Source organism: Panthera pardus, unplaced genomic scaffold (assembly GCF_024362965.1).
Source record: "Panthera pardus isolate Hobbes unplaced genomic scaffold, ASM2436296v1 HiC_scaffold_20, whole genome shotgun sequence".
In the NCBI taxonomy this organism is placed as follows: Eukaryota; Metazoa; Chordata; class Mammalia; order Carnivora; family Felidae; genus Panthera; species Panthera pardus.
The window spans coordinates 79,835,295-79,979,116 of record NW_026526766.1 but is presented as its reverse complement, the minus strand read 5'-3'; the positions used below and the strand labels follow the sequence as shown (position 1 = coordinate 79,979,116).

The window sequence follows — 143,822 nt, the reverse complement described above, 5'->3', positions numbered from 1 at the left end:
TTGAGAGAGAGATAGAGAGAAAGCAGGGGAAGGGCAGAGACAGAAGGAGACAGACTCCCAAGCAGGTTCCAAGCTGTCAGGGAAGAGAGTGATGTGGGGTTTGAACCCATGAACCGTGAGATCATGACCTGAGCCGAAAGCAAGAGTCAGATGCTTAACCGACTGAGCCACCTAGGTACCCCTAGATTGTCTTTTATTAAAAACTTAGCTCTACCTCTAACAGATCCATGGTCATTGAGCTGAGATGCAAGGCACTGGGATCCTGACCATATTCCCATATGGGAACTAGGAGTAGCTCATGGAACAGTGATCACCAAAATAATCTCTTTTGGTCTCTTGGGACTTTTTTTTTTTTTTTTTTTTTTTTTTTACCGTGTGAGTTCACTTCTATAAAATATCCAGATTTGTTTTTTTCTCTTGGGACTTTTTACAAAGCTGAAGTCAAATTCTCAGCAACCCAAAAGGGAGAGGAAAGATAATACAACCAGTAAGGTGACTGCTTCTGAGGGCATTAGGTATCTTCGACTGAGACAATGGGAGGCTCAAGTCTTGAGATGCATGCTACGGGGCACAGACTGAAATTTCAGGGCTTTTCTGTGGCCGAGTGAAGAATCTTTCACTGAAGCCATGGGCTTGAGATGGCTGGACGCCAAATTCTGATTCGAGAAGTTGTTGGATTCGAGAAGTTGTTCAGTGTTGGCTGACCACATGACTTTGCCAGGTTTCTTTTATGAAAAGATGCAGGTGTCTGGAGGTCTCAGAAGACCCGGACAATCTGAACCCGCTAACAGTCTTCTGTCTGCAGTGTTTCCTATGCACCTCCCTCTCCCAAAGAAGGAAGCTAACACTTTCCCTCGTATGTCTGCCCGTTGCTCTGCCGGTAACTAACTCCATCTGGAGCAAGTAAATTGTCCTCACAGAAATACTTTACGTTTATTTTTTATTTGGACTTTCTTTTCCTGTGGTTTTTTTTTTTTTTTTTTTTTTTTTTGCCTCTGCCAGCACCACAGCCCATGGGCTTACAGAAAGCTTTTCACTCTGTCATGGTATGACACACAGCATAGCCTCTTGCTAAGGAATTCACTTCACAGCAAAAGTGGCAATGGCCTAATGCCCGCAGGATTCACTGTGTGCCTAATGTGCTCTGCCCATGATCCAGGAACAGCTGGCCTTATACAGCACTAGGATGGCTCCCAGGATCCACTGGGAGATAACTGCTTGCTGTCCTGTGGAAGTGATCCATGCTTTGAGCCAGTATCCCACATGTGAGACTATTTCCCTGTGTCTCTCTCTTTTCAGGACACAGAGGTGGGCAGGTACTGTTCATAGTCTCCCAGTAGCCTTTCCTATCTAATGTAGTAGAATTGATATCTGGGTACATGGCCACCCAGAGTGATGACATCGGCCAGCCTTTTTGATCTGTTTGCCTCCCCACTTTCTAGCTCTCAATTGAATTGGCCAGAAGTCTGACACTCACTGAAGTTACTGGGTTTGGATTTTAGGGTTGTTTCTCCTCATCCTCATCCTCATCCTCTTTCTTCTTCAAAACGGTGTCCTAAATAACGACATAAAAAGCTTGTGCACAGTGAAGGAAACAATCAACAAAACTAAAAGACAACCTACTGAATGGGAGAAGATATTTACAAGTGACATATCCAAGGGGTGCCTGGGTGGTTCAGTCAGTTAAGCATCCGACTCTTGGTTTTGGCTCAGATCATGATCTTGCAATTTGTTAGTTAGAGCCTTGCACAGGGCTCTGCACTGGCAGCTCGGAGCCTGCTTGGGATTCTCTCTCCCTCCCTCGCTCTCTGTCCCTCCCCTGCTTGCATTCTTTCTCTGCCTCCAAATAAGTGAATGCACTTTTAAAAAAATGGCATATCCAATAAAGGATTAGTATCCAAAATATATAAAGAACTTATATAACTCAACACAAAAAACCAAATACAGTAAAACCTTGGATTGCAAGTAACTTGTTCTGTGAGTGTTCTGCAAGACAAGCAAACATTTCTAATAAATTTTAACTTGATATGAGCAATGTCATTCAATACAAGTAGTATGTGATGTCAAAGGTCACATGATCACAGCTAAGCCAATATTTTTTCTTCTATCTATCTACCTACCTACCTATATCTTTTTTTTAATTTTTTTTTTAATGTTTATTTATTTTTGAGACAGAGAGAGACAGAGCATGAATGGGGGAGGGTCACAGAGAGAGGGAGACACAGAATCTGAAACAGGCTCCAGGCTCTGAGCTGTCAGCACAGAGCCCGACGCGGGGCTCGAACCCACGGACCGTGAGATCATGACCTGGGCCGAAGTCAGATGCTTAACCGACCAAGCCACCCAGGCGCCCCCCCCCCTTTTTTTTTTTCTAATTTTTTTTTTTTCTACCTACCTATATCTTGCCGCGGGATTGTGTGTGATTGTCTCCCATACTTGGATGCTCAGTCTCAGACTGTGCTGTTTGGCAGAAATCATTGATTTTTCAGAACATTGGAAAGTGCCTACAATTGGCACTAGTGTATTTTTTGCCACTTCAAAGCACCTCTGGACAGTCCTTTGCTTTTCCATAGAAGAGAAAGCTTAGGAATGCTTTACTTCATTCTAGGTCAGGCTGCCTTTAGATATAGACCCCTTTCTCTGCTGCCTTATTACCAGTTACATTAAATACAGTCTATGACAAGAGTTCATTAATACTGTACTGCAGTCAACATCCATGTGAGTGTATACAATGGCCCCCATGCAGAAAAAGGTTGAAAAGAAAGGTAGTAAGAAGACGGAGATGACTATGGTGGAAGGTAAGAAGGAAGTCATCGAGAAGTATGAACAGGTATGCAAGTGCAAGATTTTAAAAGAAGTCTATGTTGACCATTTGCATAGTATTAAAGAAGAAAGAAGAAAGAAGAAAGAAGGGGGCTAGATGCAGCAAAAGGAGTCATGAGAATATCAAAGCAATGGCCACGTGTTCTGGAAGATGTAAAAAAGTTGCCTGTGTTTTGAATAAATGAGAAGCAACTAGCAGGTAATACTGTGACCGAGAACTTTATCTGAGAGAAGGCAAAGGCCTTGTGCACTGATGTAAGTAAACTGCCAGGTACGTCAACAGAAAAAGAAGAAGACTTCAAGGCAAGCAGAGGATGGTTTGATAACTTTAAGAGAAGAGGGGGCATCCATAGGGTTTGCGGCACAGAGAGGCTGTGAGTTGGGATGCTAAGGCAGCTGAGGCGTTCACTTCTGAGTTCCAGAAGCTTATGGTTTCCGAGTGTTACCTGCCAGAGCAAGTTTTTAAACACGATGATACGGGGCTTTTTTGGAAAGAGATGCCAAAGAGGACCTACATTACAGAAGAAGAGAATGCAATGCCCGGTCACAAGCCCATGAAACACTCCCGTTTGAGCTAATGCAAGTGGGGGTTTCAAGGTCAAGCCCCTGCTCATGTATCATTCTGAGAATCCAGGAGCCTTCGGGAAATGCAAGGTGCAGAAGAGACAGTTAAATGTTCTGTGGAAGCCCCACAGCAAGGCTTGGGTCACTCGTATCTTGTTTGTTGAAAGGATCAACAAGGTTTTCGGTCCTGCAGTGAAGAAATACACTTTAGAAGAGAATCTGCCACTCAAAGCCTGGCTGGTTATGGATAATGCTCTTGTTCATCCTCCAGGCTTTGAGGGCAATTCATTAAGGTCAAGTTCCTTCCTCCAACACTGCTCCAATCCTCCAGCCCATGGATCAGCAGGTCACTTCGAATTTTAAAAAGCTTTACACAAAAGCACTATTTCAGCAATGCTTCAAGGTGACCAAAGGAACAAACCTAAACCTCTGAGAGTTTTGGAAAAATCATTTCCACATGGTGAATTGCCTCAAGATCATGGATAAAGCCTGCTATGGGGTCACCAAGAGAACCCTCAATTCTGCTTGGAGAAAGCTGTGGCCTGATTGTGTTCTTGGACATGGCTTAGAGGGCTTGCTCATGAATAGGAGCTGCTAGTTGTCAATGAAACTGTGTCCTTGGGGAAGACCATGGGACTGGAGGTGAATACGGATGATATTGAAGAGCTGGTGGAGGAACATGGCCAGGAGTTGACCACCGACATACTGATGGGTCTGCATCTCGAGCAACATCAAGAGGTTATGGAGGAGATCTCGTCTGCAGAGAAGGAGAAGAAAATGGCGGGGGAATCCCTCACTTCAAATGAGATTAGAAAGATGTGTAAAATGTGGGAAACAGTGCAAAATTTTGTAGGAAAGCACCACCCGAATAAGGCTATAGCAGTGCAAGCAATGAATCTGTTTAATGACAATGCAATGTCACCTTTCCACAAGATCCTCAAAAAGAGACAAAAGCAAGTGTCAATGGATAGGTGTCTTGTTAAAGTTGCACAAAAAGAAAAAGATTCCATTGAGCCAATAGAGAGCAGTGATTCCATTGGTGACAGTGAAAGTTGTCCTACACAATAACCCTCCTCTCTTGTCTCCCTCACACCAGCCACGAAGGTTTTCAAAGGGAAGGGCAGGTTCATTTGTTTCTTTTTCTTTATATTTTGTATTTTCTTTATTATATTACAGTATTGCGATAATTTTTGTATGAATATTTTTGGGTTGTGGAACAAATCATCAGAGTTTCCATGATTTCTTATGGGGAAATTTGCTTTGATATACAAGTGCTTTGAGTTACAACCATGCTTCTGGACCAAATTATGCTTGCAAACCAAGGTTTTATTGTAATGCAATTAAAAAACGGTCAGAAGACATGAACAGACATTTCTCCAAAGACAACATACAGATGGCCAAGAGACACATAAAAAGATGCTTAACATCACTTGCCATGAAGAAAATGCAAATCAAAAACTACAATGAGACATCACCTCACGCTTATCAAAATGGCTAACACAAAAAACACAAGAAACAGCAAGCGTTGGCAAGGATGTAAAGAAAACTAAACCCTTGTGCACTGTTGGTAGGAACGCAAACTGGTGTAACCACTCTGGAAGACAGTATGGTGGTTCCTCAAAAAATCAAAAATAGGACTACTAATGATCCAGTAATTCCACTACTGGGTATTTACCCAAAGAATACAAAAACACTAATTCAAAAGGATAAATGCACCCTTATGTTTATTGCAGCATTATTTACAATAGTCAAATTATGGAAGCAGTTCAGGTGTCCATCGAGAGATGAATGCATAAAGAAGATGTGGTATGCATATATATATATATGGAATATCACTCAGCCATAGAAAAGAATGAATCTTGCCATTTGCAACAACATGGATGGATCCAGAGGATATAATGCCAAGCGAAATGAGTCAGTCAGAGAAAGACAAATACCACGATTTCACTCATAGTGGAATTTAAGAAACAAAACAAACCAAAAAAAAAAAAAAAAAGAGGAAAAATACAAATCTAGAAACAGGCTCTTAACTGTATGGAAGAAACTGATAATTATCAGAGAGGAGGTGGGTGGAGGGATGGGTGAAACAGGCGATAGGGATTAAAGAGTACACTGAGTCATGTATGGAACTGTTGAATCCCTATATGGTACATCTGAAACTAACATAACACTGCATGTTAACTATATTGGAATTAAAATTTAAAAATTAATACAATTTTTAAAAATAATAAAAAGAAAATTTAAAAAACAAACAAAAAAGAAATGGTATCCTAGATAAACTACAGTTTCAAAGAGCTTTTCTTATCGGTGTTCTCAGTTGAGGTATTTGCTTCTGGACTGGCTTGAATCTCTGCTACCTTCAGCCAGTTATTGTTTGAAGTGTAAGGGCCCCTGGTAGATAACATCAACCTAAGACCCTCACAAATTATCTTGAAGATAGACAAGAAGAAAAAAAAATACCCGAAGTCTCCTGCTCTCCTCCCAATGATGTTTTCCATGGAAGGAATGTAATTATACTGCTGATTATACTCTATCACCTTTAGAGCGTGCTGCAGCTTTACAGAACACTGTCATATCCAGCTCTTACTTGCTCTTCTGAACACTGTGATGTAAAGGAAAGAGGGCATGTCTGAGAGAGCGAGACGGAATCCCTGCTCAGTGGCTCTGAACCTGCCAATCAATCATGTGTTAAAGGAGGGGTACAGTGATGTTTACCTTTTGCTTTTAATGTTAAGATTCTGATTATTCTGCATATAGTAAGTGCTCATGAAATCTGGTGAGTGATGCTGTGAAGTTTGCAGGGGAGGGACCATGAGCCCTGATTTACAAGTGAGGAAAATGAAATTCATTTATGAGGACAAGAGCTGTCTAAGGTCACAGGGAGGGAGTAAGATCTTCAAAATCTAAATCCAAATCCAAATCCATTGCTTTTTCTATCACCTTAACCCAGAATAACAGAATTCGGAATAACAGAATTTTCTCAGATTTTAATAATAACAGTCTTGTTGGCAAAGTAGCTTTCATTTATTGAACATTTAACATGTATCAGACACTAGACTAAGCAGTTTCTATGAATGAGCCCATTTTACAGATGGAAGAGCCTGGGATTCAACGTGGTGAAGTAACTTGCCCAAAGACAATACAAGGGCAGAACCTGCCTGGGTTTTAAAGGAAAACTTGGTTCTTTTGGAATCCAAAACCTATGCTCTTTCCCCCCAAATTATAACTTCCTCAATCAAAAAAATATCCTGGGAATCTGTTGCTAATTGTCTAAGTTCAAAGTTATAATCCAAATGTTTTCATCTTATTAGGCAAGCTCTGAGTGCAGTCAGCTAAAGATTCAGCTGGTTTGGGGGTCTACATGTCTTGATAAGGTCCCTTCTGCACTACAGGAAAGGCTGGCCTATCAGCTTAATACTTTCCTAGAAATTTGGAATTTAAAGTCCTGAGCTTGATTAGGATCTCACAAATACCGTGAGGCAGCAAGCCATTTTACTTCTCTGGGCCTCCTTTTTCTGCTATTTAGAATAAGGGTAAAAGTAAACCTAGAATATCTTGTTGTGCCAGAGAGCAAAGAAGTGCTCAAAGCTACTGGAGATGCATTAAAGCACACAAAACCTGGCTTAAAGCATCTCCTGCTGGTCAAATCTGGGACAAGTTGAACATCAAAATGAACAATGGTGATAAAGGATCGCTATACATTAAATTAAAAAATAATCCAGTGTTCACTTCAGCATCACATCTACTAAAATTGGATGATACAGGGAAGATTAGATGGCCCTTCACAAGGATAACATGCAAATTCAGAAAGCATTCCATTAAAAAAAAGGTAATCCATGAGTGCATAACTACACTCTAATCAAAAAAAAAAAAAAGAAATAAAGAAAGAAAGAAAGAAAGAAAAAAGAAGAATGGAGAGAGCGCTCTGCTACAGAGAAGATTGTCAGCTAATACGTGTAAAAGAAATTAGAAAATCATCATTTTGCAATCACCATCGTAATAATCGATTCAGGTAAGATCATTCATGGATGTGAAAAAACATTGGTGAAAAATTGTTGGGGAACAAAGTATCTCCCCAGAAATCACTTATTAATTACAAAGAGAAAATGTACCTTTACAGTGAAGACATCTGGTGGACACCACCCTAACCAAGTTGTATAAGAAAAACTCAGCTCAGTCCGGTGTGTCCCCTTTATGACTCCCACACAACACTTCACTTCTGACCCTTCAAATGTGTGGTTGAGGCAGGAGTGGGGTGGTTCACACCAGAAATTCTCTGTAACACCTGTTGGGTATCCTATGATTTAACTCAACTCTAACACTATCTATCTGGAGATAGATCAGATCCCAGATTAAGGGCCCAGTCCCACAAGACTGCTCCCACCCTACTTTGATGCCAATCATAAGCAGTAGGTCCCCAGGTTACCCACAACTTCTGTCCAACTTGGCAACAAATTAAAAGCTCCCATAACCCCACCCTCAGTTTCAATTAATTTGTTAGAGCTTCTCACAGAACTCAGGGAAACACTTGTGTTAACCAGTTTATGACAAGCTACGATGAAGGATATGGAACAGCCAAATGGACATCCATAGGGCGAGCTCTGGGAGGGGTCCTGAGCACAGGAACTCCTGTCGCCATGGAGTTGGGATATGTCATCCTCCATGTGGGGATGTGTTGGAAAACCTGGAGGCACTCTGAACCCCATACTCTGGGGACTTCTGTAGAGGCTTCATCACCTAGGCATGATTGATCATTAACTCCATTTCCGACCCTTCTCTCTTCTCAAGAGGGAGTGAGAGGCAGGGCTGAAAGCTCAAAACATCTAATCATGGCTTTGTCTTTCAGGTGACCAGCCCTCATCCAAGAGCCATCCAGGAGCCCACCATTAGAGCAAAAGACACTCCTATCACCCTAGGAAAATCACAAGAGTTTCAGGAGCTCAGTGTCAGGACCTGGGGTGAAAGAGCAAATACTAGAACAAAACATGATCCTAGTGCTCCAATAACTTAGGAAATTACAAGGGGAGGCAAACCATAACAGACTCTTAAATACAGAGAACCAATGGAGGGTTGCTGGAAAGGTGTTGGGTGGGGGGATGGGCTAAATGGGCAAGGGGCATTAACGAGGGCACTTGTTGGGATGAGCACTGGGTGTTATATGTAAGTGATGAATCACTAAATTCTACTCCCGAAACTATCACCATACTATATGTTAACTAACTTGGATTTAAATAAATTTTTTTAGAAAAAGGACATTACAAGGGGTTCAGGAGCCCTGTTCCAGGAACCAAGGGCAGACACCAATATCTATTTTCTACGATCTCACGCAAGTGATCAAGTTCAGCATCACTACCAACGGCACACATGACAACATGTGCCTTCTGATGTGATGCCCTAGGAAAACATGGCATCATCTGAATAGCATTTTTGCCCAAAGATGTATAACCTGATCAAATAATGAGGCGATACTAGACAAGCCTAAATTGCGGGACATTTTCTAAAACAACTGTCCTAGACTCTTCAGAAATGGCAAACACATGAAAGACCACCTGCCCCCCTGTCAGAAGTGGGGAGAATTGTTCCAGGTTAATGGAGACTAAAGAGACATCGCAATTAAATGCTTTCTATACTTCTAGATGAAAACTAAAAAGCTATAAAGGATGTAATCAGGCCGACTGGAGAAATTCAAACACGGACTATTTTTAGGTATTATCAATCTTGTATTTGTTGAGTGTGACAGTGACATCATAATGGTGGAGAGAAGTGTTTTTGTTCGTAGGAGACACATGCTGAAGATTTCAGGAGTGAAGAGTTTTCACATCAGTAGCTTTTAAATGGTTCAGGAGAAAAGTGAGTGTGTGTGTGTGTGTGTGTGTGTGTGTGTGTGTACATGCACACAGGGATAAAGCAGCTATGGGAAAATTGGTGAACCTACACGAAGTGGGGGTTTACTATACAGTTCTCCCAACTTCTCTGTTTATCTGAATTTCTTAAAATATAAAGCTGAGGGGAAAATGGAGACAAAATAGTGACAGTCCCTAAAAAGCTATTTGATGAGATAACATTAATAATGGGCCTGGCACCCAGTAGATGTTCAATAAAACACAGCTAGTATTGGGGGGTAATAGTTACTTAAGAACAACCAACCAAATCTTTGCAAAGCATCGCTTATTATCCATTCAACAAACATACACTCAGCAGCACCTCATATGTGCAAAGTCTGTGCTAGGAGCTGCAGACAGAGGGAGGAAAAAGACACATTCTTTTCTGATGGGGAGCTTATAAGACAATGGAGGAAGACAGAAGAGCAGGTGACTACAACATTTGTCCAGAGAGGACAAGTGAGGCTAGGTGAATGACTGATCGCTTCAGGTTAAGAGCAAGTAGTTGGCGCCAGTGGTCTGCTTCCTGGATGCAATGGTACAGTAGCCAACAGGTTGCACCTGAGTTTCTAGGGGCACCAACCATCGCCCAGATGGACCAGCTTACCTAAGTATTGAGTTCCTGGTCATAGAATGTCCAGACCAATACAGGGATGAACTTCTCTCTGGAATGTGAGAATCGAAATTCTCCAGCTGGGAATGCCCTGCCCAAGCTCCAGTCACATTGGCCTTCCTTTGGTTTCTCCAGATAACCCGGGTCCACCTTGCTCAGGGCGTTTTAGGGCTCTCCTCACTCTAACAGATGCTGCTTCCCCTGTGCCTCAGATCCCTTCCTCAGAGGCCTTTCCTCAGCGTTCTCACGGCTCCTGCTGCATTCTGGGTTTCTTTTCCTCATAGCTCTGCTTCAGTTGTAAATAACTCGTTTTTGCAAAAGTATCTGTTCTGTGTCCAACACCATTAGACTATAAACTCCAAGAGACCAAGAACTGCCTCTCTCACATTCACATTGGTCTCCCTAGCACCTGCACGGTGCCCAGCATGCGTAGTATGAAATAGACATTGTTGAATGAATGAGGAGTCTGGGAAATCCCTGTGGGTTCTCAGAGAAGAGAATCGAAAGGGAACACAGATTTTTTAACTGTCTAATAAATGCCAGGCTCTGTGCCAGGCAGTCCACATCCATCATCTTATTGATTCCTCAAAGATACTGTGAGATGTGGGTATCACCACCCCCATTTTACAAATGAGGAGATGAGGATTTGGATGCTACATATCTTGCCAAAGGACTGGCAAATGTCAGCAAAGCCAGGATTCAAACCTAGCGTGGTTATTTTCAAAGACACCACCATAGTCCCCTTCATACCTGCACCTTTGTGGAGGGAGCCAAGATGGCGGAACAGCATGGAAGTTTTCTGTGTGTCTCACGTGCATGAAATACAGCCAGACCAACACTAACCCATCCTGCACACCTAGAAAACTGATCTGAGGATTAATACAACAACCTGCACAACCTGAACCACAGAACTCAGCAGGTACATGGTGTGGAGAGGTGATCTTGGGGAGAGAGAAGCCACGGAGGGCAGGGTGGTGCTTTTGCATGTGAAGAGAGGACAGAGATGGTGGGGAGAACACGGGAAAAGCACCCTTCCCCAAAAGCAGCTGGAGAGAAAGTGGAAAATTGGAAACAGCCACAGGGACTGAACTTAAAAGGGAGAAAGGAGAAAGGAGAGGGTTTAAATTCCATTAAGACTGTAAACAGGGGGAGTGCAGAGTCTGCAACTCCACAGCTCGATACCTGGCAGTGCTCTGGTGGCAAGGGCGAATCCCCAGGAGCAGAGTGGGGTCCGGGAGGTTCTCGGGCCACACAGGGAGAAGCAGCTCCACTGCTGGAAGGACATTTGGTAGAGACTGTTGAGGCCACCTGGGCCCAGCAGACCCCAGAGAAAGGCCACATTCGCTGGTGCTGGAAAAAGGTCGTTAAGAGTGAAGCCTGGTGCCAGATGTGTGTTGTGATTTTCCATAATCCCTGAAATTCTGCTGTTACACTATCTAGCGAACTTTTTCTGGGGTGGGCTGGCACCCAGCTGCAGTCTCTGGACTTTGACAGCAGCATGGTCCCACAAATGTTCCTGGGTGCAGCCAGCACCCAGCCATTGCTCAGTGAGACCCTCCCCTAGAGGGGCGAATGGGTCAAAGCCGCAATCCCTCAGAAGTAAAGGGCCGCGGAAAACAGCTACATCTGAGACAAAACCCAGGAGAGAGGTACTACCTGGGGCTTGGTCACGGACAGTGTAAAAAGCTGGGAGTGGACGAAAACTGAAGACAAAGGACAGATGTGCAATTGCTGATCGGGGAGAACAGAGTTCCGATACTAGAGACTGGGTAGCTGGGTGATGCCATTTTCAACACTCCCGCGCACGCTCGTACGCACCTACAAGCGCCACAACAATCCACCCCAGTAGGCTAGCAGCGCCATCTAGTGGAGAATGAAGCTGTTACACTAAGCCCTGCCCAACTGGGCCAACCTTGCTGTTCAACAGAAGTCTCACCGCCTGGTTAGTTTATGGACTATAAAGCACTTCATAGTCTGACTTCTAGGGGAAAAATGAAGTAATTTCGGTCATATGTCAGTCTGTTAGGTCCATCTATTTAATTTTCTTTTTTCTTTCTTTCTCCTTTTCATTTCTTTTCTTTTTCTTGAATACAGAAAGAGAAAAAATTCATTTTTATTTTCAGTTTTTATTAAAAATATTTTTAATTTTTGTACTTTTTTTTTACTTTTGTGTAAATTTTTTCAAATTCTATTTTACTTCCATCATTTCATTTTAGTCTACTTCAGTGTATTCATTTTTTCAAAATTTCAAACGATTTCCTTTTTTTTTTCTTCTTTCCCCTTTTTTCTCTAATCTATCAAGCACTTTCAACGTCCATACCAAAACACACTTAGGATCTAGCATCATTTATTCAATTTTGTGTGTGTGTTTAATTTTTTAATTTTAATATTTTTTAACTTTAATTTTTAAAAATATTTTTCTACCTCATTAAATCCTTTTCTCCCTTCAAAATGATGAAACGAAGGAATTCACCCCAAAAGAAAGAGCAAGAAGAAACGACAGCCAGGGACTTAACCAACACAGATACAAGCAAGATGTCTGAACCAGAATTTAGAATCACAATAATAAGAATACTAGCTGGAGTTGAAAATAGATTAGAATCCCTTTCTGCAAAGATACAAGAAGTAAAAACTAGTTAGGATGAAATTAAAAATGCCATAACTGAGCTGAAATCATGAATGGATGCCACGGTGGCAAGGATGGATGAGGCAGAACAAAGAATCAGTGATATAGAGAACAAATTATGGAGAATAATGAAGCAGAAAAAAGAGGGAGATTAAGGCAAAAGAGCATGATTTAAGAATTAGAGAAGTCAGTGGCTCATTAAAAAGGAACATCAGAATCATAGGGGTCCCAGAGGAGGAAGAGAGAGAAATAGGGGTAGAAGGGTTATGTGAGCAAATCATAGTGGAAAACTTCCTAGCCTGGGGAAAGACACAGACATCAAAATCCAGGAAGCACAGAGGACTCCCATTAGATTCATACTTGTACCCCTGTCTGACGCTTTTGCACAGATTTTGGCCCCATCACTGGAAACCAGAAAGATCACGATAACAGTCCTAACAACCATGCCTACATTGGGGAAAATTGCCTTTGTGCAAAGCATGTTCACAGGCATTATCCTTTTCAGTCTTATCATTGGTCTAACAATTGGTATGTGCCTAAGTAATTTCTGATGTGTGTTTTTTGTTTTAACAAGTGGGATCTTGTGCACAGTATCCTTTTGTCTTTCAAACTCATTTGTGGAGGTTTTGCCACATGTTTTAAAGCATTTAGTAGTCAAATTTGTTAAACCTTTATGACTTGTTTTATAAATCATAGAACTGATTTACTCATATTTTTCCTAAATTCTACTTATTTATTGATTTTATCTTAAAAAAATTTTTTTTTAAACATTTAAGTGTTTGGTCCATTGGTGATAAGGTAGCAATTCAGTTTTCTCTTTTTCACATGGCCTAGCTAATTATATCACCTCCACTGATGGACTAATCCAAAGGGCTTACTTCTGATGGGTCCCCGTTACTCCCTCTGGTATTCAGACTAAAAACAACACTTGTGTCAGAGAGGCTCAAAAGAAAGGCTCTATTTATTTCTGAAAGAATTCAGAACACTCTGAGGAGAGCCCCAGTTCTGCCCCTAACTCACAGGATGGCCTTGCACAGTTCCTTTCCCCACTGGGCACCTTGCTCTGAGTTTAAATATCTGCCCTACAGGGCCAAGAGAGAGGGTACAAAGTAATCTCTGGCATTGACAATTATACATCTAAAAGAGTCCTGAAAAATTCTTGCCTTAAGAAGAAGTGTTAATTAAAATAACACCAAGAAATCTTTTTTTTTTTTTTTGTAATCTATCAGGCAAACACTGAAAAGATTGATGTACTTACTCACTGTTGGCAAAGATGTGGGAAAATAAACTCTGCTAAGCTGGCTGCTAATGGGAGTGTAAATTGATTCCGCTTTTTGGAGGAGGGCATATTGGCCACATTTATTGAGGGTAAAATGCACACATCCTTGAACCCAGCTAGTCCACTTCGAGGAATTCTGAAAAGTAGAGGATGACATAAAGATATTTTCTGAAACATTCATCATTGAAAAAAAAGAAAACTGGAAACAACCCAAATATGCATCAATCAAAAGTTGGATAAATGATGATATAATGTCATAGTTAGGGGTGTTAAAAAGAAAATCACACGTCCAAAAGAGAGTCGGTTACACTAGGCCATGTCACCAAACTGGGGCTCAGTAGCTAACCTAACTGCAGTCTCAACCTCCCCCAGAGATAGTTTTCAGAGGTCAGTTAGCAATATGCTCAGCACCAATAAGTTGATCTGTCACATGGGCCCTCTCCAGTCCCCAAAGGGAGATGAGATAATCCACCCATTAAGACCCTTTTGTCCCCCAAAGGAAGGTGACCTCACCCAAAATAATCCTTTCTCCTGTTATGATTTCCTTGCCCTGTCTTTAAAAACCTTTCCCTTTTGGGGTGCCTGGGTGGATCAGTCAGTTGAGCGTCTGACTTTGGTTCAGGTCATGATCCCACAGTTTGTGGGTTCTAGCCCCGTGTTGGGCTCTGTGCTGACACTGTGGAGCCTGCTTCAGGTTCTCTGGCTCCCTCTCTCTCTGCCCATCCCCTGTTTGTACACTCTTTCAAAAATAAACATTAAAAAATAATCATCATCAAATAAAAAGCTGTCCCTTTCTGTACCCCTTTGAGCTCCCCTCTACTTGCTAGATGGGATGCTGCCCAATTCACAAATTGATTCATAAAGCTAATTAGATCTTTAAAATTAACTTGAACTTTTGTTCTTTAACAGGGAGTTGAATTCTGGCTTCCCCACTTCCTAGCTATGTGACATCGTGCAAGTTACTTAACCTCTCTGTATCTTTCTCATTAGTAAAAATGGAGTGACGATGGAGTCTACCTCACAGTCTTCTTGTGAGGATTAAATAAGATAACACTCATATCTCTGTGCCTGGCACATAGTAAGCACCCCCAAAATATCAGCTATTATAACCATAATATACGTTTGGGTGAAAATTTGGAAGTTTACTGAGTGTCCTTTCAATGGAATATTGGATGCTATACTTGATTCTACAGGGGTCTAAGTCTTTCACTGTCTTTGACTAGGCTATTTCACAGCCCTGCAAATTTCAGAAAAGTTACGGTAATGCGAACTATTCTTGCCCACAGAAATGCAAATTGATCTTGGCCTGAAAATGTACAATTTTAAGAGATGATTTCAAACACCACTTTATTGCTCTAAAGATAATAACTGACTCTGCATCTATTGGCAAATTTATGTATAGATCTAGATCTAGATAGATCTGATTCTCCTTTGAACTAGCTTTAGTTTATTATTGGTTCTTTCATTAATTACTGTTAAATACAATCTTTGACAGGGGCACCTGGCTGGCTCAATCAGTAGAGCATGCAATGCCTGATCTCAAGGTTTTAAGTTCAAGGCCCATGTTCGATGTAGAGATTACTTAAAAATAAAATCTTTAAAAAAATTACAATCTTTGACAAGTGTTCATTTTATGTTTGTAAGTGAGTCACGATATTGACTTTTTAAAAATTGTAACAGTGTTTCTAGTATGATCCTATCTTCACTATAGAGATACATGTCTTTATATTCCTTAGAGGAAGCCAAGAAGGATGAACATAAAAATGTTTATGAAGACTATCTCAGGCGGGTGCCTGGCTGGCTGTCAGTGGAGCGTGTGACTCTTGATCTCAGGGGTTGTAAGTTCGAGCTCCCCATTGGATATAGAGATTACTTAAAAATAAAATCTTGAAAAAAAAAGAATATCTTGAGCAGGGGTAGGTAAATAATACAGTAAAACCTTGGTCCACGAGCATAAATTGTTCCGGAAATATGCTTATAAGCCAAAGCACTTGAATATCAAAACAAATTTCCCCAGAAGAAATCATGGAAACTCAGATGATTTGTTCCACAACCCAAAAATATTCATACAAAAATTATCGCAATACCGTAATATAATAAAGAAAATACAAAATATAAAGAAAAATAAATAAATTAACCTGCACTTCCCTTTGAAAACCTTCGTGGCTGGTGTGAGGGAGACAAGAGAGAGGAAGGTTATTGTGTAGGACGACTTTCACTGTCACCAATGGAATCACTGCTCTCTATTGGCTCAATGGAATCTTCTTCTTTTCGTGCAACTTTAACAAGGAACCTATCCAATGACCTAGAATGAAGCAAAGCATTCCTAAGCTTATCCTTCTATGGAAAAGCAAAGGACCATCCATAGGTGCTCTGAAGTGACAAAAAATGCACTAGTGCCAGTTGTGGGCACCCCTTCCAACGTTCTGAAAAATCACTGATTTCTGCCAAACACCATAGCCTGAGACTGAGCATCTGAGCATGGGAGACATCACCCACAATCTCGCAGCAAGAGAGAGAAGAACTATTGGCTCAGCTGTGATCATGTGACATTCAGTGCCACATACTACCTGTTTGTACTACTTGTATTGCAAGACATCGCTTGTTTATTAAGTTAAAATTTATTAGAAACGTTTGCCTGTCTTGAGGAACACTCGCAGAACAAGTTACTTGCAATCCAAGGTTTTACTCTATTTCAGTTGACTTTGACTCTCTTCTTTGTACATTTCTATACTGTCCAAAAATTTTCATGATGAACATCTGTTTTTTTTGTTTGTTTGTTTTGGTTTTTTTCAACGTTTTTTATTTATTTTTGGGACAGAGAGAGACAGAGCATGAACGGGGGAGGGGCAGAGAGAGAGGGAGACACAGAATCCGAAACAGGCTCCAGGCTCCGAGCCATCAGCCCAGAGCCTGACGCGGGGCTCGAACTCACGGACTGCGAGATCATGACCTGGCTGAAGTCGGACGCTTAACCGACTGCGCCACCCAGGCGCCCCCTGAACATCTGTTTTATGACAAGTTAAAAACAAAACAAAACAAAACCATTCTTTTTTTTAATTACATAGTTTTCATTTTTTTAAAAAATAACATAGTCTTTTTTTTTAATGTTTATTTATTTTTGAGAGAGAGAGAGAGAGACAGAGCTCAAGAGGGGAAGGGCCAGAGAGACAGGGAGACACAGAATCCGAAGCAGGCCCCAGGCTCCGAGCTGTCAGCACAGAGCCCAACATGGGGCTCTAACTCACAAATCGTGAGGTCATGACCCGAGCCGAAATCGGGTGTTTAACCGACTGAGCCACCCAGGCGCCCTAAAAACATTCTCCTTTTTAAAAGACATAACAGAAAACTCTCCTGCTGGAACCAGTCATTTGGGATGGGATGAGAGAGAGTTAAAAGAGGTCAAGTGTGAGCAGCTTCCTCATTCTCCAGGGCTCTGTGTTTGGTTATTTAGGTAAGGAAACCCCTTGGGAAGTGGGGAGCCCAGTTTAATTACCAGCAGACCTGTTTTTCCTGACATAGGGCACTCAGGCCCAGAACAATCTCAAGGGGCAAAGCCTCAAAGTCTTCTTAGTGACTGGGCTGGGGGTGGTCAAGTCTGAGGCTTGGACTTCAGTGCCGGCTCTTTCAGCCTCTTTGATCTTGAGCTGGTCAATTAATTCAGGTTCCAACCACAGAAACAGAAAGTCAGCCCTGGAGGAGACTCTGATCCCTTCCTACTACTGAAATGAAAACAAGCCTGGAGAGGGGAAGGAAACAGCAGAGGTCACAGAGCAAATTAGGAGTCACTCTAGAGAACCCCAGAATCCCAAGTTCTGGCCTAATGAGCTTCTACTCACCATAGTGGGTTGACTATGAGGGGCCTCCAATGCTAAGCCAAGAAGACTAGCCCAAGAGAAGCAGGCATGTTGAACAGAACAAGCCAGGGCCAAGGTCAGGGCTGTGCTTTAGGAAAAGTCTTCTCACAGAATGGGGCAGGGGGTGGGGGTGGGGGTGGGGAGGGAGCTGTTAGCACACCCCTCCCCCATCTGGTGGCTGAGCCAGGAAAGGGAGTCTACTCTTGTGACTGAACAGTTTACAGACCTTTAATAAATTGCCATTGCAAAGCTGCCTGCCATTTTAATTACACTGGAAGAGAAAACGGACTGCACTTTTTTTGTTTGAGGAAAAACAGTGCTGGGGACTTTTGTTACATGAAGAGAGATGGAGATCTCCCTTGAAATGAAGCCCTGTGGGACAATAAGGCGGCATAAAGGAAAGGCTGAGCTCCTAGTGGGTCTGGAATTGGCTCTTCTTGGGGCTGGAGCTCGGCTGGGTCAAGGGGCCTCTCCTTGTGGTTCCTGCCAGGAACTGGGGAGAGAGGTGCCATCCCCCTTCCCGGGGACTGAGGGGGCCAGGCCAGGCCAGGCCATGGATTCTGGCATCCGGTCTTAAGTTCCTCATTGTTATGTGCAGTGTTCCCTAGCCTTGAGGCCCCAAATTGCACAATTTTGCCATTTCAATGGACTACCTACATTACTGTTCACTTAATATTTTTCTGTAAGTCTACTCACTTTCAATAATAAAGACATTTATGAGGTTACATCAATGGGAAATCAGCATCATTTCCATAAAAATAAATACAAGGAAAACAAAACAGTGTGATTAAACTCTAGCTAGATACTGTTGCCTGCTCTCTTGTTAGAAAGGGAGACTAGCACGTGTTAGAGAACTTTTACAAGGATATTAGATACTCCAGGAGGCTTTCCCGATTTATTCAGAGGAAATGGAAGATAATGGAAAATAGAATGACTATCGCACAATGTGGTTCAGTGACTTAATGCCTTTGTGTGAAGCAGCTCCAATGAGATGTGGTTCCTCCACTATAAGCCAGACTTTGGACGGGGCCCTGCTCTCCCACCAACTAGCTGAGTGACTTTGGGAAAGTCCCTCACCCTCTCTGAACGCCTGATTCCTCACCTGTGAAAGGGAAATGCTGGCAGAAGTGAATCCAGAGGCTTCTCTGAGAGATAATAATGGTGATAATAATGAGGATGATAATGATGCTATCAGGAAGGCATTGGTAAAATTCCTTAAGCTAAACCTTGCAGTGTTAGGTATGCTTTGGGGAACTGAGTTAGTAGTCTGGGTCTTTGAGCAAAAGAAGAGCGGAGAGAACAGCTGCAGACAGGCCAGCAGATGAGCTGCCTGGTCAACAGAAATTAGCAACATACTAGGATGGATTTGTGGAAAATTAAAGCGTTCCCTGGGTTGGAAGAAATGTGAAGGAAGTAAAACTGAATAAGGATACTGGACCTCTGATGGTCATGCAGGACAGGTGTTTGGACAATACTGGCTGAGTATTAAAGTGAAGGATAACTGGTGCACCTGGATGGCTCAGTTGGTTGAGCGTCCAACCCTTGATCTTAGCTTGGGTCTTGATCTCAGGGTTGTGAGTTCAGGCCCCATGTTGGGCCCCACATTGGGCTCCACGTTGGGCGTGAAGCCTACTTAAAAAAATAAACAAATAAAAACAAAAATAAATAAGGTGAAGGATAACTACTAATAGCCAAACAACGAGGAGATGAGTATTATAGTTATTGTCCTCCACTTTACACACAAGGAAAATGAGACTATAATATTAGGTGACTGCCAGAAAATTCATAGCAAAATTACACTCCATGCTTTCATTCTTTTCAATATTTCAACAAATGCCTGAACATGCTTAAGCCCTGGGGCAGGGCAGCAATGGGATAGATACATACGAAGAAGGAGAAGGAGAAAGAGAAGGAGAAGGAGATGGAGGAGGAGGAGGAGGAGGAGGAGGAGGAGGAGGAGGAGGAGGAGGAGGAGAAGGAGAAGAAGAAAAAAAAAGAGGAGAAGGAGAAGGAGAAGGAGAAGAAGAAGGAGGAGGAGGAGGAGGAGGAAGAGAAGAAAGAGAAGGAGATTTGCAAAAACAAAATGGACAATATGATCTTGTTTACGTAAAAGAAAAAAACAGCAAAGTTATATCTTCATGTATATGCATCCATACGTACAGAGGCTTAGAAATAGATCTGATAGCAGTGTTAATGATTGGGTAGAGTCAGGTAGGGAAACAGGGGACTTTAGCTTTACCTGTATGGTTTGAGGTAGTAGTAATAATAAGTTTCTATATTATTTGGCTTATTAAAAAATTAAAAATGACGGTCATGAGCTGAATTGTGTTCCATCCCCAAATCATATGATGATAGCCCTAATGTCAGTACCTGAGAACGTGGCTGTATCTGGAGATAAGGTTTTTAAGAGGTAATGAAGCCAACACGAGGTCATCAGGATGGGCCCTAATCAAACACGACTAGCCTCCTTATAGGCAGAGGAAATTTGGGACCCAGAGACACACACAGGGAAGACCACGTGAAGACACAGGGAGAAGACGGCCATCAGCAAGCTGAGGAGTGAGGCCTCAGAAGAAATCAACCCCCAGACATCTTGGTCTTGGACTTTCAGCCTCCAGAATTGTGAGAAAATAAATTTCTGTTGTTTAAGCCACCCAATCTGTGATACTTGTTATGGCATCTGTAAATGAAAAAAAAAAAATTCAATAACACTTGTTCAGGATGGTAAGGAAGCCTTTATTCTGGACTATAGTCTTAGGTATAGGGGCTGTAATGGGATTTTACAATGGGGGAAAGAGATGGGCTCAACTCCAAGCACACCACAGGCTAGTAGGAATTTGTAGCCAGGGAGTAGCGTGGGGTCAGGGGATGGAAATTTACTAAGAGGAAACAACAAGGATTAGGGGGGCTACTGGCTATATCGACCTAACAGGATTTTAATTGAAGACAGGCCCAGTGTTGAGATATCACTCGATGGATGGTGGAGGATGAGGAACCTGATTGGACGGTGAGGGTGATCAGGTATCAAGAGTTGGGGGTTCTTGCTAAAATGACTTAGTAGGGTTCTTACTAAAACTGGATTTTATAGCAAAATGCACAGATGGGTCTAAGAGAAGGTCCAGGAGGGTGACCAAAGTTAGCTCAAGCAAAGAATTTTTGTCACAGTCCCAGCAAATTAATACAATGACCAAAGTAAGTTCCTGACTTCCAGGCGTTCTAGCCTTGTGGGAGAAGCGGCTAATGGTAGAACCTCACTATGATACTGGGAAAACTGGGGGATGTACTGCAAATGCACAAATGAGGTACTGCAAATACATGGACCTGGGGGTGGGGGGACAGAATTGAGTCTGGCAGGTTTCACAGAGGAAGTGGCTTTTGAGCTGGGCCTTGAATGATGTGTAGCAGAAGGAACTTGGGGGTATGTTGGTGGTTGGAGGGGGGATGGGAAAGACGGGGACTATTTCTGGAGGAAACACGTAAGTAAAGGTCTGGCAGTGAAGATCTGTCCTGGGTCAGGTTAAGACGGGGGAGCCACACCTGAGCACTGGCTTTATAAGAGGACTGGGGAGATGTAGCTGAAAGTGTTCTTTGGAAGGGGCCATTTGTCGGCTATTGGCCATCATGGAGGGAGTAACAGCATCATATCTGCTTTGTGGGAAGACCACCCTGACAGTCCATGAACCGGGGGTTGAAAAGTGACGGTCCGAGCACCTTTCAGATCCACAGAAATGCTTTGTTTGACACACCTCGTTTTTTTTTTTTTTAACTAATTAACTGTTCTAACAGTTCACAAATTATAACTACTCGATTTAAATAATTTAATCAATAACGTATTAGTAGAATTTGAATTTATATAATATTTATAATAAATAACATTATACAGACCAACAAAATAAAATTAATTGTAATTATGTTAACTTATACATAAATTATAAATATTATTAATAAATTGGAAGAACTCGTAAAATTTCAGAGTTTTTTGAAAATCTTTTAATGGGCAATGTGGCTTGAATTGTGTCCCACATCAGGTATGTTGAAATAGTCCTCACCCTTAATACCTGTGAATTTGACCTAATTTGGATACAGAGTCTTCGCAGATGCAATTAAGACGAGGTCATGCTGGAGCAAGAGAGGCCCTTCATCCAATACGAACTGTGTCCTTACAAGCAGAGACAAGGGACACAGAAACACCAGTGGAAAAATGCCATGTGGCTGATGACGGAAGCAGAGATCGGAACAATGTACCTTGAAGCCAAGCAAGAGCGAGGATTGACAGCCACCATCAGAAGCTAAAAGAGGCAAGGAAAGATTCAACCACTTAATCCTCCTCACAACATTATATAAAAACCTCACGCTACAGATGAGAACACTGAGGCTCAGAAAGGTTACATGGCTTAGATGATAAGAACCGACACTGCCCCATTGCCTACTAGGTGCCAGGCACTGAGCTGAGCACTTAACGTGTGAGCTCACTGAATCCTCACAATACCTTTGAGGTATTATTTCCCCAATTATTTCCCGCCTCCCCTGCTGTGATGAGGAAAGTGAGGTACCAAAGGGCAAGTAACTTGCTCAAGTTAGTCACCACTGAAGCTGGATGATGGATGTAGCACTCCACTCCATGCTTCTGTCTGGATCCACAGCCCTTGCTCTACAAAGGCGCAGACTTGTTAGTTAAGGGGTTGTTTACCTTTCATTCATTTGTTCATTGATGAATGCTCTAATGCTTGATGTGTTTTTGAAGGGGGCAGCTGGGTATAGCACGGAAAGCATAGGCTCAAGTGTTCAGAGTCTTGGGTTCTGGTCTAGCCTGGGCCTCAGTTTCCCCATATGTGAAATGTGGGGATTCTACTGGCCAATCTTGAAGGTCCCTTCTTGCACCAAAAGTCTATTTTTCTGTGATTCCCCAGCCTTGGGAAGAAGTTACCGATCACTAATACAATAGCTCAGGATGCTAACTCATTGGCCAATGTCTCCACTAATGACAGACAAAGCCAGGATTTTAATCCAAGTACACTTGACTCTCAAAGCTTCTGCACTTCCTCCTGAGTTCGGAAAAGAGAGGAACTAAAACAGAGGCCCAAGGACATACAACTGCCAAACCAGATCTGTGCAACACAACTGGGACCACTGACCGAAGACCAGGAGTTCTGACTGGGGAGCTGGCCTGGCATGGGCCTATTACACCCTCTTGTGGAGCATGTCTGAAATGCTCCGTTCTGCCAGCTTTTTCATTTCGGTACCAGAATAGATGTAGGAATCCCGGAAACAGGAAGTAGTTGTCCTAATAGATTTGAAAACCAGCAACTCCAGCTATTGTCCTAAAACAGAGACTGTTTGGAGGCGCCTGGGTGGCTCAGTGGGTTAAGCATCTGACTCTTGACTTCAGCTCAGGTCATTATCTTGCTATTCCTGGGTTCAAGCCCCACGTCCAGCTCCAGGCTGAGAATGCAGAGCCTGCTTGGGAATTCTCTCTCTCTCCCTCTCTCTGTGCCCCTCCCCTACCTCTCTCTCTCTCCCAAAACTAAATATGCTTAAAAAACAAACAAAGATTGTTTGAAGGCATCAAATAATACAATAAACTTAAAAATCCAGAGACTGTTAGAAGGCACCCTTCACTTAGGGAAGCCCAGCTGCCCTGTATTCATTTATCGATGAAACAGATCACTTGTTGTTTCTGTTTTTACATCTTGTACATACATTCTGTTTTACATCTTGTATCAGGTATAAAGCAGTAACACAAATGTACCTTTCCTCCTTAGTTCACGGTGAGGGAGGTCAGACATTAAACCTGTAAAACCCAGAATACATTCAAAGGCAAGAAAGAATTTTTCCTTCACATTCCCTTTTCCCTATTTTCTCTCCAATATCTGGAGAAGAAAAGGATCTTTAGCAAGACCAAAGAATGAGAGATGAAGACTTTTAAGCCTAACAGTTCATTAAAATTATGTCTATCTGCTCTCAAAAGTTTCATTTGTGTCACAGATGCTGTGTTTTGGGGATTCTAAAATAACTAAGTCCTCACCTATACTGAAGTGCTAGTCCCTCTTCTCCCAGGGAAATCAGCAGCAGTGCCCAGATTTAAGCTTGGAGTCTGCAGGGATCTCCTCCAGGAGGGACCTGACATCGTGGCCACCCAAGAAGGATGGGAATAAGGGGGGCAGGTTATGGTGGAGAGGGATTTTAGATATATTCCTAACCTTCACAACAATCCAAAATGGGGTACCATATACCTATTTTACAGACGAGGAAACTAAGGCCCAGAGAGATTCAAAAGCTTGCCCAAATCTAAGAGCTAATAGGCTACAGAGTTGGAATTTAAGTGTTAGAAAAGCAATAGATTAGGAATCCAAAGCCTGGTTTTTCATCATAGGTCTAAACTGGCTTGCTAAGCAACTGCTGACCAAGTCAGTTAACATCTCAGATCTCTGTTTTCCCTTCTGCATAATGGAGGCTTGGCTCAAAAGGCGTCCATGGACCCTTTCTGGTCCGCCAGCATTCGAGGCTGAGCAGAAAAACAGGATGGGGGCCCTGAGGGGCTCCAATGGACAGGAGGAGAGAGGAGCTCAAGTCCAAGTACAATCATTAGTCACTGAAGAGTGAATCACTGACGAGCGAATGCCCTGTTAACTGTGATGTGTGATCACCTGACAGCCTCTCATAGCTTGGCTCTCATAGTAGCTCTCATAGCTTTCTTGGGAAGAGAACACAGAACTTCTGAAACCTCAGATTCCCTTACCCAGCAGACTTTAAAGTTTTAAACAGAAGTACCATCCATTAAAAAAAACTTAAAACATTAACTGCTATGTGAGGGTTTGGGGGCGGGGAGGGAGTGTTTAAGGAGGGAATTGACAGGGTCAGAGACCACCTAATTAGACCTCACAGTATGCCAGGGAGGTTCAAATACGTGGGCCCTATCCCCTCTCAACCCCTTCCCAAAATGTGTGTGTTTGGGGCAGCACAGCAGGAACGGAAAAAGGAAGGCCCAACCCTTTGCCCTGGACCCTATTCCAGCCAGTCTCTCTGATCAGCTGAACCTACGGGAGTCTTGTTCTCCCATTTGTCCCGTTGTCTTTCCCTCTCCCAATTACTTTTATTATTCTGCAGAAACTCTTCTGGTCTCAGTTGAATGCTGTGACAGCAGATAAAGGTGTTTTTCTTTCCCAACAGACATGGAGAGACTGCTTCAGGAGCTACTGATGGGCCCTCAGAAATGTAATTGCAGCTACTGTTTCCCGTGGGCTTCTTCATACCAGGCACTCTGCTAAGAGCTTGGCATGCTTTACCTCATCTTCTCTTCACAACCACCGGAGGAATTAGATACTACGATTTCCTAATTTTGGAGGCAAGGAAATGAAGAATTAGAGACCTCATGGAACTTATCCAAAGGCACACAGCTCCTAAGAGGCCGGGCTGGGGCTCAAATCCAATTATGGTGTTGGGTAATTTCTGACCTGTCAGTTTGGGTCCTTCTTGTAGTTGTTGGTTCTGTTATGGTTGCTTCTTCCGCTGTTTCTAAGCCTCGCTCTTTGTTCACCAAAGACGGTAGAGGGGAACCCCTTTTCTCCAGTCTGGGTTTCAGTTGGAAGGGTTTTTTTCTAACCTCATTTCCTGCTTCCTCTCCCTGCTTTATCCATTCCTGCATAGATGAGGAATGGCTCTTTTGATAAATTTGAAAACACCCGGTCGTGCCTATTCAACATTGTCCTTCTTACGGGGAGGGAGCCGCTCCTGGGGCTCTGCCCCCCTTTAGCAGTGGGAGCTGTCCTAGTCTTTGCAGCCCAGGTCTGGGATTCATTATTAGTGGTGCCCTTCAGCTACCAGCTCTGAAAGCTTCTTTGCCAGCCTGGCTTCTTATCACTAGTAAAGGCGATCTTTTTGTTTTCTTCCCCAACCTGTTCAGAACTCAGGCAAAGTAATCGGGATGCTATTTACTCAGAGTCCCTCAGAGAGCCCACATGGGATAGCCTGAGGGAATTACACTGGTGGGAGAGTTTCATGGTCTGCTGCTAGTTCCAATCCTTACCTTGGTGGCTTCAGAGTAGAACTCCAACTTCCTCAGGCCTTCCAGCGCTATTGCCTGCCCCCTCTTAGGCAAAGGGCAGTGTGGCAGAAATGGCTAGAGGTTTCTCAGTATCTGTTCTTCTCTCCTTCTATTAATAATAGTCCTCCCCAGAATAAAGACTAGATTTCCCAATGTCCCTTGCATTTAGGTGTGGCCACGTGACTCATCAATGCCATGTGAGTAGAAGTGACGAGCACAACTTCTGTGTCATACGTGAAAGAGAAGGCACTTTCTATCCACTTCTTTCTCTCTCCTCTACTGGCTGGAATGGGACATGATGGTGGAAGCTATGTTTTGGGGGTAGCAGTGCAATAACCAAGGAAGAGCTTAAAAATTGCCACCTGAAAGCTGCTATATCACCCCTAGACTACCTATCCAAACTTTAATGTGAGAGAGGAGTAAACTTCTACCTTGTGAAAGCCTCTATCATTTTTCGGTCCCATAGTTACAGCATCTGAACCCATGTATCCTAACTAACACAGGTAGGGGCCCAAGAAGTTGCTTCCCGATTTCGAGGAGGGGTGTAAGGCTCTGGCGCCTGATTCACATGTATGAGGGAATCAGTGAATGAGGGAAAGATAGAAGGATAGAGCATCTGTTGGATGCTTGGAATATTCTAGATAACTGTGCCTGGTACTTTCAGTTACACTTTCTCAGTTGACCTAGACAACAATTCCATTGGGGTACATTTATTATTCCATTTTGTAGTTTAGGATCTGAGAAGTAATTTGACTAATGTCAGGTAATTAATAAAATGTTTGCTAGAAATAGAGCTACAGTCACCATGCTTCTTAAAACCATATTCTTTCATCCGCAGCATACTACTCACTCACCAAATATTGTACAACACAATGAAATCTTGCCCCCATTGGAAGCCGACCCTCCATGGGTCTCTTGTTTCTGCACACTTTGTGAGCACAAGGACTATCATTTGTCCCAGACTATTTTTTTCTTTTCTTTTTTTAATCTTTATTTATTTTTGAGAGAGAGAGAGAGCAGAGGAGGAACAGAGAGAAAAGGAGACACAGAATCCGAAGCAGGCTCCGGGCTCTGAGCTGTCAGCACAGAACTGGACACGGGGCCGTGAGACCATGACCCGAGCCGAAGTCGGACGCTTAACGGACTGAGTCACCCAGGTGTCCCTCCCAGACTATTTTTTCAAGGATGTTTATATACCAAAGAGCCTTCGAAAATAGAAATAGTTTCCCTTCAGAGTAAAGGACAGAAATGCTCACTCTCCACTAGGAAAGATTTGGTTTCCCTAAGCTCAGAGTTCCCTTCCTGTAACATATTGTGTGTTCAGACAGCCAAGAACTGAGGCAAAAGTGTTGATGTATGTGTTGCATGAACTGTTGTGAATAATACAGTCCTTTGTCTCTGACCCAGAGGTTTTGCGTCTTTTTGCGTCTTCTGCTTCTATCCAGGAAACTGCATTAGGCTAAATTATTAGCTTGCAACTAAGGTAAAATCTCAGTTCTTGACAGCACCTGCCATATTTGTACCATGGTGACAGTCACCATCAGTTTGATACACTTGTGTCACATCACACACGCTTTTAACCTACATTATTTCAACTAAATGTAAAAGGTCAACAGAGCAATAAAGAAAATCATACTATTCTGCATGTGATAAAAGAGCCAAATCTGCTATTTTCTTAGTAGATTTCAGTTCATCCTGTAGATCTCATGGTGTGGTCATTTGCCATAGTAAGTGTGATTCTAAAGTTGAAAGATGCACATTTTTTAGGGGCGCCTGGGTGGTTCAGCTGGTTGAGTGTCAGACTTCAGCTCAGGTCATGATCTCATGGTTCATAGGTTTCAGCCCCACATCGAGCTCTGTGCTGATAGCTCGGAGCCTGGAGCCTGCTTTGGATTCTGTGTCTCCCTCTCTCTCTGCCCCTCCCCCACTCATGTTCTGTCTCTCTGTGTCTGTCAAAAATAAAGAAACATTTTTTTAAAAAAAGAGAGATGCACATTTTTTTCACGTAACATGGCCTCTAAATCTAAACCACTCACTTCTTTTGGTGGTCAGCCAAAGAGATGGCCATCAGATCTGACACCACAGGAAAACTAAGAAACAATAAACAGTCTCTAGTGTGGAGCTTTCCTGAGGAATTTACGTATACTTTTCACCTTATGTAATTCTGCTGTGGTTGTTAGGAGAAGTCATGCCCTAATAAACTGTAATGCCAGAGGATTACAGTTTGGGGGGATTGGTATAAGATCTATGGGTACGTTGGAGGGGGGACTATTTTAATGGTCACAGCATTTCTTTTCCAATTGAGTATATCATGTACTCATCCTTACATTATGCATTATTTTCTTCTTTTGTATCATGAATTTGCATCGAATCCTTTTTCATATCCAGAGACTAAAAAGTCTCATGTGCTTGATTATGACTTCTCTGTCAATCTGCTAAATTTTTAAGTACATCAATTGCTATTTCTTTTTTGGTTGATGTAGTATTTTTTATTTGTTTGTTTTTACTTAATTGAATTATGTATCACTGGAGATTAACCAACTACACTTAAAAATGCACTTAAAAATTAGGTTCTTAAATAAAATTCAGAGTACAGATTGTTTTGGTTTTGCTATGTCTTCAATATCATCCAGGAACTAGAACACCAAAATTTTAGTATCTGGTTCTAGATTTATGGCAACTCCAAAACCACTGGACAAAACGGGGTGAGTGGAGAGAGAGAGACAGACGGACAGAGAGACAGAGAGAGAGAGAGACAGAGAGAGAGGGAAAAAATATATAACCTAAGACTAGGAACAAAAATTCTAAAATGCATGAGCAAAATTAACCAATGTAATTAAGCCTATAAAACCAATTAGGAGATGAACTAATTTGGTTTAAATACACACAATAGATAGATCTGAAAATAACTTCAAATTTTTAGGCTCTGGAGAAAGATAAAGACCAGGAAAACATCAATTTTTATTAAAAAACTATAAAAATATAAACAGGGAGAAATGAAACAAGAATGGGTAGATATGACAAAGAATCAGTACCTGGAGTGATCCCAATTCTCTCTCCCTAGGAACGGGTAGCCCCTTGGACATTTGCTGTATCTTCCAGCTGACCGCCAGCTGGTGTCATTTACACCACATGCCGATGATGAACATCTCTTGGCCGCGCTCCAATCTAGGACTGAAAAGTCAAGGTATGTATGGGTTGGTGGGGCAGTTGCAGTGCCTCCCCATCTACAGCCCTCCACCATACCATCCAAAGCCCCTTGCCATGTGGTCTCTCTCGTGTGTTTTCCTTGGCCAGAGATGCAACAGCGTAGAGCATATCAGTAAGTCTGATGCTCAAATAGCTACTGGGGAGTTGCCAGTCTCCTCTTCCTATAGGCACACCTAATCTTCACTAGTGATTCCCTTGGACCCCTGTTCCCTTGCTTCTAGGAAGGGATATAATCCCCCCATGGAGAGACAGGAAGGGATACGTCTCTTTCCAGAACACCACTCTTTCCCAAAGGCTGACTTCCCTCTCAACTCTCCATTCTTTCCACTGATTAGTGGTGACGGTTTATCTGTGAGGAGAAGGGATGGGCATGGAGAATGGGCGGGGCGTATCGGAGTGGAGATAGGGCTTGGTGGAAGGGCTGGTTTCTCCAACCAATGGCTCTTCAAATGTCCTCCTGGAAGACAGCTAGTTCCAGTAACTGGCGGTGGGTACCTTATGTACTTTTTGATTTTTAGATTTAGGCCTCAGCAGCAGTTTCAGGACAGTAGGAAAAATCCCTCTCAATGTCCATATATATATATATATATATATATATATATATATATATATATATATATATATTTCCCCCTCCCTTACAAAAAAAGGTGTCCATTCATTTATTTTGAGAGAGAGGGAGAGAGAGAGAGTGAGCAAGTGTGAGTGGGTGAGCCACACACACACACACACAGAGAGAGAGGGAGAGAGAGAGAGAGAGAGAGAGAATCCCAAGCAGGCTCTGCACTGTCAGCACGGAGCCCCATGTGGAGCTCCACCTCATGGTTCATGAGATCGCGACCTAAGCCAAAACCAAGAGCCAGAAGCTTAACTGACTCAGCCACCCAGGTGCCTCTCCCCTTTCTTTTATAGTTTAACGAATGTCGGCATACTATTTGCTTTTCTTATTTTTTTCACTTGAAGTATTCCTTAAAGATAGTTCCATATCAGGACATACTATGTGCCTCAGTCTTTTAATTGCTGCATATATTACACAATACGGATGTATTAAAATTTATTAGGGGCGCCTGGGTGGCTTAGTCGGTTGAACGTCTGACTTCAGCTCAGGTCATGATCTCACAGTCTGTGAGTTCAAGCCCTGCGTCGGGCTTTGTGCTGACAGCTCGGAGCCTGGAGCCTGCTTCGGATTCTGTGTCTCCCTCTCTCTCTGCCCCTCCCCCACTCATGCTCTGTCTCTGTCTCAAAAATAAATAAAAACATTAAAAATTTTATTATAACAGCTCTCTAGTGATAGTTTGTCTCTAGTCTTTTACAAACAGTGCTGTAACCAATATTTTGTGTATATATCTCTTTTCATATAAGCAGCCTTAAAGAAAAAAGTTAACTAGGAACCCTAACAGGCATCCAATGGACAGTTCTAATTATGCTGCAGTTGATCATACACCTCTCCTTTGAAAATTGTGATTTATTACAAGAATTGACAATATCTATAGTCTTTAATTGTATTGCTTAGCATGTAATAGACACATTATATTCACAACAATGTTTCTCTTCAATGCTGCATCCAGGGTAACCTCTTCCACACAGACTTCAGTAACAATTAGAAATCTATACTTAATGGGGCCCACTGGCTCAGGTCATGTTCTCACCTGAGTTCGAACCTGTGTCAGGCTCTGTGCTGACAATCCAGAGCCTGGAGACTGCTTTGAATTCTCTTTCTCTCTCTCTCTCTCAATCTCTCCCCCCCCCACCCCCAGCCCTCCCCCACTCATGCTCTCTCTCTCCTTCAAAATTAAATAAACATTAAAAAAATAAAAGGAATCTACACTTAAGCTGCTAACAAGTGGAAATAAGGGATGAAGTCTAGAATGGCGCTTAGGAATGGGTGCTCTGAAGTTATACGTGCCTGAGTTCAAGTCCCAGCGCTACCAATATTTATGTATTTTATAGTTTCTGACCTGTATGACACACAGTTTTATCATTCATAAGATGGGGTGAATATAGTACTGACTTCATGGGGATGTTGCAAGGATTAAATAAGAAAGTATACATGATTCCTAGGTCAGTTCCTACTTCACAGAGGGACTTCATGCAAATTCCCCCAGGGGCCAAGACGGGAAGGAGAGGCAGAGAATGGACTTGGGAGCCAGGCTGTCTGGATTCAAGTCCTGGGTCTGTCACTTCCTAGTTGTGGCTTCAGGCAAGTTACTCTACTTCTCTGGACCTCAGTTTTCTTATCTTTAAAATGGGAGACGAAAAACAAAAATAAAAAACTAAAATATAAATAAAATGGGGATGATGGTCCTCTCTACCTTATAATTTGGTTGCCAACTCAAATCATCAATACAAGGAAACTGCTTAGAACACTGCATGGCACATGGAAACCTAGGTATTATTTTTTTCAAGGTCATCTCTTTCATTCCCCTGCCTCTGAGCAATCATTTACTCCAGAAGCATTTCCTAACCATTTGCTATACATGAAGTTTTCAATTCAGGTGACAATTGGATATATAGAAACTCTCTAGCCAGACCTAAGCTCACAGTTGGACAAGTAAAGGCAATTCGTCCACAGCTTTCATATTTACTTCGCATAGGCGAATTTCTTGATTTCAGAGATGTTAAATTGTGACCGCAAACAAACTATACTTATTGGAGTTAAAGAATACAGGGGGAAAAAAGAATATAGGAATAGAAGCATAGACCTATAGGGCTAGAAGAGATTCCAATATTACCTTATCCTGGATTATCACATAATAGCCATTCCTATGTATTAAATATTTATATGTCAAGCATTTTGTACATATTACCTCACTTAATTTTCAAAAGGACCCATGTGTGATAGGTATCATTATCCTTATTTTGCAGAAAAGATTGAGGATCTGAGAAATCAAGTGACATGCCCAATGGTGGGTCATTCGTAAGATGAAAATGAGGTATTCGCACGCAGGTCTTTCTAAAAATAAGAGGTTTGTAACCTGTCATGCACTTTCCCAAACACTTGTCTGTAGCAAAGATAGCTTATGAAAGCTCTTCGGTGTCTAGACAGAGCTTGAACTTCATTTTGGGTGACTGAGACAGGGCAGTCTTATCCATTAGCTACAACAGGCACAGTGCCCACAAAAATGTTTTAAGTGCTTTTAAAAGTCAGGGAAAAAAAGATGAACTTGTAGGTCAAAGAAAATGTTTTGTTGTACAACATTGATATATTCATCTCTATACCAATTTAGTTGTAAAATGTGAGCTATATAAGAATACGCATGTTTGTACATAAATATACATATGTATATGTTATCTATCTACCTACCTATCTACCCACCTCCACAAACACAAGGCCAATGTGTCGCGGTTCCACGAAAGTCATAACGCGGCCTTGCGAAGTGCGCTAAACTTTCTGGGAAGGGGAGAAGAGCAGACCAGGTTGGAGGGTGGGAAGCGGTGGACAAATTGTGGAAAATGTGGTAACGATTTCTCTGCTCCCATCAAAGGAATCCTAAAAGAGAGGTTAAAAAAACAAAGGTGAAACAGAATAGGAAGCGCCCACGTTCTAGTCGCATGATCTTGGGACCAGTGACTTGATCAACGTGAACCTCAGTTTCGCCATCGATAAAATGGGGATAGGTACCTGGGACCTGGTTAGGGACCCAAAGTGCTCACTGCTACGTAGGAATCGTTCAATACATTCACGTTGAGTGAACGCTGTAATTGTATGGTTAGCATCGTGGCCGGCGTACCACATGCGTCCAGTAAGTAGTAGTCGGTGGCATTAAAAATTGTAAAAAGTCCAGAAAAGTGGCAAACCTAGCCCTCCAAGACCTACTGGTCTCTCCGTAGGTTCCACGCGAACCTGCGCAGTAACTTCTCTAGAAGGCGAGAGCACGCGAACGCGCTTGCGCGGAAGCGCTTTCCTCCGCCCCTTCAGGCGCCACGGTCAGTGGGGCGGGCCTCGGCGGCGGCGCGACAAGTCCAGAGGGAAGGGCTGAGGAAGGGGCGTGGCTAGGGAGCCGGGCCCCGGCCACCCTCTTCCGGGGCTCCGCCAGCTGCGCGCGCATTCTCCTCCCCCCCACCCCCTCCCCGCCTTCTTTTGTGGTCCGGCCCATTGCGAGGGTGACAGGAAACCCTGTGCAGGGAGCGCCGCCATCTTGGACCTGCCCGAGGAAGATCCTGAGGGAGCCGCAGGAGCAGTCGCCGCTGCCACCGCTACTGCTGCCAGTGCGTCTGCACCTCCTCGGCCAGCCCGCTAGCTGCCGGGGCCTCGGCCGATCGCCCCTGCCCCTCTCCAGCTGCGCCCGCACTCCTCTTCATCGTCCTGACGCCCCCCTCCCGCCCGGAAAGCTGCCCAGCCACCAGCAACCCCCCAGGTAACGCGGGGCCTTCCGCAGTGTCCGTCCGGCCGAGGCCTCCTCGCCCGGCTCGCCGGGGGCCGGGGTGCGGACGACTGCGAGCAGGGCGGCGGGCGGGTGGCGCCGCAGGGCCGGCCCTGCCAGGCCGCGGCGAGCCCGGGGTCGGCGCCGGGCACCTCGGCGCCCGGCCCGACGGGACTCCCGTGCGGGGGCGGGGGGTGTCCCCGCGCTGCGCCCGCCCGAGCCTCTGGTCCTCCCCGCCCAGCCGAGAGCTGCGGGGCGTGCGGGGAAGGGTGTGTTCGGCCGCGCCTTCCCCGCCTCCTCGACCGGACCGGGCACACACGCACCTCCCGCAGGCCCCTCTCCGCGCTGCCGCTCTGGCGGACCACCCCCGCCGCATTTATCCACGCGGGCAGCGCCGCCTCGCAGCCCACGAGCCCAGACGTGGCATTCCCCGTCCCGGAGGCCGCGTCTGCCCGGAGTACAAAAGGCAGCACCTCGCAGCCTCGCCGGCATCTTGGACTAGCTCCGGTGTCCTTGTCGATGTGGGTAGACCGTGCACTTGGGCTGGGGAAGGGGTCTTATGCTTGCGAGGTTCTGGTTGGGGTGAGGCCCTGTAAGGCCCCGGACACCCTCCGAGGCCTCGAGCTTAGGTAGCATGGGGGAGCGGTGGAGAAGACCAAAAAAGTTTTGGCATTTTGAGAACGGAAGGCAAAAAGCCGAAGCCAGCGTTTGTTTTGATGGTTGGCACCTTACTGTGTGCCGGGTGCAGCCCAGGTGTCTTCCCACAGGGTTTTCTTCGAGTAGCCCGTGGTGATAAGCAAAGTTATCTTCCTTTACAAGGGAGGAAACTGAGGCTTGAAGTTACGATGTGACTGGTTGGTTCAGGATGCTTCCTACCGACTGGCCTCTGCCTGCGCTGTGCCTGGTGTTTCTCCGCTACCCTCAAGTTAGGCTAGGGTTACAGGCATGGCCACGGAAAACGTACCCGCAGCTTAATTCCTCTTTCCCTACGTTTGCACTGGATGACAACTGACGACTTCTTTGTAACTGGAAGTCTGTAGTGTCACTCCTCCACTGCCAGTCCTCATTCTCCCAACTCCAGAGGGGAGATGGCAAGGTTTTCATTGTATATTTGAAGACGAAACTGGGGTTCCCGGAGGCCAGGTGCTTTTCTGGTGGTCCCACACAAGTGTCAGAGCTCACCTGAACTCTTGCAGAGTTTCCTGCTCATTTTGTTACTGTCACAACCGCCTTTTATTTGTATGTGGTTATTGGAGACAGACTTGACCTTGCAGTAATCCAGCTCCCACTCCTTCCCCCAACACTTGCCTGTACTTTTTTCCACAGTTCTGCTTAGACCCTTTTATTCGTGCATGCCTCGAGGCATGTGGTGGTTAAGAGTTTTGGAGGGTTTCTACACTAATAACTGCCGCTTTCTAGTTGAGTGACCTTAAGGAATTGACTTAGCCTCTCAGAGTCAGTGCCCTTATCTATACAGGGGATAGTTGTACCTACATTTTAGAGCTGTTTCGAGGATTAAATGGGATTAAAAACCCTTAGCACCTTGCTTGGCATATAGTAGGTGCTCCATTGTAACAGTGCCAGGCATGTAGTGGTTGTTTAATATTTGTTGATTCAATCAAATCAGAGAGTTGTCCAGTTAGACCTGGGCCTGAATCTTCATTTTCCCTTTGGTAGTGTGGGACTGTGGATATATCAACTCTTTGTTGGTTTCCTTACCTGTAAAAAGAATTTTTAGGATTAGAGATTGCGTATAAAGTAGCTGGCGTGTATTAGGCATTCAATAAATGGCAGTTATTGTAAAGAGGTAAGATCCCTTTAGATTCTAATAACCTAAAAAAATTCCTTGAAATTAAAGCTACCTTTTAAAAAGTTTTTGCTTTTTAAATTTCATGTTAAACTTTATTGTTGTGGCATACTTGAACTGTGCGACAGAATTTGGAGTGTTCTTAAAATTAATCTTTATCAGTATTAAATATTTTTGCATAATCTTAGTAAGATTTTGTACTATTAGGGGAAACTTTTGGTTAAGGCAAATATATTAAAACTAGGGCAACTGAGAGATTTTTTATTTTTTTTTAAAGCATGAAACATTTTTGTGTGGTTAAAAATGTCAGGCATGGTTGGAGACAGCAGTGTACAGATAGAAGTATCAGAGACTGTACTTTTAAAAAACTTTATGTTCTAGATAGCTTTAAACATGTACAAAAGAGAGTGATATACTGAGCCTTCTCCTACCCATCAGCCAGTGTTAACAGTGATCAGTCTTGTTGATCTATATACACCTATACCCTCTCCACCAAATTATTTTGAAGCAAGTTTCAGACATCCATATTTCATCAGTAATTTTTTTGCTATTACTAAACCTTTTAACTGTAGTAGTAAGTACAGGGTTTTAGTGTTTTGCCCTTTTAAGTACTTTCATTCTGTGAACAGAGGTGCAGTATTGGAGTACTTCTTATTCATAGCATACCATCATAATTAACTGGAAAATTTTCTTGACACAGAAATTTTTCTTGACACAGTAAGGGATCTAGTTCCTAATTTATATTAATTTATATACAAGTATGACATTAAATATCTTGTCCAAAGTGAGTTTTTTTAAGTGGATGTTACAAACGGGGGGTTATTTTCAGAGATTGCATTACTGTTGAGGAAAGGAAATTGACCACTCTTGCTGGTTAGGTTAGATTATTAGATTAACTGCCCAAGTTTTGGGTCCACTTGTCTGACAGATCAAGTAGCATTCCATGTTAGAGGGCTTGTAAACAAATCAGACTGCTTCTGTTCTTAAGTTTCATGAAGGCAAGGAACAATGATTTTTGTGATCATTACTATATTGTCCAAGCCTAGTCCCAAGGCTTTGTGCTTAGTAGATGATCAACAAATATTTCTGTATTGGAATCACAAAAGCAGTCTATCTTGGCTCTGGTATTTAAACAAAATGTCTTGCATGTAAAACACACACACACACACACACACACACACACACACACACACACACAAAACAAGCTTAACTAATTTTAACAATACGGATCAGAATATAAATCACCTGGAATATTTTGCGGGTTGTTTTTGGCCTGTGTTGTCTTGAATAAGTTATGTAAAAATTATACGGTAACATGTTCTAAGGAGTAGAATAAAATAGCTATATAGCAGTTGTGAAAGGATTAGTCAGACATAGTGCATAAGTTAACACGGTAAAAAAAGCCAAGCTATTTAAAAAAAAAACAACAACAAAATGGGAAAATTACTGTCGATTATTGGAGGGAGTGGTTTTTGTCTGGTTTTTGAGGGTGATCATATGATTGACTTCATATGATGTTCCCCATATTGTATATGTGGAAATAATGTTGAAAGTGTTTTGAAAGGGAAGTTTTTTGGTTCTGTTTCGTCTTTAATTTATTTTGTATTAGAATTATATATTAAAATGTCTTAAATATTTCATAGTTTTTTATTGTCTCTACTTTGAATACTTTAGAATGTTACTAGTGAATATAGTACATGCTCGTACTATTAGTGCAGGCATATATAAAGTTAATAATTTCTATCCTTTTTCTGCTCTAAATCCAAGTATTCATTTTTCACAATTTGGTGCGTATCCTTCCATATTACCTGTATACAGGATTGAGAGAGAGAGAGAGAGAGAGAGAGAGAGAGAGAGTGTGTGTGTGTGTGTATGTGTGTATGCTATTGCATAAAATTCTGCCAACTTTTTTTCACTTAAAATCATGGATATGTTTTCAGGTTAATAATATGTATATATATAAATGGTTTTTAAACTAAATGCATATTATTTCATAATATAGATGTACTCTATTTAATCATTTCCCTGTTGATAGGAGTATAGATTGTCTCCAGGTTTTGTTTTTGGGGTTTTTGGTTTTTGGTGTTGTTTTTTTTTTTTTCTGTAAAAATGCTGCATTAAATGCCCTTGGACCTATAACCTTATGGATTGAAGATTTTGTATCTGTAGGCTACTTCTTGGTCAAAGGGGGATTTGGATTATCTTTGAGATTTTAAAATATATTGATTACTTCCCCCAAAATGTGGTAATTCATACTTCCACAAGCTGAGTGTATGAAAAGTACCTAACCTTCCCATCTACCAGCATATTTCAAATCCAGTCATTTATATGTCTGTATAATCTTATTTGGAGAGATGTTTGATTAACTGTATGGAGACCATGCAGTTTTATTTTGGGGGCAACAATGATTAGTGTTTAGTGTGCACTTAGTAACCATTTAGATCTCTGTGTATTGGCCTGGAAATAGATCAATGATTTTGTTAGGTGAAAAACACTCTGCATAGTTTTATGCAGTAGCATACCCCATTTTTAAATATATTCCTTACTTTAATGGTGATATGTTTTTCTTGTTCAAGAGATGATGTTAATCTAGGGAAATCTTTTGTTAAAGCAATATTAAGCATAGTTAATATTTAAAAGGGGCCAAACAACAATCATCAGTGCTTAATGTGCACTTATTAATCCTTTCTCTTGACAGCCAGGAAGCTCAGAGCTAAATTTTACATGAGCTGATAGTAAAACTATGACCCTAAATATTTATTGTAATTATCCTCCATTTTTCTTTTGAGTTTTTGATTTTATTTTATCAGTCTACATAGCTACCTTAGAGAAAATCATGTTCTTTGGAATCAGGCCTGAATTCAGATTCCAGCTCTGCCATTTTACTAACTTTGTAGCAGTAGCCAAATCAGTGAATTTCTCCAAACCTCAATTTTTTCAGTTTTTACATAAACCTAATAATGATAATGACTCTGCAGAGTTGTGAGAATTAAGTAAGAATTATATTAAGACAAAGTAGGGAAACATAGTCCTGATCATCCCATGGTTTACTCCCAGCGAATGTTAACTTCAGAAACTTTTTTGTAAGTAGGTATAATTTGAATTAGTGTTATCATTTATCCATATCTACAAATCCTGGTTACAATGCATCCTCTGAATATAATTTTTTTAGTACTACTTAGAGTATTAAATTAGAACCAAGTGAGTGAACTGAAAAAGATATGTGTTCCTAAGTATCACAGAAGGGTTTCATGGTGCATCTCATAACTATGGAGGAGGTGGGATGGTGTAGTGGTTAGAGGGGGTTCTCTGCAGTCAAAACAGTCTCAGGTTCAGTATAGACTTGACCACTTAGCTTTGTGACCTGGGCATGTTACTTACCTATTGAGTCTTGATCTATAAAATGAGGATTATAGATGTTTTATAAGAGTGTAGTAGTAAAGATTAATTGAGATTGCATGTAAAGCGTTTAAAACATTGCCTGGCACATATTAAGTGCCTAATGAATGGTAATGTAACAGTTACATTTGTTATTAGTTTAGAAGTTATTCACTTGTATTTAATGATGCTTGTTGTCTCAGTATAGTACTTTTTTTTTTTTTTTAATGTTTATTTATTTTAGAGAGTGCAAGCAGGGAGGAGCAGAGAGAGAGGGGGACAGAGGATCCAAAGCAGGCTCTGTTCTGAAAGCAGACAGCCTGATGCTGGGCTTGAACTCACAAACCATGAGATCATGACCTGAGCTGAAGTTGGGACACCTCTAACTGACTAAACCACTCAGGTGCCCCTGAACGTAGTACTACTCTTAAGGAAATCAAAGGCATTGAACGAGAGCTTATCTTCATATGAACTTTATTCACATGCTTTTGTAACACATGGAAAGAAGTGCATTTAATCACATCAGTAGCTGTGTACAAGTTACAGAGTATTTTAAGGTTTTTTAATTAGTGGAGATTGTAGTGTTGAATGAACTCATGTTCTCAGTGTTTGAACTGGACCACCAGTTTTTGACTTTTGAGTAAAGCAAAAGCATCCTTAAGTAATAAGAAGAAGACTTGTTTCCCCTTCCAAAGCTACTTTAAAAAGTACATTCTTCACCTTAACAGTGGTATGTCTCATTCCATGTGCAAGAAATGATGTTGAAAAATACTTTTTAAAAATCATATTAAGCATGGCTAATATTTAAAAGACCACTTGAATATAATTCTATAAATACATAATTTTGAGTGAATGTTATGCATAACATTATGTTTAAACCTAGGTAGTATCTTAGCTTATAATAAGAAAGGGAGGATCTGTTATGTTAGTGACTACAGTTGTAGATATTTTCTGCCTTCATTGTCTACTGAAATTACTAAGTTTGAGTAGCTTTCCTTTCTTAACTCTGCTTTTTGGGTCATTTTTAAGAAACTCGAACCAGAAAATTGTGTGGTGGGGTAAAGACAGGGCACTGGTATTCACTGTGAAATAGTGGTCATTCTCTTTTATTTGGGAATAGTGTGTGCTAATTAATGCTTGATATTTTGTAAAAATGTTTTGAAAATTGGTCATTGTATAGATAATTAATGAATGCTTGTGTGATGACTAGCACGCACACAAATTAATACAACTAGAATTGGTTTATAATTTCCTGATTAGACTTTAGAACATTTCAAGAAGATATTAGGATTGTTAGAGGCCTTGGTTTCAACATAATATAATGAAGGCAGCAAAGTATATATAGCTACAAGTTTCAGTAAGAAGAGGGAAAGGAAATAGGAAAATCAGAAAGGTAAGAACATGAAAGACAGTAATTTCAAGGTGACTAAATGATTACTTTTCCCCAAGTTTGAATGGGAAAAGAGGAGCTTAAAAAGGAAGTTAAAAGTTAATTACAGGGTTCTGGGAAGAATACAGGTGAAGAAGTTAATAACCTTTAAATATCATTTTTATTGTGAAAGAATATTTTCTTCCTTGTGTTTGGGATCTGGTGAATAATCCACACCAATTTTAGCCTCAGGACCAACCAAGTTCATTCTTAAAAGTTTTGAGTCCCCATTGTCTGGAAAATGGGAAACAAATTATTATGTTCAGAATCAGTTAATCTAACTAGAAAAACTCCCTTCCTGTACGAACTGGTTAAAGGAGTTTTCAGTAATGTTGAAGACTGATTATAAAAATGTTACAACACGTCAAGCTGGAATGGGTAGCAGGGCATCCACTTTTGTTAAATGTAATCCTTACAGCACATTGAGAAGACTCTACTGTGTCCTGATTGTCTAATACCTTACTGTAATGAACTTTTTTCTCTTCCCTGATAGCAGTTATATACTTATTTTAAATACATATTTTTTTCTACGTGTTAAATTTTATTATATAGTAATTTTGTTAGTTTTAGTAATTGAACTTCTACAAACGTCATATGTCTGGCTTATATAATGTGACAATTGACCATGACAGTAAAATCAGATTAAAAAATACTGGAAATTAAAATTTTAGAAATGGGGTCAAATATTTATAAGTGTGTGTATGTATAATTTTTTATCTTTTCCTTAAGCTGAAAACTGGTTTGAGAATAAATGCTACAGGAAATCATTACCAGTATTAGAATTTACTTCTTGTTTCTAGCACCTAGCACAGTGTCTGACACATTCAAGGCATTCATTTGAATAAATTGGAGAGGTTTTTCTTAAAGTTATTAAAGTAGAAAGAAATTAGAATTATTTAGGTTAAGTCTATCTGAGGGTAAAGACTAGGCTGTGATTTTTAGAAATGTTTTCTAATACAGGGGCGCCTGGGTGGCTCAGTCAGTTAAGCGTCCGCCTTGTCAGGTCATGATCTCACGGTTCGTGGGTTCAAGCCCCGCATCGGGCTGTGTGCTGACAGCTCAGAGCCTGGAGCCTGCTTCAGATTCTGTGTCTCCCTCTCTCTCTGCCCCTCCCCCACTTGCATTCTGTCTCTCTTTGTCTCACAAAAATAAATGTTAAAAATATATATATATTTTCTAATACATAAACTTGCCAATTTTTATAAACGTAAGTGGTATTTTATGCCATTATTTCAGCTTCTAGAGTAGTATGTAGTAGGCATTTGATACATAATCTTCAAATTCTGTATTAGGTTGAGCCATATAAAACTGCAAAATAAATGACTTTTTAAAAAATACAAGAACAACAGTTTCATGTGGTTTTATCTAATCCTGGCAGTAATTTGGTTTGGAAATCATATGATTGGTCTTTCTTTGGAAGCTATGCTAACCATGATTTAAAGTAGAGTTTTAAAAAGGGTTATTTTATGTTTATAAGTTAGTGGTTACTTTCTATAACATTCTGTTGTGAAATCAAAGAGTCCTGAACAAGTGGACATCCGTAATTCATTTGATCAGTTGACGAGTGGGGACTTCAAAGAGGAGGGAGGACTGTTCTTAAAAAATAAGGATTTTGTAAAGTTTATTTATTTTGAGAGAGAGAGAGAGAGGAAGCATTAGCAGGGGAGGGGCAGAAAGAGAGGGAGAATCCCAAGCAGGCTTCCTGAAGCGGGGCTCTCAGGACTGTGAGATGGCGACCTGAGCCGAAATCAAGAGTTAGATGCTTAATGGACTGAGCCAACCAGGCGCCCCTACAGTGATATTTAACTTAAGTTTATAAAGATTTCCTTGTTTGACATTTTGTTATTGGATGTTTCCTACAGTGAAATACTGGAATTGTTCTGATATAATGGTTTCTTAATATTTCTATGGATAGTATGTGAGAATGTTAATATTCATCCAAGAGAATTTATGCATTTGGTCAATTTGAGAAATGTATGCATGCATACATTTTGTTTATAATCATATGCTGTATTTTATATATCTTTAAAGGCTAGCAGCGGTCAACTGGGTAACTTGTGTATACTTGCCTTCTGCAGTAACACACTTTTCTTTGTTTTTAGTGCCACCATGGCAACTGCACCATACAACTACTCTTACATCTTTAAATATATTATTATCGGTAAGTTTACTTAACTTATACTCTTGTTCTGCAAAGAAAGTCAATGTATAAAATATTTATATACTAAAACTTAAGATACCACTCCAGAAGAAGTGTATGATTTTTTTCACTGCAAAATTCAAGCTCCTTTAATAACATTTATTTTTGCAGTAATACACTTTTTGCATTGTGGCCATGGATACTTCTATAGTACAGTGGTGGGTACCTTTTGAACTGATGTTGATTGTTCTTGAGGACTGCCTGAAAGCTGTTAATCCTGGAAATGGGACAGATTTGCTAGGAGTACTGATAACATTCCAAAAATATCATGAAAGCCCTTGGAGCCCCCTGGATTCCAAAAAGTGATAGAGAACACTGATTCAGAGTAATTGTGTAATATATATAATATGATATTGGTAGTTTTTCCATTAAGTTTCAAGATATTGCTCAAATTAAAACACAATGCTATTTACCCAAGTATAGTTGTAAGAGCTCAGTTGAAAGTACATATACTTTATATATTAGACGATTGTACTGATTGTCACAGGTTGATCATATGTGATTGTATTGTAACACTTTTCTTCACCAAAGGTTAAATTGCTATAGTACAATCGGAGATGGCATCTGTTCTGTTGTGGTTTTCCTGTAGTGTACGTGCTTTTCTTTTGTGGAATTCTATAAGAAATACAAGGAATATGAGAAAATATGAGATCTAGTCCATCAGACTTCTAGAATTTTTTATTTCTGCTAGTTATATGCTGCCCTGTTTACTCCCAGAAGTCTTTTGCTTTAATGCATGGATTAAGGGAAAAAAAACAATACAAAACTTTGAAAGAGCTCAAAGTAGAAAATGCTCTTACAATAGTTTCTCTGTTAGAAAGCACTTCCTATCTGATGGTTATTAACTAACATAATTTATAACTTCAGTTCTATCATACTGAAGGTTAGGAATCGTCAGTCTGTACATCACATTGAAAAGTGACCTGTATGATCTTTCAAACTCATTATATATTAGGGAAATATAACTTCAAATGTCCCAGAAATTTGTGATGTGATATGGTAGGGGATATAACAATCATTGTATATAATTATAAGAGTATAAAACTGAGTATGTAATTGCCACTTGAAATTTTTTTTTTGAAACAGGGGACATGGGAGTAGGAAAATCTTGCTTACTTCATCAATTTACAGAAAAAAAATGTAAGTTCAATATATAAGGTAAAACATTAATACATGCTTTATTGTCACTTTCCTACTTTTCAAAAAGTGCCATTTTCACTATATGCATTTAAATACAACATTTCTTTAGAGAGTGAATTTAAATAGTTGTATATATAGTGAAATACACCTGCATGTACAGAGTGTTGATTTTTATATACCCTATATAATTTGAGTTTCTTGTTTAGTTTGTTTTGATGGTAGGAAATTTTTTAAAATGTATATTACAGTGTCAGATTTAAATAATCTTTTCTCTGACTTCACCATTTTAGAAATTATTAGAAATTTGCTGCATGTATCATTTGTCAACTAAATAATAGATTGGAGATATTTAAATAAAATTCTTTCTGTATCCAGGACTGGTTTATTAATATTTGAAGTATAATTCTGTCTTGGGTGGTAGAGGAAGAGACCATCTTATTTTATGTAACTGATAGGCTGAATGTAGTTGAAATTGTTTCCATATAGTTGAAATTATTTTTATGGCTTGTTTTGTTTTGTTTTGTTTTTGCTTAATGTAACATTTTGTGAAAGCTCCAGCAGTCTGTGTGTACTTGTACCGCAGAGTAGTGGGTTTAGGTTTTCAGTGGCCTAATTATAAGGAAAGGACTAATAAGCTTGTCCTACTGGATTAGACATATATAACCTGCCAATGTATGATTGTAAGTATATGTTAAATGTGTTTTTCTTTGAGATATTGATAGTATTTTCCAGGATGAAAATTTGACCAACAACTCCTAGAGTCTTAAAACCATTGATTGGTTTGTTATATGTAATGATTATCAGAAGTCTAAATAGCATAATGTTGATATTATGAAGAACTTATTAAAATCTTTATTTTTAATTTGCAGATTCTTTTAGTCCAGGGGTTAGCAAACAGTAGCCTGTGGGCCAAATCCAGTCACTGCCTGTTTTTGTAAATAAGGTTTTATTTCCACAACCACGCTCATCCTACTTACTGTCTCTGGCTGCTTTTTGTGCTTCCGCAGCAGAGTTGAGTAGTTGTGACAGACCTTTTGGCCTACAAAACTTAAATATTTATTATTTGGTCCTTTTTTTTTTTTTTAAGTTTACTTATTAGAAAGAGAGAGAGAGATGGTGCAAGTGGAGGAGGGGCAGAGAGAGAATCCCAAGCAGGCGCCACACTGGCAGCACAGAGCCCAATACTGGGCTCAAACCCACGAAGCCCTGAGATGATGACCTGAGCCGAAACCAGGAGTTGAACCCTTAACCGGCTCAGCCACCCAGGTCCCCCTGTTTGGTTCTTTGTAGAAGTTTGCTCACCTCTGTTTTAGTCCAGTCAGATTTCTTTGACCTCTGGGTTTTTGTTAATTTTTTTTCAGCGCTAGCTTGAGTCCATTCATAGCCTACAAGCCTTAATAAGTCATTTGATTGTCCAGTGGATTTTTTTCTGCTGGTCTTAATCTGAAGCTTTCTGGAAGTTGGAATATTATATTCTATTTCTTTTCCTCTCTGACAGTTATGGCTGATTGTCCTCACACAATTGGTGTTGAATTTGGTACAAGAATAATTGAAGTTAGTGGCCAAAAAATCAAACTGCAGATTTGGGATACAGCAGGACAGGAGAGGTTTAGGGCTGTTACGCGGAGCTACTACAGAGGAGCTGCGGGAGCGCTTATGGTGTATGATATCACTAGGTAAGAGATTCATAGTCTTTCAAACTTCGTACTTGAAAAAACACGTCTACTTGAGGCAGCGTGGTCTCCTGTTTTATCGATGCAGGCATTCCTTAGTTTGTGATTGTGTGCCTATACGTGAGCTTATTTGGGCTTTATGGTTTCTTCTCTAAATTGCCGTAGAAGACTTGACGTGTGTAACATGTTGGTTTCCTTTTCTGAAAGTGGATATGACCGAAGAAAAACTTTAGGAGATGCTGGTGGAGCTAATAGAAGAAGACTATTCTGAAAAGCAGCATCTGTTCAGTTATTTGAGGTGAAATAATATTTTATACCAAACTTTGTTCTTTTTCACTTCAGTACAAAGCAAGCGAGTCTTGAGTGACTCTGTTCAAAGACACTTTTTCAAAGTCAGGTCACGGAAGGAATTAAGTAGTTTTGCTAATCCAACATGGTAGGTTATAAAAAGTGCTTATGCTTGCATCTGAAGGTGTTTGAGGTATTTAATTGTTCATTCACTTAAATTCTTTTTTGCTCTAAAATGGATTGAAATGGTTTGCAATACCACATGCAGCAAGATTAAGTTTATTTCAGCTTGGCTTTCTGGAAACTGAAAGCACTTGATACAACATCACAAAGCTGGACCCTATTTGGGTTGAGAAAAACATGGAAAATTGGGCTACTTCATTAAACTGTGCTAAGCTGGCAAATGAACTGGATCACCTTTCATATTAACTCAGAGTGCCAGTTGATTATTATTATTATTTTTTTTTATTTATTTTTTTTTTTAATTTTTTTTTTTTCAACGTTTTTTATTTATTTTTGGGACAGAGAGAGACAGAGCATGAACGGGGGAGGGGCAGAGAGAGAGGGAGACACAGAATCGGAAACAGGCTCCAGGCTCTGAGCCATCAGCCCAGAGCCCGTCGTGGGGCTCGAACTCCCGGACCGCGAGATCGTGACCTGGCTGAAGTCGGACGCTTAACCGACTGCGCCACCCAGGCGCCCCTATTATTTTTTTTTTAAAGTTTATTTTTGTGTTTATTTAAAGAGTGTGTGAACAGGGGAGGGAGAGAGAGAATCCCAAGCAGGCTCTGCACTGTCAGCTCTGAGCCCAGTGCCGGGCTCAGTCTCATGAACCGTGAGACCCTGACCTGAGCCAAAACCAAGAGTCGGACGCTTAACCGACTGAGCCCCCCCGGGCGCCCCGCAGAGTGCCAGTTTAAAGCATTGTGACTCTTGTCTTATTTTTTTGAGAGGAGGTGTAGGGATGGGTGAGTGGGGCCAAATGATAATTAGACTTTCAAGCATATTTCCTTCTGAGAAATGCTTTACATGTTTGCTCTTGAAGAGTCACAATACAGCGCACATTAACATGTTAGCACCCTGAGAAGTTCTGCAGAAAAATTCTTTAAGTTAATTTAGTTTGGTGTTTCCTAAGCTTATTTTATTGAGGAACACACTGGGAAATGTGGACTTAGAATGAAGATAGCGGCTGATTATAATTACAGTGCTTGAAGTTCATTGAGTTCTAGAGTTGGGTGATCTCAGGGCAAAAGGAGTGAAATAGCCTTAATGCTTTTCTCTATAGCCAGGAACTGGTAACATGATAAGTAGATAGTTTTGTGGGAAGAATATTAAAGAACCTGGCCATCTCTACAAGACATCCTTATGAGGGGTGCATTCCCGAAGACTTTGCATCATTAAAAACTCTATTCATTATTAATCAATTTAAATGTCCTGATATGTGCTTAGAGTTCTCAATCTGTAATGTAGTTGGTTTTATTTTGTGTGTGCTTGTGTTTTTCCCCCTTCAGCTTTACTGATAATATAGTTGACACATAACATTGTGTAAGTTTAAGATCTACAAAGTGATGATTTGATACATGTTTGCTTTTAAGCATACCTTTTAAGCATAGCAACTACTTTTGGTAGAATATGTGTCTGTTCAAGTCATCAAAAGTACTTTGGCTGGAAACTGCCCAAACGCCCATCAAATAAGGAAGAGATACACAAATGGGTATATTCATGCAATGGAGCATAATGCAACCATTAAAAGAAAAGAAACTCCGATATATGCCATAAGGTGGATGAGTCTAGAAAACATTTTGCTAAGTGAAAGCAGTCAGACATAAAAGGCCACATGTATGATTCCATTTATATGAAAGATCCAAAATAAGCCAATTCATAGAGACAGAAAGTAGATTGCCAGGGGACAGAGTGAATGCTGATGGGTACGGAGTTTCTTTTGGGAGTGATAAAAATGTTGTAGAATTAGATACTGGTGATTGTTGCACAACTTTGGAATATATACTAAAAACTGATACATTGTATACTTTAAAAGGATGAGCTTTATGGTATGTTCATATCCCAATAAAAGTATTATTGAAAAAAAGTACTTCAGGCTTTACACCGGTGTTTTTCATATGCTACATTTCATAGTAGCATTAATCCTTGACATTTTGCAAACTTGAAAGTTCCTGCTTTAGTAATATTTTTTATTCTTGGCATTAACTATAATTGTTACATGATACTTTTCTAAATTGATAACATAGCTTATCATGGCAATTTTTTTGGCTATATCAGTTGTTTGATATGTCATTTAACATCCATGCCAAAGTTAGGGATATAGTTGCACTTTTTTTTTTTTTTTTAGCACTATTACCACTAATTAATGAATATTCTGATGCTGCTGTATTTATAGATTTGAAATTATGGTGAATTTAAGTTAATAAAATAATTACCAAAACTAAAGTTTATGTGATCTGTATTCTTAAAAAGGATGTGTAGATTTCTCTGTTTACCAAAGTAATGGCGGTTTGTAATTCACTGTTGCTGCCAGCTTTGACATTTTAAAATTTACTAAAATCAGTATAAATATTTTTGTATTTGTGCTATTTGAGTTTTTGTGCACAAAGTAGGATAAATTTATGTGTAAAAGCAAAGTATGTCAGTGCTGCAAATACTGAAGGGTAAAGTGATATGGCTTGTGCTTTTTAAAAATATTTGACCATTAGAAAATTATAAAACATCAGGAAAATGTTACTTTTGTTTATTTGATTTTTTTTTTTTTTTTTACAGTTAGGTGGTGATTTGTGTGTAACATGATTTAGCACAGTAAAAAGAGAATCTTAGGACTCCTTTTCAGTTCCCACTGGGAAGGGATTAAGTGTTTGGAATATTCCAACTTTATATAGGTACTGACAGCTGGAGATGATGGAATATATTCACAAGGCTAAATTTGAAACACTTTGAGGACAGTGTGTGTGCAAAGGGTTCAAGGCCTGGCTCTGAAATCATTTGGATCTTTGTGGGGCTTCTGTTTACTTACCTGTTAAATGAGTAGGATGGATTAAAGTTCTGTGAATGTATTTAAATCAGAAACCCCTTTTTAAAAAAATCTTTTCTAATATATATTTTTGAGAGAGAGAGACAGAGTGTGAGTGAGGGAGGGACAGAGAGAGAGGGAGACAGAATCTGAAGCAGCCTCCAGGCTCTGAGCTGTTGGCACAGAGCCTGACGCGGGGCTCGAACCCACAAACCGTGAGAACATGACCTGAGCTGAAGTTGGACACTTAGCTGACTGAGCCACCCAGGTGCCCCCAATCCGAAACATTTTTAACCTTCAAAATTTTATTTGATCCCTTTGGTAGAGTCTGAGAAATATTAATACTATCCTGTATTTAATATTGTATATTATTTAAATTTGCTTGCTCTCTTCGGGCCTGTTTGGCTAGGGCAAATGAGCCTATGAGTTTCTAAACTAATGCTTGGAGAAAGTGGAGAAATAAGGCAGTCTGGATCCCAAAATGATTTAGCTGCTGGGTAAATAAGAGTACAGAGTTAGAATAAACTTGCTCTGATATCTAGGGACTTCAATTTCCTGTCAGAGGTATTAACTATACCTCTGCCTTTTTAAGGCCACGTTTGTTTTAAAATTTTCTTAATGTTTTATTGATTTTTGAGAGAGAGAGACAGCACAAGCAGGGGAGGGGCAGAGAGAGAGGGAGACACAGAATCCGAAGCAGGCTCCAGGCTCTGAGCTGTCAGCACAGAGCCCGACGTGGGGCTTGAACTCACAAACCTCAAGATCATGACCTGAGCCAAAGTCAGATGCTTAACCGACTGAGCCACCCAGGCACCCCTAAAGCCAGTTTTTATGCTGTCGTATTCAACTTTCTCTTTAAGGAAAGGTGAATTTTGTATCTGTCTATAGTGTGACTGTCTTGGTTTCTAATTTGAAAAAGACAGATGCAAACATGTTTGCCCCTGAACATACACCATTTGTGAGACATTTTGGTGCTATGTCTCCATTTTGTGGTCGAAAATCTGGATGATTTAAAAATAATCTTAGTTTTTACTTCAGATTGTAAATTCTGGGTTCAGAATTGTTTTCATTAATTTTCTGTGTTGTTCCTTGCTTGCCTATTGGTGTGCTTTAGGAATGTACTTTTAAATGCAAGCAGTTTACTCCTGAAATGTAATTAGAAAGTTGTTGGATTATTGTTTATTTATTTAAAAATAATAGGTTTAGGCTAGATTTTTGGAAAATATGTGTTTACATTCCACAGATTTTGATAAAAGTGAATATTTTAAATATTTATTGAAGTTTGTTTTTAAAAAATTGAAATGGCAATTGTATGTGGTAGTCATACACGTAAACTTTAATTTTTGCAGAAGAAGTACATATAACCACTTAAGCAGCTGGTTGACAGATGCAAGGAATCTCACCAATCCAAATACTGTAAGTTGAATAACCTTTGTTCTACAGAAAATTTGAGAACTACACTAACCCCGAAAGGAAAGTTATTTGTTAATAGGATTTTTGTATTTGAGTACTAAGAATGAGAGAATATTTTATTTTCAAATTAATTAAAGAGAAGTTAACCTTTTTTTTCAGTAGTAATTACTCTAGGTTTTGTATTTATACTTGGTTTTTGTTCATGTTTGTGGTTAAAAAAAAAAAAATGTTATGAATGGAGTGGTGACCTCCTGTGAGGTGGAGACTATGAAATCTGAAACAATCACTTTGAAAGGGATCTGCATTTGTTTCATAAAACCTTATCATTAGAAGAAACTGGGAAAAATATAAAGGGTCTCTATTTTTTCTTTTTTTTTCCCCCAAGATTTTATTGAAATTCAAATTAGTTGACTTATAGTGTAGTATTGATTTCAGGTGTAGAATTCAATGGATCGTCACTTACATACAACACCCAGTGCTCTTAACAAGTGCCTTAGTGCCCATCACCCATCTAGCCCGTCTCCATCCACCTCCCTCCATCAACCCTCAGTTTGTTCTCTATAGTTAAGAGCCTCTTAAGTATCTGCCTCTGTCTCTGGTTTTACCTTAATTTTCTTTCCCTTCCACTATGTTCATCTGTTATATTTCATCTTCTTTGTTTCTGGATCTCTATTATTTCTTAACAACTGCTTGTGAATCTACAATTATCTCAGTAAAATTTCAATTAAAGATAAAAGAGTTCTACATGCTTTAAAAAATCAGTTTTTTAATTAAAAAAATTTTTTTACCAAAAAAATCTCAACTATACTTAAATATTAAAAGGTAAATTCAAAAAGTAAGCATTATTGTGCTATATTTTCAAACTGCAAATTAAAAAAAACTTTTTTTGAGAGAGAACATGAGCCGGGGAGGGGCCGAGGGAAAAGGAGAGAGAATCTTAACCACTGGGTGTGGAGTCTGACTCGGTCTCAATCTCGTGACCCTGGGATCATGACCTGAGCTGAAATCAAGAGTCGGATGCTTATCTGACTGAGTCACCCAGGCACTGTAAAAAAATTTTTTTCTTTTTAAAATGAAAATAAAAATTAGCTTCTTAGCCAGAGTGAGAAGATACTGAGATTTTAAAGGCCAACTACCAGGCTAGACTCTGTAGTAGCCAGAGATAAAGATGCATCTTGGCCCACGGAATGTTACGGTCTAGTAAGGAGATAGCTGTGCGTATGTGTTTCGCTGCGCTGAAAAGCAGAGTGAAATAGGAGTTGGAGCAACTGGTGTGTGTGTTCCTGAAGTGCTCCACATAAGCAGTGCTGTCTGGAGAATCCAGCTTTACAGAGAAAGTGATGTTTGAACTGGGACTGTAGAGGTGAATAAGGCTTCCAGGAACAGGTGAGGAAAGGCCGTGAGCTGTGACTGACTCTGAGCTTCTTCAGAAGAAGGCCTGTGTCTTACTTGGCTTTGTTATCAGTGATAAGATTGGCTTTTTTTTTTTTTTTTTTTTTTTTTTAAATCAAGGAACAGCAAGCAATTGGTGGAACTGAAAGTTAATGTCATTTGCCTTTTATGTCAAGGACTGTGCCTGGAATTTTCGTATCAGTTATCATTTTAAACCCACTGTAGGTATACATACAAAGCTATAGATAAATGTTCATAACAGCTTTATTTACAATAATGGGAAACAACCTAGATGGCCATCAGTAGGTGAGTGGTTAACCCATCTGGTATATTCATAGTACAGAATACTCCTCAGGGAAACAAAGGAATGAACTATTGATGCACATAGCAATTTAGATGGCTCTCAAGGACATTATGCTGAGTGAAAAAAGTCAATTTAAAAAATGACATTTTGAATGACTCCATTTATAAAACACTCTCAAAAAGACAGAATTGTTGCCAGGAGTTAACAGATGGGGGTGAAGGCTATGAGTGGTGTGGGATGACTATAAAAAGGGCAGCACAGAGAACTTCCTTCGTAGTGATGGAACAGTTCTGTATCCTGATAGTGGTGACACAGATCTGCACCTGCAATAAAATTGCATAGAACTGTGTGCACACGAGAGTGTACAGCTGGTGAAATTGAGTGCACCAGTGTCACTTCCCTGGTTTTGAAAGTCTGTAAGATGCTACTGTTGAGGAAGCTTGGTGAAGGGTCTTTAGAATCTCTACTTTTGTAAGCTTCTGTAATTCTATAGTTACTTCAAGAAAAATGTTAAAAAGAAAAAAAAACCTCATTGTAGAGGGTTCTTAGAGGAGTATAATGACAAGTTAGGCATGTCTTTCCTGTCTTATTTATGCCTCTTTAAATTTTACCACATCTTCAGAAGAAAGTGTTAATGGAGGAAAAACTTTCCTCTGCCTTTCAAGATTCTTCTGGTTGGTCTAAGAAATAAATTGACAGAGTTGTTAAAAGTTTCTGGAGGTTGAGTCGGTACCCTCTCCCTGGTACTGAGAGGGAAATACCCTTACAAATGGAGATTTTTCTTCTAAGTGTAAATATCTCTTAAGGTAAAGGGTAACTTTGGGTTTTCAGAGCTTTACCTCTGTCTGGTGTTTCTTAAAAATAAATTAGCTTAAGATAATTAATATTCCAAAGAGGCCTATCTTGAGGTGGCAAAATTTGCTCCCCTACAAAAGAAAATCTCTTAAGGTCCAGCTCAAATGTTACATTTTCTATAAAGTTGCCTTCAATTTCTATATGGGGGTTACATACCTTCCCATTTTGTCTGGTATATTTTGTATCTCTGTCTTGTTAGCATGCTACTTTCATGTCTCCTTTCAGGATGATAGGTAAAGCACGGCTTGGAACTTCTTAAGGAACTGGGAGAGGAGGCAGCGTTTCCATTCAGCTACCATTTAAAATAATTCTTTAAATTATCTTTTATTTTTAAAAACAGCTTTACTGAGATATAATTAGCATAATGTACCCATGTAAGGTGTGCAGTTCAATTTTTTTTTTTAAATATTAGAGCGCACACACACATGCATATGTAGGTGCATGAGCTGGGGAGGGGCAGAGAGAGGACCCCAAGCAGGCCCTGCACTGTTAGTACAGAGCCCGACACAGGGCTCCATCTCCCAGACTGTGAGTGAGGTCATGACCTGAGCCAAAATCGAGAGTTGGATGCTTAACTGACTGAGCCACCCAGGCACCCTGGTGTGGTTTTTCTTTTGTTTTTAAGTTTATTTATTTTGAGAGAGAAAGAGAGAGCGCGCGCGCGCGCGCGCATGTGCAGGGGAGGGGCAGAGAGAGGGGGAGAGAATCCCAAGCAGGCTCCACAGCTGTTAGTGCAGAGCCCGATGTGGGGCTTGAACTCATGAGCCATGAGATCATGGCCTGAGCTGAAATCAGGAGTCAGAGGTTTAATCGACTGAGCCACCCAGGTGCCGCACCCTGGTTTGTTTGTTGTTGTTTTTTTTAACTGAAATCTAGTTGACATACAAAACATTTCTTGTTTTGAGTACTTGTCTTATAATGGCTCTGTATTAGGCCACCATGACTTTATCAGCCTTGATTTTTTTTTTAAAGCTGATTTCCTTTTTTAAGTGTTCTTACCTTATTCTTTAAAAGACTGACTCCATGTGAAAATCTTTCCCTCTTTAGTGGGCCCTTGTCCACACTGATTGAAAAATGCTCACATTTGTTACACTGCTGAAGTGTTCTTGCTCAAGGTTTACATTCAGATCATGGTGGTTCTTCAGTTCGTTAGACATCGTGTTTTAGAAACAGGAGAGCCAGGTCTGCAGTGTCACATGAGAAAAAGTTAATGGTGGAAATCACTTTTGGTTGAAACCATCCATTCCTGTCTGTATCTGGATTACCACATCTGTTTGGAAGGGAAAGGAAGGGGGGATCACTCGTTAGTATGAAATAAGGTTATATATGGACAGAGACAGTTTATCCATAAATGCCTCCCGCCCTCCCAAAGCACCATGACAATCAAAGCTCTGTTTCCAAGGCTGCAGACTTTTTTCTTAGAACTTTTCAGAGCTGCCTTTAACTCTGGCCTAACTTCACCTGTATAAATGATTCCAAACCGAGTATAGATAAGTGTGTGTATTTTGCCTTGGATTTGAACTTGTCTGCATATGTGTCCCCCCCACTCCCTCTTCCCACCACCACTGTTCCCCACAGAACACAGACATTTGTTATCAGTTGCTACAAATGTAGTCCTGCCTAGGGCTAGCTAGTGTAAGGACAGTTTTTGAAGGTCACAGTTTGGGTTTTCTGCCTTGGTTCTAATATCTTCCTCCCCCTGACTCACCGAGTAAACGTTGACAAATTCCTTTGCCTTATTTGAGCATTGATTTCCTTACTTATAGCCTGAAGGAGTTGAACTAGTAGTTTAACTTTTTGAGGGTCCTAGAAACTTTAGAAAATCTGATGAAAACCATGAGCATTCTCTCCCAGGGAATGTACTTGTTGACAACATTCTGTGCTTAATTTCAGCGCATTCGCAGATCCCCGGGAACTTGTCCGTGACCCCTTTAGTAAGCTTACTCAGATAAGTCATAACCTTTGGCCTAGACCAGTTGTGCCTCATGGACTGTTTTGTTTTTGAATGGCTTGCACACCTGAAAAATCTACTCTTTGCCCTTTATAGACAGTTTGTCAGCCCATGGCCTAGATAATTGCTGAGATCCCTGTTAATAGTACTGACTTGGTGATTTTTCATACGTGTCTGCTAGATGAGATTGCTAGTACTTGGGTGTCCTTTTTAGGCCCCTGTGTTTTTTCTGTCAAGGTTTTTGGATTTCAGAAATTTAATGGTTGATTTAAATGGTTGCTTTTATTTTAAGATGTCTTTCTTTTGGTCACAAATTAGGTAATAATTCTCATAGGAAATAAAGCAGATTTGGAGGCCCAGAGAGATGTAACATATGAAGAAGCCAAACAGTTTGCTGAAGAAAATGGTGGGTTTCTTTTAAGATTTTTAATGGTGGTTTTGGTTCACACATAGAATTTCTAAGGAAGGGTGGGATTTTGATACTGCAGATTATGTGACTTTTTTTTTTTTTTTTTTTTTTTTTTTTTAAATGGCAACTGCTTACATTTCCAGAGTGAGGAAATAAAATGTTTCTATTTGACATTCGTGTTATTCATGTTGGGGGTAGTGCAAGTATTTAATAACAAATATAAAGATTCCCCGCCATCTCAAGCTAACATGTATTGTTGCATAAAATACTATGATAGGAGTACTGATAGCTGATGGGAAACTTTTATTCATGGGAAGGTTTTATTCAAGTGTTATTGAAGATAATGCCCTTTTGAGTTCATTTGAAATGTCTTAATCATACGTCTGAATTTTATTTTTAGGCTTATTGTTCCTTGAAGCAAGTGCAAAAACGTACGTATGGCTAAAATTAATCATTTTCAGTTATGTTTAATTACATTCAAACTTCTCAAAGTAGAACCACACATATGGAAAATGGATTCTAATATATTTGCATGTAATAACGCTTATGGTGGGAAGAATAGTAAGCACGCATCCCTTTGCTTCCTGTTTCACATTTAAAAGTAATATTTTTTGTTAACTTTGCCTAAAAGATTGTACCTTGATTATTCCCATTGGTAATCCAGGTTAATAAATGAAGTTGTGTTAGCATTTCAAAAGCGTTTGACTTTCACAACTGAGGTTGAGTTTGGCATCTTAGACTCAAGCTTGGTTAATCTGTTCATTTAATACTGCTGATTAAAAAGCATGACCTAAGGAAACAATGTCTAAGAATAATTAGAAGCATAATTAATTTTCTGATTGTTACTCCGTGTCCATTATTGAACCCCAGGCCTCCCATCTTCATTTATTAAGTCAAACATCTCTTGCTGGTGAGAAGCCAGCCCCTTTGTTCAGTGACCTCTGTATTGTTAGTATGAAGAGAACTGAAGTGTGAACTCAGCCGAGCATGAATATATCACCATCACATGATAAAAACAGTATAGTTGGTGCTTGGCTAATCAGACCATACAAATCCTGGAATCCTCTTCTGCATGTTTTGAGATGTTTGTTTGTGTTTGGAATGCCTTCTCACAGTTACCAAACTGGCTCTTCATTTTCATTATATATTAGTATATAACATTTTAATGATTGGAACGTACCCTGTTACCCAGTTGGGGCTTGTAGAAACAGCTCTTGGTACCGCGTTCACATGCTTTTCCACAGAAATTATTTCCCCATGTTGCTCTCCTTAGCTCAGTCTTTGGTAATCTCTTGTTAGATGACAGTGGCTAAGTTGAAGACATCATGGCAGTTGACTGAAGGTTAGCAAAAGTGCATCATGTCTAATCTTTCGTGGAGAGCTGTGATTCTTGAATAAAGTTGTCGATTGCCTCTTAGGGGAGAGAATGTAGAAGATGCTTTCCTTGAAGCTGCCAAGAAAATCTATCAGAACATTCAGGATGGAAGCCTGGATCTGAATGCTGCTGAGTCCGGTGTACAACACAAGCCTTCAGCCCCGCAGGGAGGCCGGCTAACCAGTGAACCCCAACCCCAGAGAGAAGGCTGCGGCTGCTAGTGACCTCTTTGCCGTAGCTCCCGTTTGACCTTTCACCTGTCTGTTGGAAGCAGTACTTTTTACTGCCTCATTGTCTTCTGTACATCTTACTGGGTTTAATTAAAAAAAAAAAAAAAGGAAAAAACAACTCTGTTGTAAAAACAGTTTAACACAATACTAAACTGCTAAACAACTAGGTGTAATCAGGTTATCAAAGGCAAGTAGAGTAATAAATCTCTCCTGCATGGTAAATCTAGACTTTTTTTTCCCCTTGATCGTCCTCGTGATAGGTATGTCACCAGTACATGATTTAAACTGAGCACTGATGCTGGACTTAAATGATTTTTATCCTTCCCTCTTTTTGGCAAGGCTTTGTCTTACTGTATGGTTTAATTTGATGATATCTTAAGCCTTTCTCCCCATCTTTAACTGTTCAAGTATGTCTGTTGTAACCAGTAAGTTTATTGCTGTGGAATGACTTCTGATGATAGAGAATGGGCTCTATAACTGCTTTTGTTTTGTTTTCGTTGGATAAATTTTCTGTCGTGTGGGTGGCATTTTTCTCGTGGAGGTTTGCTTCTGTCTTAGCCTTGCACAGGGAAATATCCACTTATCTTTTCTCGTGCTTAATTAATAGCTTTATCTTTTTTTTTTTTTACACCATTTTATCCTTTTCTCTTTAGCAGAAAGTAAATATGTATAAAATTTGAAGGAACCGAACTAACAATACATTCTGTGTATATTATTTTAATGAAGAAAATAAATTGATTACTGGCATTGGAACAGTATAAAATACCAGTTTGTACAGTATGACCTATATGTGACCATGTTACTCCCTTCCATTTCACACAAGGAAATAGACACAACTGCAGTTCACAGGTAATACTGGCGTCACCCTCTGGTGCTGGCAGTCTTTGGGGACACAATGCTGGAAGGAGCTCCTAGCACGGGAGGATTAACACTAGCAGATTCTGTTCCATCTTCGCACCGTGGCTTACCTGCTGATTTTCCTAACTGTTCTTGTGCAATCGACAATGTGCTAACCTGCTTTTCTCTTTGTAAACGTTTTGCATTACAGGCTGCATTTCTTGCCTTACTGTATAGAAAAAGAAAAAAGGCTGGGTTTATTATTGCACATTTTAAGCTTTTATACCTTTATCTTCTTGGAATGGTGAGATTGTGGACCGGACCGTCAGAACCGCAGGTCTGCTGTTAAGGGATTTTAAATTGTGCATTTTTAACACTACAGTGAGATAATTTAAGGTATCCCTTGTGTTCTTAGTATAAGGGGCTGTTTTATGTCATGGGGGCATAAATTGTTTTGTAAAAGGGAAAGTGTTTCTAACGGTGTTTCAGTGTTTGCGCCAGTGTTTGCACCGATCAGATCCGAAGTAAGTTATTACTTTGCACTGGGTGGTTTGGCCACTGAAAGGATACTGTGTTGCAAGGGAAATGATCTCTTTAGACAACAAACTTCTGTTTCACCAGGTTCTTTACTTCTTTTGATTGATTTCTGATGGAGTTTATGGTTCAGACTGAGAATTGAGGTTATTTGAAGTAGGATAGGTCAACCTTAGTGTATTACCTAAAATCACTCAGCTCACCTGCTGTGTTTAAAATACACATTTGAAATCCCTCTTTACAGACACTAAAGTAAAAATAAAAAATACGACTTTCTGGGTTGTAAACATGTGGTAGTACTGGAGTATTGTATAGTCAATGTTAAATAAAAGCCAAAACTGGAATGTGCAGAAAATAGGATTGGGTTAATTTGTGGACTCATCTTTATTTTTGTCTTCGTTGAACTTTTTTAAAAACAAGATTCCTGGAGTAGATTGGTATATTCTGTTCAAGACTTAAAAGTGACCCATTTTGCTTACCCTGTTGCTTCACAAGGGACTTGCCCAGGGACCATGACCTGCTGGTGTGTGTATATATTTACAAAAACAAAACCAACCACCCACCCATTGGGATATAAGGTAGCAATCACAAACTAAAGACTGTGGCTTGTTTAGGTGCAATACCCTGATTCCCAAAGTTAGTTACAGTGGGTCTTATTGTTTTTGTGACAGGATTTATTCAGACTGCTGTACTCTTCATTTGATGTAACAAAATGCTATTAATCTAAATATTTGTAAATAAAGTACCTGTATCTAGATTAAATTAAAATGGTTTGCATTATTTTCTGAATTACAATAGGATTTCGTATTTTCTTCAGGCAAACAGTTATCTGGCAGAAGCTGTCAGTTTTTATTGCAGAACTGTCCTTGTATAAAGAGAAGTCTATGTATATAGCGTATAAATCCACATCGCTTAGTAATTGACCTACACTTTTATTCTTGTGTTCAGATCAGACTTGCAGTGTTTAAGTTGACTTTTTTCAGCGTGAGATCGGCACCCTTGGTGCCTGATAGTGTTCTCCCTTGACTGTACTTGGGGCCAAATTCTGTTATTTGCATGTGTAACCCCCTGTAATAAACTTGGGTGCTCAAAACCAGAAGAGCAAATTGTCATATTGTAACATACGTGTGCCAGACACTGGGCAAGTAGAGAGAGTGAAGTTCTTTTAATCTTTAATCCAGGAGAGCTTACTACCTCTGTGGTCACCCGGTTCTCTGGGTTGTTAACCGTGCACCTATGAGGAGCCCCTCTTGATTAGTACTTGGTGCTCAGTACTCTTTATGGGTTAGACGTTCCAGTACAATGTTCAGGTGTTTTTCATGGATAATAAAGTGTTTGATGCAGTAACCTCGATTAAAAAAAAAAAAAAAAATTTCTGGTGGTGATGTTCATGTCCTACTAGAGGTAGTAAAGTTTCTTTGGAAAGCTGTCTTTTGGAACCAGGTGTTTGGCTTCATACATTGATTACCTCACCTAATTCCAGACTACAGTTTTGAGAACTCTTTTGCTCACGTATCCGTTGTTTCAAGTGTGATCTTTTTAGAAAGGTGTGTGGTTCAATTCCCTCCTTCTTAAACCGAAGAACATGGGAATAGAGAGGGTCCACGTGGCAGTTTAGAAAGAAGAATGGGAAAATGTGTCCCTGAAGGATTTCAATAGAACTGTGCAGAGGCCTGACTTCAAAGCATTTTGCGAAGACTTGTGAAAATGAAACAAGAGTGTAATTACAAAAGACACCACCAAATCCATTTTTATTTTGCAAGTAGATGCCTTTTAGAACTTTCTGAGTGTTAACAGATTTTATGCCGATTTTATGCCGCTTTCATTATCTTGATTGTAATTCTGTCTATCCCATCTCTTACTGGTCCAGGTCTGGCCAAACACCTTGGGCATAACGTCTGTGAGTGGTGAGGGATTACTGCACTGCGCTGTTCTGTACTGTTCTGGTTCGGAAGCTGTCTACGGGCCTAGAAAATAGTCCTTGGCAGTATTTTAAAACCTCATCTATAACCTGTAGTTTCGTACTTCACCTCACCGTGAGGGTGATTCTGTTGCCACGTGGTTTTTTGTGACAGTAGTTGCTATTCTTGTTCTGAAATGATGTATTTGTAGATCATGGAGTCGAGCCATTAATTATAGTCGTTCAAAACCTTCAAAGTCTGAACACAATTTGAATTTACCACTGGGTCAGATTCTACTAATTTTCCACCAAAGAATATTTTTGGTTGAGAAAAAGCACCCGAAGTGTAGTTTTATAATAGATTTCCATATGGTGTATGTTCATTGACAGATACAACATACTTCAGGCAAAAGATGGAAAACCATTTGGAAGATGGCCGTTTTCTTGGGAGTTAAGGTACAAATTTGATGGCTTTACTGTAGATCTACGAAATGTAAAGTCAGACGACAGACTATTTTATCTTTTATTTTCATATGAAAATAGATTTTAAGCAAAATCCAAAAATAAAATTTGACACTATAAATGAAGGGCTTGAGTACATTTTTTTTTTCTCTACGTAGCTATAATTTCACCAGTTTATAGCTTCCAATTTGCAATTACAATCAGCAGTAGTTTTATGGCAACACATTCAAAGATAAAAAAAACAAAACCCTCAGCCATCTAGGACCCTGGTTTAAGTTGTACACAACGATTCCCATATGTACATGTGATTTACAAAAACCCTGGCATTTAACGATACAGGTGGGGTAAGCTACAGTGGAGGTGCAGCATCTGAGTTCACTGGATCTTGATAAAGACCAAGCGGCACTCCAGTTACGAAGTGAGGTAGAGAAGGTATTTCCTCAGATGGGTTTCCGCATCTGGCTGAACAGTTCTCTTCCTGCAGTTAAGACAAAAGGGAGGAATTCTTGCAACAGTAACCAAAGTATTAACAGAACCAAGTGACAGCGCCATGGCTAACAGGTAAAAGACCTACTTGAGTACCTCTTTGGAAAAATGTTTTGAGATGAACCACTGTGTAAAATTACCCAAGGGTAAAGGGAAAAGCTTAAGACTGTATAAGACAGAATTGAAGGTCCTCCAACTGGAAGTGGTAGTTAAAAGAACTCTGTAATACGTACCCCCATGAGCCGGGAGCTGGGAATGGCATCAGTGTCGGTAACTGTCCAGAAATTGTGACGGACCCTGTAGAACCTGGAAGGAGCTCTGCAAAGGGAGATGAAAACACTGGGCTCAGAAGCCAGCCCCTAACTCCAACTCCGTTCAGGCTTTCATCCCACACACCTGGATTGCGACCCCAGACTCCCAAGATAATTCTGACAGTCTTCCCCCCCGCCCCCCTCCTCTAACACTTGTTACTCTCCTGAATTTGAATTCAGAGCACCTCAACCCCTGGGGCCACCACTGTGAGCTGACAATTGAACGCACCTAAACCCCGATGCACTCAACCTCTGCCGCAGGCTGTCTTCCCTCTAAAGCCACCTTCTTTCCAACACCCGGTGCCTCCGACACTCTCTTAAGGCTGCCCGAGGCCCATGATGGTTCTGGTTCTGGCCTGTACCCGACTTGGTCCCACCACGGGTGTTAAGGGAATCCCGTTCAAATCTTGCTTTGCTGCTGCAGAGCTATGTGCCTATGAAAGAGGCAACTGCTTCTGAATGTTCCTTGAGGCACAGCCATGCTATATACTGCTCTGCAGTGGTGACAGATGAGCCCTGAAGTCCTGGTTTCGTCTTTTGCCAGGACATTTTTCATTGTGCACAACTCCTTTATCTACAGATAGGAGGTATCTCCTAGGAGGCAAAGGCTACATGAGATAATATATGTAAAGTGCTTCGTACATGCACACAGTAGGTGCTCAAAAGTGGGAGCCGTTCCCTATCTCTGGGTCACTATTTACTAATTCCACGAGCGTGTTTCATGGTCCTCAACTATGAATAACCTCGTCTACGTCTCACACAGAATGCCTTCGTGAACTTCGGGGGTTCTAAAGACCCTGCGCTAAGAGGCCTGAGTTCAGACTTTTGCTGAGGAGGCGGAGTAGGAACACGCCAATCATTCTTCCCCACGAGAGAGGGAGACAGACCAGCTAAACCAGGACCCGGACTGGCCTCACAGCCCGAATGCTCTACTGACGGAGCAGAGAACAAGGGAATCCACCGGGGGAGCACAGCAAAGGATTCACTACGTCCCTGATAGTCTCGAGTTCTGGGCTGTTCCCGAAGCCATCACCTTATCCTCTTTCTATGTCTCCCACCCAACCGATTCTAGTTTTCTCAGGGACCATTTAAAACAAGCAAGTCTTCCATAAGACAAGTTTTCCAGAGACTTGAAGGTGGCATTTATGTTCTGAGTCTCCTCTGTGTAGACTGTGGCCCCCAAAGCGTTCAGAGACTTCCCATGTGTAGAACAGAGCCTCCTCTTACCTGGCTCGGTCCAGGTTGAGAGTCCTCAGCAAGGGAAGACTCTGTCTGAGACAGACTGGGTGACGCCGTGGAGTCTCCAGAGGTGCTGGTGACCAGTTCCCCCAGAGCATCGACCTGTCTCCTCAGGCTGTGTAAAGTGCCCTCTGTCTGCCGCTTCCCCTTAATTAACACTTCCGCTTGCTTGGACATACAGTGTCGAAGCTGGGCCTGAAAGTGTCACGGTGAAATTTAGGGTTTTACACAGAAGCAACGTACCTGAACGATCAGTAGTCTCCTCATCTTAACACCGATAGGCAAATCTGACGATTCTAAAGTAGGAATGGCTGCTGAAAATGCTCTTGTCCTCAAGAAAAAAAAGAAATCCAGGAGGATGCTGGTGGCTACTCTCAGCGTGCGGAAAACTTGGATCATTCCGCGTTGTCATTAACTGGGCCTTTTTTTTTTTTTTAATGTTTGTTTATTTTGAGAGAGGGGCAGGGGGGAGAGAATCTTAAGCAGGCTCTGTGCCCAGCACTCAGCCCCAAGTGGGGCTCAGTCCCACGACCCTGGGATCATGACCTGAGCCACAATTAAGAGTCAGGCGCTTCACTGAGTCACCCAGGCACCCCGACCTGGGCCTCTTGCTCGGCCTGTTCTCTCCACCGTAACAACGCTTAGGATTTCTGCACCCCTGGCCTCCCCATTAAATGACTACCTCGTCTCTCTCTTTTCCGCCCAGACTTAGCAGAAGATGGGTTTATACGTGATATCTTCAGTGTCTCTCACAGTATATTCAATCCTCAGCCCCACACTATTTGCGACTTGCCCCTGTGCTGTTTCTTCAAAATGATTCTCTCCGAGGCTATGAGGCTACGGCAGTTCTAACACAACTTTCTGTGATGACGGGAATGTTCTGTATCTGTGCTGTCCAAAAGCGTTAGCACTAGCCACAGGTGGCTATTGAGTCACTAAAAATGTGACAACTGAAGCACTCGATTTTCAACCTGATTTAATTATAATTCGTTTACATTTAAACAGCCACACGTGACTGGAGGCTATGGCACATCAAGGGCCTCCACTCCCTCAACACGGTTCACGGCTCCTCCTCAGCCATGCCATATATGTAGCCATTCTCCAAAGACACATCCTGTCCTCTCATTCTATCCCCCTCCCACTTTCCAACTCCCACCTACACCCTTCACCCCCAAATCGTTAGGTCAACACTGACCGCTAAATCCCAGACTCTGCAGCTACCCAGGGAGAGGGCGGCCCTGGTTGGCTCACAGGCCTTCAGGCTCCGCGTGTTCTGAGCCTAACAACTTCCCGTCTGACACCCAAGCCTACTTTTCCAGTAGTGCCAGTCTTTCCCCCAACCACTGGCCTGTGAGCCCGTTCTGGTTCATCACTGCATCTCTACTTTCTGTCCCAAGTACTCGGCTTCTGTCAGTTGGAGCTGAGGCAAAGCAGCACTACACAGGTTAAGAACACTGGGCCGAACACCACAGTTCATGGTTTTCAATACCGTACTGACTGTGCGATGCCAACTTCTCTGAGCCTCGACCGTGCGATCTAGAAAACTGCTGGTGCCGTAACAGAGGGAACGACAGCAGTGCATGCAGGTGAGCAATTTCCCCTACTCTCCTCAACACACCAAGGGTCTCCTACCATATTGTTTCAAAGGGGGACTTTGCAGGGCGCATGGGTGGTTCAGTCAGCGAAGCGTCTGACTCTTGATTTCAACTCAGGTCATGATTCCGGGGTCGTGGGATTGAGCCCTGCATGGGGCTCTGTGCTGAGCGTGGAGCCTGCTTAATATTCTCTCCCTTTCTCCCTCTGCCCCTCCCCCACTTGCACACATGCACGCTCTCTCTAAAATAAAAAAATAAAAGAGAAATAAAAAATAATAAAGGGCAACCTTGAGTCGATCTTCACGGTGACGCAGTTTCTCTCGGAGTGCCTCTCCACGCCAGTGTTCATCCTTTTTCAGAGACAGGGGGAAACGTCAGAGTCCCAGACACCACTAGCCTTTCTCGCCTCCCACCCTCCCCCAGCCCCATTCTGGTTTTCAGCTTATGGGGGGTTGGGGGAGGAGGTGGGAATAAAATCATCCTTCTTCAGAGTCCAGAGATCAGTGGGATAAACCCTTACCATTATGTGAATCTGGGAAAAATTCAGTTTTTCTTCAAAAGGTGATGGTCTCTCACTCACGGTGAATGGGAAGTTTTCTTTCAAGCTTTCCAACCCTCCCTCTAGGTTTTCATTCCTTTCCCAAATAGCCTCCAGATCTGCTGGTAGTTCTGGAAGAAACTGGTTGAGATTCTTCAGGCTGGTTCTGATTTCATCCTTCACCTCACATTTAAGTGATCTCATCGCCTCACTGATTTCCATTTGTCTTCTCTCCAAATCTTTTTGGTTTGTCATCTAAAGAGTGAGAGTCAAATACCATTGGGTAAGGTCTGGGACTTACACGGAACTGAACTATTTAATGCATCAAATATGTCTGGAACTTTCCATCTGCAGAATTAAGCTCTCCCACTCTCGGCGTAAACGGCTCTCAGCCTGGTTACATTACACGATGGCAGAGCTTTCTCCTGGGGTCATTCCTTCTTGCCTGGGGATCTGGGTCCCATAGACTTGTTTCTGGCAGAAAATCTAACATTTCAACACAGTTCGTTGGGACGTGATAAAATTTCATGCTGAAGAACTGCCACTTTCCTTTCAAAAACTAACAGAAGAAGCCTGCCGCACTTACGGGGATTTTAGAAGTACATTTTAAACGAATGCTTTTTTCTCGTAGAGGTGATTTCTCAATTTTAAGACTAGAAAAAAAAGATTTGATTTAAAGGACATTCTCAGAATCGGCTTTTTACAACTCGCACAAAGAAATGCTCCTATTCAGAGAGCTATTTAAGAGAAAAACCCTGAGCCCCGCGGGGAGTGGGCAAGCCCAGCGAGCGTCGTCTGCCCGGCCGGCCCGTGGGGTCCCCGGGCGCGCACCTGTTTCCTGAGATCCACGTACTCGCGCTGCATCTGACTGAGCTCCTTCATCAGGCGCCTGGCCCGCTCGTGGTTGTCCTGGGCCACCTGTTCGATTGTTGCCATTTCCTTCTGCATGCAGCTGTTCTCCTGCTTTTGCTCCTGGCACGGGAGGAGGAAAATGACCCCGGGGTCCGGCACGTGGACGCGTGCGTGCATCACGGCCTTACACGCCCACTAGTTCTGACACTTCCCATCTGGGCTCCAGCTGTCAAGTGGGGATAATGCCACCTGCCTTCTTCAGCAGCTGTGGCAGAGCTGGGAGTCCATACGCGGGCCGAGCCTGTTAGCCCACGGTCGGAATTCTGCGTCTGCAACGTTACCCGTGACAACACGTTACTTTCCGTTTCTCCCCCTCCGTTAACTGTGACGAGCACGGTACTACCTCATCACAGAGCCATCTGGAGGATGAAAATTTAGATGCCCAGATCTTTGCAATCACGTCGCCGAATCGCTAGTTGTCAGTGTATACAGCACCCTCTGGGGAGCAACACACCCGTTCACACAACAGGATGACATCGATTTCCTTCAGGCGGTGTCAGAAAAGTCCATTCCCGTGACAGTCTCTACTCCTGCCTATCTGCCTCCACCCACCGTGAGCTGTTTTGGACCTCTCCAAATTTTTATCCTAAATGTATTTTAGGGATAAAAGCCCGGGAGACTGAACTCCTTGGTTTCAGGACGATGATGAATTAAAGCGAAGGCTGACTGAAAAGGGCAGGATGAGATCCGTGAGTGCTGACTGCAGCGGGGCAAAGACGTCTCCAGAAGGCTTCCTCCCCCAGAACCCTCTCCAGCCCCTGCGGGTGGAGGCGCAGGCAGGGGCTCCCTTGCGGAGAACGCTCTCTGCTTGGTGGTGACACTGTCTGCTCACGTGACCATCTTTCCAGCCGGCCGGGCTCCTCTAGGGCTGGCGGCTCAGACTCAGGCAAAACACCATCAGCTTCAAGCTCAAATCAGGCACAGACACACCAGAAACAACAGTCGGGTTAGGGACCGGGTTGACAGGTCACTGATTTTGTCTACACCGAAGCAGTTTTTAGTCGAAGGATTTAGGGGCGCGAATTCCGCGACAGCTGCCAGGGCCGCGGGGACTCACCAGAAGGTTCTTCTCCAGCTGGCTCCGCTGGACCCGAAGTGCTTCCTTCAGGCTGGCGACCTGCTTCTCGGCTTTCTTCCTTTCTGTCAAGAACTGGTTCCGCAAGAGGCTGAAGTCTGCCCTCATAGAGTCCGCCTCTTTCTGGAGAGTCAGTAGCTCACTTGACCTTTCCGTTAGTTGCTGCTCCCGTTCCGAAAGCTGTCGTTCTGAAACGAGCATTTTGAGTAGTTTAGCCAGAGGCCCCGGGCTGGCCGTGGGCGGGTTGCGTAACGCCATGTCACCCGCTCAGGCATCACGGAGTCTTCCAGCTCCCCCCTGACCCACATCAGAGCCCAGATGAAGGTGCCTCCTGACATCACTGGGTCCTGGAGGGCCGGATCCCAAAGTGACAGACAGCTACTGTCTTCCCTTTGGGTGTCTGAGAGCAGTGAGAATACAGCAATCCTGAGGTGCAGGAGGCCTGGAACAGACGGCCGAAATGCTTCTTATAAACCTGCACGGAGGTGCACCAGTGCTTCTCCTTCACGGGAGGCAGCGCGGTGCAAAGAACATGGGATCTGGAGCAGCACGAGCCATACCCGATTCAGGAGGCGCCTACTTCCTGGCGTTTAACGGGAATTGTGTATGCGAACGCGAAGTACCTAGTGAGTACTCCATAAATAATGTTTATGAAAAACACTGACGCTCAAAATAGATTTTTCTGGGGCACCTGGGTGGTTCAACCAGTTAAGCAGCCGACTTCGGCTCAGGTCGTGATCTCACAGTCCGTGGGTTCGAGCCCCGCATCGGGCTCTGTGCTGACAAGCTCAGAGCCTGGAGCCTGCTTCAGATTCTGCGTCTCCCTCTCTCTCTCTCCCACTCTCCCTCTCTCTCAAAAATAAACATTAAAAAAAATTTTTTTAAATAAATAAAATAGGCTTTTCTAATCATACTCTTTGGAGTAACACCCTGTCCAGGTTTTACTTTTCACACGTCTGGTGTGGTCAGGTGCAGCACATCTGGGAAGTTTCGTTGTCACGATGAAATGGCTGGGTCTGCGTGTATCAAGAGTTGCTGGGGAAAAAGGACTAATGACCCTTTCACTGAGTTCACTCGGGGAGAGCAAAGTTTTCTGAACATTACTAAACCCTGAAGCCTAAGAACAGAATCATTCATTGATGTGGGAACAATGATTCACCCTGGACTTCCACCTTGACCGAGATATGGCTCAGGAGAGCGCCGACAGCCCCCAAAACGAACACCTGTATTTTGGTACCATTCACTATGTCAAACTGAGACAGAAGTGGAACTGTTAATACTGTTTTCTGATTGGTTGAGATGAAATGGAACACTGTTCCCAAAGCTCAAAACAATGTACTGCTTCACAGAAGGCCTTTAGATCAAGTGCCTTCTGGCACCTCTCTGCCTGAACGTCGCTCTTCCTGGAGGCAGCATTCTGGAAGAAGGCAACGTGGTCAAGTAGAAAGACCTGACAGCCTCAGGGTCAAATCCCGTCTCCACAGAGACAAATGCCCCGTGTCCTCTCTCACAGGGCCGGCAGGACCCAGGGGCGGGGGGTGGGGGGGGCGCGGGGGGCGGCATCTCCTTCCTGCCGTGCTCCTCCCGATGCCCTGCCGGGCCGGGGCCAGGCTCGGGTCTCCCTGACACACTTGCCAGACCGCCACGTTGGGGAATACGTACTGGTCTGGGAGAGCGCTTTCTCCAGGGTCTCACTCCACCTCTCCTCTTCCTGCAAAGCCCTGACACGCTCCTCTGCCACCAACACCTTTGTGAGCACCTGGTCCAGCTTGCTCTTCTGCTTCGTTAATTCCTTTTCCAGCTCTTGCTGCTGCTCCTTCAGAGTCGCCTTACTGGCTTCTAACTTCTTTTCTTCACATTCTGTCTCTTTCTGGAGTCTCTGAAACATCTTAACAGAGAATAACCTTAGTCATAAAATAACAAACACAGGTGTCCCAGGTGAGGGAAACTTCATGGGCGCTAGATATTTTCAAGTCCAAGAGAAAGCAGAAAACATCCCACAGTGACAGACAGCGGGGGCTGGAAAACTATTTGGCTGGCACGTGAGGCGGGGATTCACGCAGCAAATGGCATGTGGCCATCAAGATTCTTTCCGGGAGCGATGTTCTGCAGTCTTAATGGTCCACAAATATTAATGCCAAGAGAGCCAAAGTGCTGGTGTGAAACCCTCCCCGGTTACACAGGGCAGTGAAGGGAAGTTAGTCCTACGGGGGACCCCTCATAGCTTCCGCCTGGGGAGAAAACGCCCGAATGACAAAGCGTGTCCTTTTCTGTCACGCCATAGATGTGCAGTACCGTTTCTTGTTGGGCTAGCTTCGCCTTGGTTTCTTCAATCTCCGTCTGAAGCACCTGAAGCCGTTGTTGCTTTGTCTCCCCTTCTTTCTGGCAGTCTTCAAGCTTCTTCCTCCATTCCTCGACGTCCTTCTGGAGCCTGGTCTGCTCGCTGAGCAGCACGTCCTTCTGCTCGGTGATGTCAAGCAGGTCCTTCGTGTGACAGAACAAACGGAAGCTACTAACAAAGCCATCCATCCGTTCCAGGGCTGGCCAGTGCCCCTCCTGGCACCAGTCAAGTCTGACGACGTGAGAAGCATCTCAGAAGTCCCACGTCCTCTATTACCTCAACAAACTTATTTAAGGCCCCCGAAGTGCAACTTAATCATCAGGTTTCCTCTGTTTAGTGTCTCAAGAGTAGGACGACAGAAGACGCTGAAACCTAAGAGACCCAGTTCTTCTGAACTTTAGTTGCTTAGTCACTGAGGTGGGAATAAACAACACCCACCTCACAAGATTGCTAAGAAGATTAAGGAGAGCTGTGAATAAGGCTTAATTCCTATTGAAAATGAACCTAAAGTCATGGTTTTGTTACTATTTGAAATATTTATGTGGGTTGAAAAACTCAAGAAAACAGTAACTTCTTCTTTCTGCGAGGAATCCAAATTAAACATTTCTTTTAAAAATGTTTATTTGAGGGGGAAAGAGAAAGAGAAAGAAAGAGCATGAGTGCGGGAGGGGCAGAGAGAAAAGGAAGGAGAGAGAATCCCAAGCAGGCCCTGTGCTGTGAGCACAGAGCCTGACATGGGGCTCGATCTCACCAACTGTGAGAGCATGACCTGAGCCGAGATCAAGAGCTGGACGCACAACCGACGGAGCCATCCGGGCGCCCCTCAAATTGAAAAAAAGTTCCATTTCTAACAACACAGAAATACTCATTAGAGCCTGTGTAAGAATTTTTTAAAGATGGGATACTTTGATTTGAAGTTTTCTACATCTTAGAAACACAGAATCCTTAAGGTAGATGGAGGGATTTAGACGTCTAATCGAACTCCTAATCTACACAGTGAAAACCGAAGCCCAGAACTTGCCTGAGGTTCTCTGAAACTTAAATTACACACTGTTCTCACAGGACGACACTCAGTTACCTTTAAGAAGACTGTCAGAAGTAGAAGGGTCAAGAACAGCTCTCAACGAACATCTGATAAGACGGATGCCCAGATCCCCTGCAGGTGGCAGTTACCGTGCAGCTCAATGAATGACTGCATCTAAGCCCAGCCTTTGGGGGCCTTGTCTGTGCCATGGATAAGAGATGGTCCATCTGGTGCCTAAAGCCCCCCAGAGGGGCTGCTGAAGGGTGGGCTCTGCTCTAGCTTCCCACCTTACTTATGACCTTTGAGTGAAACTTAAAATAAATGAGAAAATCACTGCTCTGCACCAAAAGGTGTGTGTATGTACGTCTTTGTTATATGAAGACCCGCTGGGACCTGCTGGCGTGACAAGGAACCAACCTACTTGATTTGTTTGTTATTTGAACCAGTGGTCTGCATGCCTTCAGGACAGTACTGGAAGATCGCATTTGTTACGGAGCTTACCCGTTTCGCTAGGTTCAGATGGTCTTGGACATCAGCTAGTTCTTTCTGTAGTGAGTTTACTGCTTCTTGTTTTTCTATAGAAACAATATTTACATAAAACGAATACATTCGTATGCATTTTCCAAATCCCCATCGGCCCCCCAAAGAAAGTGGAGGTGAACATAAACTTAGCTGTTAAACGTATGGCTTATACCGTGTCATCTTACTAAAAGGTCAGAAGAAAGAGTGATGTGCGCGGCACATACACCTGGGCATGGCGCTCAGGTTTGTAAAGACTTACATGTTCGAAACCTCACAATAAAAACAGTTTCTAGACGATGCCTAGCGTTGATGACGTGCATGGCTCAGAAATGAGTACCTTCTACAATGCAGACAGAAATGTAAATTTGATATACCCTTAAAGGGAGACAATTTGGGAACAGGTTTTGTATCTATACTGGCTTTGTCACTTACTAGCTGTAAGCCACTTCTCACTTGAGTTAAGCCACAAGGAAACTAAGCTTTCCTCATCTATAAATGGGTGAAATAGTTTCTGTCTCACAAAAATGTTACCAGGATTAAATGAAAAAAATGCATATCAAATAACTGCATCACGTCTAAGACAGAGTAAGTGCTTAACAAGCATGTTGTTAGCTAGGATTACTTAGTAACTTCTCCTAATCGTGAATATTTACAAAGATTTGGTAATAAAGGCATTATCTGCATTTTTTTTTTAATCACACACCCACAGCCCAAGGAAAAAATCTGGAAAGATATTCACCAACCTGTCAACAGGAATTCCCTCTGAGGGTGTTTATTTCATTTTTTGACCTATGTTTTTAAATTGTTCTTTAAGGAACATCAACTAATTTTTTAAGCGGCTCTATTGAGACAGAATCCACACACCATGCCCTTCACCTGTTTATGCAATTCAGTGGCTTCAAGCATATTCACGGAGTCGTGCAAACACCACCACCATCTATTTTAGAACATTTCTGTCACTTCTAAAATAAACCCCATGCCCATTAGCAAGGAGTTATTTCTAGAATAAGAAAAGCAGACAATGAAAAGCAGCAGCCAGAGCAGGAAAGAGCCTCGTCTCTCCCACCATGCGGCCGCCTACCTCGGAGCTGCTGCTGCGTGGCTGCCATGTCTTTGTGCAGTGAGAGCTTCTCTCTGTGCAGTCGGTCCAGCCCCTGCTGCAGGTTTCTGACATCCGATTCCAGCTTCTCTAAGTTTGCCTGCTCCATTTTGCTATTCTCTTCTGCAGCTGCCAAAACCCTACCGTCCAAGCAGAGTAAGTCAGACTATGAAACGTAAAATAAAATGTTCAAGTACGCACAAGACACAACCGAGGAAGAGTGTTCTGCCCTCACGGGGTAGTTACGGACTACGAATGAGCATAAATCTTCACAAAACCGAAGGCTCTTCAACTCCTTTTCAAAAGACGTCTTGTTTTCCGCTTTCCAAACAGGAGATTTTTGGAAAAGGGACTCCCTAAACTGAAGCTTTATAAACACCAGGGATAAAAACATGGACAGCACTCAGAATTCCAAAAGTCTGGCGATTAAAACAGATCGCTAGCTTCTCATCAGTGAGAAAGCAGGAAACACGATTGTGCATGTAATAGGATTTGTCCAAAAGACAGACGGGCACGAGCATAACTTCTTTTACGTAAATGGAGTCCTACAGTAGGGGCTCGCTTTTGTCTTTTGTCTGGCTTCTCCCCCTGAGCGTAGTCACTTTGAGTCATTCATGTTGTTGTGTGTAAGCAACACCGCATTCCCTTTCCATTGCTACATGGTATTCCAAGGGATGGGTGTACTGGAATCGGTCTATGCATTCACCAGCTGATGGGACTTTTAGGTTGTTTCCATGTTTGGGCTGTTGCAAATAAAGCTGCCATGAACATCAATGCCTGTCATTCTTTGTATAAACGTACACTTTCACTTCTGAAGAACAATCTAGGAGTGGAATGGCTAGGTCTTCCGGTAGGTGTTAGTTTCCAAAATAACTGCCAAACCATGCTCCGAAGTGCCCTAACAACTTACATTGCCAGCAACTGTGTATGAAAATACATACGCGAACATTTGGTATGGTCAGTGTTTAATTTTAGCCCTTCTAATAGGTGTGTAATGATATCTCATTGTGGTTTTAATTTGCATTTTCTGCGGGGCCTGCGTGGTGCAGTTGGTTAAACGTCTTTTAATTTTTCTTTTTTTGTTTATGTATTTATTTTGAGACAGAGAGAGAGGGAGAGCACACTCAGGGAAGGGACAGAGAGAGAGAGAGAGAGAGAGAGAGAGAGAGAGCACAAATCCCAAGCAGGCTCTGCACTCACAGCCCAGAGCCGATGCGGGGTTCAAACTCACGAGTTTTATGAACTCATAAATTCAGGAGTTGGACGTTGCACCGACTGAATCACCCAGGCACCCCCGACTCTTGATCTCAGCTCAGGTCATGATGTCACAGTTTATGAGTTTGAGATCCACATCAGGCTCTGCACTGATGGTGCGGAGCCTGCTTGGGATTCTGTCTCTCCTTCTCTCTGCCCCTCCCCCGCTTGTGCACAAGCTTGCTCACTCTCTCTCTCAAAATAAATAAAACTTTAAGAATTTGGACTTTCCTAATGGTTAATGATGTTGAGCATCTTTTTATGTGTTTATTTGCCACCCATTCATCTTAAGTAAAATGTCTTTTCAAGTCTTTTGCCCCTTTAAAAAAACTGGGTTGTTTGTTTTCTAATTACAGCTCTTTAAGATATACGTTCTGGGTACAAGTACTTTTTTTTTTTTTTTTTTAAGAGGAAAGGGTTTTTTTTTAAGTTTTTTTTTTTTTTTTTTTGAAACAGAACAAGTGCGCGCAAGCAGGTGCGGAGAGAGAGGGAGAGAGAGAGAGAATTCTAAGCAGGCTCTGCACTGCGAGGGTGAAGTGAGATGCGGGGTTGGAACTCACAAACCCTGAGATCATGACCTGAGCTGAAATCAAGAGTCGGACGCTTACTGGCCTGAGCCCCGAAGGCGGCCCTGAGTACAACTCCTTTATCGAATACATGTTGCAAAGGTTCTTCTCCCAGGCTGGGACAGGTCTTTTCATTGTCTTAACAGTGTCTTTTGAGGAGAAGTTTCAAATTCTGATGAAGCCCAATTTTACCATTCTTTTATGGATCATGCTTTTGGTGTCACATCTAGGAAATCCTGCCTAACCCGAGGTCACCAAGGTGTTTTCCCTGTGTTCTCCTACAAGTTTTATATTTAGGTTTTCACATTGATATTTATGGTCCTTTTGGGGATAATTTCTATTTATAGCATGGGTGTGGACTGAAGTTCATTTTTGGGGTTCTGGATATACAATTGGTTCAGCAACAGTTTTTGAAAAGTCTGCCTTTTCTCTACTGAAGATGATGCCTTTGCATCTTAGTCAAAATTAGTTGTCCACACATCCGTGCGTTTACTTCTGGACTTTCTGTTCTGTTCCACGGACTGCTTTGTCTATCTTTCTACCAGTACGACAGCATTTCGGTCACCACAGCTGTATGTGGGGTCTTGAAATAGGGCAGTGTTAAGCTCTGAACATTTGTTCTTTTTCAAAGTTGTTTTGGTGTCATATCTAAAAAGTTTTAGATTCTATTCTACATCCAATCTTTGCATTTCCACACGAATTTCAGAAGCAGACTCTCAATTTCTATTTTAAAAGCATGTTGCAATTTTGATTATTTTGAATCTAAAGATCAATTTGAGGAGAATGGAATCTTAACTATACTGTCTTTCTACCCACAAACAGGTATCTCTCTCCATTTATTTATATCTTCCAGCATCCATTATTTTCCTTGAACACACACACAACAGGTTATTTAAAAAAGTGCTTTGGGGGGAAAAAAGCCTAAAAGGAAATTCCCCCAGAAATGGTATTGATGAATTGTATTGTGACACTGAGTTCGTGGGGTATTTTTTTTTCCTTTTCTCTATTTTCCACTCTTTTTAAAATAGTGTGTTTATTATGCTTCAGCCTTCAAGAACAGACCTTGCAAGCTTACTGGTTTTTGCTCTTACCGTTTGCTCTGTGCCAACTTCTTTTCCCAGCTGTCACATTTTTCTTCGAGACCTTCCTTTTCTTTGCTCAAAGACTCAACACACGACTGTAGCACTCGGGTCTCGGCAGTTATCCGCTCTATTTCCCGTCTGTCCCTCTCGAGGACCTGCTTCTGCCACTCAATTTCCCCTTTCTGTTGCAGGGCTGTCTGCTGCAGATTCTCTAACTCCAGTCTCTCCTAAGTCAGATAAAAGGGGACTCACATGTGCCCACCGAGGAAGACTGCAGTCGGCTAGGGGTAAAACGGCTTTGCTTATTACCTCCAGCACTTCGACCTGAGTCTTCTCTAACTCGGACAACTTTTGCTCATGTTGTAGCTTCAAACCTTGCAGCTCCTTGCTTTCAAGTTGCAGCATGTCCAGAATATTCTTTAGTTCTAAGAGGAACAGAACATGGCCCATGCTGTTAAATGAAGTTCACAGCACTTACAAACTGAAACAGAAAACAGTGCTATGGATACAAGAAACAATAGGTCATCAAAACATATCTGTTGTGTGAATTACTGGAGCTAACTGTATTTTAACTTAAAACAATTCTTTAAAGTCTTGTTAAACGTTAATTTGTTAAATTTTGTTTAAAAATTTTAACCCCAAAACATAACAAAGGTCTAGTTCTACGAGCAAGTGCTCCATCTAAATGAATTTAAAAAAAAAATAGGAAAAACTTCAAAATATGTAAGTTGAGATTCAGATAATAATTTTTTATATTTTAAAATATAGATTTTTAAGTATTAACTTTTTTCTGATTAAAAAAAATATTTGGTCACCATAGAAAATTTCAAGAAAAGAGTAAAAAGAAAAAAAAAAAAGAAAACCCATCATTATCCCACTATCCAAATATGATCACTACGACGACAGCATCCTGACGCATTTCCTTCCAGGAGCGTGCACACACGCACGCACACGTACCACACAGATTTTCAAAATAACTTGGGACTCCACTCTATATTCAGTTTTTATCTATTTTTTCAGTCTTCCCATCGGCATTTTTGCATGCCCTTCAATGTTTGAAACATAGCTCTTAAATTGGTCATGGTTCCAAATTTTGTCATTATAAATTTTGCTGTAAGTAGTCAACTCAGCCAGCTTAATTTGTGAAGGAAATACTTACTCGCTACATAAATAAATAAATAAATCCAATATTGCTGCAACGTGCATGAATGCTTGCCCTCTCTCAGAAACTAGAACTGAGCTAAATGGTTTAACAGGTATGAATGTTCAGTCCTGAAACACTGGGGGGTTGGTCCAATTTATTTTTCTATCAACAGCCTATAAGTGCTCTTCCTTCTCCATGCTCTGGTCAGCAATGATCAGGACTATTTAGCTTTTAAATAGACTTTATCAATTTGAATGACAAAAAATATTGTATTCCTTTTATCATACTGCTTTCCTTCATATCTTTAAAAGAAGTTTATTTCACTATTCATATTTTTCCTGTGATCTGGAAAAAACACTTTTCCAAACTCTGACTTTATATGATTGTTTCCCTTTAAACTTACCAGTTTTATGTTTAGACATCTGCCCTAAAACTACCTGAAGATTTTCTTCCTCTTTTTCAATTTCCTGCTTTATGAGTGCAAGTTGAGTTTTTTTTTCACTAATCTGGACATTGAGTTCTCCTTTCTGAAAACTCAGTTCTTCCAGAAGAGATTTTACTTCCTGTGCCAAAAAAAAAAAAAAAAAAAAAAAAAGTCAACTCCCCTCCATAAAATTATGAATGGAAATTATACTGAGAACAGTTTTGTTATTAACTATCTCATTTCACAAAAACTCCAATTTGGAAACAAGTTCAATTTTGCCTTTTATGTCAAGAACAGCACTGTATTTTATTTCCCACTAACATATTTCTGTATAACGGAAGTAAGGAAGTCACATATCGTCTTCATTTAAAATGCATAAACAGTACTTACTATGTGCAAGGCAATGTGTTATAGAAAGAAAAGGCTGACTCTGATACATCTCCTGCCCTCAAGAGGCTGAGCACCTTGGGGGAAATCAGCAAGGAGCATAAACATGGTCATGAAAGGCTCTGATGCCCTAGGAAACCTGCAGAGTGCCCCCAAACTCAGAAGAGAGAAATTCCTTCCAAGGTAAAGGAGAAGTCAGGAAAGTCAACTTAGTGGCATGAAGCTGAACCAGGAAAAATGGCTAGGATCTGGACATTCCCAAAAAGGAAATTCCTGGAGAAGAAATGGTATGAGAAAGGCACAGAGGCCGAGAACCTTGGGTATGTCCAGAAAATACTACGGGAGAGCTACCCACGCAGCCACAGCCTGGATACAGAACAGTACATCAAACTGATGTTACAGAGGGTTCACGATTCAGGAATTTAGAGCTGCATTTGGAGAGAAAACTAATTAAAATATGTTAAGATAAACCTAGAACATCACCCTTGGATTCTTAAGAAAACTAGTAAAGAACACACCCTAATATGATTGCACTTCTCAGTTACTTCGGTTTCTCCCAGTCTCAGCGCCTCCTGGAGGTCAGCTTTGGCCTGGACCATGCTTCCCTGGAGTAGACGCAGCTCTTCCTTTTTATGCCCTAACTCCCTGTCCAAGACGGCCAGTTCTTGCTGCTGATCGGATACCTGCGTTCAAGAAAAGGGAAGAATGCAAAGCTTGACAACCTTCGTGCTTGCTGTGATGGAGAATATTCAGTCCAGCTAACGGTAGTGGGGAAATCAGGGGCTAGCCTAATTGTAATTATCCCAGCTGCAAGAGTCAGGAGGGCCAGGCTGGGGGTACAGGCATCAAATGACTAATAAAGATCTTGAGTTCACATACATAAAAGCATATCCATCAAATCATAGCAAAAACAACAAGATGATAATAAGGAATATCCCTCAGGTTATGGTTTTCAAAATACTTGTGTGTCTACATACCTTATTACATTACCTTGGCAATGGAAGTCAGGCAGGGATTTTTTAAATTTATTCATTTTGTAAATTTAAAAATGTCAACTTTAAGAATAGTACACATTTTATATAAAAAACAGAAAATGCAGATGTGCAAAAGGAAGAAAATAGAAAATATTTATCTCCCCTTATCAGATGACTGCTTTTGTACTTTGATACAGACCAAAAATATAAGCACGAGTGTTCATAAACACATTTAGCATAAATGATCTTAGGGTGCATCCTGTTTGGTTTTTTTTATTAAAAAACTTTTTTTTTTTTTTTTTTTTTTTAGTGTTTATTTAGATTTATGAGAGAGATACAGAGCGTGAGCAGGGGAGGGGCAGAGAGAGAGGAAGACACAGAACCCGAAGCAGGCTCTGGGCTCCACGCTGTCAGCACAGAGCCCGACATGGGGCTGGAACTCACAAACCGCAAGATCATGACCTGAGCCAAAGTCGGACACTCAGCCAACTGAGGGGTGTATCCCATTTTTAGACCCACTTCTTTTACTCAGTAATATATTCTATTTATTCTGAGTTGCGATTCAAATTTGGGTTGGACTCTACTCTTAATCACTAGGATACAGAGCCTCATTTATGCTTTATATCTTATTTTGTATTTTCCAGTCTTTTCTACAATCAAACATGTATTACTTTTTATAATCGTAACAGAAACGCAGGTTTCAAAGCAGCATGAACTGCTTTTCCAAGGCATCGGTTGCCATACCTGGCTTTTCAGCTTTTCCAGCTCAGCTTTCTTGGCCTGCAGGAGGGTCTCTGACTCTTTCAGGACGTGCAGGTGGTGATCCTCATTGTGTTGTGCGGCCTCGATGTCCTTCTGCAATTTCTGCAGCCTGCGAACACCAGCAGCACTGGAGCAGATCTGAAGGAAGGCTGAACCCCAAGAGCGGTCTTCCAGCACAAGCCCCTTGGGCCCCCCAGAAGCTGTACTTACTCTCCCGTCAGTACTTCCTTCTTCTTGTTCAGGCACTGGAAGTCGGAGTCTTTTGCTGCAACAACTTTGTTTATTTCTTTCAAAGTTTCTTCTTGCTCCATTTTGTGCTGCTCCAAACCCTTTGTGTCAGCCTCGAGTAATCTACAACACACTGCTTTACTCTCCAAGGCCCCTTAGACTTAGCCTGCATTATTTATCTTAAGGCGATTACTACTCCCTTACCCCCGAACTTGTCATTGATCTCCCTGAATACATCAATAGCCAAGAGGGACTCCACCTACCTGAGCTGTTGGTCAGCTTTGACAAGGTTAACAGCAGTTTCCTGGGCTCTCCTTTCTAACTCCTCAGCATCTTTTTCGATTTGCAATAGATTTCTCTTGGCATCAGCGAACTTCTCAACGGCATCTTTTGTCTAAAAAAGACACTGTCATTAGAAGCGATTCAGTTACCACACTCCTTTTGCACCTCCTAGGAAAAACGACAAGGCCATACAGAAAGACTGAGAAAAATGTGCATTCACTTTGACTCTCCAACTCTCAGAAGAGAATTCAGGAGTAAAAAAATGACTACATAAAAATGCTCATTGTGTATTGAAATACAACTTGACAAGTGATAGATTAAGTGATAAAGCATCAACACAATGGAGTACTGTGTAGCCTTTAAGATGACAATATAGCAACATGGAAGAATGTTAATGGTAATATGTTGGCTGAAAAAAACAAATTTAAAATGGCACTCTATGGGCAACTATGTGCAATTAGATCTGTGTCTGCAAAGACAGAAAGGCTCTGCAAAAAGAAAAAGTCACTTGAGGGTGGTGACACTGTGAATGATCTTTTACTTAAAAATAATCTGTATACTATTTTATGCTATCTTATTCAATTAAAAATATCTCCACAATTAAGTGACAACAAGCTGATTTTACCAACAGTCCCTCCTTCACAGAGATTATTACTGTACTCTAGATCCGATCGTGTTAAATAAAACCTCCTTCATTTAAAGATGAATTAATAATGTCTGAGAAACACAAACATTAAGTACTTTTGTCGAAGTACTTAAAACTCCTCCTGTACAGGATTTGGCAAAAAGAGATTACTTTTTTTTTTTTCTTTTCGAAAACAGATTTTTTTTTTTTTTAATCAACTTGGTTTCCTTTTTCTGTCTAAAATAAGAGGTTTAAGACAATGCCACCAAAGGTCCAAAAATAGTGCTTGCTTTGCACTTCGTTGAACAGTGACTCCCCTTCGGGCCAAATACTCAAGCTGTGCAGCTGCACCAAAGTCCCAGGCTTGTTAAACTAGTCCAGTACATCTCCCGTGTGGATGCAAGAAGGCTGGCGAGCTCCCAAACAGCTAGATAGCTCACCACACTTCCTTCCATTCCAGATCCCTGGTTTCTGTCAGTTTCATCAGCAAAGCACTGGACAAAACGCACTACGTGCTTCAGAAAGTCACATTTCTAAGTAGTTTTCTATCTCTTTCTATGTTAGGTTTTAACATGTCTGGCATCTTTCTCACAAAATGCACCACCTTCTCCCTCGCTCTTCCCCCTTAGCAAGCTGCCTCCCTGAATCATTTTGGGAGGACAAAAGGGGAAGAGCTTACTAGCCTCAGTTCACTTACTATTTCTGCCTACTACTGGTATCAATATTCTTTTATATACCAGTGATAAAGTTTTCTCTAGTCCTGCTCACGCCTATGTTATCTCACAATCGTCTAACATGTGACAGAAGGAACATGATCAGTTGATCATCTGAAAAGACACCAGGATGTTTTTCCATTCTTATTAAAGCCATCACTCACAGAATATCTTTAATAAATCCTTTGTTTCAGTTCCCGGGTTACAGATTTCTATTCATTTAAATCCATCCATGTTGAAATAACATAAAAATAGTTTCTGAGATGCTCCATGTGGGTATGGGACTTTTTTACCCTGGAATTCTCCTCAAACTAAGAAAGCTCTTGGGTGGGGTGCCTGGGTGGCACAGTTGGTTAAGCGACCAACTTCAGCTCAGGTTATGATCTCATGGTTCGTGGGTTTGAGCCCTGGGTCCGGCTCTGTGCTGACAACTCAGAGCCTGGAACCTGCTTCGGATTCTGTATCTCGCTCTCTCTCTCTCTGCCCCTCCCCCTGCTCATGCTCTGTCTCTCTCTCAAAAATAAATAAAACATTAAAAAAAAAAACGCTCTCTTGGTGAGGCAGAACTTTAGCTGTGTGGCCCTGGGCCAGCTACCAGCTTCTCTGAGCTCCACCAGTGAACTGGGCTAACCACCATCTTACAGGGTTGCCAGGAAAGGTTAATGAAGCAGTATTTATAAAATAGCCAATGTGTGGTCAGAGTAGGGGCCCAATAGAGTAGGGGCTCCTTTTCCTCCTCCATTTCTTTCTGTATTGTAGTCACAAGAACACTACCTCAGACCAAAAAATGCTTGATTTTCTATCATCAACTTGGAGAACGAAGTAATACCAGGAAGAAGTCTTCTGAGATCCACTGTTGCTTTTAGATGAATCTAGCATTGACCTATTATTTAATATAGAGAGATATCAGAGCCCAAATAATTTAAAGACACACACAGGATTAGGAAGTAGGTTGTGTCAGGAACGGAATGATTTCAGCAGCTTTTAAGTCTTCCTGAACAGCCTAAGTATTCTTTGCCTGAACTGATAGGTGAGGGGAGCAAAGCTGGGGAGTCAGGTGGCTTGCCCGAATTCTCACAGCTCCTTAACTAGCAGCGTGCAGCCTGGAACCCAACTGTCCGCCTTGGGCGACCATGTTCTTATCACGATTTCTTTCTAGTCCTTCATGCTGCGGGCAGTGAGCTGCCTCACCCCAAACCACAGCAGAACATACTTTCTCCTTCATGCGTGAAAGTTCACTTTCGGCCTCCGCCAGCAGCCGGTCAGCCTCCCTGAGTTCTGCTCGACGTTTCATAAGGGTCTTCTCGATGCACTCAATTTCATCCACGATATCTTCATGGTGTTTGAGTGACTTCTCTATTTCTAGTTCGTTCCTAAGACTCTCGACATTTCCATCAAGGAAGTCTCTAAAAAAATCGTATACAAACATATTAAGAGTCTTTAAATGTAGACAATACAGACACTTGTAGTCTGATAAAAAGATGTACGATGATTTTCTACTCTCCTATGAGAAGGGCCGGAAGAGACATTTACATTTGACCATGTTCAAGGCCTAGGTTTACCCTTTTATTCAACATGGTACACTGCTGAGAGTAAGTGCACAATGCATACAAAGTACGATGCAGCTGTTTTATCTTTTTTGATTATTATTTTTTTTGTCAGCACTTGGGTCAAGACAATGTTGACATTTCTATTCTCCTATGGTATAAAAAGAAAGCCAACCACCACCATAATAATCATCCATTCCCCTAAATCTATCTTTCTAGTCGCAGCTCACCAACCATCCCAAAGACTTCCTAATTTTGTGATTTACTGTTCAATGATACAATGATAGTAACGATATTTCACAAATCAGAAAGCAAGACACAGAAGTCACTAACTCAAGGCTAACATGTCAAAATTCTTTCAAAATGAAACTATGACAGGAAAACATGAAAATAAATTCATCAACATTTAACACATTGTTTCTCTTTAAGTGAAGGCAAACATATCCTTTCTTTGGATATTTTCGTGTTATCCAAATTCCTTAAAGTAAGCATTTATTTTACTTTTATAACTAGGAAAAGAAGTGGTTACCCCACTGCCCTACCATCCTCCCTCAAAAAAATCTCACTTTAACCTCTCCCCACCATATGCCTACAAAAGTAAGAGAAGCAACCATCCTTGAAACGCTTACACATTTTTTTAAATTTCTTTTTAAGCTTTATTTATTTTTGAGAGAGAGAGACAAAGCGTGAGTGGGGGAGGAGCAGAGAGGGAGAGGGAGACATAGAATCTGAAGCTGGCTCCAGGCTCCGAGCTGTCAGCACAGAGCCCGACACGGGGCTCAAACTCACGAACTGCGAGATCATGACCTGAGCCAAGTTGGACGCCCAACCGACTGAGCCACCGAGGTGCCCCAAAACGCTCACACATTTATTCCCCATCTTCTCTCAGTGTGACCTTGGCTTTTCCCTGCCAGGTCTACCGGCCAGTCACAGGTGTGCTCCTAGAAGGCAGAGACCATAGCTCACTCACCCCTGGGATGTCCACCGATCTCCCCGCAACCCTGGTGCCTGGGCCAGTCTGGCTGACACGACAAAAGCTGGGGACCGTCATAACTCCTGAACCACTGCACAAGATGGGCTTCTACCCACCTGGCCCTCTCAGCAGATACTGCCTTCATTAACGGACCTTATGCCAGATGCTGGGGCACAAAGAGGCCCAGCCACCGCCCTCCTGGGCTCCTTACAACACGGTGTGAACAGTACTCTACCCAAGGTTGCCAACCCGAACTGTGGGAGCCAGAGATGAGGAAGGCTTTGTGTAAAAGGGGATCTCTGACCTTTATCTGGACAGACAGGGTGGAGTTAGGCAGGGGGCAGGGAAACCATTTTAGGCAAGGACAGTATGTGCAAAGGTGGAGAGGCAGGGGAGAATGTGGTGTTGGGGGAAACCACAGAAAAGTAGGTAGGGCCTGAACAAACACTGCGTGTAGGAGAGAAGGATAAGACAGGCAGGCAGGTTCAGATCCAGAGGGTGGTGTGCATTCTGACGGGACTGAGTCACCTGGGAGAGTGGCTAGCTCGGATCTGTAACCACGTTCAGGGTAGAATGGAGACAGAGCCTAGACACGGGAGGCCAAAGTAGAAGCTATTACTACGACCTGGGTGGAGATGATGAAAGGCCAGGGTGGTGGAGATGAAAGAAGGGGACCAGTTTGACAGCTCTTTGTGTACAGTTGTAGGACCCGGAGACCAACTGGAGGTTTGGGAAATCGAGGAAAGCGGAGCTGCACACGCCCGGCTTGTTTTTAGCCAGAGTAACTGGGGAGGGCGGAGGGTTATGCCATTCTCCAAGAGGGGCCACAAGAAGGGCTCATCTGGATTACGGGCCAAGAGAACTTGGACTTGCCCTGTGCAACTTGGGAGTCACCTGTGGCTACAACTTTAAATTAAACTCTATTAATCAGTTCCATTAGCCACATTTCAAGTGCTCAATCAGCACACGTGGCCGGTGATTACTGTTTCGGATGGCATGGATCGACAGCATTGCCAAGGTCACAGAAAGTTCAACTGGACAACACCGATTCAGGTTACCTTAATAAGCCAATGTCATGTTTATCAGAACTATAAAAGTGAAATAGCTAATAATCATAGTTACTTTCGCTGTTTATGTTTCTGGATGGTATCATGTAATTCTTCTACTTCGTGCTCTAAGTCTTTCTTCTCTTGCAAGAGACCGTCAATATTACGATGCAGCTCTTCCAATTCTTTCACCGACTGCCGTGTGGATGCTCTCGTGCACTGCTCCTGTTTCTCCGATTTTAAATGCTGCATGATGTCTTCTAATCTAGAAACTTCATTCTCCTGAACAAAGAAAAAAAAATGCAATCCTGAGAAACATCACTTGATGTTTCTCTTCTTTCCTGCCAAAAGCTGCAATCGACTGTGCTTAAAGTGCTATCTATGACGTGAAAATGCTGGTAGCTTCTAGACTTCAGTATGAAAACGAAAAATCAAGTCAGGCCAATTTTTTCACATGCCACAGATGAAACTGATGAACTAACAGAGCTTTTAATTTTTCCATCAGTCCAACTATGGTTGATACACATTCACCAAGCACCCCTTATGGATAATCTCTGCCTCCAGAGTTCAGCAAGTAGCAGAAGAGACGGACACAGGGGTCTCTCTCTGGGCACAGGGAGGGGAGTTGCCTGGAAGGCTGCCCAGAGGGAGAGGGGTTTTGCCTGGGTTTTGAAGAATAAGTGAAACGGGGAAGACCTAACCTGAAGAAATAACACGTGCTAATGCACGGAGGTATAAGAGGGCATGTGAGAAACTACAGAACAGCTGGGGACGGCTGGTGGGTAAAGGAACCAGCCCGAGAGGTGATGACAGGCTGAGCTGACGGCGCTGCCGTAAACACACATGTGCTGAGACACTGCAGGGCAACGGGAGGGACTATCGTTCCAACCACGTGAGCACACACAGGCCCTCTGCAACTAGTCTGACCTACTGCCCGGCACTCAGGGGTCCTAGTCCTTGTCTTCCTCTTAACCTGCTGGGAGGAAAAGGAAAACAGAAAGAGCTCTAGGCATCTTGAGTTTGAAGGAGGAGTTTGTCATGCATTTTAATTCTTTAGAACCATAAGTTTACAAAATAAGCTGGTGATCAGGAAGTAATCATCTCTTGAAATGTAGCCTTAGAAAAGAATATGAAATACACTAAAAATTTACACAGTTGAGTCAACTACACTGCCTACAAATAGAGAAATGTTATGCAATCATTAAAATACTGCTTAAAACCATCTGTAAAACCACAGGGAAATGTTTGTAATGTCAAGTGGGAAAAAGAGAATATGAAATGTGTGCACAATAAGAATTATGAAAAGAAAAAAATAATCATGAATCTTACCACCCAGAGATAATCCCCATCACAACCTTGCTATATACTGCTCCTACGTGTGAATACACAAAGCACATCCATGTGTATGTGTGCACACACACATACACATGCGTGTACAAGTACAGGCCCCACTACGTGAACACTCCTGTATGTACACATTAGTATCATACTTGTCAATAGAAAAATATACAATAAGCTCTCCAAAATGGTTAATTTCTGGACTGAAAGTATTTTTGCTATAAAGTGGTTAAACCAAGCTTGTGGTCTGGCCTGGTGCCGTAACTCCCCTCCAGAAGGATATTTTAGTAAGAGAACGCTTGCTCCATTCTAAACATCAACTTTACGAACATACTTTGGGACATAATCCCTTCCTAAGTAGGTCAAATCATCACATACACAACCTTATTCAGTCTCCCATGGTAGCGGGGTAGACGGGGGTCTCATGTCTCTCCACTTACCAAGTTATGGTGTTCCGGGACGTTGCAATGCAGCACCCCCACAGGGATGAGGGGGACAGAGAAGTTGGGGGGCGGAGGCCCATACACGATGGGGGCTCCAGCAGGAGGTGGGCCATAAACAACAGTGCCAGGGCTGAGAGGCTGGCTGTTGTTGGGCAGGGGAGGAGGTGGTGCATACAGGGCCATGCCCTGGGGAACAGGAGAACCATCGGGAAACACAGTGTACATCATGTATCCAGAAGGAGGCATGAATGGGCGTTCCTCGTGGTCATCCAGCTCACTCTCTTCCTGACTATCTCCTCCACTGTCTGCATCTTGACAGAAATAAACGGAAGAGTATTTTACCCACATGGTTTATTGGGTAAACAAGTTTAGTAGAGAACAGGAGCATTTAGGACAAGATCCCCAAGAACTGGGAGTAAAATTCTGTGAAAAGGTCAAAATAGGGATTCGTATTATTTTCAGAGGCTGATACTTGAGTGTTTCTTATGCCTATGTGTTGAGTTGCTTTTTTCTGTCTTTATTCATTCATTTATTCGGCAACCATTTGGGTGTCTGCCTCAGGCTGCATAAAGATAGAGAAGCGGAGATGTGTGCTGAGACACCAAGGCTCGCAGTGTCTATGGGTGCCATGATGCACGGCACTCTCCAAGGTGCTAGCTTCCTTACTCGCCTCCCCTACAAGCAGGTCTAGGTTTGTCTATCATGGATGACAGACAACCTAGCACACAGCAGGCACTCAATAAGTAGCTCTTGAATAAAGAAATTCTCAGAAGGGGACATTCCCATTTTATGGCTTCATAGTCTAAGAGCAGCTAGAAAATTTGCCTAGGATCACACAGCTGCTTGGTCAAAGAGCGAGGATTTACCCCAAGTCTGATTGACTCTTCCTCCTGGAGCTTTTGAAGATGGACCTAGAACATTTCATTTTAGTCAAGCTAATCAGTGTCATGATACAAGGATGTACGCACCTGCCATGCTCCAGGAGCACAGGTGAAAAAGCTGCTCAGTGTGCCTGGGTAAGGCAAGATGGAGGAAGGCTCCCTAAAGGAGTGGTGTTTGAGGGCCTGAGTCTTGCTGAAAGTCGAGCAGCAGTAGGTTGGAAGAGGAAGGAGAAGGACATCCTAAAGAGAGGGTTTAAAGCATGGAGGCTGGAGGAACATGGCATGCTGTGACTATCTTAGGCAACTGGGTAGGACTGATGTGCAGAACAGTGATGGGAGGTGAGACAGGAGGTCACTGGCCAAGATCACAGCAGAGGGCCTTGCAGACCAAGCTAAGGAGCCTGGACTCAGTCTTATGGATTTCAGGAAACCAATAAAAGAAATGCAACTTCTCTTCTGTGATTTAACTTACCTCTATTTGAAAACGATTTATGTAACCCACTCCTGATAGGAGAATAAACCCAGTATCCTGAGACAGGTGGAGGCCCACTCTCCTCCTTTCCATCCTGCCATCCGCGACATGGTTTTCTAACAGGAGTTGAGGCTGTGTACTTTAGGCCTACACCAGAGTCTTTGGTGGCCTGGGAACTATAGCTGGAAACCTGAAATAAATGACAGCAAAGCCCACTATTAGAAATGAAAAGGCTGAGTTGGAGAAATGCCAAAGTCTAGAACAAAGTTGAGATGTGGCAAAGTTGAGAATGAACTGGTTTCTTTCCACAGATCACAATTCTCATTTTTCACAGAGAGAAGTGAGACATGATTACACAGTCATGTAAACTGCCTGAGTGTCAGCCTCTCTTCTCCAGTACTCCTCTTTCCTGGTGGTTTCTCCTCTTTTGCCTTGTCCTTGATGGCCCACGGATGAAGGCAAAGGAAACAAGTGAATTTTCAAGGCCATCTGGGAGATCAGTCTCTTACTATCCTGGGAGCCTGGCATGGTTGAAAAGCTCTACTCTCCTAACTCTCCCTCCTTCCCAGTCATAAATAGGTCTACCTTTCCAACCCTTGCCCAGCTTGGCCTTACGATGTTATAGTGTGGAATATCTACACAGCTTCCACCTCCAGCCCTGGTTGTCAAGCAGGTTTAGATGTAGACTCTGGTTGACTCTACACAGCGCTGGATCCTAACTTGTCATAGCCACTTATTTCTCCTTGACGGTTGCCTGTCAGCTGATCGTAGCAGGATGTCACCCAGTCCCTCTGCTCTGGATGCAGGCTGCTTACCGTTCTCTCCTCACGTCCCACGTTCAAGACCCATTGACCCCCTGACCATTTTGTTTCCTGAACACCCTCTCAGCGACACCTCTTCTCCTCCAGCTCTACTGCTCTAGCCCTGGCTTCTGTCCCTCATGGAATGAGTTCAAACAGCACCCTGCTCCCTCCTCCCCGAGTTTACCCACCGCAAATCAGGCTTCCACACTCAGCCCAATTATTGTCCTTAAACTACAGCTCTGATTATATTATACATGTCCTAAATCCCTGAGGCCTCCACAAGTCAGTGCGAGACATTTTGAGCCCCTATGCAAAAAACATGAGCCCAAACTACTTTTCCAGACTCACCTTTCACCATTGCCAGCCAATCCTCCAGCCCCACAAGACCACTCACCATAGCTAAACCAACTCTCCCCTTCCACATGTCTCTTCCCTCCTAAAAGCCCATCCCTTGACAGCTAAGTGCTGACTTCATGACTTTGTGTGAAGCCTTCCTTCCTGAACTTCCCCAATGAGAGGAATCCCTAACACTTCTCTGTAATAGAGCACACAGGTCAAATCTGTTGTCACATGCATGCCCCTGTTTGTAACTCCCCTGGTATCCCTGTCTCCCCACCAGTGCATGAGCCTTTGAGAGCAAGGGCTTGACCATTCCTCATGGTGCCCGCCCCACCTAGTACCTGACCTAGATTTCAGCAAATACAGAATGAAATGCTGGTTAAAATCAAATAAAATCCAGGTGCCCAGTTCTCTATCAGCCTCTGCATCGTTCTATACCCATTTCCAACAGGCTCTCTGGGAGCAAGTCACCTTATCCCCTTGCAGGATCTGCTATCAGGGACCCACAACATACCACCGGAGCATCAATGGGCAATGGCAATATTCCTTGAGAAGGTCCTATTTTCATCTCACATATCAAACACACTTAAGAACCTCAATGCATGGCTTGGTCTAGACATATTATTCTTGACATCTGCTCACAAACTAGGGGAAGAGAACATGGTCACACTTCCTTCAAGAAAATTCAGTACACATTCCCAGCATCACAGACTTCCTACTTTTGATGATGATGGTGGTGGCATAAAGTACCAGTAGCCTCGTCTTCTGAAAGGATCTGCCATGCTGCTGATGTAATCATTCTGATGAGAAACTTCACGTCGAAGTTCAGCAATTTCTTCCAAAACATTTTCAAAGCTTCCTTTGTTACCTGCCAAGGAAAGCCATTCTGTGAAGTTGGGCATGAAATCATGTACTTCCCTCCTCTCAACCTACACAAGTGATTCCATGACAGCTAATGACTTTGGCTCCTCAAAGTTGACTTTTCAGCCTCTCCCATGGTAATAAGTTTTTGCTAACACTTAAAGAGGATAGACGTACCCTTCTGTTGTTCATTTATAAAGGGAGGCAGAGAAAGAAAACAAACAGATTTGTAAACATTATTTCTTTTGAAAATTCAAAATTTCTTGTCTCATTGTAATCAAGTTTCTTAATACCTCACTTACGTAAAATGTTTAAATTCTTTGCTTTTATTCATTAAGCTAATTATCACAGCTCTGGAAATCGAGCATGGAATTGATCTATCAGAGCTAAATAAATTGCTAAGGTGAAAAACAAACAAGATGATTTTTTTTAAAGATGATCTGACATTAGAACTATAAAACCACTACCGAAGTCAAAGCCTAGGGGCCCTTGGGTGGCTCAGTCGGCTAAGTGTCCGACTTTGGCTCAGGTCACGATCTCACAGTTCAGTTCGTGAGCTCGAGCCCCACATCGGGATCTCTGCTGTTAGTGCAGAGCCTGCTTGGGATCTTCTGTCCCCCTCATCCTTCCCCTCCCCTGCTCACACTCTATCAAAAATAAGTGTTTTTAACAAAAAAAACCCAAAACAACGAAAAAAATCAAAGCCCAATGCTTTACCAGCCCCGGTGAGGTCTAGTAAATTCCGCAGCCTTGCGATCTCTGTCCTTTGCCTCTCCATCGTCTCATTTAGTTTCTCCATCTCCAGCACGTGTGAGTTTGCTACTCCAGGGCCCACATCTACTTTCTCCATCTCAAGTCGAAACTATTTAAAAAATCACATACACAAAATTGCCAACGAATATTCTTTCCTACATGCACCCTGCAATTTGATTTAGTAAATCCAGAACTTTTACCTACACTTTACTAATGAGGAAAACACATTACTCCTTGTATTTAAATTGCACTCTGCCTGACACGTGGTAGAGGACAAAGTGCTGATGAACTACTGACTATATTTCCAATAATTCTGTCTCTCGGGAGCTGACATAGGACCAATAAGGGGAAGGTGTCAGGGTACCAGCACTGACCTGCTCCTCTTTATCTCTGAGAAGGTTCTGCAGGAGTTCAATCTCAGCTTCTGCTCGGGTCAGATCCTTGGCCGCCTGCGCTGCCTGTCTGCTGAACTTCTCCGTCTCCTGCAACTCCTGCTGGGACAGAGGTATGAGAAAGGCAGCACTGCCATCACGTGTTGTTGTCTTCATTTCTTTCTGCCGCTCAGACGGACTCCTCTGTTTTCGTCTGACTGCCTGCCTGGCCACCCTATGCGTGCGTGGCGCCTGGTCCCACCTCATCCTGTGCTATTCCCATCACTTGGCAGCCTGCTCCGCCCCTCTATGGGGGCCACGTGAGCAGGGGGCTGCATCTGAAAGAGCAAGGGCTAGCTTTTTCTTCACTGTTCTACAGCTTTCCACGACTGAGGTCTCTCTGGACTCTCATCATTACATTTTCTCTACGATCTACTGTCCTAATCTCATGAGCATTTGTACCCTTTAAAACTGTTAACAGATACCATCTCAGTCAGGAGGCAAAACAGTCCTGTAGGTCACATATGATCTGACTGCACAAGATGAAAAGTCTGGGGTTCAGAAAGATTCTGTGGCAAGCCTTTAAAACCTTAGTTCAGGTGTGTATGGACAGCTACCTCCCTAAGCGGAGCTCTACACCTTGAGGTGGGGATGGTGTGTTTCATTTGATGGCTCTCGTCAGGGCTCAGTAGAGGGACCCATGGCAGGGCTGTGACTGGAGAAATACAATCTTCAGTCTGAAGGGGAACAGACAACTTTACGGTGGTTTATAAATCAGCCAAAGCCTGTAAGAGCAGTGATACAAGCAGCGATGGTTTGGGGACAGCAGCAGCACCGTGGAAACTTGTTCTGCACGTGTGGACTCACCTCTGCTCGCTCTTGGTTAATTTTCATAACAGTTCCATGAAGGGATCTGAGCTGGTCTTTGGCAATGGTGAGCTCAGCTGTGGCCAGTTTATCAGAGGCGGCCACGGCTTTCTTTAGTTTCTTTAATTCTCTGTCTAAGCCGAGAAGCTGCTCCTGAGATTTGGCATCTTCAAGTTTCTTCTAAAGTGAAAGAAACATTAAACAAACAGATGAGTCATTTGGTAACGATGAATTAAGACATAAGCTCCATGAGGGCAGGGACTCCATTCACTGCTGCATGGTCTGTGCCTAGAATAATAATACATGGTACAGGGGTGCCTGGGTGGCTCAGTCAGTTGAGCGTCTGACTCTTGATTTTGGCTCAGGTCTGATCTCACAGTTCGTAGGATCAAGCCTGGCATTGGGTTCCGCACTGGTGGCATGGAGCCTGCTTGGGGTTCTCTTTCTCCCTCTCTCTGCCTCTCCCTGGCTTATGATCTCTCAAAAGTAAACAAACTTAAAAAAAATAATACACGGTACAAAGTAGGTGTTCCATATTCACTGAGTGAATGAATAAATAAAACCAACTCAAAACTGTATGGTAAACTTAGAAGGAAATCAGTCTTCTTAGTCAAGAACCTCAGTGATCATAGGGTCGCCTGGGTGGCTCAGTCTGCTGAGTGCCCAATTCTGGGTCAGGTCATGATCTCACAGTTCATGGGTTTGAGCCTTGCGTTGGACACTGTGCAGACAGCTCAGAGCCTGGAGCCTGCTTCAGATTCTGTGTCTCCCTCTCTCTCTCTACCCTTCACCTACTCACGGACGGTCGGTCGGTCTCTCTCTCTCTCTCTCTCTCTCTCTCTCTCAAAAGTAAACATTAAAGGGGCTCCTGGGTGGCTCAGTTGGTTGAGCATCTGACTTCGGGTCAGGTCATGATCTCATAGTTTGAGTTCGAGCTCCGCATTGGGCTCTGTGCTGACAGCTGGGAGCCTGGAGCCTGCTTCGAATTCTGTGTCTCCCCCTCTCTCTGCTCCTCCCCCGCTCATGCTCTGTCTCTCTCTCCTTCAAAAACAAATAAAAACATTAAAATTAAAGAATAAATAAACATAAAAAAAAAAGTTATAAAAGGACCTCAGTGATCATAGATTCACTCATTCATTGGAAAAACATTTCCTGGCGCCATCACCAAGTGATAGACCAGTCCCTTGGGATCACTGGGTCAGGCACTGGGCATACAGCGATAAATAAAACAGACTTGCCTCAAAGAGCTTATGAGAGATGGATATTAAACAAATACTCAGAAAAACATATAACCCAAAATGGTGGTCAGTGCTATCAAGGGACAGAACGAAGTACTATTTGAGAGACTGTGGGAGAGACCTAGATTGGTAGGGAGGGAGCAGTCAGAGAGGAGGGTGGAAGAGTGTGGTCCAGGAGAGGGAATGGCATGCGGGAAGGTCAGGAGAACTTAGTATTTTTGAGGAACTGAAAGGAGGAGCATGGTGATAATAAGAATAAGAGGGAGCTAAGGAGAGGCAAAGCATGCTGGGCCTTATAGGCTTAAGAATTTGGGTCTTTTTTTATAACAACAACAGAAGTTGCTGAAGAAAGCAGAAATGAGGGGGGCTGACAAGAGCCAATTCATGTTAGTGTTTTAAAGTTTATTTATTTATTTGGGGGAGGGGGTTAGGGGCAGAAAGAGAGAGACTCCCAAGCAGGCTCCACACTGTCTCAACTGACTGAGACACCCAGGTGCCCCTAATTTATGTTTTTAAAGAGCATGTTGGCTGCTCTGTGGAGCAGGGTCATCAGTGGGAGTGGGAGAACTGTCAAGTGGCCACACCAGCTGTCCAGACGAGAAGTAATGGCTGGATGGGGTGGTGGCATCCGAGAAGAAAAAAGGGACCCATATTCCACATGTATTTTGGGGGTGGACTGAACAGGACTTGGGAACTGAAGGGTTCTCAGTGAAGTACGAAGCACGTCATTGAAGCTGGGAGAAGGGAGAAGGGAGGTGTGGGGAGTGACAAGGTATGAAACGGTGAGGCGTAGGACAGTGAACTTCCCAGAGAGAAGGGGAACGCTGCCCATTTGAGGCTGATGACCAAGAGATGACAGTGATACCACTACGCCTGGTGGCTGCTGTTTTTCTGCAGGAATGCTTAGCATGGGCACCCGCCTAAAGAAAGCTTTTGGCTACAGTTTTGTCAGGTAAGTGAGAAGGAAAAGGACAAGGGATTTGAGGACTTTTGCAAAAACGGCTATAGTGGTGGACCATGGAATTTAAATTGGATGACAAGGTATACGGCCAAGAAAGCCTAACAGACAGAAAAGGTGGGGCTGATGCCCTGGAACTGTGAGGGAAGCTGAGAAATCGTCAGTGTGGGGGCGCAGTGAGAGAGACAGAGCGGGGTGCTGTGGTTCGGGACTGCAGAAGGGGTGGGCACAATTTCTCAACTGGACAAGGTCGACGATGTGACCACGGGAGGAGATGGCCGAGGGGGGATGGAGAAGCTCAAAGAGAGGCCGCAGGATTAGGAAGATGAGGAGTTAAAAAGTAATTTCCCGTGGATGTGTCCAACTGTGCACAGGATTTCTGAGGAGGCAAATTCCTGCCAACGGCACTCAAGAGTCTGAAGTCACTCCTCGCATGCCAGCTCTCTCGTTTTCATCTACCATGGCACCACCGTGTCTCGGGCACCACAGTGCATCCCGCCCGGGTTCCCCTGGGTCCAGTTCCCCTGAGCCAGCAATGCTGCCGGAGGCAACCGTGGGCCTGCTCCCCAGGGGCAGGGTCCAGGCACAGGGACACAGATGGCACACTCCCCTAGTCTTCCCCACCTTTTTCTCTAACTCCTGGAGTTGGGCCAGAATTCTCTCCTTCTCTTCATCAGCTTCCTGAAGTTGGAGATCTGTAAGGCCTTGGATTTCCTCCATACTTTTTAGATTTTCTTGCAAATAGTGAATTTCATTCTCCAACTGTTGGATTCTCGCTTCGTGCTGCCTCTTATCGAAACTAATCTGTGAGAAAATCAAGTTTTGAAGATGATTTTTTAAGCAGAATATAAACTTCTTAGAGAGCTACATTTCATTTTACTAAAGAGCATAATGACATTTTGTACTAATGAGTTACAGGGGGCGGTTTTATCTTGAATGTTCTCTAGGATCCATTTTAATGTTTGCCTCATCATTAAAATAATTACATCCAGAAAAATCAGATTCTGGCATCATACTGCACCCTAGCAATATGGTATTGTTTACCCACAGGTTCAGAAACATTTCTCACTTGCTTCCAGAACAAGGAAAACACAGCCACAAAGAAGCCTGACTGATATCAGTAACCATATTCAGGGCTGAATTTTAGTCGCACGCAGTCTGACTGGTTAAGAGTGAAAATAACAGTAATTATACTGTATTTACGCGAGGAAGGAAGCACTGTAATTTGTTGAAAAACAGGAGTATTGGCCAAGCGCTTCCCTCCAGCTGCCTCAGGCCCCTTTCTTACTCTCGCTTCCAGGGCTCTCTCGCAGGCATGCCTGAACTCCTCTTGTCCGTTCACCAGTTTCTCTTGTTGCAGAGCCATTTCTTCCTGGAGTTTTCTCTCTCTCACTTGTGCTTCCTGTCTTTCCCACTGGGAGCGTGCAAGGATTTCACTGAACTGTTTCTGCAAATCAGCAAGACTTTTCCCTAAGACATCTGAAGGAGTATGGATTCTGGTAAGGGGGGAAAAAAGACGGTATGTGAACTCTTCTTTCTCATGCCAGACACTGGATGCAAACTGTGTTGGTAACATCAGTGCCGGACTAAAAGGAGCTGCGTGGAACAGTGACGGGAATCAGCACACAGAGCAACTGAGCATCTCCTAAGTGCGAATCAATGTTTTAGCCAATGACTGCCGTCACTCCGAAAACACAGGCTCCTAGCAGGCTAACAATGTTTGCTCAAAGAATAAATGTCCCCTTCATATATTTAAATGCATCTTGGCTTTCTTCTGAAATTGATTTTCTATTTCAAATGCATAATGTGGCTTTACTTCCTGACCACATGCAATGAACTTCCAAGAGTTACTCTTAAAACTTCTGTTTTAATTAAATTAAAGTAATTAAATTAATAAATTAATTAAAATGATTTAATTTAAATTAAAGAATACCTAAAAGTATGAAAGATTTAAAATGTACAAAAATCAGTGACAGGCAATTTGAATGAAGCAATCTTGTGTCTCAATCATGGAAATATGACTTGGGAAACCTTACAAAAGAAATCAGCCATTAGCGTAACTTAGGAAGGTGAGTCCATATGAACCTCACATTCATAACTTGGCAATCTTAACACCAGGAGGTCCCATCCCAATTTTCCATTACCTCATTTCCCCGGCTCCTGACTTCAGTTTTTTCCTTAGCTCATCCACACGAGCTGCCACGTCTTCTGGACGAATCAAACCATCAACCACATGGTTAAGGTGATTCTGGAAATCTTTAAGTTGCTGTTTTAACAGGTCATTGTCATCCTATGGATGGTGGTATAATGGGGTGGTAAAAGTTACCAAAAGAAATTAAAATACATGCACATCCGCATACACGGCCTGTATTACTTGTCATATGATAGTTTTATTCAACCCCCTTTACCAATTTTTTTTAAAAACTCTTTCTACTTGGGCTGACAGTATCTGAATCTACTGATCAACCTAAAGTCACAAAAGACAGAACCAGGCATTAGGATGTTTCCTGATGTGATACGAAAACAAGTACCTATGTTCTTGCTGAGAAGTAACTAAGATGAATCTAAATAAGCCTCTGTTTAAGAACATGTTAATCGGGGCGCCTGGGTGGCTCAGTCAGTTAAGTGGCCGACTTCGGCTCAGGTCATGATCTCGCAGTCCGTGAGTTCAAGCCCCACGTCAGGCTCTGTGCTGACAGCTCAGAGTCTGGAGCCTGTTTCAGATTCTGTGTCTCCCTCTCTCTGTGACCCTCCCCTGTTCATGCTCTGTCTCTGTCTCAAAAATAAATAAACGTTAAAAAAAAATTTAAAAAAAAAGAACATGTTAATCAATACCATAAAAGATGCTACCAGCAAAATCTAGGATGCGAAACTCCAAGGGACAAAGACCTGGTTTTCTTTATTTATTTTTAAATTTTTTTAAGTCTTTATTTATCTTTGAAAGAGAGAGAGAGAGAGAGAGAGAGAGAGATTGAGAGCATGAGCAGGGAAGGGGCAGAGAGAGAGGGAGACACAGAATCTGAAGCAGGCTCCAGGCTCTGAGTTGTCAGCACAGGGCCCGACACAGGGCTTGAAGCCACAGACTGTGAGATCATGACCTGAGCCAAAGTTGGACGCTTAACCGACTAAGCCACCCAGGTGCCCCTGGTTTTCTTTAAAACATAAAGGGGGAAAGGAGGAGGACATCTATAGACTACAAGAGACTTAAGAACCAAGTCAACCAAATGCCATGTGTGCACTTTATTTGGATCCTGGTTCCAACAAACACTTGTAAAAACAGATAATCTTAAAATTTGATGTTAGGGAATTCTTATAATTTTAAGATATAAAGAGGTATCTGTTTATGTTTTTTTTTCTTTTTTAAGGCTCTTACAGAGCCTTTTAAAAGCTTTTTAAAAGCCTTTTAAGGCTCTTACAGATAAAGTAAGATTTTCAGATTTACTTCAAAATAATTCAGTGTGTGAACAAGTGGGAGGGTTGGGGTAGGCAGGCATTATGGATGGAGTAACACTGGCCATGGGTTGCTAACTGTTGAAGATGGGTAATATGTATATGAGGAGTCATTTTAGTATTCTACTTTTGTATGTGTTTGAAATGTCCACAATTCAAAGTTAAAAAACAAAACCAAAAAAAACAAAAAAACAAAAAACAAAACCAACAACTTTCCCATAATTCTCTGCCAAGCAACTAAAACCTGAAACCTCTAATACTAAAGCTTCTCTAATAGCTTATATAATTCTCTGTGGGAGTATCTGTTACATGCCAGCATATTTTCACTATTAACAAACAAACATACGTAGATCCAAGAAGTAAATTCATACAATGCCCCTTGAAAGGGGTTGCACTAGAGTGCAACCCACTCTCGTTAAATTCCTGGATAATTACAAAGATATTTCAGGGGAAGAAGAATGCACCAATCTGACCCTGTTAGCTCAGTCTGGTGACAAACTGAGTGAAAGAAAGTAAAAGAAAACTGTTAAAAATCACCCTTAATTGTAAAGAAAAATTGTTCTACATCCTAAGACATTGATTGTATTGTCCTGAAGTGATTTACTTCAAACTCAGTGAAACACTCTTAACTAAAATGGAGAATTCAGAATTGCAATGAACATGTTAACTGCCTGTCCCATCTGGAGTCTGTTATCTGTAAACTGTCCTGAACATTGCCCTGAGGTGCCCGTATTTCTACTACTGTCTAATCCTGGGCACAGGTGATCAAACCAAAGGCCAAACAATCCATAGACTAGCCAGGAAACAAGTTCTCACTCTCTCCAAAATTTGAACCAAGATCCAGTACATGGTCAAGTCTGTAAAAGCTGGCCTTGTAAAGGTATGTCAGCTTAGGGCTGGAGTCAATGCTGGGCCAAATACAATACCCACAGAGACAGAGGAGAATGAGAGAGCCATGTAGTTCCTGAAAGACTGACTGATAGAGCAGCTCTGTCTCCTTTCTAGTGTTAGTAGGTTCTGGTTCACTGCAACTAAATGATTGTCTGACAAAGACAAATGCAGAGTGAGTTTAACTTGAACTCTGTTATCAAGAGGTCAGTAGGCCAAGGACCTAGTTTTAACTAAGGTAGTGTCACAGCATGGGCTAGTGTTCTGGAAAGCTGACTTCGGTTTCTACCTTGGAGGAGAAGGCCCCCGAAGAACACATTTTAGTCCCTTGAAGCGACGTATGCTGAAGTATGTGGGTGAAATAAAGATGTACGAGATTTTCTTTTGAAGTGTTCCAGCCAAAAAATATAAAAGGGGACTAACTAAAACAAGAATGGCAGAATGCCGGGAACTGTTTCAGCAGGGTAAACAAAAGGACATAAGGCTATTTTATTTTTGTGATTCAAAAATTTCCATGGTAAATATAAAAAAATAATCTACTGAGCAGCCAACACACACACAACTCAAACGAGAATGGAAAACGCGCACATCTTTTCTGATACTTGTTTCAGAAATTAAACTGAGAGAGGTAAAAATTAAATTCTAGGTTACATTTCCCTAAACTTTAAGGAAAAAATATCCAAGGCCTTGAAAGAAGGGAGAGAATGTGGGTGAGCTGTTTAGGCTTATTTGTCACAAACGCCCCTGCCTGGAAGCCTTCCTTAAGACCTTGGCAACTCTGTGCCTTTATTTCTGGTGAAGTATGACACCTGCCCTGTCAGTCAGCCAAGTGGCCCTTGGCCTCACGGATTTGGAGACCTGAGTGTTGATTCAGGTACTTGTTCACTCAGACATCTGTGCTCTCTCGGAGAGTTTAATTGTCTGGAAAATCCTGTCCACCTGCTTCTCTGGCAGTTTGTCGGGCAGATTACTGTGACAGTAGCAGTAAAGACATTCCGCCAAGGCAAACCCCCACAGATGTAAAATGACTGCATTTTTAGTAGAACCCTTTCTGAGAAGGCGACTGTGAACACTGTTTACAGTTAAGAAGTTCTGCGGCCCACTCTAGCTAAATTCCTGGATAATCACAAAGATATTTCAGGGGAAGAAGAATGCACCAATCTGATCCTTTTAGCTCCGGCTGGTGACAAATCTGCTTCTCAGAGAAACGCAAGGTATGGCTGTCACCCGTGAGTTTCCACAGCGCTGGCTCTTTACTCCTGACACTGCCCCCGTCTCTTCACATCACCACCACAACACAAAAGATGCGCATGTTCATAATTTTACAACGACGGGCTCACAGGAGGACAGAGGCTCTGGTACCGTCCCACCCAGAGTTCTTCTCTTCTAATAATTCAAGTAGCCTACAACGTGTTGGCACAGGCTGTTAAGGGTCTGACTACAGGCAGCAACACCTTAGGGTGTCCTACGTGAGAATGCACCCTGGACGAACGCGTCTCTACCTGCAGCTGTTTAAGTTGCGTGCGGAGCTCGCTGTTCTCTTGGTCCTTTCCTTCGGAGAGCTGGGCTTTTCTGAGGGCATTCCTGAGGGCTTGCTTTTCCTTCTCAAGTTCTGCTTGAAGGGCCGACTGTTCTAACTATTGCCGTGGGAAGCAAACGGTATGAAAACATAAAACAGCGACAGCTTTTTCAATCTAAAAAGCCATAAATAAATTTACATACACGCACAATTCCTTGCTAGCTATGGTTTCATAGTAACTCCATTTTATGTCTGTACGCTCAGATTTCAAAGCCCAAGTTCATCTTTTTCACATGTCTCCTTCAACTATTAACACTGAAGAGTAGACATCACAATGGGCTCAGCCCAGATATACCAAATTAGAATCTCAGCGCTGGGCCCAAGGACCTACCTTTGAGAGTTCTGTGAGTGATTCAACAGCGACTGCTCCTCTTTTCCTCAGACCAGTATTTCTCAAACTGCGGTCCTCATCAAAAATCACTTGGTGTGCTTGTGAAAAATGCAGATGCCCAGACTACCTCTCAGACTCAATGGGCCAGAAGCTCGAGGACAGGGCCCAGGAATCTGCATTTAACAAGCATCTCAAGTGACTTCATAGAGCTAAAGTACACCAATTAGAGATCTGTGGGTCAGGGAGAGACTGCTGTGCTCCGTACCCTCAACATCTGGCTTGAAGACCAATTCTGGCAGTGCTGATTTCAAGAAGGGGAGAGTCCCTTTCAATACCCAGTAAATCTGTGAAAAGGCTAGGCTGCTATAACACTTCTGTCAAGACTCACGAGGGGGAAAAAAGGACAATGGAAATACAACGGAGAATAGATCTTAAACTAGTAAAGGCTGGCTTGAAAACTTAAGAGAATTTATTTTTTATTTGAAATGAGATGCCATTTTATTTACCATTATTTAGAAATCTGTATTTATTCTGGCATTTTAATTGTTTTCCCCAGCTTCCTATTTTTGCAGTCTGATCTTATCAACTGTAGTTTTGTAAACCTTGGCACTCTTGAGAAATATAATCCTGACAATTGTCAAGTGGTTTTGATATCTGATAAGTAAAGGGATACAAATTAACATAATTACTATAATAAGCATGACTTTTTTTTTCCTTTTCTAATCACACGAATGCTATTTTACATACATTCCTGGGATTTAAACTATCTTATTTTATGTCATTTTCATCCAATAAGTGCATACTGACCCCCTTCGTGACCAGGCACTGAGAAAAGAGAAACAAGCATATACAATCTGGGTGTTCACTGTGCTCTGGGTCTAGCAAGAGAGACAGACAGTCTGAACAGATGATTATCAGACACATGATAAAATGTTTTAACTGAGCACAGGCTATAGGAAAACCAAAGCAGGATCCTGAACCCAGATTTCCAGCAGGCACAAGAGGAAGGTCGTGATGGGCTTCCTGGCGAAAGATGCAGCCTATGTGACTAACAGCTGAAGAAAATGACATTTTTAATCTGAGTAAGAATACACTGTAACTGGCCCGTCTGCCTCTCTGCCTTGATCTCTCACATTCCCGCCTACTCTTCTTCTTGCTCCTGGCATCCAAGAGCCATGCTTTCAGCACTTCAAATGCACTGTGCTCCCTCTCCTTGCCTCTGCCTAGAACATTTGTCCCTTACCCCTTCCCTTTGCACCCCCGCTGCCTCTGCACAGCAAAATCCAACTCACCCTTTCAGTGAGTTTCTCTAGGGCAGACTTCCCTGACCACCCCTCCCCTGCTATCCCTTTCTTTCTCCCACACCCGTGTCACCTACTACACTGTCAGCTCCACAGGGACAGTGACTGTGCTGGTCACTGCAGCATCTACAGCACCTGGCCCTCAAAGGCCAATCAGTAAGCGGTTCTTGGGTGAATAATTATTTCTCTAATTTGCAAGTACAATATAAACTAGTAGATACTTCGTCCAACCCAAATAGAAAGTAGCAAATAACATAGAACAAGGTGCTCTGGTGCCCAGTATTTCCCTTATCCTCACTATAACCCCTTTTACAGACAAGGAGGCATTTTTTCAGAGGCTCAAGAGCTATGACGTGATCTGCATGCTCACACAGGGACTCACAGAGGTAGTATCTGGACTCAGAGTATCTGACTCCAAAAATGTATACTCTTCCCATCATTCCATATACAGTATATGACAAAGTCTTTAATCTTGCATTTAATTAAAGAAAGGCTGATATGCTAAGACCACAGGGCTTGGATTCTAGATGGCTTTATGCTGCTGCTTACCTGGCTGAACCTTCTAAGTTTTTCCAACTCCTCCTTGAGCTGGCTGGCTTCAGCATCCCGTATTTTCAGCTGAGCCTCTAGCTCAGCCTCATAGGCACTGAGATCTCCCTGGGTCTGCTGCAGGGATACATTCACCTCATGCTGCTCCTGGAGGGCACTCTCCAGTTCTGCGAGCTCCTGTAAGGATTCGGTATGTTTATGGAACCCTCTGTTCTGCCTAAGCATCCGCAAGCCATCATAAGTAACCTGAGCACTGTGAACCAAATGGCCAGCCAATGCTGGCCTGGCACAGAAAGCCCTCATTAACAATACAATGAAGCCACAGGCTGTGCCTATCCAGGCTGGAAAACAAAGTCCTGACTAAATGTAATCAGAAAAATCAGTAAGCTACCAACATGTTTTCCAAAGTAACCATCTGTGTGATACTTTAAATGTGCCTGAATATGTAAGAAGAGAGGGGTATAAAATGTTAGGCCTATTCTCCATCAGACACTGGAATAAATGCTTTCACGTGTATTCTGTTGAACCTTCACGGTAACCGTGTAAGGCACGGCATTATCCTCATTTCACAGAAGAGGACAGAACGAACATGTAAGTAAACTGCACAAGGCTGCGCAGTTAAAAAGACAGGATATGAACCCAGATCTCTGACTCCAAAGCCCACACCCTCTTCTATTAAACCACAGCATGTTCACTTATTACAAGAACAAAATGGGACTAGAGCTAATATTAAGGATGACAGAGTAACTCGAGTGAGTACTGACAACAGAAATACATACTGATTGGCGTACCACAGTTCTGATTCATTTTAGCCCGTCTGTTTTTTATGATTAAACATTACAGCTTTCACCTATTTATTTGGGATCTCGAAGAACTGGATCAAACGATTCTGGATTAAAGAGGAGGCTCTTGTGATAAGAACTTCCACAGAAGAGTTTCTCGGGGAGGTCTGAATTATTTGAGTTGCTTGTTCAAAATGCAAACTCCATATACAACCAACAAAGGTCCAGAATATTTAGAGAATTCCTACAAATCATTAAGAAAAAGACAGACAATCCAGGAGAAAAAATGGACACAAAACATGAATAGGGAATTCACTGAAGAGGAAAGCTAAATAGCAAATTAACAAATGGAAGGTGCCCAGTCTCTCCAGTATTCAAGGGAAAATGCAGTTAAAACAAGATACTAGTTTATTTAGAGCATAGGGGAACAAGCTGAACAAACCACGAGAAAACAGCAGACAAATTCAGAATGTGGGACACCCTGTGGGACCACTGGCCTCGTCTCTACACATACATTTACACACACAGCTGTAAAAGGCATTCTCGGTACAACTGGCAAAATCTGAACATGGTTCAGATATTAGATGATATTAGGGAATTATTTTTAATTTTTCCAGGTGTAATAATGGTATCGTAGTGATGTAAGAAAATGTCCTGATTTTTAAGGGATATGTATTTAAGGGACGATGTCATGATGTTTGCCAACTTTCAAATAACTCGGGGGAAAAAAACCAAATACAGCAAAATATTTTTTGAGTCTGGGAGAGCATATAGATATTCGCTGAACCATTCTCTCAACTTTCCTTATAAATGTAAAATTTTCATAATAAAAAGATACCATTTCAAATTCAGCAGGCTGGCAAACAATAAAACTGACAAAATGTTAAATTTCCTGAATGTGATAATTATTCTCTTAGATATTCTATGTTAGAAAATGTCCCTGTTCCTAGGAAATACACGATGAAATATTTAGAAGCTAAGGAGGATGAGGTCTACAACTAATTCTCAAATGGTTAGAAAAAAATTCATATAAGAGTATGTAAAAATTATATATGAGAAGAAGAGAAAGCAGATGTAGCAAAATATTCACTGAGGACTCTGAATGCGGGTACAGTGAGTTATGTGGATTATTCTTGCAACTCTCTTGTGAATTTAAAATTATTTCAAAATAAAAGCTTAAAAAATAAAAGTTGGACAACACTAAGGTGTTAGCAAGGATGTGGTATAGTGGTGGCCCTCGCATTGCCGGTTGGAGTGGAAACTGATCGAATCACTATGGATGGTAATTTGACATGTAATGAAGTTGAGCAGGCACATACCCTCCGACTCACAGTTCCAATGTGAACATAGTCCCCATGCTCAAGATTGTGTGCAAGGATGTTACGCTCAACATTGTAATAGCAAAAGACCAGAAACCACCTAAATGTCCTCCAAGAAGAGAACGGATAGGCAATAACTTTGTGGTAGCTACCTACAACGGAATGCTATATACCCTCACGAAAATAAGCAAAGCAGAGCTATATGTATCAACGTGTATAATTTCCCAAAACATAAACAGGAAGGAAGACAAAAGTGACCAAAGAATATGTACACTATGATATCTTTTATATAAATCTTAAAATTGTGCAAAACAATGCTACATATTGCTTATGGATGACTTTATATATAATAAAAGAGAGATGCAGGGAAATAAGTATATTCAAGATTCTGTTACCTCTGTAAGGAGGTACACACAGGGTTTTGAATATATCCGTAGTTTCATTTCTTAAGCTGAGTTGTGAGTGCATGGTGTTAAAAACAATTTTTAACATTTTTATCTGCCTGAGAAATTTCATAATGCTGCATATATGACCTCAAACTTCCAGCACAAACCCTACGAGGGATGAAATTTGGGAATATGGGTTCTCATGCAAGATAAAGTTTGTCAAACAACTAAAACAGATCAAGTGAAATCTCCAAATGAATGGCAACAAGCCAGGTATAGAAGGGTAGAGTTTACAACACGGCCTCTTGTTTGGTAAATAGTTAAAATTATGAACAAGAAAATTATGTTGTGCTTAATTTTGCTGTACAAATAACAACCACTTAATACAGCTAATGTAACAGCTACAATTTCGCATTGTTTAGAGTTATGGGATAACACATTTCAGGGATAGAAATTCAGCTAAAATAACCTTCCTTTTCTTAGTAAAGGAAAAATAATGATTCCAAGTGTGTCAAACCTGGGCGGGGGGAACCCACTAAATAGCCACTGTGACTTTTTGTCACTTCAGATTGCACAGCTGCTAACTTCCTTAGCTATCTTAATTTGGACGTCACCTACTTCTGAGGCTCAGGAAACAGGTAAGAAGAAACAAATCATACCTTCCTCATATTTTCTGCATCTATGGCAACTATTTCCAGTTGGTCCCTTTCCTGCTCGACCTCACTCAGTCTCTGGAGCAATGTCTCTTTCTCATCCTGTAGCTTTTTGCACTCATTCTGGGCCTGGGTTGCCTGGCCTTTGATAGTCTGCAGGTATTCTTGTAACCCACTGATGACACTCTCTAAATCCTTCTTCAGGGCTTCATTTGCTGCTATTTGTCCTAAGCAAAATGGAAAAAGGGAAGGTGATAATGTATACAAGAAAATGCTTTCAAGATACAGAACTACAGCATTTAGTCTCCTTAGTTATTTGTTACTGGCTAAGAATGAAACTGTAAATGGTGTACTATCTCATTTTTTCTTTTTCAAGATATAATGATAGTTTTTCCCCTCTCTGGTCCACAGTACAGGACTACTAAGTAGCTACACAATAAAAACAGTATATTCAGTGGGCATTGCTTAAAAAATGCTCAATTCAGGCTATAAAAAGTTTAAAATAAAATAATGAAAGTAAACTTTTCTAAATAAATTTCCAAATAAAATAATGAAAAATGTGCAGCAACACTGTGAGTTCTTGCCGCTAGATACACAAAACAAAACCACTCAACATAGAAGACTAATCCAAGACCGGCAGCATAAACATGTAACTTGAAGACTTATAAAAAAAAAAAAACAAACCACCAACCCAAATCATATACTGGGTGCTTACCATGTGCCAGGCACTTTACGAACACTACCTCGTTTAATCTTGCCAACAACTAATGACTGAGACAGAAATAACTTGTCCCAGGCCACACAGCTGATAATGGCAAAACGGGGATTGGGATCGTTTTACACTACTACAACCTATATTATCTTCCTTTCCCACCATTATGGCAAAGTCACAATCTCAATCTGCATTGCAAATGTAGGTCCTAAATTCTTCCCATACTCTCCTTATAACTAGAAACTGAATGCCCTGGTGTCAATGGGCTCTTTGTTCCTGAAAGGATTATATGCTTTGAAAGAGAGTGACATGCCCCAGCTTACCATGATTATACACTGGCTTCTAGCCTACTGAATGCAATGACCTGACTCACTAGGAATCAATACAACAAAACTAAAATTGAATTTTTTTGTTTTTTACTTTTTACTTTGATGAAACAAGTATTTTGGGTACTCTGCAAATATTTCCCTATCAAACACTAGTACGAACAACTGAGGCATATCAGGATTAATGCCTGCCTGCGTGTCACTTGTCTTTTATTAATACTAGAACTGATTTACCTTAAATCTTACTTAAATTCTCACCTTCAGTAAGCTGTTGTTCAAGGTCCTTAATCTCTTCAGTCTCTTTGGCAATTCTAGAAAGTATCTCATCCAAACGGCTTTCAAGTTGTTTGTACTGCTTGTTCATGATGTCAAGTTGTTGTTCTTTACCTCTTTTCTGAGCCTTCATATGGCACTGAATTGAAAAAAAAAAAAAAATTAACAAAGTCCTGAGTTCCTTATACTCTTAAAAAAAATAATAATGCTTACCATTTCTAAAGGCAGAATGGAAAATAAAATGTAACGTTTTGAGTCTATTTGTGTCAGGCCTTGTGTTGTTTTCACACAGTGGTTTTCATTTAAACCTCATGATAACTTGATCTGAAAATCACCTCCATTGTACAGATATGCAAATTGAAAATCAAGGAGATTAAATTATTTTTCCAAGGGTACAGCCACGAGGTAATGTAGCCAAGCTCAATATTCTCTGCAGGGCATTAAAAACCAATTAAAATTGGTTTCCAAAATGTTAACTGATTTTTATACTCAGTATATAGCCATAGAAAATGAGTGTATTCTAAAATGTTAACAAGAATTATATCTGGGTGGAAGGATTACAGATTTTTTTAATGAATATTTTTAGTACTAAACATTTTGTAATAGACAATACCTTTTTAATCAGAAAAGCACATTAAACACGCTTTTTAAAAAAAGGTTTCTTAGGGAGAAACAGAGACATGGAAGAAATACTTACTTAGAATTCAAGTGTATTTTTGATTCCTTAGACAAAGAAACACATGATTTTTAGGTTTGATAAACTGGTAGCTAAGACCTATACACCATTCAGCCCAGTCACTGTCAAGATGGAGGGCCACACGGAGGCACACTCCTCTACCAAGACATATGCCCCTGGTGGAAAACTGAGTTTTCCCATATTCACACAGCCACTCACACCCCGAGAGCCACCGCATTAGGGAGCTACTGTCAACTGAAAACTGGATTGTACTTCCAGGTGGGCTCAGGGAAGAAAAAAACAACTGAGAATCAATGTCTGGCTTAACTCTTCTTTTTACATGTGAAAACGGAATCTCAGATCTACCAATGACTTGCCCAGGTCTTCCTTAGAGGCAACTGTTCATGTGGAGACAAAATAATTCTCCAGAGAACCTTTGCCCTCTCACTGACATCCTCAGGGCTCCGGTTTGCCCCCATGGGATCAGAGGAACAGAACAATAAACCAAGAGAACATTAGCAGGAGAAAGAAGTGTATCACAGGCCGAAGAGCCAACTCCAAGGCTCTCATGGCTAATACCCATTTGATTATAAAAGAACATTTCTCAATTTTAGATGTCTGCTGCCACCAAAGCCAAGAAAGAAAAGTCTCTTCATTTTTAAGGAACAAGTGAATGAGAGCCTGGTCAGATGGTTTTTGTTTAATAGAAACTTGGTGGAATTTTCAAAACTTTTCTTTCTCTGCCCTCCTAACACCAATCTGAAATCTTTCTGGAAAGGTAAGTGCAGATAACAGCTTAAATTCTAAGTACATTTAGAATTTGTATGGCTCAAGAAAGAATTAAAACAAAAACAAAAAACTCCTGCATTCATGTCTCTCTTAATAAACCTTTAAAATTCACCATTAAAAATTCCACTGAAATCTCTTTACAGACAGGGCAAAAAACCCAAAAAAGCTCAATATGCCAATGATTTGCATTAAACACATGGGAGCAAAAGTAGATTCTGCGATTTTCACAACTGTGGCGCTCACAAGAGTTATAAAAACAGGAACTTACATCTCTGACTCCTCCTCCTTTCAAGTCTTTTGCAGAGAGAGAGAGAAAAGGATCATACCTTAACTTAACATTTGTCCTGTTAGAACTGAGCCGTTGAGAACAGGGAAACTGTGGGCGGAACACTTTCTAAGGCTGTTTTCAAATTCACGTGCACTTCCCTCTCTGACAGCCACATTTTTGTCATCGGCTTGGAGTCTCAGTAACTTCCCAGGGCTTCAAACCACATTCTTGGCGGAGAGTGAGCGGCAGCCCAACCCATCCAATCACGAGCAGCCTCTGCGGGCAGGCCCCACCCTCCGTGCTTTAAATCACAACACAGGAAGCTTCCGAGGACCAATCACGCACAGCCTTTGCAACAGATTACTACAGGCTAATTCCCTACAGAGAACAGTCAGTTACCTTTTGCTTCCACAGGGCATTGCCAGGTAGGGAAGAACAACACAAATCTTCCTTTATTATGGTTGCTGCTGTGGTGTTTGTGCCTCTACCTATGAAGTGTGTGTTTTGTTTTGTTTTTATAGCTAAAATGGGATTTGATTTTTAAATAGTACTTTTTCCTTTAGAAACCTAGTTAAATGCTTTCGTTTGTTGAAAACTTGCCTAGGTTTGGCTCTTAGCTAATTTTAAAAATAATTAATCCCTGTACACCTTTAGTTCCTTTGTGGGGAAAGGGTCATTGTAGTAGCATAGCATGGGCTCAGCCTCTTCCTAAAAAGGTGAATTTAGGAAATCATTTCATCTTTTAAAATCACACTTTCATCTTATGCAAAATTTTTAAAAATGTCCTCAGCCATATGGACGCTGTGAGAAAGTTCCTCACCAGTATATGCAAAAAACCCCAGCATAATGGAAAACATCATTGGCACTTAATATATTTGTTTTCCACCAATCGCAGACTGACATACTGTTTTCTAATCTCTCAAAAACTTTTACTTTTAAATTCTATTTGCTACGTAGAAAAATACTCTATCTGCTTACATAATAAAACTTAAGTGGATAAAAGTCTATCCACACCTATAGAAAAGTATGCTGGGATCCCACTCCTGATTCCTTCCCTCTTGCTAAAATGTTTATATTTTGTAGAATGTGAGGAGCCTAAACCTAGCCAAGAAGGTGACTTTGTGCAAAGCAGAAAAAAGACGCTCCCTCAGGGTGAACAAATTAAAAAGAGACATCCTCTGGTGCTTTGGCTAAAGCTGTAACCTTAAAAACTAAGTAGCTTTAACAATACCAAAAAGGAGCCTGGGTGGCTCAGTTGGTTGGGCATCTGACTCATGATTTTGGCTCAGGTCATGACCCCACATGGGGTTCAAGCCCCATGTCTCTGCTGCCAGTGCAGAGACTGCTTTGGATCCTCTCTCCCCCTCCCCTACTCTCTCTCAAAAATACATAAACTTAAAATATATATATTATTGACCATATGACATATTACTGGAAAATCTACAATTTTTTCGCATAGGGAAAATTCTTTAAAATAATTAAGTCCTCTTTTACTTTCAATTTTACTAGTCTTAAGCTTTTGTTAGAAGACACCTTATGTCTGTGAATGATAAGGTTACCTCTTCTCAAAATTATCTATGATATTTTATTAAAATGTTTAAAAGGATAAATAACTTAACAAATATTGAAAGTAATTATAGTGTATTGTTCTTACCATGTCAAATTCTATGATATCTCTTAATCCAGAGATTTTAAACTTCCTTTAAAATATAACATTATTATTCAAAGCATACCAGTAAAATATGCAGGAATTTTTTTTTACTTCCTTTTTTACCAATACTGGGTAAAATGTAAGCTATTACTAAGACTTCTCAAGACAGAGACAACTTAACTCCATCCTGCAGCCACCTGCCCACCTACGGCCACATAGGAGGACACACTCTAGAAAAATGTTTCCTTTTTTAAGGAAGAAACAAAACAATATGAAACAAATAGCTTTAGAATATTTGCATAAAGGATTAAAGAGGTAGAAAAAGGATTCTGGACCCTTTTCAGCTCTCCCATCTCACCACCTTGTTCTTAAGAAAATAAGGCAAGAAAAGACAAAGGGTAAAGGTTTGGACAGCACCTTGCAGCAGGTTTCTCTTGATTTGAAATACAACGAAACTCAGTCACTTAAAAAAATAAGTACCATGCATCTATCATTCTATTAAAAGCTATCTCCTTCAAGCCTTAGGTTTTGTTTTCAACACAGTGATACACACACACACACACACACAGGTATAAAATACACAACCAGATATATATGACAGACACACACATCCATAAACATATATATCACTCAAATCTGTGCATCAAACTCAAACACTTTCAGAAAGAACTCTGGGGCTAAAATGAAGAGACATAATTTCTAGATGGAATGATATTCTAGTCCCCATAAAACAAGCCAAAATCTCTCCATTTGCTTACATGTTTTGGGTCTCTGGAATCCAGGCTATCTAGGGCTATTTGCAGGTCCTTGATCTCATTCTGCTTTTCAGCAATTTCTTGCCTTTGCTTTTCCATCTGTGTTTCGAGATCCACAACTTCTTGGCGTAACTTATTGAGAAGTTGTATCCTACTACCCAACTGCTTGAAAAGAAGATCTTTCTCTGCTTCTGAAATCTAATCCCCCACACACCCCAAAACAGAATTAACAGAGGATAGCAACAGTGATTTACAAATTTAAAGACGATGATTTCTAAAATTCTAAAAGGTATTCTGTGCTCTACCAGTTTTTTAAAAAAAAGTTAATGTAAAAGTCATCTAGGCATTCCATTCATCTTATACTTTTATGCTTATTACATGAGGAAAATCTCACTTTATAAAAGTTTATGAAAACTCATAATAGGTAAAAACGAAGTTGTCATTCAGTATAAGCAACTCGTAAATTATTAATAATAATAACCATAACATTAATGGTAGCTGACTTCGCCCTTACCCTTGTTACTAGCATGTCATCTAAATTATAGTGTAATGAAAAATGTAGGCTTATATGTACTCATTTAAAATAATTTTTTTCAAGCACATTTTATAAGCATCCATGTATTTCAACATTATATACATTATTTACATCTATCAATCTATTTATATAAGCTCTGGCCAACATTTATTATAAAACATTCTTTTTTAATTAGTAAGCTCCTTCTTGATGGCTCCCTTCACCTCAGGTCCCACTTCCAACCCATTTTGAAGTCTGATCAGTTCACTGCTACATTTTGCTGACAATCAGTGTGCATTCTCTCCGCATCCACCGTCACCCTCCTGGTCCAAACCATTGTCATCTCTTGCCTGTACTCAACAACAGCCCCCTGAGACATGGGACACATCCCCATTCTTTCCATTTCCCTCACCCCATTTTGCTCTCATGCAGTAACCAGAGTGACCTCACAATAACACAAATAGGATTAGCCATTCTAACTTCCTGAAGTCCTTCAAAAGCTTCCCATTACATTCCGAATAAAATCCAAACCCCTTACCACAGCCTGTGAAACCGGTTGTTTACTCTTTACCCTCATCTTCCGGAACACTCTCCCTCACTCCACGGAGCAATCTCTAGTGTCAAGGTCTTTGTGCACACTCTCACTTCTGCCTGGAATACCTGACCCCCTAACTCTGCCTCGCTGGCTCCTTGTCGTCCTTTGGGTTTCAGCCTAAATGTCACCTCCTCAGAGAGGCCTCTGTGGTCCTCACAATCTAAATTTTATCTTTTTTACTGCCTCTCCTAATTTTCTATTTTTTTACTATAACACATTTTTGTTTAACTATATTATTTTTTCTTTTTTTTTTTTTTCTACTGTTTATTACCTATTTCCTATGCATGTGGGAGGGAAACATACCTGTTTTATTCATCACTCTGGGCCCAGCCCAGACAGGGACTAGCATATAGTAAGCTTCCAATAAACTTGAATCAATTTCTAGTTAGTATATAATTTTAAAATCACAATAGTGTATCTTTTAAAATAATCTACAATTTGAACTTCACATTCTTGCCTTACCTACTGTGGTATGAATGCAGTTACCATCATAATTTTGAAATACTGCTTTTTACAAGTTGCAAATAACTGAAACCTTTTACACACTGAAAAACTGTCAAAATACTTCCTTTTTAAGTTTCTCCCTGTGCAATCACATCATGGGTTTGAGCTGCTTACTTCTGCATGACAAACTTTCCGAGAGTGTATTAATTACTTCTTTTTGTTCACCATATTTTATATCATTGACATTTTTGCTGCTTGTGTTTGATAATGTTCATGTATAGTAGAGATGTCTTCTGACTCTTAACCTAGGTCCCAGGATCTTAAAGGTGGGTAGTGCTTAATCAGATTATAACAGATACAACAGGAAACAGCAACTTCCCTGGGTAAAGGAGACACTTTCCTACTGAACACGTATTTTTACATAAATTAGACGTCATTTACTTCTACGTACTTTATAAAACACTAATAGGATGTGATCATGGGTGGAAGGAAAATGTAATTGGAAAATGCTAGAACCAAAGCTGACTCTGAAAACTGTTACACCATAATTAATTAGGCAGCACTGATTTAAAATGTTTTACGTGGTTATGAAGGGAGAAAACCTTTAATATTTTGCATTTCCTCTTGCATTGCTACTTTGCTTTTACATACTTTTTTAAGCTGTATCGCTTCTTCCAGTTGTTTAAATTCCTCAGTAGCTCTTAAAATTTGTTGTTCTGCCTTGTCTATTTCATCATGTAGTTCTGATAGTCGAGTTTGCGCTGCAAATTTAAAAACCATGCAGACAGACACAAGAAAAATCTTGAATTCTCAAATTTCCATGAGATTTTTTTTCTTCACAATAACCACCTCCTCCCAATTAAATTGTCATTCTAGATCACAGAAATTAAAAAAAAGTAATTTCTTATGACGGTTTTCCTCTCAGTTAATCTCTAGTTTCATCATAGGCTATAGAACTATAATTGATAATTATATCAATTATATTATAATTGATATTTAATTGATTGATTAATTAATTGATAATTATATCAATTATATTGTATTATATTGTAAAATTCTTAACATTAAAGGGGCTTTACTTGCTATGTCCAATAGTAAACTCTTTTGAGCAAATAAGGTTTTTATTGATAGATACACACTTCTTTGTCACTAAGTTATAATTAAGTTCAAGCTGTAACAAAAACCCTGTATTTGAGGTAATTATTTTATGATAGGGCTCAAAATCAAGAAATTCACCACTGAACACTCTTCCAGCTTGGGGTGGGGGTGATCTCCAATCAATTACTCTCTACCTCAAACTTCTAATTTCTCTGTCTCCTTCCCTTCCTATAAAACTGCCTCCTATAAAACCATGAGCCCCTTGAAGCTAGTCTACACAAATATCTGATTTATTTCTGCTTTCCTCTTCCAGAACTTTGTACAGAGTGTATGAGATGGATATCTCAGGTCTCTCTTCTCCCCTCTCCAAGTCAGCCTCTCTACTGGCCTTCCCTGTTTTCCATTTAGCTACCAACCAAGGAAAGATGAGCTACTCCACTGGATTGTTAAAGAGCCCCACCATGGACCATAATTACTAAGGGGATGCATAAACTCAGTTCTGCTTTCTGCTTCCGTATCCATGAAGCCCATCGAGTAAGTGGAGTTTGCCATTAGCAGGGTCTCTAAGTACCCTTTTGGATTGACTTCTTCCTCTTTGTGACTTGCCAGGAAGTGGTAAGATCCTTTCAATCGGATGTTTTGGGACAGGTTAGGAAGAGTCAGAAGCTGGTCTTAGGCCCAAGCCTGAGGAGGGTGCACTGATCCAGCTTATCCAAAGTACTGCTTTAGGTTTTGGCTACATGTATAGTAATCAGTTAAGTGTACTTGCTACAATTATGACCAATTAGCCTTTGAGTGTGCAGCTCCAATGGTGAGAAGGACCTGCTGGCAGGTCAAGATTTAAGCATTCTTGGATCCCCTGGACATACTGCCACCAAATTACTGTCAAGAACCCCATTCTTCAACATAACAGGAATTATTAAAAAATAATTTGCTCCATGAATTACTACTTTTGTTTTAGGCTTTTCATGTAAACAACACTACAGTAACCTTCAGCATGATTACTCAAAAGAATTGTAAAACAAAATTCGCCTATATATCCAATCTTTTTACATTTTTAAAGAATTTAAAATAACTTTTGTTAACCTGCACTTATTTTTTTTTCTTTGTCTTCCAGTTGTATGTCCAGTGGCATATGGGCTCTCAAGTTCACGTGCTCATTTTTGAGTTGTTCCCCTTCATCTGGCTCCATCCTTACGATCTTTATGGTCTGGGCATTTGGAATAATGTAACTCTCTGTAGTGAACATATTTCTCTTATATCTGGATTTGCCAATGTAGGGACTTTCATCTGGGGTTTTATCAATTTCGACATACTAAAAGCAAAATAAGTAAAGATTTATGGTTTAATAAGTAACTTCTAAGCAGCCAGGTAAAAAATATATACTTTTTTTTTTTTTATCTTACCCTTAACATACCAAAAAAGAACTAAAACAAAAAATGGTCTCAAGGTGTTCCTCTTCCCATCCTCAAAGAGTGGGTTTAGCTTGGTTGATTAAAGAACTGCCTACAGGTATGTGATTATTAGCATTGCTTAATCTCTCAAATCAGAAATTTCAGTGTTTTATTTTGGTTTCTTAGCTGATATGTAAGTAAAACCCCACCTAATAAGTGATAATAATTGACTTTTTTATGAAATAATATTATGATATTCGTTGGAATCACAGATTCCCTTGGGGCTTTTTACCTTTTTTGGAGGCTGCTTTAACTTAGTGAACCAAAAATTCACTGTTTCAAGCAAAATATGTTTACTCTGAAAGTGGAATGTCCCTTGAAAATTTCTTTCCACCATCTGCCTCCCCCCACTCCACTCCCTGCTGGCTTTAACTGTGGATTACTAAGAAGTTTAACTCACCTCTGATGGATAATAATTTAGTGGCTCAAATTTGGCATCAATTTTATAAAAGGCCAATTCCTGTTCCATCTCATACTGTTTTTGACACGCTCGCATTAGTTCCATGGTCTTCTGTTTTAGCTATTGGTCCAATTTGATATGAAACAACATACAGTGTCAGTAAGTTAGTATACAAGTATGATGGTATGGCAAGTTCTAATCATAGCTAATAATTAGATTGTTTTAAACCTCGCAGCAAATAGCAGAACACTCACGGCATTTTGTTTTCATTCTAAAGGATTATAAAGAATGCAATATAAAATTACCACTTCATAAGAGATCACATAAAAGACCTTTGAAGTTTATATGCTATTTCAGGGTATAAAGATTTAATGAATAAAGATTTAAAAACTCATCTAAATTTGCTTTATCCAAACGTGAAAATAATTCTGTAGCAATTATTTTTATGTAATCTATTAAGTACCTGCTTCCAGATTGTCCAATAATTAACACTAATTTATTTAACTTACTCTACAATTTTAATAGCAGCTTCAAATTATGGATGGAAATGATATTTGGGATTAATTACAAAGGAATCAGAAGAAGGAGTGAGAAGGAGGAAATTAAGAGACTGGTTTTAATTGTTGTACTGTTGTTGCTGTAGTATCTCAGTGTTCTGAACATTATTCTTTGTAATAGAGGATAAAGGATGTAAATAATGTCAATCAGATCCCAATATGTAATATTACATTTTTAATAAAATAATTCTACTATAATTACGGTTTACTTATTCTTAGAAATTGTTAGAGCTAGAAGAAAAGAGATCATCCAATTTAATTCTCTGAAATATAAGTAAAGAAATTGAGTCCTAGATTGGTGAGCTGACTTGTCAAAAGTTACACATGAGATTAGTGGCAGATGCTAAATATTTTATTAACTACCACTACGAGCCCCCTTTCTACTAAACCAATCCGGTGAGTTCATTTCAAAGGTCCGCTAAGTGATTTTTGTCTTTTTTATTTTTTGACAGGGTCTGATAGTAGTACCAGACAAAAACATGCAGAAAAACTTCATTAATATAAAAATGCAAGCTGAAGAGAGTAAGACATAAACAGACAGGAACATTTTACAAGGCCCAGGAAATCAAAGTCGTGCAGGATTTAGCTTACAGTCATCTCCTGATTATCCATCAAAATGGAAGTAAGGCTAACTGGGATAACAGGTAATCTTGATCAAGTACTCACTGTATGGGAGACACTGTGCTAAGCCTTTTTTACGTGTGCTGTCTCACTGAATCTTCACAACTACCCTATGAGATGATAAAGGCTGCACCAGGAGGCCAGATAACTTGCCCAATTGCACAACTTGTAGTGGAAGAGGCAGAGTTCAATTCCAAGTCTCCTGGATTTCAAATTCAACACTCTGTCTGCTGCTGCAGGGTGTTCAGCTCATTACCCACATTGATGTTCTCACTGAATGCTCGCTCTTAAGTCCCTGAATCTCAAGAAGGCAACTCACAACCAACGGCATCAACTAATCTTGGGCTTCTCTTCCCAAAGAAAGATCATTGGCAGTAAGGCCCAAACAAAGGCAAATGTGACGGGATCCATGGACAATGTAGGGACTTGTCTCTGCAGGCAAATGATACATACTCTGTGCATCTTAAAATTACCTTGTGTCTCTTATAGAGCTAGGCGTAGCATTTAGTAAGCATTCAATAAATGTCTGCTGAAGAAATGCATAAATGAGAGCAAATGAGGAGTCTAAGGACCCGGAAAGTAAGGCTAGTTACGGTACTAGCTGTGGATAACCAAGAGTTGACTGCAGTTAACATATTTACCAATAAGAAAAAGGATACAAATTCTTTCCTTCACAAATTCACAGTCCTATGTAAACATCAATTAAAAAAATTACACACACACACACACACACAAGCACATTTCTTGAGAAGGCAAGCCAGATTCAACACTTAAAATGTACATAAGCATATTAATACAAGGTATCATGCAAACCATGAAAAACACAGTGTGCAATTCATCCCTGAAGGAACTACCTTTAAGGAAGAATAAAGAATCGGCAGAAAATGCTCTGCAAGAAACCAAGACAAGGGCTAAAAGGAGAAAAAAGCAGACAGAGACCATCACCTGGAGAACTTTAGGGAGTTAAGCTGTAGTTAAATAGAAGCTGCTCTTGACTGAAAACTTACCTTAGGAACATAATGTTATTAGAACTTGCACCATTCTTATATGGACACATTTTACCATCATTCTGACTAGGTTACAGATGTACCACTTTCCATTACCTATTAATTCAACTCAAATTATTTTCACCTGTATTACCTTACTTGGTCCTCACGACTCTGTGAGGCTGGCAGGACTTGCAAAAAGACAAAGAGTAATATTAACATTAAAGTTAATTAAAGTTAATATTTGTTGGTGGCAGGAGAAGGGGACTATTATAGTTTAAATGGCACCAGAAGTTTTACTTCATTGTCACTACATTTCTTTTATAGGCTAATTGACCTGCTACCTGAAGAATTACTTTATGAAACTGGAAAGCATGATACAACTAAAGAAAATATTATCACCAAATAGTCTGCAGAAGATAATGGAAAGTGCTTTTCAAAAGTAGGCTCTTAGAATAAGATCCAGAATTCTTTTTGTAACATAGTATAGTCTTTTGGAATAATGAAAGAAGAACAGGCAAATACATATGCAATACTCAACTCTCCAACAACTAAACAAAAGTGAAATTAAAGCAATGAGATTCTACTTTTTTCCTATCCTATTTACACGTTCAAAATAATAATATCAAGTGGGGAATTGGGCTCTTTCACTCACTGCTGTAGAAGTATAAAGCTGTTATAAGCTTTTAATGTTTACTAAAATTTAAGATGCAAATTACACAGTAATTCCACTTGTGATTTAATTTTTTTAAAATTAAAGAAAGAGAGAGAATGAGTGGGGGAGATGGGCAAAGGGAGAAAGAGAGAGAATCTCAGGCACACTTCACGCTCTGTGTGGAGCCCAATGCTGTGCTTGATCCCACAACCCTGGGATCATGATCTGAACCAAAATCAAGAGCCAGATGTTCAACCAACTGAGCCACCTAGGTGCCCCTAAATTTTTTCTTGAACTCATAACCCCAAGACTCAGAGTCACATGCTCTACCAACTGAGCCAGTCAAATGCCCCAACTTGTAGTGATTTATACTAAGGAATTACTATTATGAACGCATAGGAATATACACACATGGATTTTTCTCTGTATTATTGTTTCTAATAAAAAAGTGGAAGCAATCTAAATATTCATCAATAAGAGTAGGTTAAATTATGGAGTACCCATATAATGGAACACAATACAGACTTTGAAAAAAATAGATTTGTGTGTACGTGTGTATGCACATGTGGGTATGTTTTTTAACTTGGAGAGCTATGATATACGTTGTTTTGTAAAGAATAAGATGCATAATCAAAAATACAGGAAGTTTCTTTTTTATCACACAACATTTAGAGGTACATATATTCAATTACATATACATTACATAATATTCTATAAGCATAGAAAACAAAAAGAATATATATTAACATCCAGGGAATAGGGAAGAGAAAGAGTGAAACCTTCACTGTCTACTGTATACATTTGTGTTGTCAAAATTTGTTATGATAAATATATAATAACTTTGTATGTAAATATGTTTTTAAATGGTTAATGGTAAAAATAACATCATAAGAGCAATGTCTTCTAGCCAAAAATAGTGGACAAAAGCCCAGCAAAAACTGTTGACAAATAACAAAACATTTATTCACAGCAAAACATAAAAAAGATCAGTAACTCAGGAAAATTTATTAAATGTTCATAAATACCAAGTCAAAGTCATACCATAGTAAGTATTGTTTTTTATATATGTATTTTATTTTTAAGGTTTATTTTTTATTTTTAAGTAGGCTACATGCCCAACGTGGGGCTTGAACTCATGAACTCAAGATCAAGAGTCATGTGCTCTATTGACTGAGCCAGGCAGGCGCCCCTATATTTGTTTTTTGTTTTTAAGTTTATTTATTTATTTTGAGAAAGAGAGAGAGTGCATGTGCGCATGCTAATTAATGGGAGAGTGGCAGAGAAAGAGGGAGGGAGAATCCCATGCAGGCTCCTTGCTGTCAGCGTAGAGCCCAAAACGGGGCTTGAACTCACAAACTGTGAGATGATGAAATCAAGAGTCAGACACAACTGACTGAGAGACCCAGGTGCCCCTATATTTGTATTTTTTTTTAATTTTTTTAACATTTATCTTTATTTTTGAGACAGAGAAAGACAGAGCATGAGCGGGGGAGAGGCAGACAGAGAGGGAGACACAGAATCGGAAGCAGGCTCCAGGCTCTGAGCTGTCAGCACACAGCCCGACGCGGGGCTCGAACTCATCAACTGAGAGATCGTGACCTGGGCTGAAATCGGACACTCAACCAACTGAACCACCCAGGCGCCCCCCTATATTTGCATTTTAAATACAAATGCTAAGTGGTGGCCCAAAGAGTGCACTGCTAAAATAAAACTGATCGTCACAAAAATTTCCAATGATTAGGTTAGGCATCGATCTACTCTATTATGAAATAGAGAGCAACAGATAGGTGTATAGTATAAAATTACTGGTAATTATCAGATTATTAATATCACATATGTCTCTCATGATGTCCTCCTGGTATATATCATCTTTTCTTTTTTTCTTAAGATTTTTCTAAAGTAATCTCTACACCCAGCATGGGGCTCAAACTCATAACCCCAAAATCAAGAATCACATGCTCTTCTGAATGAGTCAGCCAGGTGCCCCTGTATCATCTTTTTTCTCAGGCAAAGAAGAGCTCAAGAAGGAGGTAGTCAAGTATTCAGATTTGAAGAAATAATTTCCATCTCTACACAGAGGAGGAAACACTTTTCTTGCTAAAAACTTTAAGTGCGTAAGCAGAATTCTTGTCAACAAATCAAGTCATTCAAGCCAGCATGCCAATCTTGAAAAGGGGGGTGGTGCAAGAAAAAGATAAATGTATCAAGGATTCTGCTAGTTATATGAGAAATCAAATACTCTAAGTTATACACAGAGCAGAAAAAAGAATGGTCAAAAGAAAAAAAAAGCAATAGCTATTTTTATAGAATCAAATTATCTGGGTTGAAAAAGCCTTTAAAGGTCATGTAGTCTGGGGTGCCTGGGTGGCTCAGTCGGTTAAGTGGCCAACTCTTGATTTCAGCTTAGGTCATGAACTTATGATCAGAAGGTGCCAGACCCAGAGACTTCAGAGGCCTTGAGTCCATGTTCCGTGAAGAATGGCCAAAGCAACAGGGGTGTCCAAGCTGGAGAAGAGGAGATCTAGCATGCGATGAAAATTACCTTTGAGAGTCAGAGGACTGTTTTATGGAAGAGGGACTAGAGTTACTGACCTAGGTGCCAGAGAAAAATTTAAGAAATGGCAAATAGAATTATAAGAAAACAATTTTTCATCTGGTAATAAAGAAGAAATTTCTAATAGCTGTCCTGAGATAAAATGTGGTAACTCTGGAATGTGATTGCTATCACTAAAACAGGCATCTATGCTCAGGTTTTAGAGAAAAGAGAAAAAACATTAGATAGGGAGATGGACTAAATGACCTTTATTTCTTTGTTGGTTTTTATTTGGTTGTTTAAAGTCTATTTATTTTGAGAGAGAGAGAGTTGGGGAGGGGCCGAGAGAGAATCCTAAGCAGGCTCCACCCTTGGCACAGAGCCCAGTGCAGGACTTGATCTCATGAACCATGAGATCATGACCTGAGCCGAATCAAGAGTTGGACTCTCAACTGACTGAGCCAACCAGGTGCCCTATAAGGCTGTCTAAATCTAATCTGTCTAAATCTCTTTTAAAATATCTTTTATTCCTATTCCTGTTTCAACCATAAAGCTAAATTATATACAATTTAAACATTATAGATGTGCATAAATGGCAATTGGAAAGTGCTTTAAAATTCCGCCCCCCAGAATGTCAAGAGTTACCATTTTTTCCTATATATACTTGTACCATCATACATACTACTTATTAGCATCATACTTGATCTACTCTTTCACAGCCTGCTTTTTCCACATAGCAATATGTATTAGACATACTTCCATATCAGGACATACAGCCCTACCTCATTTTAGCAACACAAGTATTCTACCAGATGCATATCCACTGAGGAACAGGTTAGCTATTTTCAATAGTTTACTTATATAAACAATATTATAGCAAATGTCCACGTGTGTGTGTGTGTGTGTGTGTGTGTGTGTGTATAGGTACATATATAATATCTTCATACATTCTTGCTACCATTTCTACAAAATGCATTAGAAATGTGTGTTATATGTAAAACTATTATATGTAACATTTCCAATATGTAGAACATAGGCATGTCCATTTAAATTTGGATAATTTGGGGGCACTTGGGTGGCTTGGTCGGTTAGGTGTCCGACTTCGGCTCAGGTCATGATCTCACGGTCCGTGAGTTCGAGCCCCGCGTCGGGCTCTGTGCTGACAGCTCAGAGCCTGGAGCCTGTGTCAGATTCTGTGTCTCCCTCTCTCTCTGCCCCTCCCCTGTTCATGCTCTGTCTCTCTCTGTCTCAAAAATAAATAAATGTTAAAAAAAAAAGTAAAAAAAAAAATAAATTTGGATAATTTTGTCAATTTGCCTTCTTTTTTTAATTTTTTATTATTTATTTATTTATTTATTTTTCAGTTTCCTGGTTTTATTTATTATTATCAAATTTATTGTCAAATTGGTTTCCATACAACACCCAGTGCTCATCCCAACAGGTGCCCTCAATACCCATCACCCACCCACCCCTCCCTCCCACCCCCCCATAAACCCTCAGTTTGTTCTCAGTTTTTAGGAGTCTCTTATGTTTTGGCTCCCTCCCTCTCTAACCATTTTTTTTCTTCCCCTCCCCCATGGTCTTCTGTTAAGTTTCTCAGGATCCACATAGAGTAAATGTTTATTTACTCTTGAGAGAGAGAGAGAGAGAGAGAGAGAGAGAGAGAGAGAGAGAGAGCGCACAAGCAGGGGAGGGGCAGAGAGAGAGGGAGACACAGAATCTGAAGCAGGCTCCAGGCTCTGACCTGTCAGCACAGAGCCCATCTGAAGTCTGAGCTGAAGTCAGACGCTTAACTGACTGAGCCACTCAGGCGCCCCTGTCAATTTGAAAAGTTTTTGCCAATGTATAGTCTCACCAACAATGTTGTTGTTGAAAACAAAATACATACATCTAGGGGCAGTCTGACTCCTCATAGTGGGGGGCTTCACCGTCCTCCTGTTTTGGATACCAGCTTCACATAATGCAGCCCAAGATAGTATTCGTCTTTTGTGGAGCCATTTCACACAGTTCACAGTTATCTACAACTTGTAAAACCTTTTGCACAAATTTCTGTTAAACCACACCTTCCCCATTTTATGTCCAAGAAGTTTTGTTTTTAGACCCAAGGACAAAGAATTCTCTATCTCAAAAGAATATAGTCAAAGCAATGTAAAACATGGGCTTACCAATTCATTTTTCGTGTTTAGGTTACTCTCCAGCTCCTCATAGCTCTGTTTTTGTAACATGGCCTCCTTTTTCAGTGATTTGTTCAATTTGTCTTGACTTTTAATTTCCTCAAGGAACCTTGTCTGTGCGCTCCGAAGCTCTTCAGTTTCCGTTGTCTTCTTTTCCAGGTCTCTTTCCAGTCTCTCTACCTCTTCTGCCAACACAAATGTAATAGTTTATTGAGCATTATATTTTCTACTTGAATAAAGGTAAGACTATCTCTCAAATAATAGCAAAAGAAGTCTTACAACAGTAGAGGTATAATTCTACTTTGAAAACTATTCACTATGGTTTTGGGGGAAAACAGACTATCTTGAGCTAGAAAGTGATTTATACTAAGAGGTAAGAAGGCATTATCATTTGGATAACAATTTTAAAAGGTAACACTTTACTTCCAAGTATTTCATTCAATTAGTTTGTTGGTAAATGAGGGTTTTTTCCAGGTCTCCTACTAAAATACATGCAATATTTTATTTCATATTCGTAAGCATGTTTGTAAAATACTGTGTGATCTTAAAAATCATTCAAAGGCTTCCAACTATGCTTAGAATAGGATCCAAAACGCTTACATGAAGAACTGACAAAGCTCTTCATGATTTGGTCCCAAAGTCCCTCTCCAGCCTCATTGTCAAGTCCACCCCACTGCAGCCTTTCTGAAGTGACTCTACTCCTTCATATTTGTGATGGCTCTTCTTACCTGCGGGCTTTTATTCACACCTCTGCCCGGAACTTTCTTCCTCTACCTCCTACTGGCTTATTTTGTATCCTCTAGGTCTCGATTTTGGAAAATGTTTTGAGAAGCCTGCTCTGACTCGATCCTCTGCCCAGGTGTGATGTTTCCTAGGTATGCTCTTAGGTTACCCTGCATCTGTGCTGTGGCCTTCATCACCCAATGAGTTGTAAGATGTGATCAAATAGCTAGGCTGTCGGCCTTTCCCACTAAACCTTTGTAAAAGCAGAAACTGCATGTGTCTGGTTCACTACTGGATCCCAAGAGCCTTAAAGGCTCCTAATTAATATTCAAAGTCATGTTCATAAGTAATTTAAACATTTGCCCGAAAACTGTATTTATATGATGACTTTCCTTTGCATTATTTATATTTTCAATGATTCCAAAACATAAACTCCAGGGTAACAAATATGGAGTTAAAATAAAATAAATAAATAAAAATGTGTCCTATTTCGCAAGCATGAGATCAAACCATATGAAACTGATGTTTTCGTAAGTCAAAATGGACTAACATCAATTTCAAATGATAGAACATAGACTCATTTCCTAATGCTCTGACATAACTATTTCAGACCTTTCTCTTTCTTTTCAAGACTCCCATACTCCTTTCATTTTCTTTCTCAGCTGATGACCTCATATTCCACTGAGAAAACTTAGACCCCCACCCCCCGGGAACTTTCTCATTTTCCTACCACCAAAGCAATAAAACTACCCACAACTGCACACATCTTTGCTCCCTTCTGATAAAGTGTCTCTCTTATCAAGAGACAATCTTTCCTCTTTTTCTCTGATCCCATCTTGGGCCGTAAGAATTGAGCCATGATTGTCCCTCCACTCCACTCCTGAATATTCTCTTTCTTTCTTTGGTTACTGCATTCAGTTCTGCCCATTTCCTGGTCTGGAAGCTATAGGTGAATAAATATATATATGTATATGTATATGTGTGTGTGTATATATATATTTTTTTTTAACTGAAAAATTTAAATGATTTAAAAAATCATTTATTAGGTACTAGGAGAGAGAAATTATGGGAGAAAATTTCAAATATTCACCCAAATGTCTCCCTTCCATTCACTCTTGGATCTATATAATCTAGCATTTTTACAACCACTCCTTATATGTTGCCCATCTAAAGCACTTCTCTGTGCCCATCTTATTTTTTCTTTATGTCTTAGCAACATTCAACGTAGCTGACCACTTCCTCTCATGAAATCTTGGGGTTTTGCAACCTACTACTTCCTGGGTTTCCCCTTACCTTGTTGGCCTCTCTTAGTCTTCTTAGGTGGCTCACCTTCTTGCTCCTCCCAACGCCTGTCTGAGTGAGCCAATCAATTCCAGTGGGATTAAATTCTGTTATGCTGACAAACAATATCTCTAGGACAGATCTCTTTGAACTTCAGATGCACATTTCCAACCTTCTTCTTGGTTGTCTCACAGCCATTCAAACTCAGCATTCTGAATTCTCCCTTTTTTATGTACAATATCACCAATCGAATCACTTACTTAAGCCAGAAGCCTGGGAAATATCCAATTCATTAGAAAATGTTGCTAATTCTACCTCCAAAACTGATCTGTCTATTCCACATCCACCACCTAAATACAAGCCACCATTTCTAGCCTAGATTACCATAATAGCCTCTGAACAAGTACTTTTATCTTCATTTGACTTGTTCTAAATCAATCTCCATCTTGCATTAAAAATCATCTTTAAAAAAAATTTTAGTTCCAGTATTTTTTTTTTAATGTTTATTTATTTTTGAGAATGAGAGAGAGAAAGCAAGCATGAGCAGGGGAGGGGCAGGGAGAGAGGAGGACAGAGGATCTGAAGCAGGATCTGCGCTAACAGCACAGAGCCCGATGTGGGACTTGAACTCACGAACCCTGAGACCATGACCTGAGCCGAAGTCAGATGCTCAACCAACTGAGCCACCCAGGCGCCCATCCAGTATTCTTAACATACAGTGTTATATTAGTTTCAGGTATACAATATAGTGATTCAACAATTCTACACACTACTCAGTGCTCTCATCATGCTAAGTGTACTCTAAAAATAATCATCAATATATAAACTGGATTGTGTCCCACTGCTGCCTAAAAATTCTCAATTGCTTCCCATTGCCCCTGAAATAAAATCCAAACCCCAAGGCCCTGTGTCATCTCATGCCTCCCCCCATCTCTCCCAACTTTTGCTTGAGCGACTCTGCAGTCGTACTGATCTTTCAGTTCCTTAATTTACCAGGGTCTTTCCAGCCTGAGAGTGCAAGCAAGCTGTCCCTCTCCTTGAATGCCTTTGTTTACATGGCTAATCCTCTCCTGCCTCTGCCTTCTGCTTACAGGTCACTTCCTCAGAGAGCCATTCCTTTACATCACTTTACCCAAAAGCGTGTCCTCCTCTGTTATTTTACCTGAGTTTGCTTGCTTTTTGTCTCTTTTCCACTACAACACAAGCTGCCTGAAGGCCAGTACCAATATCTTGTTCACCATTGTATCCTCGGTGCCGGACACAGTGCCTGGCTCACAGTACGTGCTCAATGAATATTTGCCAAGTCTTAATAATGTTAATGTACAATTGTTGTATAATAATGTTGATGTCAATTGATTTATGATGCATTTTCCACGCAAATTGTAATAGCATTATAAAGTTCATATGTCAATATATTTTTCTGGATAACTCCTGCAAATAAATTCCTCCCCCACCCAAATTTAGTTTTTTAAAAATGTCACCTTACCTAAACTGAATCTCTCAAAAGCTTCCTGTCTGTCCTGAGTAGTTACTGGCTGACCTTCCAGACTTTCTAATGAGCGAAGGTGAAAAATGGTAAACTGGATGTAATGAGGAAGGGCCACAACTGGATTTTCAAGTAGGATCAGAGAAGTCAAATCTTGAAGTGGTTTCAACTTGCTTACATCTTGGAGCTGAAATGATATATAACATTAGTATTAGTGTAAGTTAACTTTAAAATAAAAACATACCCAAGGAAGTAAGAAATCAAGAAAATTGCTATCAGCATGGCAAGGAACCCATGGTCCTATGCATAGAACCCATTATCCAAAACTGGTGTGAGGGGAGGAACAGAAAGGGAGTATCTAGAGTATATCAGAGGAGTATTAGGCATTTTCCATATACCATTTCATTTATGATTCCTCACAATAACCTATGATATAAACACCACCTTAATTTTGGAGATGAAGAAACTGAGGTTCAAAGAAGTTAAATAACTTGCCCAAAGCTCAGAGCTTACAAATGAACAAAACAGGACCTGAATTCCAGTCTGTGTAACTTAAAACCTATTATCTTTTCACTGTACTGATTGAACACATCAAAAATATAAATGGCTATAAAAAAAGATTTTGGCAAATCTTCAGATAACGGTTAAAATTGGTAGTTAAAATAAATAAGAATATGGAGGGCTACTCACATTTTTGAAGTATGATTTTTATGTTTATCCAAAGAGGGATTTTAAAAGGTTGAGAAACACTATTTAAAAAAAAAATTTTGTTAACGTTTGTTAATTTTTTGAGAGAGAGAGAGCGTGAGCATGAGCAGGGAAGGAGCAGAGAAAGAGGGAGACAGAATCTGAAGCAGGCTCCAGGCTCTGAACTGTCATCACTGAGCCTGATGTAGGGCTGGAACCCACAAGCCATGAGATTATGACCTGAGCCAGTCATATGCTTAACTGACTGAGCCACCCAGGCGCTCCGAGAAACACTATTTTTAATAGCTAGTACAAATAAATCTTCTCTCACAAGTGAATGTGTATCACTCTTACTGATGTCAATGTCAAATATAAACTGGGATGAGAAAGTCATGCAAAATTAGAAATGATGATAAATACTTATTGAATGATTTTCCTGTTAACATCAGCTGACACCAAATCCTATCTGAAAATCAACTACTTTGAGAAGTATTTTTAGCAAATTTTAGATTCATGGCTCCCACTTTCCATCACTGCATGAGCCACAAGAGCTCCAAAGTGATGCTGTGCAACATAGTACAGGGCTTGGGCTCTTCTGAGGCTGTTGGGCTGTTGCAGTGAAATGGCACAGAGTCATCTTACCACAACTTTATAAAAGGTGAAATAAAAAAGCAAAGACAATGCGAATTGCACCGCAATTAAACAAATGTTGATTATCATTATTGGCTTCTATTGGTGAAGGTTTAAGGAATACAACCCTAAGAGTTATTTAGTGTTTTAAAGTTTTTAAAGCATTTTCACATCTATCATTTTATCTGAGCCCCATAACACGCCAGTAAGGAAAGAAGGCAGGGTAGAATTTGGTTTTTTTCCAATTTAAACAATGAATTTTAGGCAGATAAAGGGATTTTCCAAGGTCACAGAAGGCAGGTCTAGACCCATATTAGAAGGCACAGCTTTTTTTTTTTTTTTTTAATGTTTATTTATTTTTGAGAGACAAAGAGAGAAAGTATGTAAGCAGGGGAGCAGCAGAGAGAGAGAGAAAGAAAGACAGAATCTGAAGAGGCTCCAGGCTCTGAGCTCTCAGCACAGAGCCCCACGCGGGGCTCGAACTCACAAGCCATGAGATCACGACCTGAGCCGAAGTCGGAAGCTTAACTGACTGAGCCACCCAGGTGTCCCAGAAGGCACAGCTTTTATTGTCTATTCTATGACTGATGTTCTTTAAATTAGGCATGGTTGTTCCTCATTTTAATATAAATTTAAATAAATCAATGTTTTTACTTAAATACATATTGAACACCTGTGTAAACGTCAGAAGAAAATAATAAATTATACTCCAAAGAAAAATATACAGGATTATCAGATTGTGTGAGCCATGATAACAAAGTTGTTCTAATATAAAGAGCTAGTGATTAACCTTCTACAACACCTGACATTATAATCAAGCTTAATTTGTAAGTCTGAAAAAAACAAAGAACTCTGTTCCTGACATTCACTGACCTGGATTTTGGCCCACGTTGTGTGCTTTGGGTAACAGACTCAACCCGAAAATGGAAAAAAGACTATACTCTCTGATAGTATTATAAAAATAATCCCTTTACTGCCTCCTTAAAAAAAGTTTTCTGAGGCTCAAATGAAATGGTAGATGCAGAAATCCTAAGAGGCCAACTCTCAGTTACCATGGAACTTTGCACAACCAGAAAGGCCTATATGTATTTACCCTAGAGAGTCCTTGATTATGCCTGAATTCGATATCTGGTCACAGGACCAAGAACTTTGAAAGAAGAAATCTCATTTTTTTTTTTTTAAAAACTTAGATTTTAACTTTTTTTTCCACAAGTCTAAAAATTTGAAAAACATCCTTGCTACTCTGAATAACTTACCGATGAGATCTTGTTGCCTTTCAGATTGAGGATTCGCAAAGATTTTAACTTCTTCCCTAACCATATTGGGATATGTTCAATTTCATTTCCTGCAAGGTTTAGCTTTTGCAAATTATGCATATTTTCTATGCCTTCAATTTTGCTGGAAAAAATAAAATCAAATTTAGTAAATATAATGATACAGTCCTTCCCTTGTATGTTTAGAATAAATTGCCTTCGTTTTATGTGGGGTTAATTTTTGTAATTAAAATTTGTTAACCCTTTTTATAAATGAGAAACAAACAAAAAGTGGCTGAAAAGAAATTGATCAGAACAGCTAAGCTGCCAACTCTTCATTACTGGGTTCAGGAATCCTATGTATCTTACTATCAAACTTTAGGATCCCACAATACAGAAAAGAGTCTGTCCGTGGCATTCTAATCACTGTGAGAAGTACTAGTGGGAAGCTAGAGGAGAGGTGAAAATCTCAAGAGCACACACACGCTATGCCAGCAAGATATGGCTGCCATTTTGAACTTGTGGCCTCCCTAAAACAACACTATATTTATGAACATAAATATTTCAGTCAGAATATTTAAATCAGTAAAGCATCACCCACACTGAGGAATTTTCACTGATGAAACATTTTCCCAACTGAATTGTCAAATTAATTTCTTGGTAAGTTTTCTATATGGGCAAATATTTCCAAGCTTTTATATCTTCATTTTCACTTTATTGGAATTGCTTTCATTACGATCAATTATTTTTTATATAAACCTTATGTTAAGGATTTAACTCATTAATCAGGTTTTTCCCCCATTCCATTTTTGCTGTATTAGAGCCTCTGCCACTGTTAGTTGTTTTATTTTGTTGGCCACTGTATCTACCAAGTCTAAGGCAGGGCGAAGTATATAAAGATTTTCAAGATTTGACAATTGCATCCTTTAGTTTATAACAGGTTTTCTATGTGTATTTTTTTGCCACTGCCAGTTTTATTATGTTTCTTTCTCACAGTAATATATACTATGAAGTGGAAACATGACTGAGAGTGTATTTCTTAGAGCAATAAACAAAAAACTTCAGGATAAACACATAGGATCAAAACACATTGGAATATCTTTAGGATCAAAATGATAGGGTTAAAACACTGCTTCCTGTCAACTTTCTTAATGTAATAAGGCAGTGGATCAAAGACTCTACCTGTGAAAACTTCCTGTCAAAAACAGAATTAAGATAAAACTTGGTACTCATGTATCTCCTTGGATAACGCTAGAAAGATATTATTCTGCACTTTAGTAATGCCAAAACACAAAAGCAGTTATATGTGAAGCACTAGGCTAGCAATGAATGAGGATCCAGGTGTCTGCTATTTCAAAGGACTCTTTCAATTCAGTAATGTGAGTGGCATTAATCTCTCTAACAAAGACAACCCTGCAATGCTACCTAAGGAAGTATTTACTTACCAGATTTTGTTATATGATAAGTTGAGTTCACGTAATTTTACCAGCTTGTCCATCTTCTCAATCTTCCCTATTATATTATAGCTGAGATTCAGTACTTCAAGTTTAACACATTTTTCCAAATTTTCGATATACTAATTGGAAACAAATGAATACTTTAGACAACAGATTCTTTGACATAAAGTACACCGTGTATGTATGTGCATCAGGGGCTGTTTTGATCAGTCACCAGAAAATAATAAACCCTTACTGCTCTCCTGGACAATCCCTTGGTACGGGATTCCTTTGACCAGGAATAGCAGCTCTCCCCAAACTTTCCTTGCCCTTCGACAGACAACACTTCCTATGTACTGAGACACTCAAGACTGTCCACCAAGAATTCCACCTCAACTTTTCTATCCCTCTCCCTCTTCTCCTTCTTTCCTCAAAGTACACTCTTTGAGGTACGTACACTCTTGCATCATCTCATCTACCCCCCTCCCCCCACCCCATGCTCTTGCATCTTCAATCTCTATCTCTCCTGGATCAAATTTAAAAAGTCACTATTCAGAGGCACCAGGGTGGCTTGGTCAGTTGAGCGTCCAACTCTTGATTTTGGCTCAGGTCGTGATCTCAAGGTTCATGGGGTCGAGCCCCCCATCAGGCTCTGCATGGACAGCTTGGAGCCTGCTTGGGATTCTCTCTGTCCCTCTCTCTCTCTCTCTCTGCCCTCCCCCTACCCCCGGCTCCCTATCTCTCTCAAAATAAATAAACTTTTTTGAAAAGTCACTATTCAAAAGACAGCTATTATGCAGTTACTACATACCAGATACAGCACCAGGCAATGGATACCAATGAACTAGACCATCCCCCCTGCTGCAGGAGCCTTTTTTTGGCAGGCTCAGTCTCCTCTGTATAAAGCAAATCACCTCACGCTGAACCTGTTTTCCTATCAAGCTATCATTTTATCTCCTTTATTTGTGACCACGTCCTCACAAGAGTTGTGTACATTTGTTCATTCTGCTTTCCGTTTACTCTTACTCTATTGGTAAGGCACTATATCTTCTGCCTTTACTAGGTAATCAAATAGTTCTAAGACTGCCATTCATTCATCCATTCTACACATATTTCTCAAACATGGATTATGTGCCAGGAACTGTTCTAGGTACTGGAAATACAGTGCTGAATAAGGAAACCAAAGTCCTTGTTTTCATTCACAGAGAAAGCCAGTAAAGAAATAAACAACATTTTCAGACGTTGAAGCATATTCACAAGAAAAGAAAGATAATGTGACATGACAGCATGCAAGGAATCCAGAGGGCAGATCTGTCTGCTGTGTTCACTGTGATAGCATAAATGCCTGGCACATAATGGGCACTGAATAAATACTCGGTGACTGAAAGAATGAGGAGTCACTGAGAAGGGAGTTAATTGCAACTGGGTGGCACACAGAGGATGTACACTCAGCTGAGACCTAAATAACAAAAAGCCAGCTGTGTGAACAGGCAGAGTAAAAAAGAAAAAATACAAAGGCCCTAAAAGAATGAACTTGGTTGGTTTGAGAAACAGAAGGACTTTTTAACCACCAGATCCAAATGACGTCTTCTAAGCTTTAGTCCTATTTAATGATTCCATGACATTTTTTATCATCCGTTTGTGCTTGATATTCTCCCTCCATTGGCCTCTCTCCATCATACTCTTAGATCTTCTGTTCTCATAGCCCCTTCAGCCTCTCCTCTGTGTGCTTTCTCTGATTCCCCTTCACTATTTCTCCTCTTAATGCTAGGCATTCTTCTAGGAAGCTCTATGTTCCCAGAGATCAGAAACCGAGCTTATTTACCTGTGTATGGTGTTCCTATAGCCTAACATAATGCCTGGCATATAATAAGCATACAGTAAATATTTACCACTTTGGTGTCATTTTTGCAACTTGTAAACTCTAGAATGTCTCCTTTTTCCTTTTTTAAAAAATTTTATTTATTTATTTTGAAAGGGGATAGGGACAGAGAGTGGGAGAGAGAATCTGCACTGTCAGTGCAGAGCCCTACATGGGGCTTGATCCCACGACCATGAGATCATGACCTGAGCCAAAATCAAGAGTCGGATTGAGCCACCAGCTGAGCCACCCAGGTGCCCTCTCCTGTTTCCTTTTTAATTACATAAGTAATACATAAATATATTCTAATGAAAATTTCAAACGAAACGTAAGAAGCTCTCTTCATCACGTCCCCAGGCCCATGTAAAAGATCAAACTGATCAAAGGTAGCCATTGTTGAAATACATCTGTACCTCTCAATTCATTTACATCCATACATACACATATATAAAAACAGAATTTTTAGATCTTACTATACAAGATGTTTTAGAACTTGCTTTTTTTCCCTATTAAATACACTGGACATTTTCTCATGTTAATACATAGAGTTCTAACTCAATTTTTTAAAAAACTTGGTAGTATTTCATGGTATACTGTATCACAATTCATTTAAAACCAATCCCCTATTGACATTTGGTTATTTCCAAATTTTCTATTTTAAATAATGCTTAATAAACATGCCTATATACTTTTGGATAAATGTATATGTAAATCGAGTACAACAGACATTGAGGAGTAGAATTGCTGGGTTAGTAAGTATAAATTCAGTAAATATAAACTCAATTTCTGGATCAAATAAGTACATTTGACATTTGGATAAATGCTACCAGTCTTTATAAAATGCAGCACCAATCTGTATGTCCCACTAAGACCATATGATAATATGCACTTCCCACACCTTTCTGAACATGAAATAATCCTTTTGATTCTTGTCCATTAGACACACAAGATGGAAAATGGTACCAAACTCTTATTTTATTTCATATTTATTTGATGTTAATTAAGTTGAATACATTTTCATGTCAGTATTAGTCATTTATAATACTTTTGCGAATGCCTTGTTCATACCCTTTGCACATTTTCCATTGAGTTGTCTCTCTTACCAAATTGTAGAAGCTCTTTACATTATATGGGTATTGTTACAGATGTTGAAAACAGTCCCTGCCAGTTTGTTGCTTTTAACTTTTTAAAAGGTACCTTTCATTAAACACTTTTTAATCTTTACACAAGCTAAGTCTGTCAATATTTTTCTACGTGGCATTAAGGCTGGTGTTTGCTTAAAGGGCTTTCCCGACTCTTCTAAAATATATTCTCCTATATTCTTTCCTAATACTTTTACGGTATTTCTGTGGGTTGGTTTTGCTCTGGTCTCCTTAAGATATTCAACCTTCTGGAATTAATTTTTGTGACTATTGTAGTAGGCATCTAAGTTTATATATTTTCCAGTTCAAAAATTTAAGTCATCTTTTACAATGTGTTCATATTGGATAGTTTATGAATAAACCAGTAAACACTCTAGAGCAGGGATCAACAAGCTTTTTTGGAAAAAGCCACGTAATGAATATTTTTGGCTTTGTGGGCCTTATAAAAAACAGCCACAGACAATATTCATGATAAATGAGTGTGGCTGTGTTCCAATAAAATTTTATTTACAAAAATAGGCAGCAGGCCCGATTTGGCCTTACAAGCTGTAGTTTGCCAATCACTTCTCTAGAGAGAATCCAATAATGTATAGAATAGTAACAGCTTATGAATGTGAAAATGTCATAGTTCTGACAGAACTTTCACTGGAAACAATACAATATCTGCTACAAATTAGCAAGAGATGTTACTGTAAATCTAATATAATCTTTTAATTTTTAGTTTTAAAACACAGGAAAATTAAAAACAATGTCCATATTTAGAAATGCTGATAACTTACCCTAAATTTCTTGCCACCATCTTTAGCAAGTGAAAGGTTCAGAGATTTTACCAAGGCCAAATTGTCCTGTTTAGTAAGTTTTTTAACAAGGGCCTCTGTAATATATCGGACTCCTGCATGTGAATCAGCTTCTGCAATTAGAGAAACAGATCATCATCAGTAGATGACATACATTTTCTGAAAAACATATTAGTTTGATGTTATATAACAAAAAAAAAATTGTTTTAAGCCATGCAAATATTAAAACAGCTGGTTAGTGCTAATTGCAATGTTTAAATGTTACTCAATATAGCATTATATAATAACAATTATATAGCATCTATAATAATGTCACTAAATATTAACCATGTATCACGCTGTGCTAAGTGCTTTACACTTAGAAAATTTGATTTGTAGGACAAATTTTTGAAATAGAAATTACTATATCTATTTATTTTTAAAAAATTATAACAGTTTGCTCAAGATCTTGTAACTAGTGATGTGCAAATCCAGGCTTGAGTGCAGGCAGATGAATCTAAAACATACACTTGAAAAAAAAATTTAACGTTTATTCATTTTTTTGAGAGACAAGAGAGAGTGGGGGAGGGGAAGAGAGAGAGACAGAGACAAAATCCAAAGCAGGCTCCAGGCTCTGAGCTGTCAGCACAGAGCCCAACAAGGGGCTTAAACTCAGGAACCGTGAGATCATGACCTGAGTCGAAGTCAACTGCTCAACCAACTGAGCCACCCAGGCACCCCTAAAACTTACACTTTTAATAATTATGCAGCACTGAAGTTTCCAGCAATATTTTGATGTTAGCTTTTTTTTTTTTAAATAAACTGGCACTAACCTGGGTTTGTTTTTTAAATTCCAACGTAAAGTTCAAAAACACTGGAATTCTTTCTATATATATTTATATATACATACATGTGTACATATGTATAATTATTGTCTACGTAATTTATTGTGTGTGTGTGTATGTGTGTATATATATATATATATATATATATATATATATACACATACATAATTTATTGTCAAACTGGTTTCCATACAACACCCAGTGCTCATCCCAACAGGTGCCCTCCTCAATGCCCATCACCCACTTTCCCCTCTCCCCTACCTGCCATCAACCCTCAGTTTGTTCTCAGTATTTAAGAGTCTCTTATGGTTTGCCTCCTTCCCTCTCTATAACTTTTTTTCCCCCTTCCCCTCCCCCATGGTCTTCTGTTAAGTTTCTCAGGATCCACATAGGAGTGAAAACATACGGTATCTGTCTTTCTCTGCCTGACTTATTTCACTTAGCATCACACTCTCCAGTTCCATCCACGTTGCTACAAAAGGCCATATTTCATTCTTTCTCATTGCCAAGTAGTATTCCATTGTATATAAACCACAATTTCTTTATCCATTCATCAGTTGATGGACATTTAGGCTCTTCCCATAATTTGGCCACTGTTGAAAGCGCTGCTATAAACACTGGGGTACAAGCGCTCCTATGTATCAACACTCCTGTATCCCTTGGGTAAATTCCTAGCAGTGCTATTGCTGGGTCATAAGGTAGATCTATTTTCATTTTTTTGAGGAACCTCCACACTGTTTTCCAGAGCAGCTGTACCAGTATGCATTCCCACCAACAGTGCAAGAGGGTTCCCGTTTCTCCACATCCTCTCCAGCATCTATAGTCTCCTGATTTGTTCATTTTAGCCACTCTGACTGGCGTGAGGCGATATCTGAGTGTGGTTTTGATTTGTATTTCCCTGATGAGGAGCAACGTTGAGCATCTTTTCATGTGCCTGTTGGCCATCTGGATGTCTTCTTTAGAGAAGTGTCTATTCATGTTTTCTGCCCATTTCTTCACTGGATTATTTGTTTTTCGGGTGTGGAGTTTGGTGAGTTCTTTATAAATTTTGGATTCTAGCCCTTTATCCCATATGTCATTTGCAAATAACTTTTCCCATTCGGTCAGTTGCCTTTTAGTTTTGCTGATTGTTTCCTTTTCAGTGCAGAAGCTTTTTATCTTGATGAGGTCCCAATAGGTCATTTTTGCTTTTAATTCCCTTGCCTTTGGAGATGTGTTGAGTAAGAAATTGCTGTGGCTGAGGTCAGATAGGTTCTTTTCCTGCTTTCTCCTCTAGGGTTTTGATGGTTTCCTGTCTCACATTCAGGCCCTTCATCCATTTTGAGTTTATTTTTGTGAATGGTGTAAGAAAGTGGTCTAGTTTCATCTTTCTGCATGTTGCTGTCCAGTTCTCCCAGCACCATTTGTTAAAGAGACTGTCTTTTTTCCATTGGATATTCTTCCCTGGTTTGTCAAAGATTAGTTGGCCATACATTTGTGAGTCCAATTCTGGAGTCTCTATTCTATTCCATTGGTCTGTGAGGAACACTGGAATTCTTAAAAATCTTTTCTTAAATGGTGAGAAACTCAAATTTGTTGGTCTTATAAATAGAGAATAACACCACATATTTTATAAAGCACTAACGTGATGGATTGCATACCCTGTCCTAAGCCTGCATATTGCTATCAAAGTTTATTAAAGCCATCTTACATTTTACAAAAGCAGCTGTAAAAAGAAAATTCTTTATGAGTCAGAAAAAATTAATGCTGGGTTCCCGATTCAGGCTGTGTGACAAAGATTTCCTATGACTGTTTATAATAAGTTAATATTACGTTTATTCTGGTTCCAAATAAAATGATTTTCCTTTACTTTGGAAAGAAACTAATATTCTAAAATATTAATCAAATTAGAGTCACCAATGCACCAACTGGCAGCAAGGGCATAGTCTAAACTCAATTGCTGATCTGATAAGGTTTATTAATAAAAACCGATCAAATAGATAGCTATGACTTCATGACTTAACATAGTTTTCATTCACATTTAGTCACATTAAATCGTTTCTTTGAAAAAAAAGAATCTGAAAACAGATTCCCACACTAACAGACTGTCTTTAAGAAAGAAATAAAAACAAAACCTTGGTGGAATATTTACATGTCCCTTACAGGAAAATCAGTCCGTTCACAGACAGGCACTCTGTCAATAAGCAGACTGGAATAGTGCAAGGGTGGATAACATTTCTGCACTGAATTAAGGCACTCCACTCTGAAGTGAACACATACGCTTTTCCTCTAACCAAAGATGATGGTAAATTTGGCAGATGAGCACTAAGGCACTCTCCCACCACAGGAAATAAAGCTTCCTCTTTCTGGAAACTCCCTTCTCCTTTGCCCTCAGCTTTCAGACAGCTTCACCCTCACCCAGAAGACTTCATCCTCCACTGTCCTTAGACACTTTCCGTCGGCATAAACAATAGGTCATGTTAGTACCAAGATACGTATTTCACTTGGACCAAAAAGGTACGTTCAGTATTTTCCATCTCTACTCAAGAGTATGTGTTCAAATTCTTAAATTTTTTTTTTTAGTGTTTATTATTTCTTTTTGAGACAGAGACAGAGCGTGAGCAGGGGAGGGGCAGAGAGAGAGAGAGACACACACACAGAACCCAAAACAGGTTCCAGACTCTGAGCTGTCAGCACAGAGCCCGACACGGGGCTCACACCCACAAACTGCAAGATCATGACCTGAGCCAAAGTTGGACGCTTAACTGATTGAGCCACCCAGGTGCCCCTGTGTTCAAATTCTTAAGATTAAAAAGCATTACCTTTATGGTCTTGGTAGTCCAGAAGCATAGTGTTTTCATCTGTGATCTCACCTTGCTCATGCCACTGTCCTCCAAAATGAAAAGGTAGAGTCTCAGATCCACTTAAAGGCGAAAGTGACCTAGATCTCATATTGGACGTGAGGGCTGGTGAACTAGGAGAACGAGGTGATGGGGGCATCTTTGCTCTGGAAAATTTTTGCTGAGAACCTTTCTTCATGACAAGAATAAAGCCAGGTGTCCATCAAAACCTGTAAGAGTTTTCAGTATATTTAATAAGGTTAATTTTTTAGAGTTCTCAAAACTATTAATTTCTAGCATTTTTTAAGTAAGTTCTGTGCCCTAAGTGGGGCTCAAACTCACAACCCCAAGTTCAAGACTCGTAGGCTCTAATGACTGAGCCAGCCAGGCACGCCCCTCTTTCTAGTGTTTTTAAGGTGACAACATTAGAAACTCAGAGGCTATAGATGCCAGGATCCATACTATTCCAGGCAGATGGAAGCGGACACTGCTTCAGACACTGCTGATCACCTGGCCAAAGGAAAAGCAGACTTTCAGAGGGTCTTGTATTGACGCATGCTCCACCCAGAAGTTTTACCTGTCATTTCTGTTCTCTATTGGGCCAAACTAGTCACAACACCCTCATACCCACAAAGGTCCTAGAATGCAAGAAGGTAGAAATATCTGGCAACCAGCAGTATTTCATACTGATGAGTACTCTCTCCTCCTGATAACGTTTCTTCTTTCGCTTCTGGGACACCACATTCTCCTGGTATCCTCCTGCATCTGTGGCCACTCCTTGGCTTCCTTTGCTGGTTCACACTCTAGTCAATCCTCAAATGTCAGAGCTCCTCAAGTCTCTTTTACTCTCTCTAATCTCACTTTAGACAATCTAATGCACACCCATGGCTCCCAGTGTCACCTCTATACTGATGTTTTTATATTTATTCCAACCTCTCTCTTGAGGTCCAGACTCCTATTCCCAACTGTCTCCTTGATATCTCATTGCCTTAGTAACTCAACATGTCCAAACTGAATTTATCATTTCCCCCATTCCTCCATTTTCCTCCCATATAGAACAATGCACAAAACATAAGTGTACAGCTCCATGAATTTTTATACACTGAATACAACCAGTATCCAAATCAAGAAACAGAATATTACCAGAACCCCAGAAGGCTCCTCATGCCCCCTTCTAATCATTAACCCCCACACCTGGGGAATCACTATCCTGATTTCCAATGCCAGAGGTTTTTTAAACTATTTTTTTTTAAAGATTTTGATTTTTGAGTAATCCCTAGACCCAACCTGGGGCTTGAACTCACAACCCGAAGATCAAGAGTTGCACACTCTACCAACTGAGCCAGCCAGGTGCCCCAGAAACTATTTTTGAGCTGTATGTAAATAAAATCATAGAATATCTTTTATATCTGCCTTCTTTGTTAAACATTATGCTTCAGATATTCATTCACATTTGTCTCATTCTATTTGAAAAACATCTGATCACTTCAAACTCGCATGGCTTCTATTGCTTGTCCAAAATCAATTTTGTTGAAGTTCAGATCTTCCAGAAGGAAAGGAAGCATTTATTGATGAAAGGGACCTTAGTCAAATCCCTTTACTTTTCATAAAAGGAAATTAAGGCCCAGAACAGTAAATGACCTGGTCAAACACAATGCTAGCTGTAGTAACCATGAGAATCAGTTCTCCTCTCAAACTAATTTGTAACACAAATAACATAATTAACCTAGTAGAATGTAAGTTCCACGAAAGTAGGGATACTGTTCACTGATTTATTCCAGGCCTAGGACAGAGCTTAGCAGAAAGCAGATAAGTAATATTTACCTAATGAATTCTTCATGAAGAACTTGGAACTGACAAAATGATATTTAGTACCTCAGCAAAGGATATCTTCTTGAGCAATATTAGTCCTCAACCTCGACTCCTACTATGCAAGGTTAGGTTTATGCAAAAAAGATGGTCATGATACACAGTTGCTCTTAGAAGTGTAATCATTCTAAAAACATTGCAAAAATTACAAGTTTGACAAACTTTTAGACAAAAAAAATCTTATAAAATGGACAGGTCCTGAGCAAGGGTGCATTAACAATGATCCTATTTTTATTCAACATCCATAATCTCTCCTACTCTCCCCTTTTAAAATATTAAGACAAAACACAAATTAATTTTTAGAAAAGTAGTTTTCAATTCAAAGATTTGGGGCAGCTCAAATGTTAATGCTATATAAATTGGTATTAGAAAGAGATATTATAATGGTTTGATGTGTGAAAACCTTCACAAGTATATGGGTATTATTATACAGGCTGGGATTATGAAGAAATTTGTTAAATGGTTGGAACATACACAATATAGGTAAAAGAGAGCTGCCATTAATATAGTCAATCAATTAACCAACAATTGGCAGATGTAACACCTTTCAATGACTACATAGTCATTCTAGGAATGCTGATCTTACGCAAAAACATTTCTAGAATTCTTTTTTGGGTCCTGCTTTCAGAATTAATTTATACATCTCACAAGAAAATCAGACCCATTACTTCAGCTACAACTTTTTCCTTTCCCAGTTTGATCATTAACTTTACCAAGTGTCAAATACTGTGATAAGCTCTTACATGTATCATCACAGTAGAAGGAATAAATACAACAATTCCACGAAATAGCTGTTATTATCCCCCCCCCATAAAGATTAAAAGGTTAAGTAATTTGTTCAAAGTCCCAGAACTAATTGGTTAAGCCAAGGCTTGAATCCTGATCTGATTCCAAAGCCCGTGTCTTCATTACTGCATCATATTGGTGAGTTTTCTGGAGTCCAGATCATGTTTGATTTGCTCTCTAGAGCCTAGCATGGTGCCTCACACAAAATAGACCAGAAAAAATGCCACTAAAGGACCTTGATCAATGAATAACATGTAATGTAAGAACAATTCCTGGAGGAAAAACAGAAAATTTAATACAACAGCATCACTGAACTTATTTATGATCTAGCTTCTTAAGGTGACTAGTTTGAAGAGAGAAAAAAAAAAAAAACTGTTACATTTGTTTTTAAAAAGGGATTATTTTGGGGTGCCTGGGTGGCTCAGTCTGTTGAGCGTCCGACTTCGGCTCAGATCATGATCTCATGGTTCGATCTCCTGAGTTTGAGTCCCACATAGGGCTCTGTGCTAACAGTGCAGAGCCTGGAGCCTGTTTCAGATTCTGTGTCTCCCTCTCTCTCTGCCCCCTCCCTCTCTCTTTCAAAAATAAATAAACATGAAAAAAAAATTTTTAAGTGATTATTTCACAATTATATATTACAACATGGCAACTTCCTTATATCAATAGTCTGGCTCACTTTAAACTACAAACTTCTATGTGTCTTTACTTTCTCTTTCACTTTTTTTAATGTTTATTTATTTTTGAGACAGAGAGAGAGCACGAGCAGGGGAGGGGCAGAGAGAGAGCGAGGCGGAGGACCCGAAGCAGGCTCTCAGCTGACAGCAGACAGCCCGATGTGAGGCTTGAACTCTCACACCATGAATGAGATCATGACCTGAGCTAAAGTCAGACGCTTAACCCACTGGGCCACCTGGGCACCCCTTTCTTTCATTTTTTCATGTTAAACTATCCATATGGTTCAGAAAAGCCTCCTCCAAGTCACATAACAGCTCGTTATGCCAGTGACAAGGCTTTTGGTCCTAATTTCACAAGTGTGGCAAAAAACTTGTGTTACTATCACACTACTCTGCCATGGAAACCAGTCTCTTAGGAATACTATTGGTTCTGTAATAAGCTGAAATGGCTTCTCTTCTTAAATAAGATTAGTAGGTTCAAACTTGAGGACAGCTAAGAGGCATGTGCTTTAAAAATAAAATTATAAAAACTAATTAACTAATTAGTTAAAAATTGTATTTATTCCTGAATTAAAATGTACTTTTCATAAGGGCAAGAGATTAAAAAAATAAAAGAGGGGAGGAACAGGGAGGGCCCAGTTGTCACTTCTATGTATCTTTCTCTATCCTATAACATGATAGAAAATTACATAATTAGAATAATAGTGTGTGCCACATGCTACAGAGATATGCTTTATAGATTTTTGAGTTTCGTGGCTAAAAAAAAGCACATCTTAGGGGCACCTGGGTGGCTCAGTCAGTTGCGTGTCCGACTTCAGCTCAGGTCATGATCCTGGGGTTAGTGGGTTCAAGCCCCACATCAGGCTTGCTGCTGTCAGTCTATCAGCACAAAGCCTGCTTTGGATCTTCTGTCCCCCTCTCTCTGCCCCTCCCCCACTTGTGCTCTCTCAAAAATAAATAGTTAAAAAAAAAAAAGCACATCTTATATTTCTATGCAATGCAATTATTTTGTATCCCACATCTTAGTCTTCTAAATTCTTAAAATATTGAACTGAACCATCCTGAATTCTCCTCATAACATCCTAAGGACTAAGACCTCCTGGGCCTCACTAGACTATCATGAAGTCCTCTGCTACCTCTCGCGATCAGAAAAACTCTGATCAGAAAAACTTTTACTCATTTATAGTTTAAAAAAAAATATCTTACAATGGATTTGGGAAATCTAGGTCAACTCCTTTCTTTTTTTTTTTTAATTTTTTTTTTTTTTTTACATTTATTTATTTTTGAGACAGAGAGAGACACAGCATGAACGGGGGAGGGTCAGAGAGAGGGAGACACAGAATCTGAAACAGGCTCCAGGCTCTGAGCTGTCAGCACAAAGCCTGACGCGGGGCTCGAACTCACGGACCGCGAGATCATGACCTGAGCCGAAGTCGGCCGCTTAACCGACTGAGCCACCCAGGCGCCCCGACTCCTTTCTTTTATGAATTGTAACGTGGCTCCAAAGTCACAATGCATTCTCAGGTCCCCTCTCTGGGTCGCCATAGCTCCTGTAAGACTTGGACATTCGAACAACAGATACGTATTACAATCTCATAAAACAGCTAACTCAGTAATAGTGAACTAGGCTGTGCTTGAGAGCAGCTGGCATTATTTCAGAGACTAGCACCTGGACATAGTAAATTGTCAATTACAATTTTAAGGGAGGGATGGGGATGCTGTTTGACCCCAGATGTAGTTTGCAATCCCATAAAGACCAAGCCAGAGAAATAAGACACTTAGAGGCAGAGCTAGAATGTGTGAAGGGGCAGGACAAAGAGAAAGCAAAACAAGTCCAGAGCTGGAGACATATTTCGAAGGCCCAGAAGGAGGTCTGCAGCAGCAAGAGAAAGTTATTGGAATGATGTGATTATCAGAATCAAATGATCAGGTCAGAAAACACCATCCATCTTGTCACCCCCTTGCCCTGATACACAGCTTAGTAAAGACCATACCTCCCCCTCTATTCAGCCTTTCCTCGCACTTCTAACTTTCCGTCTTCTTTGATCTTCTCCAAATGAGACAGACTTCCATTCTCCCCCGAAACCCTCCCTCTTTCTTCCCAGCCCACCTCAATATGCAAACATTGATCCCCATTTCTTGACCTCCACATCCCTCTCCATCCTGTAGCCCTCGAATCACATCTCCGCACTTTCCCTACAATTCTACTTCATCCCATGCACATTGACCCACTTAAATACTCTAACTTTCTCTGGCCCTTTCAAATATGCTGATTCCCACTCCTCTCCAAAGGCAATCCTCCACTCCTGTGCTTGTCAGCCTCTGCCTCCCATACTTCATCCCATTCTCATTGCCGAGTTTCCCCACAAACACTGTCCCAATTCCCAAACGCTGTATTAGCCTCCTTTCCTCTGCAGTGCTTTCCAGCATCCTATCTCAACGCTTCTATATCCATCTTGGCTCCCCAAATTACTCATCTCAGCAAATACCCTGACATCCTAATCTCTATTATTATACTCTGACTTCAAATTATTCTCCCCCAACAAAATAGCCAAACCTCTACCCATTAATCTCCATCCCAATGTGATTGTTTGGATACTGGCCGTTCCCTTCCAACACCCTGACCTCCATGTCCTTTTTCACCCTATTAACATCCCGGGTTCTCCTCTCCTCTCTCTCTCCAGTCTACTCAGGTATCCTAAAACACAAGCTGCCCATCTCTTCCCATTAATTAATTTATTCAGTAACTCAGTTTTATTGAGTGACTTTTATGCACTAAGAACTGTGAGGCTCAAAAAATAATGCTGAGAAGGCAGGGTTTCTACACTCAAGATGCACAAAAGGATTACATCTCCCTATTATATACAGTCCCTGCACCAAGTAGTCTCCTTTAGAACATCTCACAATTACAATTAAATGATCATTTGCGCCACAACTTGATTATTGCTTGTTTCCAAGCTACAAGACAGCAGAGATTCTGTCTATTGTTGTATGCACAATAAATATTTGTTGAATGAAAAGAGCACAGTGCTAAGCACTCTTAAAGACATTAGCAAATTTAAATTCTCACAGATGGTGTATAAGGTGAGAATTATTCATCTCATTTACAAGTGGCAGTATGTCATTGAGAATTAAGAGCTTGAATTCTGGAACTGAACAGCGGGAGTTCAAATCCTGCTTCTCCATTTACTGTGTGACATTAGGCAAATTACTTAACCTCTCTGGTCCGCAGTTTCTTCAACTTTAAAATGAAGACGGTCACTTCATACAGGTTATTTTAAATTCTCAATTAGTTAATACACGCGAAGGGCTTAGGGCTGAATTTGACACATACTGTACACTCTAAGGTAATTAGCAGTTATTTTTACAAATGAGAAAACATGCTCAGGAAGATTAAGGTACATGCCCAAAGTCACAGAGCGGGTTAAGTAACACAAGTTGGTAGAACCAAGACTTGAACCCAAGTTTTGACATCAGGATTCACCCATCCTTTAACCATTATACAACAAAATATTTGCTTTTCCTTTCAACATTTCTTCCCAATACCCTAACTGTCATCATTCTCCACGTACTGTATTCTGTCGGATACCAGGACACTCGTAAGGACACCCAAACCGTCCTTTATCCCTGCCATTCCCCGCAGACACTTGGCACACCCCTGCCTCTCCCTCCTCCTCCTCCTCCTCCTCCTCCTCCGGGTGGCAGGACCCCCATCCTTCTCGGAGCCGCACCCAACGTCCACACCTCCCCGCAGTCTGGTTCTCCATTCCCAACCGCCCCCCACCCCCATGCCCACCTTCTCACTTCTCATCCAAACCTCCCTCCTTCATCCTCCTCCCCACGCCCGTTCCGGCCCTCCCTTCCTTCTCATCCAATCCCAATTTCCAGGCACACGCCCCCGCCCCCGGATCCATCCCGAGCCGTCCCACCCCACGCTCGCTCCAGGCCTTCCCGCCTTCGTCGCCAGCCCCCACCGCTCCGCCCGATGCCGGAGAACGGCCTCGACCCGGCCTGGCACTCACCGCCGAGGAGCCGATCCGAGCGGGCCCGCGGGACGAGGCGGGGCGGGAGACGCGCAGGTTGTTCCCGTCAGGCGTCCAGCGAGGCGGCGGCCATTTTGTTGTGTTGTGCCGGTTGCCCAGGGGCCGCGCGCGCGGTGTGGGCGGGGCCTGCCGCGGCCACGCCTCTTCTGGAGCCGTTGAGTGGGCGGGGCACGGCTTCCCGCCGCCTTTGCCGCCCCGAGCCGTGGCGCCCTTGGCTGCCTGTGGACGCGGGTCCCGTGGGAGGCGAGCTTTCCTGCTGCAGTCGCCGACTAGCCCATCTCCCTTCCCTGGGGCGAAGCCGCAGCTGCCTCACGCCAGACCTCGGACACGCTGCTGGTGGGCTGAGCCGGAGGCCGACCTGAGAGGCCGACTTAACGCAGTCGCCGCGCAACCGCCCTTTCGGTGCTGGCCGCAGCTTCTCCTGGCGCGGCCTATTTCTGAGGCGAGGGCTCTCCTTCAGG

The 143,822-nt window shown here is 41.0% G+C and overlaps 2 protein-coding genes, 1 long non-coding RNA gene and 1 other non-coding gene across 11 annotated transcripts; 3 read left to right on the top strand and 1 right to left on the bottom strand.

Annotated features, from left to right (window-relative positions):
- The first annotated feature begins 7,108 nt into the window (after positions 1-7,108).
- On the top strand, positions 7,109-7,212 carry LOC128778721 (U6 spliceosomal RNA). Its single transcript, XR_008424447.1, has one exon. It is a non-coding gene; the product is annotated as a U6 spliceosomal RNA (small nuclear RNA).
- A 25,775-nt stretch (positions 7,213-32,987) lies between these two features.
- On the top strand, positions 32,988-58,264 carry RAB14 (RAB14, member RAS oncogene family). The gene is made up of 8 exons (XM_019453999.2): positions 32,988-33,253; positions 41,976-42,034; positions 43,160-43,213; positions 44,712-44,889; positions 49,546-49,612; positions 54,430-54,517; positions 54,921-54,951; positions 55,939-58,264. The coding sequence occupies exons 2-8, from the start codon at positions 41,983-41,985 to the stop codon at positions 56,114-56,116; spliced, it is 648 nt and encodes a 215-aa protein (XP_019309544.1). The 5' UTR covers positions 32,988-33,253; positions 41,976-41,982; the 3' UTR covers positions 56,117-58,264.
- Positions 58,265-59,905: 1,641 nt separating this feature from the next.
- CNTRL (centriolin) lies at positions 59,906-143,472 on the bottom strand. Of its 8 annotated transcripts, XM_053908241.1 has the most exons (47): positions 143,341-143,457; positions 140,802-140,876; positions 140,525-140,561; positions 135,972-136,219; positions 132,329-132,459; positions 128,556-128,686; positions 127,114-127,255; positions 124,541-124,727; positions 121,042-121,235; positions 115,557-115,613; positions 113,525-113,644; positions 112,757-112,985; positions 111,224-111,333; positions 109,023-109,217; positions 104,866-105,019; positions 103,576-103,796; positions 100,430-100,606; positions 98,172-98,306; positions 94,476-94,621; positions 93,620-93,827; positions 92,956-93,135; positions 90,136-90,315; positions 89,272-89,388; positions 88,862-89,006; positions 88,003-88,151; positions 86,142-86,331; positions 84,786-85,099; positions 83,084-83,289; positions 80,655-80,847; positions 78,085-78,215; positions 77,804-77,944; positions 77,576-77,702; positions 76,376-76,540; positions 75,450-75,609; positions 74,212-74,327; positions 73,912-74,129; positions 70,983-71,140; positions 69,881-69,954; positions 68,310-68,498; positions 67,677-67,902; positions 65,997-66,202; positions 64,859-64,999; positions 64,010-64,282; positions 63,777-63,839; positions 61,883-62,089; positions 60,578-60,662; positions 59,906-60,336 (listed from the first exon to the last, which is right to left on the bottom strand). In XM_053908241.1, the coding sequence occupies exons 4-46, from the start codon at positions 136,186-136,188 to the stop codon at positions 60,606-60,608; spliced, it is 7,080 nt and encodes a 2,359-aa protein (XP_053764216.1). In that variant the 5' UTR covers positions 136,189-136,219; positions 140,525-140,561; positions 140,802-140,876; positions 143,341-143,457; the 3' UTR covers positions 59,906-60,336; positions 60,578-60,605. The 8 variants fall into 8 exon arrangements, with proteins under 8 accessions (XP_053764216.1, XP_019309534.2, XP_053764217.1 ...); XM_019453989.2 differs by lacking the exons at positions 140,525-140,561; positions 140,802-140,876 and having other exon boundaries at positions 143,341-143,472; XM_053908242.1 differs by lacking the exons at positions 100,430-100,606; positions 140,525-140,561; positions 140,802-140,876 and having other exon boundaries at positions 143,341-143,472.
- Positions 106,950-116,406, top strand: LOC109269883 (uncharacterized). The gene is made up of 2 exons (XR_008424326.1): positions 106,950-107,038; positions 112,079-116,406. It is a non-coding gene; the product is annotated as an uncharacterized LOC109269883 (long non-coding RNA).
- Positions 143,473-143,822: the final 350 nt, after the last annotated feature.

Excerpts from the sequence above, each read along its gene's own strand:
- RAB14 (XM_019453999.2), top strand. The coding sequence starts at position 41,983 with ATGGCAACTGCACCATACAACTACTCTTACATCTTTAAATATATTATT. Across the intron at positions 43,214-44,711 it reads TCAATTTACAGAAAAAAAAT|TTATGGCTGATTGTCCTCAC; the intron begins GTAAGTTCAATA and ends CCTCTCTGACAG. Across the intron at positions 49,613-54,429 it reads ATCTCACCAATCCAAATACT|GTAATAATTCTCATAGGAAA; the intron begins GTAAGTTGAATA and ends GTCACAAATTAG.
- CNTRL (XM_019453989.2), bottom strand. The coding sequence starts at position 136,188 with ATGAAGAAAGGTTCTCAGCAAAAATTTTCCAGAGCAAAGATGCCCCCA. Across the intron at positions 90,316-92,955 it reads TCCAGGAGTTAGAGAAAAAG|AAGAAACTTGAAGATGCCAA; the intron begins GTGGGGAAGACT and ends CTTTCACTTTAG. Across the intron at positions 74,130-74,211 it reads CTCAGGTCGAAGTGCTGGAG|GAGAGACTGGAGTTAGAGAA; the intron begins GTAATAAGCAAA and ends TATCTGACTTAG.